The sequence below is a fragment of the Glycine soja genome, chromosome 18, assembly GCF_004193775.1.
Source record: "Glycine soja cultivar W05 chromosome 18, ASM419377v2, whole genome shotgun sequence".
NCBI classification, from domain to species: Eukaryota; Viridiplantae; Streptophyta; class Magnoliopsida; order Fabales; family Fabaceae; genus Glycine; species Glycine soja.
Genome location: NC_041019.1, coordinates 3112807 through 3255917, shown reverse-complemented (window position 1 = coordinate 3255917; position 143111 = coordinate 3112807). Strand labels below are relative to the sequence as shown.

The window sequence follows — 143111 nt, the reverse complement described above, 5'->3', positions numbered from 1 at the left end:
TGAATCATGCAATAATTTCTGGTTGGATAAACTCAAAGATAATATTTGATAATAGAAAAATGTTTCACAAACATCCAATATGTTATCATACACTTAGAGAGAAAAATATAAATATGATAAAATTTATAATGTGATAGAAAGAAAGTAAAGAAAAAGGAGGAGTGTTATTGGGGTATTTAAAATAAATGATAATTTTATATCTCATTACTCTTAACAATATACATAAATAAGGAAAGAAAAAATACATGCTTAAATTGATATATTTCCATGATTTGAATGTTGAATATCTTTTATAGATATTCCTACCACAATATACAAAGGAGAAAAAAAATGAGTCTCCCACGAATTAGGATTCTGCCAATTTTGATAAGTATAAATAATTTACTAGTTTAATTTATTATAGGCTGTGGGTCGAGTAAGTTGATCTACCATGTCATATTTTCGTTTTAAGATTTTACTTTAACAGTTACATCAATATACAATAATTAATATATATATATATATATATATATATATATATATATATATATATATATAATATTTATATGAAATGATTGATTTCTTATTCAACGGTGATATATTATCATATTTATATATTGAAAAATTATATGCTAATATTTAATATTTCACATATTCATAGTTTGATAAAAAAAATTAATTAGATGCCATATATTTTTAAGTTTTTAATTATTATTTTCAACGTGTTAATCTAACTTCGTATAAAAATATTAGTTTGAATAAAAGCTTAAACAGGCATAAGAGAAACAAAAAATTTAAAAATTAAGTAAAAGATCAGGTCGTCTTACTCTGAACAAGTTAATTGTTTTAGTTGAATTTAATTAAGATCAAACTATATCTTTTTTAGGTTAATGATCTCCATCTATTCTGACATTCCTAAAAAAATGCAAAAGAAATTTCTCACTTTTTTCGAAACCATGTCCGTGCTCAATAATTTGAATTTTGAACCAATAATCTTATCTAATGCTCATAGACAAACAAGATGTGGTGAAAAGCTTGTAAAAGATAAGTTCAATTAATTATTTTGTTTTTCACTAATTTATTTTTATTAAATTTCTTATTCAATCTTATTTTTTCATCCACAAGATTAGACATCACAAACAAGCAATCGTCCTGATCCCTGCTTCTTTAAAATCATCCTTGTATCCATCTTCATATTCCATGATTATAAAATTTTTTTCCCATCCTCATCCCTGTTAGATATCGGGTATACATGTACCAGTATTATAATTACAAATTATATTTTTTTTGTAAAGATAATGTAATTTTTTTTTAAAAATTGAATAGAATTAAATATATTATTTATTCAAGGAGTTAAATTTAAAAAAATTGAACAATGCTAAAATTATTTTTTTTAAAAAATGAACAAAATTAAAAAAAGTTAAATAAAATAGGAATATTTTAGTAATTATACATGTTGATATGAAATAGGTAGATATGTCCTGATCCCATTTTAAAAAGTTAAATATTACTCATATATATACTAATTTCTGATCAAAATAAAAGTTATTCATCAAAATCGAGATGAAATAAAGTGATACTCATAAATATGAATTTGTTTGTTATGTCAAACTCAAGATTTACTTAGCCGTTTGAAAAGGTAATGTAAATCAACCTTTTTTTAATGCTCAATCATGTAGGTGTAAACATGTAATTAAGCAAACTTTATAATCAATTGAATATGACTTGAGGTAAGTAGCTCGATTCAATTATTTTGTTTAGATATGTTACACTATCCTTGCAGTTAGTTTTTCTTTTAGCACTGTTATATCCACCGAATTGAGGAGTGAGAAAAAAAATTCGATCCACTAACAATTCAATATCTTTCACTGCTTGTACTGCAAAACAATAATTTAATATTTTTCCAAGATAGATGTCACATTATAACTGAGTTGGTCAATTTTTTGGCAGAATTAAGCGGAGGATAAAACCTTTTTCTTTTTTTCTTATTTACTGGAAATACATCAAACCTTGCATTCAGTGTTAATGCTTTAGTAACCGATGTAGTTCAAGTTTCTTTTCCTAGAGGATTAAGCCTCTACTTTATGTAATTCAGCCAAAAAAAAACCTTGCATTGATCAGTTATTAACCGTTATTAGATGTGATCGATCTGATGCATAGGACTCGTGTATAAATCATTTACCGACAATTATTTTATTATCTAAAACATTTTCTCAGTGCAAATATATTTCAGTCATTTATAAATAATATTTTCAGTCAATTGAATTCGCTATCCCTTTGTATTTTCTTTTGCATGTAAAGTGCAAATAATAATAATAATAATAATAATAATAATATACTTAGATTTGAGTCTGGGTAGGACCACATGAGCAATCAGTTCATAGAACAAGATGGTGACAAGTCACTTTTGATATATATTTGAAAGCAAGGATGGAAATTTACACATACGTACATACACGCACGTACATACATAGAATTGACACGTGTGATTCGAACATGAATTGGCCAACATAATTGTCGGTTCAATTGCATGATTAAGGTGGCACGTTTTTAAAAAGTGTGGCCACATTTATACGCAACAATTAATGGATAACCGATCCATTTATATATGGATACAAATGCAATCACCATAGGGCACTGTTGCTATGTTATCTCAACGATGGACACTGATCGAGGAGCAAAATATTGAACACTGCCACTTGGCTCATAATAATTGGCTAGCATGGATACATGATAACTTCACAATTTTTTCTTTTTGCCTTTAAAAGCTTGGAAATGGAAAGTGGAGACTATGATTGCCACTACAGAATCTCAAGTGATTTAGTAAATGAATATTCGGATCAAAATTCATTCATTTTTTCAGTGGAGGAGTGATATCATACTTCAATAAGCTCGATCAAAGTCATTGCATCGCATCTTGTCCAAATTTATCTCATAATAATTGCGGTTGTGGCTTGTGAGATGTTTTAATCTATTTTCATATTATAAAATTGAGCTTTTATTTTTCAACCAGATCTTTCTAGAAATTATTTATTTTTTATTATAAGTTGTCTAACTTCATCTTTTAAGAGAGAATATTTAGGGGAGGGATGATCGATGCTCTAATCCAAGATAAGAAAAACTTTTAAACTCAAAGACTATTCATCATAAAGAAACTTACATTTCGTTGTTGTTGTGTTCAATAATAATGTATTGAGTATTTATTTAACAAGTTTCACTTTCATGCACACAAAATGAATTCTAACTAACATCTTAAAAGACTTAATTATTTTCTACTCACAGGGATATAAATGTTATATCATAGTCGAATTAAAAATGAACTAAACTAACTTGAAATCACTAAAGAAAAATTACGAGTATATTAATTATTAGCCTTAAAAAAACAAATATGATTTACAATATTATAATATAAATATGATCTTACTTTTTTTATTCAGTTTTAATTTTTTTAATCTATAAGTTTAAATACCAAAAAATCTCTTCTTTATATAATTGTTGTTGGCCATTTCTTTCCTTTATAACGTAAACATTTTTTAAAGAAAAACTAATAATTACGAAATGTCAAATAAAATATTTTTATTATTTATATACGAATGTAAATACTTTTATTAAGATAATAGTTTTGTTTTTTTAGAAGAAAGAACTTATATTAAATAATGAAGAATAAGAGAGTCAAGAAGGACTAAAATAAAAAACTTTTGGACAAGCATAAGATCTAGTTGTCCGAATCAAAGAAAGATATAATAGTTTTTAAACAAACATTTATATAAATTTAAATTATATAAGACATGTATATATATATATATATATATATATATTAACATATGCATATACAATTTTCAAAAAGCAATTGAGAAATGCATTAAAAATGTAATAATGTAACAAAAAAATATAGACAGCAAACTTCAGCTTACATGACAATTACACTAGATTTTTTACATGTAAAAGAATGAAAGGAATAAATATTCACTATTATATCTTATTATAAATAATCAAGATAAAAACATATTTATTATGTGATTTAAAAAAATGTAACTTTTTAAATTATCACATAATATTAAATGTTGACTTTACAATTATTTTATTAAATTATATTTTATAATTACTTTCTAAAGAGTATTATTTTCTTCTTCATCCTGAGATTATATTCGTATTTTAAATTTTATATATATATATATATATATATATATATATATATATATATATATATTATAATTATTAACCGCATAATACACAGGTCATTGTATTATTTAATTATAGAAAAAATTATTCATTTAAGCTTTATAATTGCATGAGCTTTTCATTTTAGTTTTTATAGTTAAAGATCATCTGTTTTAGTCTTTATAAATAAATTTTAAATCGATAAATTCCTTTAAGTTTTTGTCATTACACAAAATTTATCTTTTAGACCTTTCCCGTCTGTAATATTAGAGACTAATAAGGATTCAAAAATACTTGTGCAGGGACTAAATAAATGATTAAAAAGTGTAAGATTAAAAAGTAAAATTTATTCGACTAAAGAGGTCAAATAAGTATTTTTCTTTAATTGTATACGAGAATTTGCTTACGTAACAAAACCATACAGAATTTTATAATAAATATAAATTGAAAATTAAAAATTTCATATATTTTTAGTAAAAAAAATTTGTTTACATTAATAATTAATTAATTAAAATTATCCTAAATATAATTTTTAAAATAATTATTATAAAATTAGAAAACTTATAATATATAAATGTATGTAATTAAATAATAGTATTAAATAAATATATACTATAATTCTATAAATATATTCTAATCAAATTCATGAAAAAATAACAATACGAATAGTTGAAGTGGATGACATGGAGCCTCAAGCCAGTACTTGGAAACTCAAAAGAGAAGAAAACAAATCCCACGGATGCATTGACGTGATGTATGTCGCATGGCTCTGTAATCAATTGAAAAATACTTTGAAATTTGATTTGATAATTAGTTTGTTGAATTTGATTCATAAATAAAGTAATTAAATTTGAGTTAGAAAGTTAATTCTGGTAAATAAATAAGTTAAACTTAAATTACATATAATTCAATTTATATGATTCATAAATCGACTCTACATATATATATATATATATATATATATATTATTGATTTGGTTTTCTATTGTTTTAGATATTTAGGATAAGGTAGGGTAGTTTTTATTTATGTAACTTTGAAATTAATACAATAAGTTCAGTTTTATTTTTTTTTTAAAAATTAAATAATTATTTTATCTAAAATTTACTAATAAGTTAAAAAATTAAAATGTATAGAATTTATAAAATTTGACTGTTAGTTCCTATGATTTGTGCTAACAAATTGTTGATGAGCTTGAACATAATTGAGTTGAAAATGAAAAAAAAAAAATGTCAAGCTCAAGTTGAATTCGAACAACTGAACTCAATATTAATGAGTTGAATCAAATTCAACTTAGCTGGATTAATTTTTAGGCCCCAACCATCTATCATGAAGTACTTTAAAAAAATGAACCACAGCTGAAGCAAGTAATTTTTTTATTATCACTTTTTACTTAAGAAAAGGAAAAAATATTATCAGAAAAAATCAAATATATTAAAAAGCAATACCTATTAAGCAAGTCCCCCTTCTTTAATCTCAATCACCAAAGAGACCTGATACCTGGGGAACTTTGTAATATTTTCCATTATAATATAATTTATCTTCTTATTTTATTCAATTTTTATTAGTTTTTCTTTTGGTAAGCAACCTGCTATTACAGGTAATTTTTTTGTTCCCCACCAGTGGTTCACTTTTCGGATACTTCACAATAGTCACCGTGCTACATTGCACCGTTGGTCCATTGTTACGTGTCTTCTTTCCAATCGTTAATTTGCATGACGCCACATCTCACCAACATAAAAAAAAATAAAAAAATCTTCTCAAACTAAATGATCCAAATTATTTACCAACAGGGTTTATTATCACAAGGAAATTTCTTAAGTATGCCGATAGGAATTTAATTCTCCAACTATCATTTATTTTAATGATTCATACCTTTGCCTCAAAGGTTAGTATCATGATTAGCTTTGTAAACACTTTGCTTTCAATAAAAGCCCCAAATTCTTCCGTTAATTGTTATAGATGTCATTATGAAGGCAGCGAATTAAAATAAGATATTCAATTGATAAATCATTTATGCTATACACAAAAAAAGTTTTATCTTTGATTTAAACATGTTTTTCCCCCAGTAAGTATATTACTTTTTATTTCGCTCCCTTGTAAATATTTTTATTTATTTGAAATCAAAATTTATTCAAAATATGTGCTTTCAATTCTTATTATAGTTAATAATACTATAATACTGTATTGAGTACATGTGCGATAATTAATTTGAATTGAGATTGATTTTATACAAAACCCATTTGATTAAATCCATAAAATCAATCCATTTTTTTTTCTCGAGTCAGGGTATGCACATTATCACTTCTAATTACAAATGCATGTATGTGTTTTTTTAATTGTGTTTAACAATCTCAATTCCCATTATAATGAATAATTCACAGCAACATAAGTTTAAATGTATTTAAATTGTTTGTTTTATTATTTAAATGTATTCAAATTCTTATTCAATTTATCTATAAAAGCTATTGCACTTATTTGCAAGTTGTCCTCATAACAACTTAACTATATATACAGAATAGATATATCACATTCAGTGGATAACAAAAACCTAGTTCATCAATACCCTTATATGGTATCAACAAATCGATCCATGGCTGTTACCATGACTTCGTTCTCCTACAATGGAGCCCAAACCATTCCAATCACTAACTTACCGTCTGGCGTGGCCTTCAATACTCAGACTTCAATCAAGCTTACCAACGCCAATTTTCCTGCATGGAGAGTTCAGTTCAATGCTCTCCTTGTGGGATATGAATTCATTGGTTTGTTGATGGCACAATCACGTGCCCTGCCCCATCTCATGAGCATTATGATTACGGGAAAAGACAAGATCAATTGATCCTTTATGCCATTATCTCCATGGTTGACTCTAATGTCATCATCATGCAATCGGGAAACGTCAAAACCTCGAAGGAAGCTTGAGACATCCTCCACAAGATGTTTGCCAGCAGTACAAGAGCTCAAATCGCGCATCTAAAGGAGTGTCTATCTGGCTTCACAAAGGATTTGAAATTCATCTCTAAATATTGTGTTTGGATGAGGTAAAAAATTTTAAATTTTAAAAATTTTAAATGTTTTAATTTAAATTTCTTTATTTTTAAAATTTTGTGTTTACATACAATCTCTCTTTTTGATGTGGAACACAAAATAAAGAATTTGAAATTCATTGTCTTGAAGATATAATTTAAAATTCTATTCTTTCAACTAACTAAAATTCCTTTTAAAATTCTAAAATTTTGAATTCCTTTTGTTAAAATATCCAAACAGTTACTTCTAATAAAAAAATTAATTCCTTATAAAAAATACATTATCTAATTAAATTATCTTATTCAAACACACTCTAATTGTATTAACTCAATATCAGACGAACTAGTTGTCATTAGTTCTCCATTGGATGATTTTGATTTGGTCATTCCCACCTTGAATGGTCTTGGTGTTGAGTATAGAGAAGTATTTGTAGCACTATGCACTCAGGGCTATTCGATCAATTTTGAGGAACTCCATGATTTCCTTGCTCACTTTGAGAATTACTGAGAGATGGATAAGCCAGTTGGATTCCATAAGCATTGCTCATGCAACACAAAAGGAGCAATCAATATGGGTACAACCCAAACTATTCATCCTCCACGGGTAGATCAAAAATTTATCTACTAGTACTATGAGAAAACCAAGCACACTACCAAGGTATGCTATAAGATCAATGGATTATGGATTAACTGAAGTGTTGCCCTTGGGTGTAGCAATGCTCTTGTAGCACATCATGCTATAAGAGTGTTGCCCCTGGATGTGACTAATTGGATTATGAATTATGGGGCCATGCATCACATGACTCATGATCTTGATCAGTTGTATCTCACACAACCATACCAAGGAAGGGATCAAATAATTGTAGGTGATGACTCGAGTCTCCTCATTACTCTCACGAGGTAAAATAGTTCTACACACTCCCTCTTAGTCATATTTTTATTCTTCACCTTCCAAGAGTATTGCATGTTCTAAATATATATCAAAATCTTTTTTTTTTCTTCTTCCCTATTACAAACTAACCCAATCTCGATTGATTTTTTTTTCTTCTAATAATTTCTTGGGGAAGGATCACAAAACAAGGTTTCCTCTTCTAAAAGGACAGCTTAACAATGATCTCTATCACATGCCCCCCACCCATTATGCAAACTCAAAGCACATATCATGAGACATCTCCTTCCCCTTCATGAAATAAAGAGCAATTCTCCAACATTGTATACATTTAATATATTACTTGACATAAAAATACAACAATACTTAATATGATTTATTGAATGTGTTTCATAAAATAATTTTAACTTTTAAGATAGGATATATATTTTCTTTACATTTTTACAATGTATTATTATTATTATTATTATTTAATTTTTCTATTTTTATTTTATTATTTTAATAATAATCTTGACGAATCGATCCGACCCAATCCCAAGTGGGTTGGGTGTCAGACGAAAGCCATGAATTACACATGTACGAATAGATTAATTAAAACTTGAAAGTATATTCAGAGTGTTGTATTTTAAATAACTTATTATAAAAGCACTTCTTCCTTAATCCTTACGAGTAATATTATTTTTTGTTTGCCTTTCAGTTAATTACATTTGAAATCTTACGTGGTCCTCATGCATGCTATAAAATTGAATTGCTGAAGGGGAGAAACTAAAATACACCGTCAACTCCTGCACTCAAAAGTATTAAAAGACGTAACACGAGGGAGACTAATTAGGACCCAAAGAAAAGGAAAATAAATAAATAAAAAAAGATGAATCTTGTGGAGAAATCACTTGAAGCTCAAGGAAGGAACTTATCCGTGAGTTTTGTAAACTTTTTTGCTTTTCCTTTTCGTATAAATAAATGCCATTAATATTGTAATGCTCTTGCTTTAATAAATACCACACAAAACTTGTACTCTAAGAACACTCTCTCCCATGGCATGTGGAAAAAAGTGCATAGTAATGTGCCAATAAAAATACACAGCTTCCATCCTCCAATTAGGTGTGGCTTTCCGTACCTTTAGCATATTCTTAATGTGATATTGGTGATTTTCATGTTTCACAGTACCAACTCTACAACAAAGGCTACACTCATTCAATTCTAGTTTATTCAACCACCCTTTTCAAGTTTCAACTATTTTTTTAGTCACGAGTCTGCATGCATCTGGTTAGATAAATCTCTTTAAAGCTCGATCGGCAAAACTGAGTTATTTAAAAGGTATTTATTGATCGAGAAAAATCATTCTAAATTGAGTTACTCTGAGTTTAATTGTCAAAATATTATCTATATATCTTTACCTAATAATTTGGGTTTTTCAATTATCTCTCTCTCTATATATATATATTTATTTTACTAAGGTAATTGTCCTAATGTTATAACAAACTTTAAAATATTTTTTAAATTAATAAAATATTATTTTCTTAGTTCACCAAATCAAGATAAGTTTTTATTCAACACTTATTGTTTAAATATATGGAAAGATAAATGAGCAATCATATTATTATTTTTCATTGTTTTAATATAATTACGCGTACAGGATAAACTAAAATAAACTATATATCAGATTATGAATTATTGAAGAAGTATTATGAAAATACCAAGTTTTTTTTATTTATAAAAAATCTAATGAAAAGCTTCACTTTCTAGAGATAATCGTAAACAAATAAAAATACACTAGCAGTAAAATAAAAACATACACTAACGCAACGACTTTCAATTATCATCTATATATCACACACAGGTTGGACCTAATTAAATTATTATGCTGTGCCATGATTTTAATTTCAATCCAAACACGTACTCATATATGTTTGAATTAAATTCAGAGTGAGAAATAATTAACTATTTTTTATGATGAAAGCAAAATAATAAATAGTTATTTCACTTTTTTATGGTATTAACTTGATTTTAAAAAGTATGATTGATGATGTTATTCAAACACGCTATAAATGTATCCTCAATGTAAATTCACTAACAATGTGTTTGATACTATGTCAAGTACCATGTGATGACGCACTTATGCTTGAAGGTAGAAAGACTTTATTTTGTGTAGTATTTGAGCTCTCAGATGTGGAGAGAGAACATGGGATCGTTGATTAAAAAATATTTCCAAACATGTACCCAATTGTATAATCGAAGACAATTCTTTTTGTTGTCTAAATCTCTAAATTTCATTTAAAAAAGGTGTTAGAGATTTAATTATCCTAGCATTTTATTCCTTTAAATTGTATGGAATAATTTTTTTATATAAAGTTACTTAATTATATATATTAAAAGCATTTAATTTTATTTTTAAATAAATCAAACTAATATAAAAATATAAAAAACATTTAAATTTATTTAATTTTTTAAAAATAAATTAATTATATCATATTATTAATAATAATATGTTAAAGACAAAAATTTTTGATAGAAAATAAAATAAAGAAAATTTTAAATTGCATTTAGAGATAACAACATATTCATATTAATAGTAATAATTTCCAATAGTAATACAATTTAATTTAAATTAAAAAAATAGTAGTAAAAGTTAACATTGGAAATAAGATAAGATTGGATTTAAATTTAAACTTAAAGACAATAACATATTTCATATTTGTAATAAAAGAAATTAAATTTGAAATAAGTGTAAAATCTTTTAAAAAAATCGCATAAGTTGTGTGTGGGGAGGTTATTTTAAAATGAAAGAAGAGAGAAAATATAAAGAGTAAGTTAATCGAGAGAGAGTTTCATTCTCCAGAATGAGTATCCAATTTTATAATTTAGGAATAACTTGTTCTTGTTTCTTATTTCTTTTATAGGAAATTTTTAAGAAAGTCATTTTGATAATTTTTATAAGATTTTTCCAAATTATCTTTTGTATTAATTTTTTTTTGCAAAATATCCTTAAATGAAAATACATTAGTAATTAATTAAGTGAAAAAAGATGAATAGAATCGGATCTCAATAGTTTCAAGAACAACTTAAAAAAGTATAAATTATTGATAAACTTAATTTCACTGACTAAATTAAATTTTTTAATTCATATAGAAAGATCTACGATGAAAGTGATAATAATTTATATTAAATAAAAATATTTTTCTGACAATTGGATCAAATGATAACTTCACAACAATAAATTAACTACAACCATTAAAAATTGATAAAATGAGCACGTTTAAAAATCAAACATTTTATAGAATGTATTAAAGGAAACAAATTCAATGAGGATATAATTTTTTATCTCCCCACTTGAATATTCATTTTTCTTATTATGTCTTGAATACTCATTTGTTTGAAATTGAACAAACCTACAGAAGATATATACCATTGACAACGCTGGGAAAACATATATTCCATGCCCTTTTTGTTTCCTTTTTTCTAATACACATAATCTTCTGATAATAATAATTGAATCCGTTTCAAATTTTCGATGGCACCGTTCCAATTCCCAAAAACAAAAAATAAAAATAAAAAATGATACCGTTCCACAAGCAAATAAGTTTCTCCCTGAAAATATTGAAAGCAATTTGAAACACGTGGAAGGAATATATTGGCCATTTCTCAATTCTGCAGAAAAGCTAACAATAATAGTGGGCCCAACCCAAGGCCCACACAAAATAGTGTAACACATTGATCGAAGACTAGACCAAATAAGCATAGAGCCTAAAGAATAATTAAAATATTATAAATCCAGTGGATCAACTAATATATAATATATAATATTATATACTTTTGTTTTCCATTATAATTATTGTATATAAAAGAATTATTATCATTTTATTTTTTAATATAATATTAATTATTTTTTTATATTTATATCTCTTAAAATGTTAATAATAAATATGAAATTAATTAATGATATCGAGTTATTAATTTATAAGTAATAAATTAATAATTCCATATCTCTAGTTTGTCTAAACAAATACGCAGGGTCTGTAAAAATAATAATAAGTAAATGCAATACTAATAAATAAATGAAACATTTTTTTTGAATGTATAAATAAATGAATCTTATTCTAATATTTTTAGGAAACTTGAAACTAGGAGACAAACAACTTTTCTTTCTCTCTCTCAAAGTTACAAATAACTGTTGCTTAACGCCTCTCCCAGGAGCCTCCACCCCAAAACAAGAAACAGACTTTGCGTTTCTCCTCAGCCTCTTAAAACCAAACAGATTTTATTCTCTCAAATGGAGAGTCCCCATTCACTGTCTCCCTCTTCCTCCTCCGACGGCGTCGGCTTCGAGACGGAGGAGCCGCGGACGCCGCTGGCCGTGCGCCGCGCGCTGCAGCTCCTCAACTCCGGCGATCCCGACCTGCGCCTCCAAGCTGCTCGCGACATCCGGCGCCTCACGAAGACGTCACAACGTTGTCGGCGCCAGTTATCCCAGGCTGTCGGTCCACTCGTTTCCATGCTCCGAGTCGACTCGCCCGAGTCACACGAACCCGCTCTCCTCGCCTTGCTCAACCTCGCCGTCAAAGACGAAAAGTACCGTACATCTCTCCCTTTTTATTTGCCTCTGTTACCTCTTTTTTAATTACTAATTAGTAATTACCCCCTCTTCGCCCAAAATTAAACCTGACTAATTATATTTTTATGAAAAAAAGTAAAAACCCTAAATTATTGACTAATTGGATTTTTTTTTTGTGTATGATTAATTTATTTGTAGTGGGTTTAATTTTTTATTTAATTAATTTATAATTTATATGATTTTTGTTAGTTGTTGTTTGACGTGCTTTTTTCTTCTTCTTGATTCTGGAAATTCGTGCGCTTTATGAAACATTTGCGATACCTTGAAGCCATCGAGTTGGGGATTCGATATAAAATTGAAATAAAATAATGTCAAAAAATTTGAGATTCGATGTACTATTTGTATATAATGTAATATAGTAGTATATGGCATATATATTTAGTGTAGTACTCTGAGATTCTGATTCTTCTCTTTATTTTTTCCCCTCAGTTTCCTTTTTCTTTTATATTTTTTTTGGGCGGGATGGTTGGGTTTCGTTTTTAATTTTTTATAATCCACCTAGATATTTGTTACTTAGAAAAGATGATTCTTGATATACCTTTCCTTTTTCTTGGGGGAAGGGAGGGGTAGTTAGTTACCATCCTTGACAGAAAGTAAGAATTGAAAGACCACTTTATCATTCCTTAGAATGCAAGAGATTTTGTGGTTGATTGAATTCTTTAAAATATTATGTTTTATAAAAAAGAGAAAATAACCCATCAAATTGGTATTTTATTATATAAATGCTAAACAGTACCATTAGACAATGGTTTAAAAAGAAGAAATTTTTTTATCGAGATACATAAAATTGTATTTTTTATAATTTTTTTATATTCTTCTATGTTTTACAAAATAAATATTTAATTCTTTTAGTTCCTTAACTAAATGTCATGTCTAAAGGAAACTAGTTAGCAAGATTTTATTATTATTAATAGTAGTAATTTTGCTATTATTAATTTTGTGTTGTGGTGAGTACTATGTTGTCTTGTGAATTCTAGAATGTCGATTACGTTGCTTTATGAATGATAATTGTTGCTTTTGATGGCTATAATGCATGCACAAAAATGCCATATCACAAGAAAGAATTGGATGCTTTTTGTTGTTGAAACTTATCCGATTGCGAGGTGGATTTCCTTTGTTTCACATGGTGCTCTTTCTTTTTTACCTTTTGTTTCTTTTTCTTTTTCGCTCATGTCTTATTCCGGAAGTAATCTTTTTATGGAGTTTCATTTATTGCTCATTGCTGCGTGTCAAATTTCACCTTCAGGCAAAGGGAATAGTTTTAATTCCTTTAATTTTCTGTCGCTTCTAGTTGGTTACTAAATATTTGCATAAAGCAGTGCCAGTTAAAACTTTAGATATTGGTTTGCCATGTTTATCATATCATATACGGAAAATATCAAAATAGCAAACGGGTTAAAAAGGAAAGCTATTCAGCACGCCTTAATAATTTTTAGGATAGAAATGGGAAAATTCTAGTTGTTATTAACTTATCTATTTTTCTTCAATGCTTTTAAATTAGTGATTTAACAACTTTATGCTTAATTTTCTAGAGATGGTTCAGATCTCTGCATTGAACGTGATGTTCAACCACTGAAAGGCTTTTTTCATACTCATGAGTCATGTCCTCATTATTTTTGTTCAAGTGGGGTGAAAATGGGAAGGTGAATAAGAGTGACCAAAGAATGGGGTAGAAAGTTTTGATTTTTACTCAGTGTTGCTTGGATAGAGGGTGGAAAATCACTTTCATGCTGTAGGAGTGACCGAAATTTGTGGGGTGGAGTGTGAAAGAGTTGCACTCCTTTCTCAACCTCTCTACATATTTGCTATACCAAACAATTATGAAGTGATTTTCATTCATTGCAAATTTCCTACCTTCCCATCCTATGCAGAACAGGCATACGTAAAATTTCTTGTTTTGGCTCATGTTTTAATACAAGAATATTGTCAATCTAGATCCTTTTGAGAAGAGAACACGGTACTTCTTTTAGTGTTTATCTCTATCCATTCCTTCCCTTCCACTCTCTTGTTTCTTTCTCTTTTGTGGGACCTTTAGCAAGTAGTTTTGAGCCAGCATCATGGACTTGATGCTGTGCCTAAATTGCCCAATAATAGAGAGGAAGGAATTAAATATGACATGATATCTAACCACCACAAGAGAGTTAAACCAGGGGAATCAAATTTCATTCTACTTTGGCTAGAGAATGAACTCCAATTACTAAAAAAAATCTAAAATATACCAGGATATCAATTTCTTTTGCCTGGCATGTGTTACATTATAGCCTGATGAAGTTATAACAGTTAATCATGAACTGAATATTGGCTTGTTTGTTGTATCCTGTGCTTTTTATTTTGTTGTTCTACCACTATACAAGTATCAGCCAGTTAGTCTTCCTCGATTTCTTTTGTGGTTCATATGTTTTAGATTCAGTGCTGATTAACTTTATGCTAGATAATCCTCTGAATCCTAATTCAGTCGTATTCATTACTTGAACTGGTCTTATCTTATCTTGCAGGAATAAAATCAATATTGTGGAGGCCGGTGCATTAGAACCGATAATTAGTTTCCTTAAGTCTCAGAATCTAAATCTGCAGGAGTCTGCAACTGCATCTTTGCTCACTCTATCTGCCTCTTCAACCAACAAACCAATCATTAGTGCTTGTGGTGTCATTCCTCTTCTTGTGCAGATCCTTAGAGATGGAAGCCATCAAGCTAAAGCTGATGCAGTAATGGCTCTCTCTAATTTATCAACACACACTAACAATCTCAGCATCATTCTCGAGACAAACCCAATCCCTTACATAGTTGATCTTCTCAAAACCTGTAAAAAATCCTCAAAAACGGCTGAAAAATGCTGTGCTTTGATAGAATCCTTGGTGGATTATGACGAGGGCAGAACTGCCTTGACATCTGAGGAAGGCGGGGTTCTTGCAGTTGTGGAAGTTCTCGAAAGCGGCACACTCCAAAGTAGGGAGCATGCTGTTGGAGCACTGTTGACAATGTGCCAAAGTGACCGATGTAAATACCGGGAACCAATTCTTAGAGAAGGTGTCATTCCAGGACTTCTTGAGCTTACTGTCCAAGGAACACCGAAGTCTCAGTCAAAAGCACGCACCCTCTTGCAGTTACTGAGAGAGTCTCCTTATCCGAGATCTGAAATTCAACCTGATACCCTTGAGAATATAGTATGCAACATCATATCTCAGATTGATGGCGATGATCAATCTGGTAAGGCAAAGAAGATGCTGGCTGAGATGGTCCAAGTCAGTATGGAACAGAGTCTGAGACATTTACAGCAAAGGGCTCTTGTATGCACCCCAAGTGATCTTCCTATAGCTGGCTGTGCTGCTTCTGAAGTTTCTTCAAAATGATAGTTGCCGCTGGCCAACTGTCTTTTTTTCACTTTTTTTGTCTTTGCAATTGCGGTTTGTGAGGTAAATTTCCATAGTAGAAAACGTAAAAAAAAGAAAAAAAAGAAGAAGGAATAATAATACATAGTGAAGGATGCCAGTCCTGGCCATTGTGGAGGTATCGAGTGACTGGTAAGTGTCAATAAACTAAGTTGTCATTGGTAAAGAGCAGGATTTTGTAGTTGGCTTGTAAAGAAACTGGTGTATAAAATGACATACAAGTAGTAAAAACTGGTGTAAGAATTTACAACTTTTGATTCAATTTTTGTTTTGGGGTCTACCAATGATAAACTAAACGCGCTTGATGACCTCTACGTTTTACCGTTTAACAGTAATTAATGGGATGGAATACACTTTTTTAATTATTTGGCCGAAATCCTATTATGAAATTGATTTTAAATAATTAAAATTATAATTAAACTGAATTAATTTGAAATTTTCAATTAAAGAAAGAAGATGCTTTTTTTTTTATCGGTAAAATAAAATTTTGCATGACTAACTTTCACTTGTGCCTTTCATAAAAAAAAAAACAAAAATTTTTCACTTGTGAAAAATGGGCCGGCCGACAAACCTAACCGACCTAGTGAAGAAATGTCCCCCAGTATGGTTTGGATACTTTCTTCGCATATGCTACAAGTTCGACACGATTGCAAAACTATAGTCAAAATTTTAATAATTAATAACATAATCCTAAAGTTTATACCTTTTCATTTGGAAAAAAAAAGCACTACTATTAAAAGAGAGAAAGACCATTTCGTTTATCTCTGCAAAACAATTATTAGCTCTTTGTGATATTTCTATAGATACGGTCGTTGATTAAGAAATACTAGTACAGACCTTTTTTCTTTCTTTCTAACTATAAAAAATACTAATTTACTTTCAAATGTATTAATTATTTATTTTAATATTTTTAATTTATTGTAAAGTCTATAAGTGAGACACTCATTTATGTTTCATGTGAGAGAATGTATTTATTTAGTGAAAAAAACCCATTAACTTTCCACAATTTAAATTATTGAATTTCACATTAACTATTCAAACCCTCTTACCAAACTGAATTTAATGAGTTATATTTGTTTCTTATACATTAAGTTAGAGATATAATAATAGTAATTTAGAGCAGTAAAAAAAATAGTAAAATGTGTTTGAATTCTTGTAAATTTTGTATATTCAAGTTTGATTTTAATGAATAAAAAAATAGGAGTGTTAGTTGCACTCTTTCTCATAAACTCTATCCATTGATTAGAATTTATTTAAAATTATTAATTTTGATAGATTTTATTTTTTATTTAATATAAATAAAAAGAGAACTATTAATTGAGAACTAAAACATAAAAAATGATAATTTCAATCTTATAAGAAAGTTTTAGAAAGATAATATCAGGGACAAAATATTGTAGCGTCAGAAAAGAGAGAAATGAAAAAGTGAATTAAAAAAAAGGTAGGGAAAAAAGAGTAATCTAAGAAGAAAATGATTTGATTTGGGACGATGATTGGTTGATTATTGACAAGCTAGTTATGTTCCCAAAAACACGTAGGCATTGAATTCCGTGGCGACGCGCGCAGACCTGAGGTCGCTGAGTAGTAGTAATTGGCGTGGACTAATTGTGTTCAGCCCTAGTTAAACACACACTCAGCTCAGAGACAAGTAATAATACCATCACTCATCGGGAAATGGGAGATCCAGCGGAGAGCTTCGGATCGGAAGGTTTGGATTCCGCCGCCGCCGTTAAGACCGACGACCTTTGTATGGAAATCGATCCGCCATATCAGGAAAACGTCGCCACCGCCGAGGACTGGCGGAAAGCTCTCAACAGAGTCGTCCCTGCCGTCGTCGTCCTCCGCACCACTGCCACTCGCTCCTTCGACACCGAGTCCGCCGCCGCCAGCTACGCCACCGGCTTCATCGTCGACAAGCGCCGCGGCATCATTCTCACCAATCGCCACGTCGTCAAGCCAGGTAACCTCGCCGCTCTTGCTATTTCTCATTTTCTAGTTATTTCCGCGCGCGTTGACGATTTCTCTGTTTCGAATGCGTAGGTCCGGTGGTTGCAGAAGCGATGTTTCTGAACCGCGAAGAGGTTCCGGTTCATCCGATTTACAGAGATCCGGTGAGTGAACTTTTGATGTCTTCGCTTTGGTTTCTCAATGTGATGATGTGAACCGTTGAATAATTTGCGATTTAGTTGAATCCTTTCTTTCATTCGGTTGTTGTTTTGGTCATTTATACATGATGCATTCTGCTTCCTAGAAACTTCTTTGCTCAAATACTCGTTTCACTATGAACTATGAAGACGGCCAAATCTTATGTAACTGTTACGAACATACGAAATCACTACGCCATTGTTTTTCAATAACAAGTATTTAAAATACAAAAACATGTTTGTATTGTTATTACCTGCTTTAGGAGTATTGTTATTTAAACGAAGTGTGTGTTTGCAAAATTGATTTTGAAGTGGTGTAGTTTATATTTGAATGTTTTTATTCTAAAAGCAAGTTAGTACTAAATCTCCTTGTTTCAACGCAAAAGTTATTTAAAGTTGCTTCAATCCTTAAAGTGGAACCAAATATGTGAACATTTACTTTAAAATCATATTAGCTAATATTTCAATATGATTCTGGATCATCTAACGTGAATCCAAACACATTAGTTTGGAACTGCATCATATCAATTTATAATCACATCCATCTTCCATTTGAAGGCAAAAGCTACTCCTGTTAGCTTCTTATTCCATGTTTTTAACTTAAGTCTTGAGGTTTGGACGTGAAACCAAACACATGGGAAGAGTGTTTTATCATCTCAAAAGACCTTCACTGTTATTATTAACTTTCCGTTTGTTTTTAAATTGTGAAATGACAAAATGGTTCCCCTTTTTGTTTTGTTTTACTGTACTCCATTTCATTTCTTTTGTGCTAGAGTTTGTATTTTAAAACTGTACTTTGTAGAAATTTTTAAAATTTATTGATAATTATTATGGTCCTCAGAGAGTTCTTGTATGTGTGTCTGTGTATTTTTATTCTCATTTATTTGATTAATAAATTCTTGCTGAGAATTATTTTCCGTTGCTCTTTCACTGGATGCCTGTTGATGCAACCAACTAAATACATACACTTCTGTAGGTACATGATTTTGGGTTCTTTCGTTATGATCCTGGTGCTATACAATTTCTGAACTATGAGGAGATACCACTTGCTCCTGAAGCTGCCTGTGTAGGACTAGAAATCAGAGTTGTTGGTAATGATAGTGGTGAGAAGGTATTACCTTAAATTCACATCTATGATTTTGTGTCTGCATTATGTTAATTGGTTTTTGACTTAGATGCATTGGACAAACATGTTTCATTTGATAGTTCAATTCCACTTATACCCTGTATCCAGTCTTGCATTTTTTAAGTCAATTCTCGTAGGTCAAAGCTACATGATTTCCATGCTTATATCAATACTCATCAAATGGCTAGCAAGTGATGTTTTTCTTGGCAAATTGACCAAATCAATATAACATTGTTGCACAAAGCAGAGTGATGATGTATGCTGAGTTTTTTTTGGTTTGGTTTCTTATCATGATCATGGTTTGTTTTCAACATACGTCCAGTTACATTCATTTGTTGTCTTCTATTAGGCCATTGGTTTCTAAAATCAAGTTATATATCAAAACTTATTTTCTTAAAATAATGGCCCAAATTGGTAGTCTTTCAGTGTGTTCATAATTGCCACTTGCTTTTTATTGATGTAAAAGAATCATGTGTTCTAAACTTCTAACATTACCTTGGTTCTTTTTCTCCCAATAAATTTGGTATAATTATTTTGGCTTTTGCTTTCAGGTTTCCATTTTGGCTGGTACTCTTGCTCGCTTGGATAGGGATGCTCCTCATTATAAGAAGTATGTTGTAGAATCTCTGTAACTTTTTTGTGCTCTTTTTGTGAACTGGTATAATTTGGATAGTTAATCTATTATTTGATGCAGGGATGGGTATAATGACTTCAACACATTCTATATGCAAGTAAGTGAGAACAAATATTATTTATTTCATTTACATTAAAATTTCAAATTATGAGTTTGTTCACGTTATTTTCTTTTTTCTTCAAATTTTAACATCCTTTAATTTCCTTCCTAGGTTGTATTTTAATTGTTTAGGTGTCTGTCTTGTAATTTATCCAATGGCATACTAAAGTTTTCCTCATTTTTTTTATTACTTTATGTGGAAATATGCTAGAATTGAAAACAGGCTTCATTGCTAAAAATGATAGGGGGAAAAAAATAAACTTTAACGGTTAAAAATCAATTTGTGCCAGCGTTGGGTAACTTAATTCGTAGACCAAGTGATTTGTCTGATGTGATTTTGAAGTCTTCTTTAGAAGTGATTTACAATTTACAATTACTGTATATGATATGCATGTCTAGTCTTTGCCCATTCCTTTATTGCAACCATATATCTCCTGATTTTTGCATTTCAGGCAGCATCTGGGACCAAAGGAGGGTCAAGTGGTTCCCCAGTTATAGATTGGCAAGGCAGGGCAGTGGCCCTGAATGCTGGGAGCAAGTCATCAAGTGCATCAGCATTCTTTCTGCCTCTAGAACGAGTGAGCTCTTGATATATACTTTTGCTGAACTTGTCTGATGCTTCCTGTAGTAATCAAGGAGAAATTCAGCTCCTCTAAGTGGGGATGTACTAATTCAATTAGGACAAGTGAACAACTAAATACAGTGATTCACATTTCAGGTTGTGAGGGCATTGAGGTTTCTTCAAAAGGGAAGTGAAACTTATGTTGATAAATGGAAGGCAGTTTCTATACCTCGTGGTACACTTCAGGTCTGTCAATTATTCTTTGCAGATTCTTCCTTTTGTGTTTTTCTCATGATTTAATAATAAACTATTTTGTGGTACCGAAGCTTAAATATTTTGTATGCTGCATTGCAGTGAATAATATTAACCATATTAAATTTCTTTCTGATGGAAATTTCCTTGTAAATTGAAATATTTTGCTGTGGCAAATGGCAATAAGGCCTAGTGGTGTCTGTGGTCATTTATCTGTTGTTAGTTATGTGTTAAGAATCAAAATGCAGTGTTAAGATATAAAGTTGCTTTCTTTAGGAACTTGGAAGCATTAAGTATAGCTTTAGGTTTTATCTTGGCCTGTTTCAGGACATTTGAGTGTTATATTTTGTTTCATCCTTAGTGAACTCATTCATGGATGGCCCTCTGTTTTCTCCTTTCATATTATGATGTCTCATTTGTAGGCTTATTATTTATCAGGAATTGTTAAAGAGTAAATATTCTTTATTGTTGTCTCCAAACTGATTTATGAGAAAACTATTTTTGCAAGAGTTGTTATAGTACCTGCCTAGACTTGTCCACTTTATTTTTCTGAAATGTCTCCATTGCTAAGTTTCTAGGTGCACTTGTTGGGTCTGAGACTGTTGGAACATGAAATGGCATATTTGGTTATCGGCGTATATTTATACTTTAGACATTGAAAGTGATACCAACTAGTTATATATTGTGTAAAATGCCAAATGCTAACTGTATGATTTCTTGTTTATGGTTTTACCATTGTTATTGAATCAACTTTTTTTAAATTTTGGCAATGGATTTGCATGAAAATACTGACATATGTTGTATCTTTAAGTAATCTCAAGATAATGTTTATTCCTTACATCTTTAATTTACTTCTTCACTGTTTGTTATAGATCACAAGACACTTGCTGTAATTAGTACTTTCAAGATCCTCCCATCTTTTTTCTGTTTGTCTGCTCATTGCAGATGTGCTTTGATTGTAGAGGTTTGACTTATCATTTTGTAATTTTTAGATATTTTTGTTTCTTGCATCTTTAGTCTGCTTGTCTGCTAATTTTTTTGTTTCTTATATATTGGATGAGATTAGAGATGGTTGTATAGATTTTTTTTCTTGGTTCTGTAAATGGGCATTTCATTTGGGTATGACACAATCTTATTTTATTTCTTCTTTGTGTAAAATTTGATATAGATGACATTTCTCCATAAAGGGTTTGATGAGACTCGTCGACTTGGCCTCAGAAGTGAGACAGAGCAGGTTGTTATTATATAATTTTTTCAGGTTATCCTTATTCAGTGGCAGTTTCCTTCAAATATCCCCTGAATTATTTACACTGCTCTTAAATTATGCAGATAGTACGTCATGCTTCTCCAGCTGGTGAAACTGGAATGCTTGTTGTGGACTCTGTGGTAAGCAAATTGTTATGTAGAATGTTAATCTTTTTTGAGTTGTTATTCCATTTCAATTTCTTTGGCTTTACTCCTTGACTTGTTTAGGTGCCAGGTGGTCCGGGTTATAAACACTTGGAACCGGGTGATGTTGTTGTTCGTGTCAATGGAGAAGTAAGTTTGTTTGAAGGGAAAAATTTTTGCTCTTCTGCCCTACCCTCCCCATTTTGTTTCTGTTCTTTCTTGGGTTCTCTGTCATTTTATGTTTGATGTAGATTTAGTTTGTTTATCGTCCTTAGTGAAACACTGGGGTTTATGTTTCATCTAGAGGTATGAGAACTGGTCACAAAAAGGTCATACTTGATTATGGAGGGCTGACATTGAAGGAAAATTGTAAGAAGAGATTCTTTCGGATAGAAGTAGTTGTACTGTTGTACATCCAAATTGCTGCTTGTGATAATTATGCTCAACTTAGGTACACAGAGACAAGGAGACTGCTGCTTGGAAAAGTTACAAATATGAATCACTTATTGTTTACACATCTACTATGTCTTTTGTTACCCATTGGTTGAAAAAAGCATTTTTGAAGTATGGATTTCTAGGAGTCCTAAGTATTCCTCTTCTCCCTAAATATAAGACACTTTCTTTTAAATTTTCTTATCCCTTATAAGACTCTTTTCTAACTGTCCTTTACATTAATTAATTTTTTACTAAAATACCCTTAATTTTTTTAATTCATAAATAATAAATGCCACAAATTATCTCTTTTCCTCTCTTACGAGTATTGGAGAATTGAAGAGTTTTGTTTTAAAATTAAAACTCAACTACCATATTCTCTCTCCATATATTAATTATTTATCTTAGGATTTGGGTTTTAAGCTAAACTCAACCTTACAAAGCTGGCTTGAAAGGTGAGGGTTGCCCCCCAGTCCCCCACTTATATACTCTATCTTGGTACTATCTTTAACCGATCTGAGACTTGAGTTTTTCCCAATAATTTGGGTGGAAAGTAATCAAGTGGAAAAAATTTATAGACAAAGTTATAGTCTCAATAATTTTAAGGGTAATTTTGGAAAAATATTATAGACAAATTTAATGCTACTGACTATATTAACCAATTTTCTTAATAAGTGTGAATTAGTTATAAGTGTCTTATATTTAGGGATGGAGGGAGTAGTATTAACTTCACTTTTTTTTAAGTTTTTCCCATTTATTGAGTGATTATTGGTTTCAAGAATTATTTTCTTGCATTTGAAAGGCTGCAAAAACAGGGTCTTTCACTGTCCATGTACTGTTTGTGGGTGGTATTAGACACTGGAGCCTGTTTTCTAGAACTTGACTCTAAATTTCATTGCAGGTCATTACTCAATTTCTGAAACTTGAGACTCTACTTGATGACAGTGTAAACAAGAATATTGAATTACAAATTGAAAGGGGTGGCACATCTAAGAGTTTAACATTGTCGGTGAGATTTTTATTCTTGGATATTTACTATGAGTAGTTTAGTACTTGTTGACATACCCAAACACATATATTTTCTATGGGAAGGGCATCATGGTGATCTACTTGCAACCTCCACTCTTTTTGAAGAGAGGGGGGCTGAAGGAAACCTAACTGTATAAAATGGTAAATAAGTCAAGAGCATCATCAAACTTTTACTTTGTATATCCTTCTAATTTCATCAAAACTTAGCCTGTGAAGATCTGAAAATACATTTAATAATAGACCAGAATTATACTGGTTTAACAATTTTGTTTGAAAGCAATACAGTGGCCAGATAGTAATTTTCTGAAGATTTTGTGATTCTTTAATCCTTTGTAATCAAATGCATGATAATTATAAATTTGGGTTCGACCGACTTGTGGCCTGACCACCCATCAAAAGAGGTTTATTAAATATGGACACAAGATGAACCAAACTTAGCACTCTGCATCGTGCCAGCCATGAAATAGGGAAATATTTACCCATGAAGTAATATTGAACAGAAAGAATCTGATGAAAGCATAAAAGTAGGTCCTTTGTTGCTAACATGAAGCTTGCTCAAGAGTTATACTGGCTGCTTGAATAATGATTATTGAAAATCCAATTATTGCTTACCATTTTGCTAACTTTTTTTTTTGATAAAATTTTGTATCAGGTGCAAGATTTGCACTCAATAACGCCTGATTATTTCTTAGAAGTGAGTGGGGCAGTAATACATCCTCTTTCTTATCAGCAGGTTAGTTGGGCTGAACTCAGAAATGGAATGTTTACTGTATTTTATATTGTGTTCTCTAAAGAACACTTAGTTGAATATGATTTGGCTTGCTGCTTGGGAGGCCGAAGGAGGTGTCTGTTCAAATGAAGAAAAATGTCTTGAATGTTTACCATGTTTCTTATATTGAAGATATTATTAGAGTAGTGTTTGGCCTTTTCCCTTTATTCTATTGGTCCATCTATCTCTGTACGCTGGCCTTTTTCCTTCATTCTATTGGTCCATCTGTCTCTATTTAAGATGTTTTTCGTCTTATACTAAAGTACTATTCCCTCTAAATGGTCGATTTACCTTTCTTATTATATATTATAGGGTACCAGTTTGTTTCCAGTTGTGGTTACTGGAACGTAGTTATTCGAGAACATACTGTCTTAAAACTCTCAATATGTTACTCACCCTCCCCAAGGTTGCTTCCATTACTCTTCCAATTTAAGCAAACTGTCTCATTTTGGTTATGTTTTCATCTTTTTACTGCAGGCTAGAAACTTCCGTTTCCATTGTGGTCTTGTTTATGTGGCTGAACCAGGGTATGTATACTTTGATAAACATTGAATTTACCAAACTTGATAACTATTTACAGCCTAATGGGCAGAGAAAATATTAGGGAATTGTAGTTTATATTGATGATAATGCTTATCAAAATCATGTATAGAGTTAGGTGAATGAAATTATTTATTATAACTTTATGAAGATGTTGTAAACTTATCTCTTGTATTTAAGAATTCCTTGAAATTGTTCATCACTTGACAAATTAGCAAATAACCTTGAGTCTAGCATCAAGTTTGTCTTCATTTGCTAGAGTTGTTCGTGGAGGGACGAGGGCGAGGATCCCTCTGATGTTTATTTAAAATTTTGGTATATAGAACATGCTTTATTGAACATGTGATAATTACCTTTTGCAGATATATGCTCTTCAGAGCAGGAGTTCCTCGCCATGCAATAATTAAGAAATTTGCTGGTGAAGAAATATCATGTCTTGATGAACTAATATCAGTTCTTTCTAAGCTATCCAGGGGTGCTCGAGTACCATTGGAATATATAAGCTACACTGATCGTCATCGAAGGAAGGTAACGGTTACTGTGCAATCAACATATAATTTTAAATTAGTGTATATTTGCAGAATGCTGATACTGTTGATTACTTCTTTTCATAACTTTCATACGGTATTGATTGGTCTTTTTAAACCTTGATCTATATATTTGCAATAAAATTGTCCTAGTGGTTCATGAATAGAAAACAGCCCCTCACTGATTATGTTGTGTTTATGATATTTCAAAGAAAACAATGACCTTTTCTATTTATTTATTTTTCTTTGGTCTATAAGATTTAGGGTATGTAATGCTATACTTGTAACTATTTATACACGTGATTGGTATACATATTTAGATTATGTTCCTTCGATTTTGTAGAAGTCAGTTTATATGGTTGTATATGTTAATGGTTTATGATAAGCATCTAACTTTACAGGGATGGTTTACATTTTGTTAAGTTTTTGACTCGGGTGGATTTTATGAAAAGTTTATTCTATAGAAAATTGGCTTAATGATGTAAACTTTATTCTAACTCTACAGTGGAGTCTACTGGTACATTAATCTAGCAGATTATCAGCACTACATTAATGTTCAATATTGCATGTTTTTTGTGGATAATTGAACTTGACATTTATTGCTGATATTAGAAGCGGATTGACTTTCTGATCCGACATGAATCACATGATAATATTTTCATGTTAGAAGCGGTGGTATATTTCTATGTTTGTATTTATGTTCAATATTATATGTTGTTGATAATTGAACTTGACATTTGTTGCTGATATTAGAAACGGATTGACTTTCTGATCCGACATGAATCACATGATAATATTTTCATGTTAGAAGCAGTGGTATATTCATATGTTTGTATATATGTTCCTTTTTGCATTTAATGCACAGAGGTCATTTAAAAGGTATAACAAATTTCTGATTTTGTTTCACTAACATGGTTGATGGGGCTGCAGTCTGTTTTAGTGACCGTTGATAGGCATGAATGGTATGTACCACCCCAGATATACACTCGTGATGACAGTACTGGCCTTTGGAATGCTAAACCTGCTTTTAAGCTTGATTCCCCCTTCCTATCATTGGGTGCTAAAGATGTTGACAATCTGTCTAGACAGCCAGTTTCACTAACTGGTGAGCGTGCTTGTGGGGGACATGTGTTTGGAGATAACAATCAGGAGTTTGTTGATGGTGTCACTAGCATGGAAACCAATTGTGAAGATCCCTCAGAGTGTGTATCTCACCACAATGCATCTGATGGTGTGGTGAAAAAACGAAAAGTGGAGGAAGATTTATCAGCTGATGGAAATCTTGTTGCTGATTTTTCCTTAAATGATACCAGGGAAACTAAGATAGAAAAATCAAGTATTATACAGGATGACATGTTAATGGACTATCAGGGTGCAACTGCAGCTACAGCAAATGCGTCAGTTGCTGAACGTGTGATCGAGCCGACTCTTGTGATGTTTGAGGTATTATTGTAGAAATTTTATCACTATTTTGATAAGTAGCTTCACTGGAATGCATAGTGCATGAATGATACTAAAATTATATGATGTCCTCATTATGGTGTCTCCTCCATGAGTTTCAGGTGACCTCATTAAAAGTACCAAAACTTTTAAAAATTTAGTTGTTTTTGGAGGTTTAAGATGAGTTTCACTCTTTTTTTTTATAAAATTAATATAATATATGTTCCTTTTTGAAAGTAGTGAAATTTAACAATTTTTGTGGTCTTAACATGAATTTCAATTCATTTTTTTTTGTTTTGGCCTGATTGGAAGTTATTTTAACTGATTAGGAAGTGTTTCAAAATGTTTCTATCATGAATTGTTGCATTTGGTGTGTGTTTCTGATTTTTGGAAACAGGGAACATTTTCATTATTTAAACTTTTAAAGCAAACTCAGAAGCTGTCACCAATGAAGTTCAAAAAGTTTTTTTCTGGAGGGCAGAGGTGACTGACGCATTTTAATTTTTAATTTTTTAATGTAATTATAGAATAAACCTAGCAATGTTAATTTTGTTTTTACAGCTATTTCATAATATACTTGGGTATATGTTTTTAATATGTGATTCCCTTTTCAAGATATCTCTTATTTCTCCTCTAAGTATGGTTTTAGGACAGTCCTAGTAGACAATCAGTGGATGTATGGAGCCTGAGTTCCTTGATGTTTTCCTTTTCTAATCCCTTAACTAAATATTACCTTTTGTTTTGGGCCCAGGAATTTCCATGTAATATAAAATGTCTATAATTGTGGTTTGCTGTAGTTCATTTGTTTTTGTTGTCAGTCTAATTGTGAAGGGGAGCCTTGGTGCAATGGTTGGAGTTGCTACTGTGTGATTTCAAATTGTGGAATTAGCCTCTTGCAAATGCAAAGGCTGACTAAGTAGACCCATAATGGATCTGACTCTTCCCTTGATCCTGCCATTGTGGGAGTTTTATCGAAACAGTCTGCCCTTATTTTTGTTAGTCTAATTGTTTTAGTCTTAGCTGTGATATGTGGTCCAAATTGCCTATCAGCCTTTTGTTTTATTGATGTGAAAGATGCAATATGGCTTCTGGTGTCCCATGTTTTTTATTTTTTTTTAAATCATCTTTTCCCCCGCCCATTACTGTCATATTTAAGTGTTTAAGTTCATTAATCTAGGACATTTCTATTTTTCTGATAAAAAAATTGTATTATATAATCCCTTTTGAGTTATGACAACAATGCTTGATGTTGTAGCACGGTACTGGTACTGACTTATTGGTTTCCCTATGGTTTTAAAATCATGTGGGATATGCAGGTTCATGTTCCCCCATCTTGTATGCTTGATGGTGTTCATTCACAGCACTTTTTTGGAACTGGTGTCATAATTTATCACTCCCAAGATATGGGATTAGTTGCAGTTGACAAGAATACAGTTGCAATATCTGCCTCTGATGTAATGCTATCTTTCGCCGCCTTCCCTGTTGAAATTCCAGGAGAGGTAAATCTTTCCAAAAGAATGGGACACCAATAAAATAAATGAATAAACAAGAAGATTGTCTTTCTTTACCTTATTGTCCCTCTCTTATATTTGCAGGTGGTATTTCTCCATCCTGTTCACAATTATGCCCTCATATCATATGATCCCTCAGCATTGGGACCCGTTGGGGGTTCAGTTGTTCGTGCTGCAGAGTTACTTCCAGGTGGGTTTCAACATGTAATTGCTAAATTTCGACTATTTTAATGTGACTTCATCTTTATCAGATCCAGATTTGGGAATGAAGAACATGTTTCATTCTCATTGACATCAGTCTGTGACTAAAGACTACTATCCATACTTTGGTTGAATGTGATTAGGAATAATAAATAAAATCTTTTTATGACTTGTTGTGCGTTCCAATTTCTCCTGTCCCCTTTCTGTCAAGGAATACTTATCTTACCTGTGAGGATATCATGATATGTGTGGAGGTAATGAACTTTGTATGAACTTATTACTACATAAATGTGTAGTTGATACTTGATAGTTTTACGTTTTCTTGTTGAAGTTAATTGCTTCTGGTAAATGATTAAACTACTCTAGCAAGGGATGAGGGAATATTTTAAAGGTAAATAAAGTTTTGTTTTGAAGATATAAACATTTTAGATGTAGATGATGAGAGAAGGGAGAAGTTTGAGGGCTTATGTACTTCAACAATTATTTATCTATATTGTTGAAAGACTCACGTTTAGTACATTTTCTTCTTCAGAGCCAGCATTACGCCGGGGTGATTCTGTTTATCTTGTGGGGTTGAGTAGAAGCCTACAAGCAACTTCTAGAAAATCAGTTGTTACCAATCCTTGTGCTGCATTAAATATAGGATCTGCTGATTCCCCTCGCTATAGAGCAACCAATATGGAAGTAATTGAGCTTGATACAGGTAAACTTGGATAGCTTCTTGTTGTTAAATCATGTTACTTGTACTGATAAAATGCCTTACTATTCATGTGTTTAAATACAGATTTTGGCAGTACATTTTCGGGTGTGCTAACAGACGAACAAGGAAGGGTCCAAGCTATATGGGGAAGCTTCTCAACTCAGGTTTATACTGTTTATTCTCTGCTTGCTGGGATGGATCTGGACATTTTTCATTAGGGCCACTATTGGAAAAAATGCTAGAAGCAAATTGAATGATAAAACTAATACTTAATGACATCAATAAAAACCTTTCCTGAGCCTTCTTTGAACAGCTTATGCTTTCAGGAGGGTTCATCCTTTGGCATGGCATAATGAGTGAGTGGCTTTTAGGTAGACTAGATCATCAGAAGTTCAAACTTTGCAATGCTTTTATTATTGTTATTATTAGATTAATTTAATTTTCAACACATGATTTGGGTGGAGTCTATGTAATGTCCACACTCCAAATCTTTTTTTTTCTTTTTTGCATCGGGTGGCATGTTAGAAATTTTAGTTAAAACCACTCCCAAGTCTTCTAACAGGTTAAACTTTTAGCAAGGTTGGTTGCTTCACAGTTGACGCTAATTAACCTTAAGTTCTATTCTTTTAGCGAATAGAAGTTAAGTAGGGGATAAGGTTGCCCCTTTTCAAGGTTAGGACATACAACAAGCCTTAACAAGGGCTTATGGTGGTACTTATAAATGACTTACTAATGAAGGACCGCTGGTAGGAACTAGAAATGCAGTCCAATGCTACCTTAATACTAATTTCCAAATAGAAATTATAGAAGAAGAATAATTAGACATTTAGACCTTGTCTATATGATCCCGTCATGAGTAAAATTCCTGATGAGAGACTTGAAACAATGTACATATTCTATGGTTTTTGGTTTTTTTCATTTGTTTAATATAATAAAGCCTGACTTCAAACAGTTGTGTCCTCGTAGAAGAAGGGCAAGAGAAGAAAGATGAAAACTAGAAAGAGACGAGAGAAGAGAAATTTTACCCAAACCTCAAATGGCTACCTGATGGTGGATTGGTCCTTGAAGTCTATAATGCCATTATTCCTTTTCAATTAAAATTCTAATATCAATTAAGAAAAGCCTAGGGTGGTCAATTTGGTCCTTGAATTCTATGTTCCATTATTCCTCTTCATTTCTAATTAGGAAAACAAATATCGGAGAAACCTTGCCAAAATTTTGACAGATTTTGTTGAAATATAGGACTTGTAAATTATTATGCTTCCTTTTTCTTGCTAAATTTTGAAGTTTAAAGGCTTACCAAGTTAACTAGCTTGTGTGTGGGTCATGGCCCACCCTAGGCCATGACCCACCCTAGGCCATGGCATATAACTTTCTATTTTATTTTTTCATTTCTTGTGAAAGGGAGTGGGAGTATTTATATGATGAACCCTGACTGAATTGTGACATACTTTTTATGTGGATGCTAAAATCCCCTGTTGCAGCTGAAATTTGGTTGCAGCACCTCAGAAGATCATCAATTTGTGAGGGGTATTCCAATTTATGCAATAAGTCAGGTCCTTGACAAGATTATATCAGGTGCAAATGGGTCACCTCTTCTTATAAATGGTGTCAAAAGGCCTATGCCACTTGTGAGAATTCTAGAGGTTGAACTTTATCCAACATTGCTTTCAAAGGCTCGGAGTTTTGGATTAAGTGATGATTGGATTCAGGTATGAATATCTTGCTTTTAATAGTTTGAGTTTTTACCTGTAGGACTACTTTCTTTCCTTATGCATGCAATATGTAATGCTATTTTCACTTTAGCAATTAAAATTTAAAAAAAAAATGCTATGTTACAGCCTTATATATTTATGATTACCTGTCCATGGCTGAATTTGCTATTTAAGATTTTATTCTTTCTGCATTACTGCATAAGAACCAGATTTAAGGTTCTAGTGTAGCCCTTCCTGCACTAAATAAGATAGAAGCAACAACAAATACTACTGTGTATCAATGATCATAGATAGCATTCCATTTTAACTGAATGCACTACCATCTGATGCCTCCAACATGTAGAAAATTTGTTTTCTTCCTTGGATGATTACTGCAGAAGTTCTTTTTGGTTTTACTATATGAAATTAGATGCTATTTGTGAATTGTGATGAATGTTGTCATGACTTAAGGCTTAAGCACAGGAGGAGTGGTCAATAAGACTAGTTCATTATGTGGAAAAACTCCGAGGCTTAATTACCACATTAACTTCCTATTCTGCTCAATGTAAGATTCATAACATTGCTACCCCCTTTAAGAAACATGTCCATGGTGGCTTCACTCTATTTCCCCTTACATTGGAAGACACTCCTGTATTCAGTACATTGCATCTTAATCTAGCCTATAATTAGTTATTTCCGCAGCTCAACTCTCAATGAGAGCACCCATGGTGGCTTCACTATGCTTTCCCTTACATTGGCGGCTTCACACACCAATGTATTCAGTAGATTGCATCTTAATCTAGCCTGCAGGTAGTCATTTTTATTAGAATGAATGTATAAAAATAACTGATTACAAACAGTTATTGCAGGACAGTTAGACAGCTAACTACTTTTCTTTCACTAACAGAATTCTGTTAGTTAGTTGTTAGTTACTTTGTGATTAGTTTCAAGGGCTAGAGGTTTATAAATACCTCCTTTGTAACTGCATTAAAAGGTTAACTTTTCAGAATCAATAATATCAATTTTTCTTTTTTCTGTTCTCAATACTTTCTCTTTTTTTTTTTTCTCTGTTCTCTCAGTTATCTAAATCTGATAATTTTCGTAACTCAACTCTCGACCAGAGCACCAATTGTTATGAATTAAGCACATGAGAGACCAACCCAAAAGATTAGTCCATTAGGTAGGAGAATCCTAAGGTTTAGTTACCACATTGAGCTTCCTATTCTACTCAATGCGAAATTTATAACAGATGTGGTTGTCACATGGTTGTAGTCATGCATCATGCATTGGCTAAAATATGAATAAAATGAACCACACTAGCTTCCTATGAGTTTTGTCTAAATTACTATCTTCCTTTTTATTTCAGAAACTTTGTTGATTGTCTTACCTGCCTTGTATTTTGTGTGTGTGACCTCCCTTATCGTTGTACTTTCAACGCTCTGAATGGCTCCTAGTAGTACATAAGATTAACTAATATATTAATGTATAAAAGACAGGATATAGGGTGGCATGTATTCAAAGCAGTGAAGTTTTTTTTAAAAAAAAAATCAAGATTAGATGTGAGTATAGTTTAGACAAATACCAAAACAGTATAATTTACCCAAATGATTTCTTTTGTTATGTTTGTTCTAGAATTGGCACCATGTGGGTTTATAAGAAAAATGACATTATGGATTGGTACTGGTGACAAGTCCTCAGTTTTTGAGTTTTTTCTATTGTCCATCTTTACCTCAAGAAGTATTTCAAACAAGCAGAGTAGAGGACAATTTATGTTGCCTCTTGTTTGTTTGTTGTTTACTTAATGGATTCCCTTACCTTCTTTCACTTATTGAAACATGAAAGAACTAGCTTTGATGTTACCATCGTCTTGATTTGGTATTAATCGTTTTTGGTCACATATTGTAGGCACTTGTTAAGAAAGATCCAGTAAGACGTCAGGTTTTACGTGTTAAAGGTTGTTTGGCTGGATCAAAGGCTGAGAATCTTTTAGAACAAGGGGACATGGTTTTAGCAATCAACAAAGAACCAGTGACATGCTTCCGTGACATCGAAAATGCTTGCCAAGCTTTAGACAAATCCGACGCCAATGATGGGAAGCTTCACTTGACTATTTTCCGGCAGGTATGTGACAATATCTGCTCCCTGATTAAAGTTGTTTTATTTCTTTCTTTTGATTGAGTTTGTGGAGCCTGCAAAATGGAACTTTGTCTTTCTTTATTTGTGGCATATGTATTATGATTATGCCTTATTGATTTGTGTGATTGTGTCAGGGACAAGAGGTTGAACTTTTTGTGGGAACAGATGTTAGGGATGGAAATGGTACTGCTCGTGCAATTAATTGGTGTGGTTGTATTGTCCAAGATCCACATCCAGCAGTGCGTGCTCTTGGATTTCTTCCCGAAGAAGGTCATGGTGTATATGTGGCAAGGTATGATTTTAACTTTGCGCTTGCAAATTTTAAGTCTGCATAAGTGTAAAAAAGTGCCTGATTAATGGAGTGGCATTGTAGGATAATTATATGTAAAATTGTATGAAGGCCTACTGTATTTTGTTTACAAACTGCTGCTGTTATGTCAACTTCATGTGGTGGCCTTTGATATTGGTCTAGATAACTACATGTATGGTCTGAATTGTAAATTTGTAATAATAACTTGCTCCTGCTCTTGCATTGCATGCTTGCATGACTACAGCATCTGCTTACAACAAAATTTGTTAAATTACAGGTGGTGTCATGGGAGTCCTGTACATAGATATGGTCTATATGCTCTTCAGTGGATAGTTGAAATTAATGGAAAACCAACTCCAAATATAGATTCTTTCGTTAATGTGACAAAGGTATGCAATTTACTGTGCATGTATGTAACTCACACTTACATGCTGTTACCACCCCTTTCTTCCTAGTTAGAGCTTATATATATGTGATATGATACGGTGCCCGTGGTGATCTTGAATACACAAAAATGCATGGCATGCGTACATGTGGAACATCTATGGTGTGTGTTTCATTTTATATGATTAATTTATCCACTTAATAAAGGTTGATCTATTACTTATTTATTGACATGAAACATTTAAGGAATTTGTAAACCCGTGATGTTTCTGCTGCAAGCTTTTTCCTTTTTATGCCCGAGAAATCTGGATTTGTAAAGAATATTGTAACTTTTGCCATGATGACTCAGGATCTAATACCACAGTTTGATAGCATGGCATAACGTTTTTTGGCTGCACATTTATTCTACGACTTGACAAGCTGCTCTTTTTTGGTATTCTCTTAAATTATTTATTGAATGGCAGGAACTAGAACATGGCGAGTTTGTTCGTGTAAAGACAATTCACCTCAATGGGAAGCCACGAGTCCTAACATTGAAGCAAGATTTGCATTACTGGCCTACGTGGGAATTGAGATTTGATCCTAATAGTGCGATGTGGCATCGCAATATAATCAAGGGATTGAACTGCAGTACGGTCTGAATGATCGGAGCAATGTAATTCTTTCAAATTCCTATGGACGCAGCTGCGCTGGAGTATAAAAAATCTTGTGGAAGGCTTCTTCAGGTTCAGAATTATGGTTTACCAGTGCTGCCTCGTTGCAAATTTGATGCGCTTCGTCCAAAGATATTCTATTGCATTGCCATGATTGATAATTTATGAGGCATTCGATTCAGGCTGGCAATTATTTATTCGGTTATGTACCGCAACATATGACTTGTAGGTTAATTATATTGGATGCTGGAAAGCTTGGATAATAAAAGAAAAATGAAAAATATTTATAGCTTTCTATGTATTGACGACAAAAAAAAACTTTTTTTTTGGTTTGTGAATATTTTGTCAACCATCAGTTGCTTCATTGCAATGTAAATAAATACCCTAGGTATTATATAGATAGATTATATCGTAATAATTTACTGGGGAAAAAAAACTACATGGTTCCATTTTATTTTGCTTCGTACTCATGCCCCCTCATCCGAATAATAGTAAACTTCCACTTTGAATACTAAAAAAGGCGAGAAAACCAGTATTTTAGATTGACAAAGTTTTAATTGTGTTTCGAACTTTCATTTTCATCTGCTTGGTGACAGAGGAAGAAACTAGAAACACGTTTAGCTTCTCTTTGATGCGAAACGGAATAGACACCAGTGAAAACAAACATGCTATTACAAGGTGGGAAATAGACGTGCAAATAAAGATAACAAAATTATAAAAGAAAAAAAAAAGGACAGAGAAAGGAAGGTTGAAAATCTGATTATAGCAACTACTAGTACTATTCTTTTGGCATTATCGGGCAATTTCACACATAAATGAACTGGAGCATCCAAACCAATAATCACCAAAGAGACTTACAGTTTGTCCCTTTCTTGTATATCATTTTTCCCCATTTGGTTCAGAACGGGGACTTTTTAATTAATTTAATCTTTTGTTGCATCAAATTCAAAACACTAGTTTTCTTACTAAAAGAAAATTGGTGCACATTGAGAAACATGGTTGATAAATGACAGGTACATAACATCGTCATGTTTAAAGGATTTAAATTTTATTCAAGCTACATACTATACATATTATAGCAACCTGGTGATCCTGCATGAACTAAATCATCAACTGAAAAGTAATACACACACGTAAAGAATAGAAGAAAAAAAATCAACTAAGATTTTGAATTATTGTGCATCACACATCAGAATCAATTTTCCTGAAGGAAAGACATAATAATAAGTGCATGGGGATTAAACTAGATATAGAAAAAAAATAATCTGAACAAGAATAAGGAAGAGAATCAAACATTTAGACTAAACTTATTTTCAGAAATATAGCTTTAGCTTCATGATGTCATCCAAGAGTAGTGTTGCCATTGAGAGTCCTCCCAAACCAGCCAAAACAAGGAACCCCACACCTCTGTTTTCAGCAGCAGAGTAATAATATACCCAAGTGTATGGTTTTGGTACACCTGGCACAGGCACATATACGAATCTTGGTGGTGGTGGTGGTGGCAAGGGGTTGCAATTCTGTGGACAAGAGGGAAACTTAGGAGGTGGTGGAGACTGTGGTGGTGGTGGTGGTGGCGATGGTAGCAGTGGTGGTGGTGATTGACAGGGAGGAGGAGGAGATGGTGGAGGTGGTGGGGGAAGTTGCTCACCACAGGTGTCTCCACAAGGACATGATGCACACTTGATCTCAGTGTATGCTGGTGGAGGAAACACTGGTTGGTCTAACTTCTTAGAAGATGTTATGGCTTCTTCAACTGAATATGAAAATGAAACGCATATAAGGAACAACACTATTGTAGGCTTTTGAGGCCACAAACTCAGTGTTGGAGAAGCCATTCTCTGAGTAGTAGGGACTTGGGAATTTTCTCCTTTAAGTCAAGGTATAAAAATGAACGAGAAAGAGAGAGAGAGAGAGAGAGGGTATGTGAAGAATGATGAAGGGGTTGTGTTGATGTTCTTGTCTCACGTTGAGTGCACGAGAGACATGATAAAGCAAAGATCATTCATTAGATTAGGTAACTTCGGTCATTTTGGAAATTGCATATAGTATGAGATCGAGGTAAGACAAACTTAGTTTGCTCAATTATGTGTGCTTGAACACTGTTTGATAGGGAATTGAATGTGGTTGTTGTAAATGTAGGGGACCTTGTGTCGACTCTTTCAATTAGGGGTTTGAGAAATGAGAGAATGGTCAATCTTGTATAAGCTTTCTGGAGAGTTTAGTGAGAAAAACCTCACTTTCTGAGAAGGTTTACTTTTTTTTTGTAGAAACTATATGTTCCAAATACATTCTAGCAAAGAGCAATATAGTGGATTCTTTATTCCCTATACTTATGACGGTGCATAAGAATATTTGCCTTTTGCTTAAGGAATGATGATCAGATTCAGGCATCAATTGCACCATAGTTTTCTCTCACTCTATTGTGTATGCTATTTAACTTTCATGGCTATTGCATGAGGTATAACTATAAGGTCATCAAACTAGCTTGTGTAGGGTAGTGGACACAATCTTACATAGAAGTAAAACAGAAAATGAAATTCTACCTTGCCATTTCCCTTACAACATAAAATTAGAATTAGTATTTAATCATATCATATCATAATCATTATATATTAGAAATGAAAAGAAAAAGAAATGAATAAAGACTTCATCTGTCAACGATTAGCTATTTTTTTAGGGTTTAGCAAGATGGCAGGAAAGCAAATTAAATGAAATCTTTAAACCGATTTAATTTTAGTTTTTAGTTTCAAATGAAATCTAAGTTCAAACCATTTTTTTCTGGTTGACGTGTCCAAATCGTACTTTATTATCTGTTAAAATGAAAAGTATAAGGGGAAATTAACCTTTCTTTGCTCACCTCTTAACAATAGAATAGAATGCTTCCATCACTTTGCATAAAGTGGGAAGCTGTCATTATTCTTCCCCTTATTAACCAATTATTTAATGTAGCTTGCACTTGTGACATAGAAGAATAGAAGTATCTTTTATTTATGTCTTTTCCCATCATTTTCTGAGACGGATTAACTTTTTATAAAGACTCAGCTTTTCATTTAAGCACTTTTTAGTTCTTCATTAGTTTCTATGTATGCTTTTTATTAACAGACACCACACTAGTCAATCAGAATATATATATATATATAAATTTTTCTTAGGTAACATACAATTCATTAATTTCTCTCCACCACCATGTTGGATGTAACCAACAGGAAATATATGCCAAGACACAATTTCAGAGTTATTGTAGTTCCTTTCATGAATTTTTATATATAGTCATATACATTTTGACTTGTGCACAGTATCTAAAAACAAAATGAGAGTGCATGTAAAAAAAAATTGGTTTGGGGTAGCACATTAAGAAAGGAATCACATGCCAGGAATTTAGAATTAAAAAAGTGTAGTTACACACTTTTTCTTGGATAGGATGAGCCATTCCTTTTTTACCTCTTGATTATTCTTGGTCACTCCCAATTTCAGTTGCATGCCAACCATTCATGTACGAGTTGTATGGTCTTCATTTGCATCAGATATATCAGAGACAAATTATAAACTACAATACCAGCATAGAAGAAGAAGAAGAAGAAGCTGTATATGCCAATGCTACATCATGGATGGTAATCGGTAAAGGTGTATCAATGGAATTATGGAAATGAGATTATAATTAATAAATTAAAAGTGCAATTATGGTTCAATATTTTTTATTAATGTAGTCAAATAAGTTACACGTTTATTTTATAAAATATTGCAAATTTATATCAATACACGTTTTTGGTATATTGGTTTTTCATTTGCATTGCTGCTGCACAAAGACACCCTTTGACACTTTGAGAATTTATTCTGATTTTACAGATAATAAAGATGAAGGAACCGGATGCTCACTTTCATGTTCCGGGCATTGATTATTTTGCTTACATTTGATTCTTTTAAAGCCATGCAAAGGACAATAAGTTTATTTGTGAATATAGATGTATCCTAGAGTTTATAGAATAGAACATTTAAGTGGTTGAGGAAGACGACAAAAAGTTAGGAAATGGAGACCATTATCATTGATGAGTAACTGAGCATCAGCTTCAGCTCCATCTTTGTCTCACTCATTTCAATTTTGGCCCAACTCAAACCCTTTTTTTTTCTTGCAATTTCTTAAGGCTAATATAAATTTGCTTCAGTACTTATACATTATTAATCTTATATTATTACTAGTGTTTTGTCAATAGCATGGACTAATCTTCCAGGTACATATTAACCTCATATTGCTGATCTTTCATCATATGTTGTTTAACTTGGCCAACGTGCTATGTCGCATGATAGCAATTGTGATTTTGGAGATAACTGTTGCACAAGGATGCAGAGCATCACGGAATGAAATTGATGATCTTTTATTTTGAACTCTGTAAATAACTTATAAAAGAATGGTTAGATTTACAGTATGGTCACATCAGATTATGCATATAAAATTTATTACTTTCTGTTTCTATAATTACAATATTAATATTGAAATCCTAGTTTCTTGAAAAAAAAATTCAATCTTATTTTTTTTTATTTGGCTTACATATATTTTTGACCTCGTTAAGTTTATATTTTTATTTTTATTTTTGGTTCTTAGAAGTTTATTTTTCTAATTTTAATTTCTTTAAGTTGATGTTTTTTTTAATTTTGATTCACGTGAAATATTTTATTTATTTTTAATCTATGTAAGTTTATATTTTTTTCAATTTAAATTCCTGTAAATGTAAACTTATGGGACTATAAATGAAAAAATTAAAATTTTAAAGAAATTAAAATTAGAAAAACACAAACTTAAAAAGATTAAAAATTAAAAAAAAAAACTTACACGGACCAAAATAAAAAAATATGAATTTAGAAGAACTAAAATTAAAAAAATAAATTTACAAGGACTAAAATTTAAAAAAAAAATACTAATTTACATGAACCAAAAACCAAAAACATATTTAAACTTTTGTATCTTATTTGATTACAATAATTTCACAACTAATAAAATCATTATACTAATTTTCTCTCTGTCCCTCTTGATTTATGGGGAACAAAAGGAGACAAAGACGTGCAATCCAGATCTAAGAACATCTCTAATGTGAGTTGCTCATCAATTAACAACACAACAACATTGGAGATCGAACACCATATTTTTGTCACATAATAGCAATGATTGCTGGCTGGAAAGAGCCGTCGTAGTTATATTAACAACAACAGTGGAGAGGACCATATAATTGTTAAACTTATTTATTTTAATGATTTTCTCATTACTTAAAATCTATTAAACATTATATAAATTATGAGTGAATTTTATTGAATAAGAACTAAAAATTATAAAATTTATGATTTTTAATAAATTGCAGACACATCAATCCTTAAATAAGTACCTAGTGCTTGACAAGCATGTATCTCCAACAGAAAATTCTTAAGAGACATCGACCCTTAATAAGCAAAATAAGACAAAAATATCTCTATTGAAGTTGGTCTTAGAGAGTGTATTACTATTGTTTCTCTTTTTACTTTTTAGAGACCTACACCTCACTCCATAAAACATCTTATAACTAAACACCTAGTGTCCGTAGAGCACTTAGTGCCTGACAAACATATATGTATATCAAATGGAGAATTCTTATTAACCATCAATGCTTAATAGGAAAAAAAAGAAGACAAAAGCACCTCTGTTGAGGTTTGGCTTTAGAGTTTGCATCTCTTGTAATGGAGGAGAAATGGTCGATGCCCGATATTATTGATGACAAATGAAGCAAGAAGGAGGGAAGGAAGGAATCTAGTGACAACAACATTGCTAAGAAGTTGTCGTTGAATCAAGCTTCTCCAACACAATCATGGAAGATGATCGATGAGATTAGCTGTGGCAAATAACTAATGAGTTTCTGTTCATAGATAAAATCCTTAGTTTCTTCAATATTTTTCGTCTCCATTTCTTGCTCGTACAAATATTTATGAATCATATGTAATTTTAACTTCCTTCTCTTAATTTCTCTTCTTCTTTTGCAGTGAAATCATTGCTCTTTTCATGGAAGAGCTTTGATACCATGTTGGTAATCAAAAGATGAGAGCAAAAAAGATCATAGGCATACGCCAAGTAGAAAGAATATATATCAAGAGATAACATATTGATTAATAAAAGATTATTAAATTAGTTGTGCATGGTCCTATTTGTAGATCTTATTAGGCTAACCATATGCAAGTAATGTAACTACTTAACCAACTAAGCATATACTTTTAAATAAAAATACAATAGCAAGATTCAACAATTCGCTTGCTTTTGTATTTTTATGTATTGTTATATGTTGTTGAGTTTTAATTTTTAAAAGACAAAGATTATAAGTAATTCTTTTAAATATGTATTTTATTAGTTAATTAAATAGTGGTTTTTTCATGTATAATCAATCTTTATCTTTAATACGATACTGATTTAACCAATACAATACATTTTTAAAAACATTAAATGAAGTTTTTATTATTTGACAATTAAATATACTTTGCAGTTATATTTTCAAAGACTAAATTAGCTTTTAATTATACATTAAATGAAGTTATATTTGACAATTAAATATACTTTGCAGTTAGAAGATTAATATGGCTATGTACTTAAAAAAAATATTTAGGAATGATGATTAATTACAACAGTCCTTCGAAACGACACGTGTCTCAGGACTGTTTTTGCACAAAAACCAGATAAGTAAACAAAAACACGTGTCTAATAGGTCAAGCATGAACTGACACGTGTACCAATAATGCCTTTACATGCAGACACGTAGCTCGTAAACCCAACCCACTAGTTCTCCAATCAAATCTCATTTCTCCTAACACTTTTTTTCTCTATAAAAACAGACCATGGTCTTAATCTTCAACATGAACAAAAATCAAAGTTACATAGTACTTCATCATCTTCCACAAAATTATCCTCATATCACTCCCAAGTTCACAACACTAGGTCTAAATTTGATTGAAGATGGTTGGAATTGGGGTTCCAATATGCGTGCAATGTGGCAACACCAGCAACCCTTGCCGGTGCAAGGTGGTGGGGCCAACGCTCGGGTTCCTGGCGTTTGCGGCGGCAGCGGTGGTTGAGTGGCCGGTGGGGGCTCTCGTGTATTGCTTTCGCCACACAAAGGGTCGCAAAATCATGGGTCATCCCGCTACAGTCATATATCCTTCAGTCACCAATGCCATCCCCATCTAAGTTCTAACTATATGTTAATTAATTTCCCCATGATAATAATGTTATATATATATATATATATATATATATATATATATATGTTGTAAGTTCTTTCTTTTAATTAGTGACTTAGAGTTGCGTACCAATGTATATTATGCGTAACGCTTGGATTACGTAGTCGTTCAGTTAATTTGCTTTTTCCGTATGTATGCACAAAATAAGCTTAAGCAATCTTTTTTGCCCCTTTTTACTTTGATTTATATAGAAACGCATGGAAGGACTTTGTTCTGGTTTATATACTGAATTTGACAGTGCTTTTGTTGGAGTACACTTGTTAGTATGTGATAAAGTTTTATGTAGGATAAAAATGAAAAATGGATAGGGAAATTTTTTTTATGTATGTGATAATTTTTTATTGGGAGTATTTAATATAAAGTCATTATTGTTGTTTATTTTTTTTTCTTTTTGGGCGAAAAAAGATACAATGTTTCTATTGATAGGTCTAATTTTCTTTATCAATACATAAAAAAAAAATACATTTTATTGTGTTGGATTAACTTTTGTTATGTATATTGATTGGGTTTTCTTCAAGAGTTCAATTTCTTACTTCTACTTATGGAGTAAATTTTGTTGCCAGAGATAAAATCTACATCAATAATATCTATATCTTAATATAGACTCATGGCTATAGGTTATGGAGATATTACGCTTTTAAAAAAAAAATTGTTATATATATCTAGCAGAATTTAAATGTTCAATATAAATTTAAATTTGCATGCAATGACATGTAAAAACTCTTGGGAGATCAAATTTGATGATGATAATAAATAATCAAAATGACTTAAATCATATCGATAATACTGCATGAAATAAAATAATAAAAAATATAAAATTATGCACAAAAATTTTTAGATACTATGGAAGTGAAAAAAAGTAGATCTAAAGAAGAACTAGGTTAGGTTGGATTATACTAATTGGTGAATAAAAATGGATTTCAATGTTATTTTTTTTTTCTTTTTCCTTAGTTTTTTCTTAGCCAATATATCATGAAAAGTAAAAAGGGGCAAAGTAACTTTGTGTTGATTGTTTTCTAAATTAAAGTTATTTTTTTCTACGTGTAAAAAAGAAATAAATAAATCAATCAAATTCCGGGAGGTTTCATAGAACACTTTCTTATTAAGAGTTAAACTTCCATTTGTCCATATTTTAAGTTGGATTATATTACTAATAATTAAGTAATTAGTTACAAATGATTAATAAGTATAAAGTTGAGATTGAATTTGATTTTTGGTGAAAATAATTTATAATAAAATTTTATTTATTTTTTGATCGAACTTTATATTAATTAGAGTTTAAAATTTTTTTCCATGATAAATTGAAAAATTAAGATAAAAAAGTTAGTTATTAGAAAAACAAACACTTAAAAAAAGGAAAATTTTCTAAATTTGACTTAAGATGATATTGTATTTTTAACAATTAATTTTATTTATTTATTTCAATAATAATAATATATGTCAAAGTTTTTATTTTTGAATCATCTAGATGGTGATTTGATTATCTCTTTTAAGTCATAATCTAACTTAAATGAATAATATAAAAGAATTTAGCAATCTTTAACAAGAAGTAAACATCAAAAACATGAATTTATTTTGTTAACATAAATTATCATTTATATAATAAGAGATGTGAGTTCTTAAATAAATATTATTTTTATCAAAGAATACTTTGATTAAAAGAAGAAAAAAAACTATTATTTATGTTTTATATAAAATAATTCTATTCCAATTTCTGATTACCAATAAAGTTGGAATAACACTTCGATACACGCTCTTCCTCCAACATTAATTTATTAAAGAAACAATTTGCTAAAACAAAATTAATATATATATATATATATATATTATATAATTTTTTTTTCTAAAATTGAACTATTCGTGTTAAATCAGGAATCAAACGTTGATATCTGATGAGCCCGCTTTCAATTTTGCTGAAGAGTTGTTCAGTCCTGTTTTGCTCCTCTTCCTTGTCTTCTCCAAACATTCACACATTAACGTTTGAATCCTCTGATCTGAGACTTCGTCCATTTTCCTAAACCTCTAATTAAGCCACCAATTAGAAGAGGCAATTTTCTCACGTCAGAGAGAGATCATCTTTGTATCAGGTGTGAGCTTCTTCTTTACCTGATTCATCTCTTCTTCTTGCAATTCTGTTTGCATGTTTTTGAATTTATGTGATTTTGCATTGCTTTTTCTTCTTCTAGTCCCTCCTCTATTCCAAAGTTCCATTCTCTTTTTTTTTTTTCTTTTCAAATTTTCATTTTGGTCGATTTCATTTTCATATACTCAGTTTCATAGGGTGCTGTAAATTTGTGATATTTTTGGCTAGAAGCTGGATCAATTGTCAAAAATTGAAACTTGGCATTTACCCATATTTTGAAATGGTATTTTAAAAAAATAAAATAAAGAGTAGGTTATGAAACAGATTATGGAATTAATCATGTCATGATGAATAAGGGAGTGGGAGTTTTGTGAAGCCTTGAGGTCTGGAAAATAGGAATTGTCTACTATTTATTGGGATGCATTATAACTTCAGGATATGATGGACTTGGATTGAAAACCTCGTAGGAGATGTGAAGCCTTGCAATATCCACCTTTGAAAAAGAAGAATTGATCATAGCTTATTATACCCATAGAAGAACTAAGAGCAAATAGGAGCTGAACTTCACTACTCCCATAAGGGAGGTGATATTAACTATGATTGGAGTGTCGGCTCAATGTGGTGTGAAAGATTGCCCTGCAAAAGCTGGTGAGATTGGGATATGGGGTGGAGAAAGGGCAAGTACTATGGTGTTTGAAATTCTATTGGGCTGGCATTTAACATTGATCCCAATTTGAACTACTTTGGTCTCATTGTTCATTCTAGAACTAAAGGTAAAGTGACATCTTTGAAAAAGGGAAATAGAATTTGTCCTTCTTGTTTAAGGATTAATACAAGAGAAGTTGTTATAAGGAAGCAGGATGCTTCCTCATTTTCTGATAAAAATGAAACCGAATGAGATGTGGGTCATGTGGCTAATTCTGCAAACAGATTGCCGTCTACTTATATCTGTTACTTTAATCTTTGGAAATTCTTTAACCAATAATATTCTAATATATTTGACATTTTGACATACATTCTGAGACTCAGACTATTAGTTGTATTAAATATGGAAGTAGAAAAATCTTGTATTCTGAAAAATTATGGTTTGAGGGTCGATCATTATCAACCTAATTCATTAGATTGATTCTAAAATTTACATATATCTAATATATTGTGTGTTTGATGGTAACTAAGTCACGTTTTTCTACTTTCTATGTTTTTACTTTAAAAAAAAGGTTGTAATGATAACTGTTTCATTCTTTGTTTTGGTAGTGCTGCATCCACTCTCAGATGGGTATAGTGAGGGGGGTGTTATTGGATGAATCAGTACTCTTGGCTGAAAGTGGTGATGATAAAACTGTTTCTTTACTCCGGCCAGGAGCTGAGTCTCTCATCCGAACACTCTTCCTGTCCAGAACGCATAGTGGAATTTCTTATGGTGTTGGCCTTCCAGATGACAAGGCAAGTGTTCTTCAAAAAATTGCTAGTTTGTACTCACTTGATTGCTTCATCTTAAATGATTCTGTAAGTGAGGTTATGCCTGGATGGAGTAATACTGATGATGGCAGCATTATTATTTATCTGATTTCTGATAAGAAGGAGTTCTTACCTAAATTAAGCAGCTATAATTGGCTGGTTGTTGTTCTAAATGTTGGAGGTGAAAGCTTATGTCACAATCCAAATATACTTCAGATTGAAAACTTAGAGGAGTTTCCATTGACCATATGCCACTTAAATAAAAGATCAATTGGAACCAATGCTGTGACTGTGAGTTATACAATGAAGCCTTCTCGTGTCGAAGATTTTGCAAAGAGGGGTGCATTTCCTTTGTGTCCTACTCAAAATGGGTTGATGTTTGTGCCTCTCGCATCCAAGCTGCCTTTATCATCTCAATTAAAGGGTGTTGACATAGTTCTCCACAAAGCCACTGATGAAATATTATCAATTGAAGATAATAATATTACTTTTACACAGAACATCCAAGCATTGCAAAGATACTTGGATCAGCACCAGGATTTCTGTGTTATTGATCCACTGAGTAATGTTTATCCTTTATTGGATAGGCTAGAAATTCAACAAGTTCTACTTGGCTTAGTAGAACTGAACACTGAAGGCAAATATTTGATCAGAGGGGCCCATTTTCTTAAGGCTGATAACTTTGATGAATTTGATTTTGCAACTGGACTAGCTGAAGCTAGATTGTCTCTTCCATGTATAGTGAAACCTAAGGTTGCTTGTGGTGTCAGTGATGCACATAAGATGACAATTGTTTTCAAAGTTGATGATTTTAAGAATTTAAGTGTTCCTCTTCCAGCTGTTATTCAGGAATATGTGGATCATTCATCCACTTTGTACAAATTTTATGTCTTGGGTGAAAAGATTTTCTATGCTGTCAAGAAGTCAATACCAAATGCTGATATTTTGAGGAAATCATCTAATGGTGATGAGCTCAAACCTCTACTGTTTGATAGCTTAAAATCTATGCCGACCGCTGACAGTATCACAAGTAATGAGCCTATTGACCTTAAGCTGGTTACAGATGCTGCAAATTGGCTTAGGAGAAGGCTTCAGCTTACCATCTTTGGTTTTGATGTTGTAATTCAGGAAGGTACTCATGACCATGTAATTGTGGATGTAAACTATCTCCCATCATTTAAGGAGGTGCCTGATGACATCTCTATTCCTGCCTTTTGGGATGCCATTAGAAATAAGTTTGACTCTAGGGTATCTAAATAAGCATTTGTTTGAACTTTGTGACTATTTGACATGTAATAATGCCGATGGTTACATAGATCAGGCACTAGATGATATCAAGCTAAATATGAGTTTGAATAACTCATTATTGCATACTTGAGGTTTGAAATGCTTAACACTTGTTATTAATGCAATTTAGTGTTATTTTTCTTCTGCTATTTGACATTATATTACTACTTTGCGAGATATTTTTAGTTCGGATTATAGGCACTTAACTGATAACATGTGCTTAATTCCACATTATCTCTAGAAAATATATTTCCACATTTGACTACAAATGGGGCGAATCATTGAAGCAACATTTGCATCTTCTGGTCCTAGCACTACTACTGTATAAATGTATAGACATGTCTATCAATATATAGGCTACAGATTTTAGGGCAAAATTAAATTGCATTAGAAGCACCTAACATATAAATAATGGCTTGCTTCTGCATAAATGACTATCTGGAAGGACTGCTATAAACTAGTGACTGTTGTGGTGCTGCTGATTCTTCATGAATTTCTGCTTGTTCCACTGGGCTGAAACTCACCCGTTTCTGAAAAAAATAGATATAAAGAACATTAGCTTAAGTCCATGAAGAGTTACATATTAACTGGTAATTAATATATGTGAATGGAGATACAATATTGCAATTTGAACGAGCCTTTGCATGGAAACCGAAACGAATTACTAGGAAACTAACTACACATATCATAGGCTAATTATGACTGACATTGAAATATTCTACTCTTGTTAGCCAACTTTCAAAGACATTCAGTAATGGTTCCAACAACACGTTTTCTGAAGGTGCTATACAACTACTAAACGAGGAATAATTATATTGATTGAGTCCTTATGCTGCATTTCTCGGCATAGTTGCTGACATACCGACAATGTTGACGTTTTTGGCTTGCTCACTGTTACCCTCATGCATTGTGGCAAACAAGTATGCAAAAGGGTCTGCCAAGTGTTAAAACCATTGAAAGATAGGATTGGAAAATAGAAAACACTTTTTTTTTTTTTATAAATGTAAGGGATGAAGTGTCACATTTTAATTTAGTAAATATATACCTTCTTTTTCAAAAATATTTTATGAATATTCATTTCTAGGAATAAAATTGTTACAAAATATTAGATAGAAATAATGATAATAATTGTCATGAATTGTATTTTTCTAACCACTTCAATATTTTGTTTAAATATGTGTTTGGTTCCACGTGAAATTCACGTTTAAAGTAAAATCATATTGAAAATGATGCAAAGGTAACTATTAATTGCGTTGGGGATCCATGTCTAACATTTTTTAACGTGTTTCCAAACATATTGTAAGGAATAAAAAAATCCAGTTCTATTTTAATCAATATAAGATTGATATCAATTGTATTTTTTATTGCATTATTTTGTTCTAAAAAGTATTTGTTTGAAAGATAATTTTATACAGCATGTGTTTAGTTTAGTGCACAACTATGATTTAACTTTTATAATAAATGGAATTTAAAAATAAGCACCGACTTTTGATGCGATTCTACGTTTGACTTCTGCCTCAACATATTCTGCCTCAACATATTCTGCATCTTTCGATGGTCCAAAATGAATGAGAACAAAGAATACGGTGAGGCATGTTACTTACCATGTTAGATAGATGGCTTAAGAAGCAACCTCATAACGACCAAAAGAGAAATAAACAAAAGAAGTCTCATAAACAACGTGAAAAAACCGAGTCAAGAGTGAATGTATTTATCTGAGCAGTTAAAACTAGCAATATAATTTTATTTCCATCAAACACTATCATTAGCATCAGCAAACTAAGGTTGATTGCTACTAAAATCATTAAGTATAATTTGTCTCAATTATGCTTTCGTTCACAAAATCTCTCATTCTCTCTTCAAATTTTTGGGTTGCCGGTCTTTTTGATTCGTAAACTAGAAAATGTCAAAACTTGACATTCAAATTTTTGTTGTTTCCAATTTGTTGTCATCTTTCAGGTGGTCAACTAATAACGGCAACTTCGGATCTTAGGTGAAGTGCAAAATTTGGACTTATTAAAATAAAACCAATCAAGTCAGTAAAAAATATCACGTTACTTAAACAAAATTTAACAAATTCAATTAAAACATTACACGGTTATCTCTTCACAAATTATCATATATAATAAATTTATTAAATTTTATAATAATTACTTTAAAATACTTAGAATGATTTCTAATTAATTAAAAATATCAAATTTGCACCAACAGGGAATGAAAATTAACTCAAATTTAATAAGCACAGAAAAATGGAACTTGCATGCAATATTTAATCCAATTTATTATAAGCTTTTCTTTCTTTAAAAGATAAAAAAATGTGGCAAACACAATTAATCATACAAAAATTAAACAATAGGAAGAGCTTTTTATAGTGAAAAAAAATGTAGTAAACAACTTTTTATACTTTGTTTTCTTCCTCCTTTCTCTTTCCTTATTATTCAAGAAGATTTAACTTTTAAATTAAAAAATATTAAATAACTTTAACTTTAATTTTTCAAACATTAAAATAACTTTTAAAGATTAAAAAAATTCAAATCAAACACAACTTCTATCTTATTTTCATAAAATTGATTATATAAATTTTCATATAATAAAGATTTATTATTAAGTGAATGTTCAATTAGATCATTTTCCCAAGTTCACACAAGATACGATCATGTGTATGTACGCAACAAAACTTTTGTACACGTCGGTATCTAGCAATTTGCTTATATATGTATGGAAACAGCAGAAGAAGATCACCAACGTTCAAACAAAATGTCAAAGATTCAAGAGTACAACTCACAACATTAAAATCAATAAAATAAGAAGAGTGTTAGCTACACATCTTCTAGGGTATTCTTTTGATCATGCACCACTCTCTCTAATTAGTTAAAATTTATTAAAAATATAAATAAGAGAGAATCATTAAATAACAATAAGTAAGACGTACAAAAAAATTATTAACTTTCAATAAACTATGTATTAAAAAGAATATGTTAAATAATATATTACTACTCTTTCTCATAAAATAGTAGAAAACAATTAAACAAACATAACATACCCTTCGTGGCTTGCGATTGTGAACCTCTTTTTGGGCCTCCACCGTTGCGCCGCCGCCGTCCACGGGGGCATTATTCCCCATATACAAACTTATGATCTTCTCCGCCACCTCGCTCCCGTCGTGGCTCTCCTCCATAAGCCTCTCCAAGTGGGCCTTGGGCAGCCTCATTTTGACCCTCGTGGGCCCACCATTTTCTGGCTTGGGCCCATGCTTCACCATGGTAAGGTCCGAAACGGAGCGTTTCGACAGCATCAAGAAATCAAGCCTATCCTGGGCGTTCATGCCACGGATTCCACTGGATCGCACCCTCCTCGTTACTAATGGTTCGGGCTTAACCTTGGGTAACTCCACCAAAAAATAAATCTTCTTGGGCTTGAGCTGGTAGTCAGGCTCAAGTGGCTTGGCCCGAGGCCCGAAGTTTTTCACCGCGTGAGAGTCCAAGAGAACATGTCCAGGGTAGTCCTTAACGACGTCGTTTGCTCTTGCTGGAGTATTGAGCTTGAACGTTTCACCGTCTATTTTCATCACCTTTGCTTTTTTACTCCCCATAGCATTTCCCATCTCTTCCTTTTTACTTGTTCTTCGTGATTTGAATTTGGATAGGATGTGATTGATTTCTTTCTCTCGTGGACAAAGGGTGGTGTTGCTGGTGGTTTTGCTATTTATATTGCCATCACGGGTTGTGCCAATTAATAAAGAGGTTGACAAAAGCGAATTAGAAGATGTGTGTGAATTACTGGAATTTTGCTAGAGATTCCATACAAATAAGGGAAGAGAGGGTTGATATATAATAGTGGTGTGAAACCATTGATTTAATTAATGGGGGACAAAGTTAAGTTTGGTGGGGTTTAAGCTCACTTGGATGGTTATAAGTGGGGACCACATTTTTAATGCATGCAATTCATATACTAATCTCTCCTGCTTTATATTATTAAAGGGATTGATTTTGTTTACAATAAGATCCAGAGATTGTTGTTACCAATCTCCTTTGTCTAGTATTGGTTTGATCTTCCATCTTCTTCTTGCTTCAGTGTGCGGATTTATTTGATTCCATCAAATTGATTTCTGAATATTGAAAGATTATAAATACTGATTAATTAAGTAATTTGTGTTATTTTTATAATCGACACTTGCTTCCGAATTCGCAGCTAAGTGTAAGAAAAATATTTACTAAATTAGTTTGTCCTAAAGTTAATTGGGTCGTTGCAGATTTTTTCCAAAGAGAGATGATGTAAAATGTCTTTTCTCTTTATAGAAATATATGAGTTGTGGAGCCAAGCCAAACTTTAAATCTTAATCCAACTCATGTCTTTCCATTGAGAAAAAGAAGAGAGATTTGTTCTTATTCTTTTCTTATCTGATTTGTCTATACCAATACCAAAAAAACAACTTCAATAGTTTTTTACCTACCAATATAATGGTGTATAATTAATACTGTGTATACCGATACTTACATACATCTAAATAAAACAAAATTGAAAAAATAAGTAATTATTATCTTCACTATTTATACTGATATGTCTTCACCGAAAAAAAATTATACAGACATATGTTATTTATGCATATCAATGTACTAATGTGACTTGATAATACAAAACAACATAAATAGAAACATACATAAAATTGTTGAAATCTTTTGATCTTCACAAAGACTTCAATATACATTTTTTGTTTTTTAATATTAATATAACAATATATGAAACTTATCGAGTATCGATCTTGATGCAATCAGTCGAGGCAGAGTATATTAATCTCAAGAAGCACTACTTGTTTAATTTTAACATACGTAGAGAACACTTCTAGGGTTTGGATCAAAACTACGTATATGAGTTGAGTATGCTGCATGACTTGTAGCATGTTAGGCAACTTTTGAAAGGGAGAAGGCGCTTAAGAGGCCTTTTTACATTTTCAACTCTTTTTCTCTGCATTTATTAATAGATATATGTCTGTTTCATCGAGGTGCTAACCACACAGTCACACTTACATTAAATGGTTCTGTCCAATTTGGACTTTCAAACTAAAAACAGCATTTCTCTCTTTTACTTTGATCAGCTTTCTCCCCCTTTATTCTTTTTATGCCTTCCGTCAGCACATAACAGTGCAACCTTAATCTTTCAATTAAATACCTTTTAAGTAGAAGAACATAAAGGAGTAGGTAGATTGATGTGATACCAACAATAACTCACTACTTTTGCTTTGTAAAAATTTGATTAGTTTAACCATATTAACTAAGTATTTCAAACTAATACAATCAACAAGAGATTATATTTATTAAAAAAATATAGCTGCTAAGATGCTAGAAGGCTCATAACTATAGTGAAAAACGGTGAAACTTTGACCCAACTCTCAAGGAATCCAAGTCTAGAGACATATCTTGAAGTAATCTCACCAAACAACAACTCCAATGTCTGTAGTTACAACTAGTCTTCTACCATGCAACTAGGTCTAATGAATAAGACACATATGAAATAATAAATTATTTCAGATGTTTAAATAATAATTGTTCTCTAAGACTATATGATAAGTCCCAGTTCATTGATTCGCAGTGATTATATATAATATTCTACATGAACGTGATTGAAAAAAATTATGGGGACTCCAGTACACAGTACCCAAAGCTTTTTGAAGATTTATCCCTCCAATAATCATCTTTATGAAATAGTTTTCAGTTAGAAGGGACATTGACTTCTTTATTAGTTTCAATATTGGAAGATCCTGCATTTTCAACAAACTAAAACCTACCAACTACGCTTACTTCAACAAGCCTGAAAAATATGTACCAAGCAAACCTCAGTAGGGACATGGAGGCTTATAACTTAGACCAAACCTCAACCTAACCTTTAAGGTATACCTTTTAACGTTCACTTTATAATGTGTAGTCATGAATAAAGGTGAGAAAAATATATGGAAGTAAAAGGATGGAAAGCGATTAAAGGTTAAGTCCAAGACAAAAATTCAGAGGAGCACATGGGAGAAGTGGGGAAATGTGTGGAAGAGAGATGGGATAGGTAGGAATAAGAGCCATTAATTGCATGTTCTCCATAAAATAATTTGTATGTATATAAAATTAGTAAATATTTCATATATTATCGAGGTGAGTAAGCGGCCGGTTGAAATAGGTGAAATAGGTATATCTTTGTCTTTATTTGATCCAATTAAAACCCCAGACATATAGGACAAAATTATGCAATTTGATTTTTTAACATAATACATAATTCTTAATATTATATATAGTTCAAGTAAAATAAAAGAAATATAAAATTTAAATTAAGATATATTTTTAAAAAGTAATAACATTGTAAATATAATATCAGGTTATACTAAATATATATTGCCTATTAAATAAAAAGTTTTATTATTGATACATAATTGTTAATATTAAAAAAAACTTATATTTTTTAATAGAATACCTGGGACACTGAATCAAATTAGGACGATATGATGCATTATTTGAATCTATTCTCAAAATGCATCATATTTAATTTCAATTCAAGAATTTATCAAATTAACCTCGGACGGGCCTAGTTAGTGACACAAGTTATATCATTCTTTTCCCTACATTATATGCGTATAATTTTAAATATTAATAGAAGATAAAAATTATAAATTTAAAATAGTAAAATAATTAGTGGTAGATTATTTTTTCTAACGATAAAAAATATAAATTGAAATACAAAAAAAAACAAATATTTAAATCTTTCAATTTATAAATAATTATAAAATAGTTTACTGAGCATAATATTTTTTTTAAAAAAATATATTGTTGTTAAATGAGGAAATGAGCAATAATTAAAGAAATTAAATCTACTCAAGTGAGTTTAGTTAATTTAAACTATAGGACATGAATTATTTTTCTTTTTTATTTTATCGACAAATATTGGTTGTTAATTTTGTTAAAATATTAGTAGGAGAAATTGAACTCATGATCTCTTCCTTCTCTTCTCTTTGTTTCAACCATCCAGTCAACCTAATTAATTATTATGTATATGGTTATTAACAAGGAGAAAAGAGAGACACAGAGTTAAAAATATAAAAGAGAGAGAAGAATAGAGAAATCAGATGACAAAGAACAAAACTCATAAGTCACAAAGATATGAAAGTCTTTAATAAGAATCAACAAACTTCTAATTTAAGAAAAAAAAGGAAATCAAATAATAATTAACTCACACTCGCTCATAATAAAACTTTAATATTATTCAGATTATGAAATGAGAGTAATTGTGATACTTTTTATAGAGTTTATTCTAAGATGGTCAACCCTAATTTCCTCTCCTACTCACACACATGGAGTCATGCATGGAGGCTATTTTATGGAGCAAGGAGGCTAATCCTAATTGCCCCCTCCAATGTAGCGCTGCTTTCAATGTCCATATTTTGGAGAGTAAAAATTTCATTTTTTTTCTTTCCATTTTCTTAATTAGACTAACATCATTATTAATTATGTTGCTATTTTTTTTTGCTAACATTCATAGTTAGACTAACCTTGCTTATATCCATTAAGAGTAAACCGTTCCAATTATTAAGATATAAATCTTAATAAATAATTTTACGATTTTAAATGTCAAAAGAATAAAACAAAGATGGATAAGTAATGAACTGGATCTTACATAATTTACCTAAGGTCCTAAATTTCTTACCCATGCCCTTTTAGAATGAAATATATTTTTACATTATAAATTAATTAGAATACTAAAATTCTCATTATTTTATTTTTTTGGAGGGAGCAGACCAAAGGCTAAAAAAAACAAAGAAACTAAAATCGAACCAAACGTTGGGCACCAAGCCCAAACCAATAAATTAGTACAGGAGATACAAAAGAGATCTGAGAATTGTTTTTCTTTTTTCTTTTTTAATTTCAATTCGTAGCCAATATAATTTTCAGATAATGGAATTCAATATATACTTACGTGACACATTCTACAATTAATCTAAGAAAAGCATATAACGATTTTTCAAATTTCACTTCTAATTAAACACTTTCATATTAATTTAAATTAATTCCTCCCCTTTTTGGATCCATACAAACCACAAACTAAGAAAGTACCTTAGTTATTGTCCGAGTTTTGCAACTGATCACAAAGAATGACGTGCATCACACATCCACCAGAGGTGGATTCTCACCTTCGTAGGAAAGAGTAAGAAGCAAAGATGAGTCACCCATTATTATTAATTTTAATTTGTTTTCCCAACGCTGATGAAAATGACCAAATTAAAAAGGCTAATTAATGAATGTCAATTCCAAGTAGTCACCCAAAATGTTGGTTCATTTCATGTTGTTTGAACTTTGAATCAGTTAACGGGTAAGCTACTTTTCTTCAGTTTTGTAAGACTATCATTATTAATTTGGGTCGATTGAAAATAACAATCTATTCAATTGATGATATAAAATGTTTGTGTCAAACCTTTGCAGCTGCTAAAACGACCTTTTATTTTTTTCTCCGGGTTCTGATACATCCAAAACAATCAAACTTTAATCAACAAGTCTATCATAATTAATAAATGACTGAATTTCTTTAAGTATAGTGATAGATTGGATTCGATTTTCTAGTTATATGTAAGAAGAAAAATTTATTGAAAAATGTCAAATTTATTTTAATAATCTCTATACTTTGAGAGTTAATCTCATGTTTTTTTACTATGAGGATATTTTATTTCTAGAAAAAAAATGATTAATCCTTTTTGTGTTTCATGCTGAATGTTACATCAAAATTAAGAAAGTTGTCCAGATCCAATTTAAATATGGTTACGAATGATTTTTCTTGTCACCAAATAATTAAGATAAATATTAACTAGTGTCTTTAAGTTATTGGTTAAAAAATTAAAAGTATAAAAATTTTATTGGATGTGTAAAATTAGGTATTGATCATGACTCTTTTTATACTCTCTTGTAATTTTTACATTAAATACTTTTTCTTTTTAATTTTTTTTAATTAATGTCCTAAAATTACTAGTTAATCTTATATCGTCAAATACTAAATTAATCTTTTTCTAGCTAGTTAGTTATATAACACCGATACTACACATCAGGATTAGCAACTCCATGTGGGATTTTTTATAATGTTATGCAAGTGTGAAAAGTGAAATAGTTTAGAAATCTTGTGTGAAAAGTGAAATAGTTTAGAAATCTTATGCAAGTGTGAAAAGTGAAATAGTGACAAAATTTGGTGAAGAGTAGTGTACGTGTTGATAGAAAAAATGAATTGACAACAAATCAACCTTTTGAAGAAAAAGTAGATTAACAAGGAATAAACTAACAAAAATTAAGTTTAGTAAATAGTAGGAAATTTGGCAAGGAGAGTAAATTACCAAAGAATAGAAATAGAAGGTGCTAGATCTAATGTAACTAGATAGGAAATAAAGTATAAGTTTGTAAACTGTGAAGAAACTAAAAGTGTTTCAAAAATAAAATGCATGCATATATGGAGTAAATGAATTTAGAAAAGACAAAGAGAAAGTAGTTAAGCATCCAATAAGCAATTATTTAACTACTTTCTCTTTATAACTAAATACATACTATTTAAATTCAAAAAAAGAAAGAGAAAACACGCTTGGTAAATAACTAACTACTTTCCAATTTGTCAGATAAATCATTTTTCATGTATTTAAATTTTGTTGACTTGACATTTAGAGCTCAAAGTTCTGGTATAACCATCTCATAACTATATATCTTAACAAACGACATGTGATAGAAAGAACATAAAGCATTTTTGATATTGGTATATCAATCTTTTAGGATGTGATTCTCTGCTACTATATTCTACAGCAACTTCGGCTCTTTATATATCGACAAAACATAAACACTTTATTATACTATCCGACGTTGTATGGCCATATCTTTTATGGTTATTTAAAACAATTGACGTAAGTTGTCAAAAATTGTCCCATCTTGTTCTTTTCTTTTTCTTTTTCGTCTCTGTTACATTTCACTACATATCCATGTGAAGCCCGTTGCCACTAGCTCTCCTTTCTCTAGTTTTGCTTTTATCTATTTTTTTAATTGAAAAAACAGAAAAAAAATGAGTGAATATAAATAATATATATTTATATATATAATTTTCTTTAAAATTTATTTTTAAAAATATATTTATTTTTTATTTTTATTTTTCCTTGCTTGAATTAAGGTGATTAAATAGTGTAAAACATCAAATATGGTAAATATTATTGTATTGAGCTTGAATTTATTTAATCATTTTATTATTTATTTCGTATGTAAAAAAAAAGATAATCTCAACTTTAAACAAATTATTTAGGATAAAACTAAAAAAATAATTTTTAAATAAAAATAAAAATTGTTAGATAATTTTATTTCCTTTTTAAAATATAAAAATAGCAAATAGAGAGAGAAGAGGGGAAGAGAAAAAAGAATTATAGAGATTTATTTCTTCTAAAAACTCTTTGATTCAAGTTTTTAAAATGCTTAAAGAACTTTTTTTTTTCTAAAAAAACTGTTTGATCTAATTTTTATTTCTTAAAAAATAAAAAACTAAATTTAAGTCAAATGATATCTTAAAACATCCTTAAGCACATGAATAGAAAAATGAGTTTGATTCACCAAAAATGAGTCATTTAACTTGCTAAATAGGGTAAATTGAATTGAGAGTTTTAGCCTGCTCTCTAAACGAACTTATAGCCTAATCTGATCTAATTAATTTTTTTTTTTGTAGTCTGAAGATAGGTTGGGTTGGATCAACCTCTTGGATTGATTTTTTTAAAAATGAATAAAATGTTTTTAATTCTTATATTTTTAGTCAAAATTAATTCTAGTCCCTATAATTTTAAATTAATAAATTCAGTCTTTATACTTTAAAAAATAAATGAATTTAATTTTTATTTAATCATTTAGTCATTATTGTATATGGATTAAATACACCTATTTTTTAAAGTATAAAGATCGAATTGATCTATTTAAAATGATAGGAAATAAAAATCAATTTGGATAAAAAAAATATATTTTATCCTTTTAAATTGACCCATTTTTTAACAGATTAAACATAAGTTAGGTTGGTTGAATTGGGTTGTAGAATTTTGCTACTTATACTTAAACAAACTTGTACAATAGTATGTCTCAGTTACATGACAAAAAAATTCGAATCTCTTATTCCTTCCCGTGTGGTGGCAGTTTGGTAATAATACAAATTATTAACATATGAAAAGTGTCATCGTCATCGGAATGAATGTAGACGCAGGAGTTGGCTGGCTCAACGTTGAACACTGTTCCATGCTGTTAAAGCCTCCGCTCTCACTCAACTTCAGATTTTCCCCACAAACGAGCATTTTCCGGTAAATCAATTAATCACTCTCTTCCGATTCTCAATTTTCTCAGCCTCGCTGTATTGGCTTTCGGTTCCCATTTCGTTTTCTTTTTCTTCTCTTTTTTCTCCCAATTTTCAAGGGCACGAAACTCGAGGAATTCGCGCATGGCGCCTCCAATCCTCTCGCTCGCTCTTCCCTCGAACACCGGTCGAGTTCTCAGCATTCAATCTCACACCGTTCAGGTTTTTCTCTTCAGCATTTTTTTTTACCTCGATTGCATCAAATATTCGTTTAACGTGTCGCCGATTGAATGTCGAAATGAAGAATAATAAACTGCAATGTTGGCAATATTAAAGTCGATACTTATAGAGATGCTCTTAATTATATACATCAAATGCTTTGATAACTGATTAAATAGGGTGAAAAGATGTTAAGGTTTATGTGTTTTTATATGCATGTTGTTTTGGATTGAGAAAAATGGAATTCGTGATTTTTCTTGGCAATTTGCAGTAATCTTTGATATTATTATCAATTGCATGCAGCTTGCTATGTAATTACCTTGACTTTGTGGCTGTTTGCTATTATTCTCAGGGGTATGTTGGTAATAAATCCGCTGTCTTCCCTCTGCAACTACTGGGATATGATGTCGATCCAATTAATTCCGTGCAGTTTTCGAATCATACAGGCAAGCTGAGTCTTTAATTTTTCATTCAGCTTCTCAGGACTCTGTGGCTTGATTTATGGTGTGACGCTGTCTGTCAACGTGAATAAGTTTTGGTGTGGTATGGTGTGCTTGATTAAGTAATTCTGCAGTTGTGGTTTGATAAATTTGATGGCTATAATGCAGGATATCCGACGTTTAAGGGTCAGGTTTTGAATGGACAGCAACTCTGGGATCTAATCGAAGGCCTTGAAGGAAATGATTTATTGTTCTATACTCACTTGCTAACAGGTATTTTAATTTTAAAATACCTCACGAACTGTATATTATATAGGTAAAGGAGGCAGTTGATTCAAGTTTTGCCATGATAGGTGGCAACCTGTCTTTCTTATTGAACTTTTTTTTGCAGCTCTTGATGAAATGCTTCAATTGATCTTACTGAAAGTAGATGAAATGATTCTTTGACTGTCTGTTGAGTATCATATTCTTTTTGGATGTTGGAGTTCTTGTGTTCTAAAAAGTTTTTTTTTCCTTTTTTTTTTGGGTGACAAACTTAAGTTTCTCTTTTTCAATATCATTACTATGTATTATTGTTGAGCCATCCTGCAATATTCCCTTTAGTATTACAAAATTATAATTGTTATGCTATTTATGATATACTTTGCACACTACTGTAATATTGTCAGTCGTGTTCAATCACTAACCTGTCAGTTTGTTGCAGTTTTATTTTGTTCCCTATTTTCATTACTTCCTTTGTTCCCTATTCCAAATCCATGTATTTTCAGGTTATATTGGTTCAGAGTCTTTTCTAAACACTGTATTGCAAGTTGTCAGCAAACTTCGGTCAACAAACCCAGGTCTTTCGTATGGTGAGAATATTGAAAATACTTGGCATTTGTTTGATATGCCGCATAAAATTGCACTGATAAGTTATCTGATCCGGCCTTAATGTTTGTGTTTTCCTTTATCATTTTCAGGTTTACTTTTAAGTTTTAACATCAGACCATCTTATATTGACCTAGCTTTTATGGAAATGTTTAGATATTACTAAAAGGAACAATGAATGACAGTTTAATTCTTTATACATAAAGAGAGAAATTGAAGAAATAACTTACATCCTGTTGTAGCCAACAGGGACTACACTTTTTTAAGTCTCAACTACAGTTTGTGTTCCAGATAGCGAATGCAGTTTTGTCGTGATTTTTATTAAGTATTGACAACCGAAACCTGGGGAAAATGATTTCAATCTTTTTCTTTTTTGGGTGTTGGACACTTGAACCTCAAGCCTGTTTTTTTCTTTTTAGAGGATAAATCCATATATGTATATTTACATTTAATCAAATTGTGCTTCCTTGTCAGTATGTGATCCAGTGATGGGTGATGAAGGAAAGCTTTATGTTCCTCAAGAGCTAGTATCAGTCTATCGTGAGAAGGTATGACTGAAGTGAACTATTCTATGCCTTCACCTATAATTGAAGATTATATTTTATTGCTTAGTTAACAGGGTCCTATTTTTATAGGATGATACAGGCATACTTCCCTTTTGTGTATCCTATTTTTATTTGAGAAGTATATTCCTAGTGTTAGCATCTGAGTAACACATTTTGGCAGGTTGTTCCAGTAGCTTCAATGTTGACTCCCAACCAGTTTGAAGCAGAACTACTGACAGGCTTTAGGTAATTATATAACAATTAAGATTGCATAATTTTTTTTCCTGTTCTATATGTTCCATATTGTTGGTTTCTTTTATCTATTGTATAGATTATAGCACATTAATTTCTTTTCCTTCTGTTCAATACAAAAAGTCCTTGACTAAGTTTTGGGCATAAAAGATTAATTTTGTTGAGATTAAGTTATGAACATAACTCCGAATGAAATTATTTGGAGTCCATGTGCTGCTGTATGATTTCAATACTATTGATTTGCTTACACTAGAGAAGGTTCCATTTTGAGCTGCAACTTATACATATTGATGCATTTTTGTTTGTGCGGGGTGTGGGTATGCCCATATTGAGGTAAAGAATCTTGGTAGTTTTTTAGGAATGTCCATTGCGCGCTGTTGCTGTGCCATGCACCAAGGCATGCTGGCATTTGTTGGTTCCTTGGAAATATACTTGTGGTTTGTCATTCATGGAACTAATTGGGTGTAGAGCCAACACCCACCCACAAATTATCTTGTTATTTAGAATGTAGCAAGTGATTGAAAACATATTTTCATCAAGCAAAGGTAGTTTTGAGTTTTCTTTATCTGTTATCACCACTGTTACAATCAGTTTAGTGCATATACAATCTGTTTGATGTTGCTGTGCCATGCACCAAGGCATGCTGGCATTTGTTGGTTCCTTGGAAATATACTTGTGGTTTGTCATTCATGGAACTAATTGGGTGTAGAGCCAACACCCACCCACAAATTATCTTGTTATTTAGAATGTAGCAAGTGATTGAAAACATATTTTCATCAAGCAAAGGTAGTTTTGAGTTTTGGTTTTTCTTTATCTGTTATCACCACTGTTACAATCAGTTTAGTGCATATACAATCTGTTTGAGCATCTCCACAATATATATGTTTTGCCTTCTAAGTATTCAAGCTTTATACTCATTATAGGATTCAGTCTGAAGGACATGGCCAGGAGGCCTGTAGGCTTCTCCATGCAGCTGGGCCTTCAAAGGTTTGCTTTTATTGTTGTATGTTGAAAAATGCCCTTCTTTTTTGGGATCCTTGAAAACTCTTGGTCTAAACTTTCTCCTTTCAACATAGGCTGTTGTACTGGTCATGTCTTTTCCCTTCTGATCCATGTCTGGAAACTGCTTATCACTGTTGTTGTTTTAATAGTCAAGGGCATCTGTTTTGACCAATTAGTCACAAATGTTTTATACTTTTCCAAGTTATGCCAATTGATTTCTCGATTAAGTTTAAAACCATGTTTTGACTCCAATAGTAAAGAAAAGATTCACTGATCGGATCTGTTGGAAAGTATCTCCTTAACATTTCTATTCAGTTCACTGTATATTGGGCTTTAATCTATTTATTTTTGCAAATAATCAGGGTGTGACTTGTATTGTTTTCCTAATTTCTTAGTTTCTTTATTTTCCTAGTATTTTAATATTAAAGATTGTAAATCATATATATATATATATATATATATATATATATATATATTTAATCACGCCTAGGATTTCCAAAAGCAATTCAAGAAATCCTTTGATCGGTCTCATGTAGATACTGTTGAAGTTTCACTTTATAATTTGAATATGGGCCTGTTATTTTATAGAAAGCCCTGATATATGGTATACATAAAAAAATTGGAACTATTATTATATTCTGTAGAGTGGATGTCCAATTGGTCCTCGAAAGATATACGTGATATCACATCAGTCCTCCATTTATAAATATTGGTCCTTCAAGATATATGCAACATTGAATTGGTCCTTCAATGCCACATTTTTGTCATCAATTTGGCCCTTAAAATGACATCAAAATGGTCCTTTAATTTGAAGGAAATCCAGTAGCATTAATTCATTTATTTCCATTATAGGATCAAAATGGTCCTTCGATGTCACATTTAAGTGTAGATGAGGGTCTGTTACTCTCAATCATTTAGCTGATGTATATGCTCTTCAGGTCATAATTACAAGTATAAATATAGACGGGATTCTTCTCCTCATTGGCAGTCATCAAAAAGAAAAGGTGAAATAAATGCTGCTTATAATGCTTTTGTTGATTGTCATATTTTTGTTTCTAATTTCAGATATGTGATATGAAACTTTGGTTTTTAACCATGCCGAATGACGTCGTGTTATCCATGTAGCCGACTTCACCTAGTGGGATACGGCTTTGTTATTGTTGTTGTTGTCAGATATGAGTGATAATGGAGATCAAAATTACTAAATTTTCATAGTTATCTTGCATAATATGTTTGCATATGGCTTGAGCATTGACAGTGATTTGTAAAATTTATTTTCCACAATTCCATAATTTTCTGAAAACCACACTGACCTGAGTGGTTCAACCAAAAAGGTGGTGAGTGGTGATAGTTAGTGCACAAACCACATCATTATCACATTGCAGCTTGCAACAGTATGCTGAAGTAAAATTCAATGTACATGCATATTGGACCTGTTCCTCCCATGGGAGAAGTACTTGTGTATATGCACTTTGAGAGTAATACACTATTCATGTAGGAATGTAATGTGTCTCTGCATAATCATACAAGCTATTGAATTGAATTTAAAATATCATTAATGTTTGTATATGTGTCATTTCATCAACTAATAATCCACCATTAGTATTTTAATAACAATCTAACAAGAGATTATTTTATCACATTCTTAAAATCTCTTATGAAAGAAATTGAAAATTAATATTTGTTTCCCGATTGTCCCTGACTTCAAATTCTGATATAATTATTGTTTGGGCATTTGTATTTTGTACATATAAAATAGTATTTGGTTTTTCTATATTTTAAGTATAACTACTTATTTTATCATAGGTAGCGTATCAAGTGAGAACACTTCTCTTTTTAAGAATGCATGAAAAACTGTTTTTGTCTTTGGATCATTGTTTATTGTTTAATTGTTTAATTATATACATTCAGTGGTTAAGTCTATACTTCTCTACATCCTTCATCCACTTTTTAAATTCTATATACTCAGATACTCAATGATGATTTTGTTCTCTACACACTGTGCTCTCATGGTAACAACCTAACTTGTTTTATCTTTGTCCGACAGGGAGAGCCTCCCAGACAATTTAAGATTGTTATTCCAAAAATACCAGCTTATTTTACGGTATGAATATTCCACAAATACTTCTGTTTATATATGGTTTTGCCAATATTCATCTTTACAATTTTAATTTATTTTTTAAAGTGAATGGCAAAAATTTATTTGGTGTCAAGCATGGGTAATTTCAGCTTGAATTATTCAATGATTTTACATCTGTAATCTATGGAGTATCAAAGAATATGTCACTTTATTTCCTTAAATAGATCTGAGCTGCACGATCTCCTGTTCACTAGCATTTAGAGCTCCAATAATCACCTTTGCTTTGTTTTCATTGTGTAAAATTTTAAAAACACCATGTATTTCATTTTAAAAAACTGCATCTTAATTGCAGTAGCTATATCTTTATGTCCTTGGGAAAATAGAGAAGAATGCAGTGGTTTAGGGTTAATCTTCACCATAAACACCATGTAAACACTATTGCAAACTAGCCACAAAAAATTTTCACCCTTTTATCATCATTGCCCATGTAAAGCCTTGCTTGACTGCCACATGGTTCTGCATGCAAAAATTCAGCACAGCCAACAGGACATATTACTTTAATTGCTATTAAATCTTAATCTGTTTAACCTGGTGCTTGTTAGACAGTAAGAAGTTTATCCAAAGCCCAAAGGGGATAAATAGGAAAAAAATCATTCAAGAAAATTTTCAAAAAACCAACTTATAAATTTATTCAATAAAGTTCTTTAATCCACTCTGTTTAGATTCAAACATTCAATAACTAGAACCTTAACTATGTTCTTATGTTTGTAGGGAACGGGAGATCTCATGACTGCACTTCTTCTTGGTTGGAGCAATGTATTACCTTTACTTAAGAGTTATGACTATTGTTTGGTCTTACTAGTAATTTCATAATAGTGATAAATATTTGTCTTTATTAATTTCAGAAATACCCAGACAACCTTGAGATTGCTGCGGAACTTGCAGTGTCAAGCTTGCAGGTATTTATTTTCTTGATGTGTGCCATTTAATCTTATTATGTTTTTTCTTCTTCTGATATTGTGCAAGTACTTTTGGATTAACAAAGGCCCTCTATCATTCAAAATATTTTGACCAATTTATTACTTCTTACTAGTAACATTAATTGAGATTTTTAGACTCTGGCATTCATGTTGTGGAATGAGCCCCCAAGTTTTAGTAACAGATAATTAACAGTTCTGAGGTTCACCAATATGTGCAGGCAGTTTTGCACAGGACACTCAGTGACTACAAAAGTGCTGGACATGATCCTGAGTCAACCAGTTTAGAGATTAGATTAATTCAAAGTCAGGATGATATTTGCACCCCACAGGTAAAACTTAAAGCTGAAATATACAGCTAAGTTGGTGATACGATTTGAACATGTATGTATTTGCCTGTATTAAATTTTTTTGAAAGGACATCAGCAGTTAAATATAGAAATTGGAAAGTTATTAAAAACTAACTTTATTATTTACCAATATGACCCAATTATGTTGGGTTTGGTAAAGGTTGAAATAAAGAATAGCTAGTTGAATTTATTATTCCCTTCTTTACTGTCTTCACAATTTCATATCTAGTGATTACATCCCAACTTTGGTTGATATTGAGAAAGTAAAAGAAATGTATTATACAAATATCTTTGCACTGACATGGAAACATGAGATTGAATTGCTAATTTTGCTACATGTTTTTCACTAGGTTGAGTTGTCAATTGAGTCTAACTAATAAGGATTCTTAAACTCTTGCACTGAGTTTGGACTGTATATTTAATGAGCTTGAAGTTTGAATTTCATCTTTGTTGTATGAAAACTTTTGTGGTGATATTTTCTTTTATATATTTTTGAGTTTTAGTGATAATGTTTGAAAATTTTGTATAAGAATTAAAATATGCCGAGCTTAGATGTGAAGGTGGAAAAATGGATATATCTTGTCTAATTTTCTATATTGGCATAAAGTTCTTAAAATTGATTTGATATGCTTTCTTATAATTTGATGGCTTTATAGGAGAACTTGGTTATTAGGCTATTTCTAAACCGTAGTAAAAGAGCTAAAGTTAAAAGGCAATGAGAAATGACATTGATTTGTCACATGTATGCATTCATCATCACATCAGTTGGCATCCTCCATGTGGATGTTAATTGTTCAGGTCCATGATATGGGAAGAAAACTGCATCATATTTGATGGATGGAATTCATGATGATATTCATGTATGTTGGCCATAGGAGATGGTTGATGACCATATTTGCTAGTTGATGACTCTCCAGGGAAGTTACGTGCCCATTCTTGGTTCTCTAAGCCAGCATAAATAGTTTCACTATTCTCTAAGCCAGCATTAAAACCCCATTGGGGTCCCCAGTGATTTTCGCCAAAGGTGGGAATCATATACTGATTTTCATAGTCACTGTGATCATTTATTAATTGAGCTTGGTTATTGTTCTGATCACCGTTGTATCCTGCATCCCATATCTCTGCATGCTTGCCAAATTTGGCCAACTTCTGGACCAAAGTGGATGGGTTGACAATGCCTGTGACAATTGCCGTTTGCTCTTCTGCATTAATGTCTACTTTACAGACACCTGGAGATAAACAATGGAAATTGGTTAACTTACATCTTCAACCTGCACATGTGCAATTAGAAACTAAACAGGGAAATAGAATTCAAAAGGTATTACTTTTAAATTTTCTTCTGTTTTGTTTCCCCCCCTCTCTGACACCATTCTTACTGGCCCAAAGCTCCAAACATTTACATCAGCACTCATCCTTTTCCCTTTAGATCTTTTTCTGCACAAGTAACCTCTAATATGGTATTTTTTTCCAACTTTTTTCGGCTGTAATCATTGTGGGTTGCTCTTTAGCTTTGATCATGGGGGTGGAAAAACAACTGATTTATGCATGCACCCCAATTTGCCTTGAAAACCATGTTTGTCATGACTTCCAACTAACTGACGAGAAAATACGAATAAAACATAAAATTGCTTCAAGGAAAACGCTTTTTCTTTAGTTTCCAAGTTCAAAATCTCCAAGTTACTTAACCACCCAACATGCAAGAGTTTTCATCGCCACGAAGCAAAGGAAAACGGATCTTATTGAAAAATAAATGAAAAATGCATATACCCTTAAAGCTTAAAGTACCAATGGATTGTAGGACTCAATTTTCAATTACTATTAGTCCATTATAGTTTTTGTAATATATTTTATTGCAACTTTTTTTTTCCCACTTCTTTTTGCAGGTCGTATTGTGAATATTTACAACATATAATATATGACATGAGAAGTTTATACATAATTGATTCAATAGTTCTTAGAGGTGAGTATAGAACTTTGACCTAGAGAAGAAGAAAATTCGACCTTACCTTCAATTTTTTGGAGTACTTTCCTTACTTTGTTCATGCATCCTTGACAGTTCATGTGTGCTTTAAGAACAAACGTCTGTGCAAGCGAAATACGAACATATATCTCAGATTAAATGTAAAATAATTGGTGGGAAATGAAACAAAATGTTTACAAGGCCGAGTGACAAGATGCGGCGGGTACCTCGATCTTTATTAACTCGTAATCACTTGTTGACATTTTTTTTATGGTGCTTGTGGCTAGATATCAGAAGAGAATGCTTGCTTCACTGCACCCTTTACGAATTGTGAGTGCTAAATTGGAAAAGTAGATCAAATGTGAACCAACGGCCAGTACTATAAACTCGCGAGTTTCTAAAAATCAAAACAAAACAAGAAACTCACAAGTTCTGCCATGGTAGACAGAGATAGATGTTTGGAAAATTGTGATTCCACTGGGTTTAGAGCACTGGCTATTTTGTCAGGCAGAGTCTACAAGCTTGTCATGTTTTTATTCCTCCTCTTTAGTTTACAACGATCCTTCACATTGATCTTGTGATACAGTACAGTCATACCCCATATGTGCAAGTCTTGGGACGTTTGATCCTTCCAAATGAAGAATACTTACTTTCTTTGCAAAAGAATTCTATATAAAGCCAGAAAAATAATGAGGGTCATAAGTAAATCAAATCTAACAGATTACTAAAATTTAATTGAATTAACTAAAATTCGTAAAAGTAAAAAAAAAAAAACTCTAATTTTAGATTTAGTTTTAAAAACGTATCTAATTAAACTTAAACTGAAATTACAACACACACATATGTATAAAATTATTATTATATCAATCATACTTATATTAGTAAAAAAATTATAAAAGTATCATATTAATTTATTTTCTTTATTATTTCATGGTCTCAAATACATCATCAGTATGCGTATTAGTTTTATTTAGCCATTTTTTTAAATTTTTTATTTTGATTAATATATATATAACTTAGATGTAAAAATAATTTTTCAGTAATAGTGGTTCATTTTTTTAAAAATATTTTTAAATTGATAAAAATAAGCTATTATTTAGAAAATATACTTGGTCAAATGTATATTCACTATTCTATTGTTAAAGGAATCACTTTTTCTAATTTCAATTGAAGTTTTCAATCCTTCGGTTTTTGATCATCAAAGTTTGCAAATTACAAAACACGCAGAGAGAAAGTGAAATCCTTCAATTCCTCATTTCAACAATACTTTTCCCACAATGATCATCCTTATCGTTGTTCTGGTAACGAGAAAGTCAATTTTGAGCTAGTATGCATGAATCGCAACAAATAGACTCATTCATAATTGTAAATTTTAAAGTATGGGCAATTAAAGAGAAGATTTTCGTCCTATATCATTAGTTAACCTAGATTATTTGCGACCTGCTAAACCACAAAAAAAATAAATTATGTGCCTCCTGAGAGTGAGGACCTAGAGTTAGGAATAAAAATGGGTCATACCGCCTATCAAAGGTCTTTAGGCCGATTTGTTTCCAGGTTTGTCTTATTTATTATAAAAGTCAAACTCATTTTTTTTAAAATATATTTAAATAAAAAAGTCAAATTTAAACTTTAAAAAAATCTGTTAAACCCGTCGGACCTGTTTAATATATATATATACATAAATTTTCCTTAGTTTTTATTTCTTATTTATTTTATTATTTAACATTAAGATTAGATTATCGAATGGAACATATGATATTTTACGTACCTTGCTTATTTTGTTTATAATATTTTGTTGAATACTTAAAGTGCTCCAAATATAATTCTTCCTTGGATAGTTGTGATTAGTGAATTTTAATCTCATATTAGTGTGTTCTAATTAATTTTAACTTATTTTTTTTACACACAAATTAAAAAGGAAACATGTATCTTTCTTTATATTAAATTTAAAAAAGTATTATACGAATTTTCAAAATTTTATTATATAGTCGTTAGATTTCTTTTATATATAATATTTATCGTAAAATAGACTTTTTTAATAAACTCATAGGTCTAGCTATGCTTTTAAATAGACCAAGCTTATAAAAGCTTTATATTTTTAATTCACGTCAAGATTATGCCTAACCAAGCCTTGTCGTGTTTCCACCCTTACCTGAAGTGATAAGGCAAGTTTCTTTCTTCTATCAATCTCCATCTCATGCCCTAAATTAGGATAAGGTGCCCAGCAACCGCAACCAATATAATGGTAGTATAAGGCAAAGAGGAATATTATTCTGATAATATTTTTTGTATCTTTTTGTCACATCATCTTTTTTATTATTTTATATTTTTTTCTTTTTATAATAGTTCTAAATTTCCTATAATGTCTTTTGATTAATCGTCTTACTTATTTTATGCGATAAATATTGAATACTTTTATGTTTTAAAATATTAAATGTTAGAGGAGTAAGTGATACTTGTTAGATTGAGTTGAATTTAATCTAATTTTTAACCTAATTTAATTAAACTTAATTGAGTTAAATTAAATTAAATTAGTTTTACTTTTTATTTTTTTAGTAACTCAACCGGCCTTAATTAGATTAGATTGAGTTGGTTTATCATATTGAATAATTATAAAATAATCATTACTTTTTTAACTTTAGCAAAACCTCGTAATCAATAATTAAATATTGCTTTACTGCTTCTTAATTATACTAATTGCTTCAATATTTTACAATTCACAATTAGTTATTCAAAATCATCAAAATTGTTTTATAAATTACAATGACCCAATCTTCAAAATCAAAATAAATTATTGTGACTTGCAAATAAATAAGAGTGAGAATTTAGGGGTGTTTTTTTAAAAATTATTTTATTACACACAATCTTTAACATATCACACAAAAAACATTAGGTAAATATTATTTTTTATTATATATTTATTATGTGATTAATTGAATTGAGTTTGATCTTATTTAAAATTCATGAACTCATTATTTAATTCAATTTTAATTGAATTCACTAAGAAAATTCCAACTCAATCTATAAAAATGTAATTGAGTTGAGTTGGACAAGGTTATGAGTTAAGCCCAACCCATTTGCACTCCTCTTAAACTTTTTTTTTTTATGTATTTAACATTTTCTTATAAAATATTAAGAAGATTTATTGATATTTGTATAAAGATATATGGTTTGTATAAAGATATATGGTTACTCCATTATAAAAGACGTGAGAAAGTAAGCCACAAATCCACAATAGCACTGCTCCGGTCACGGAAGGGGCACATATTAATCTCTTGGTTTGACTTCAAACTTCAAACCCATTAAAATAAAAACGAAACTGATAAGCCTCGTTACGTACATTTATTTAATTATTACTATGATTACGACAATGTTTTCCAAATAAAATCTTTCTGTCCCCTCGATAATTTAGTGTAAAAAAATAATCTAGTTAAGCATTTTGCCCTAACTTATTTTATAAGATTAAAAACAAACAAACAAACGTGCGTTAGTGTTTTTGGATTGAATTCTGAAAAGTAATACCGAATCTAATGGTCTAAGCGTGTATGGTTATTGACTTATGATGGTGGTAGTTGCGTCAACTTCCTCTAGACTCTATATATATATAATATTATTTGTTAGATTTAAATATAAATAAATTTAATTAATTTTATCTTATTTAATGTTATTATTTTAAAATATCTTTTATTTAATTTTATTTCTATTTTTAATGGTTTTTTATTTATGATAATAAGTTTCAATGAAAAATATTTTAGAAATATTTTTATTTGAGATTAATAAAATTAAATAATATCAAATAATTTTCTTAATTAATATTAAATTAATTATTTTTCCTTATATAAGAATCCACAACGAATATTTACTTTAAATTAATTTATAGTAACTTATAAGCACGTGCAAAGAAAAATATCCAAATATATTCGAATTCTCGAATATTTTGGCCAATTCAGATGTATCATTTTATAAAATCAGTATTACATCATTTTTTTTAAGATTACTCTTAATCAATATTTAATAAAAATAATATATAGAAAAAATAAATAAATCATTATTTAAAAATAAAAAATATAATAAAAGTTATCTAAATTTTTTTAAAATTCAATAAATTAATTATATTCCTAAATACTCCAAAAGCTCATGGTTGTAATATGAAACGGAATAAAAAAGCAAGTCAATGCAAAGCAATAAATATGTATGTGGGTCTTCTCTTTCCTCCAAGTGGTTCTCACACCAAACTACGGTGGCGGCCAGGACAACACCGTTCTGATTAGTTCTTCTCTATGGTCTAATAAAGTGCAATGAAATTTCCAAGAAAACAACCCCATAAGGCCATAACATAACATCATTCACACCAAAACTTTCCAACACAACTCAATAGTACTCTTGAATTTTGCAGATACCATTAGTCCTTGCCTGACAGCTATCTTTCACGTGGAAACTTTCTTGCTTTCACACTTCCATACATACATACTTGCTTTCTTTCTTCTCTTTCCAAGTCTTTCTTCTCTGTTCCAAATTGAAAACTTCAACTTGTAGCTGCATCTGGTTACACTGAAGAAAAAAGGAGACAAGACGTTTTTTTTTTTTTTCTTTCTTTCTTTAGCTTAGCTCTGGGTTCATGGGTTGCTTCTTTAGTGTACCTTCAAAGATCAAAGCTGAGAGCCCTCCACGTAATGGTATCATTCTTTTTTTCTGTTCTTCCCACCTTCCTTTTTTTTAACTTGATCAGCTTGTTTCTTAACTCTGTTTGCTTATATTGGACTTTTGAATGCTCCAACTTTGTTGGTTGTATGCGTTCAATGTTTTTGACTCACAAACACCACGGAAGACTTGCTTCAGATGAAAAATATATGATGAGTTATGTACATCCAAAGCAAAATAGAAAGACTTTGGATCAATTGACACCAGTTTGTTCTAGCTTAATAAGTGATCTTTAATTCGAGTTTTTGTTGTCTATAATGGTCCTATACCAGAATTGCGAAGATATGTGTGATTATTACCCCCAAAAGAAATAAAAATAGAAACACCCTGATAACAAATGCAACAGATTTATTGGTTTGATTGAGGAACTTGGTCTAAAAATTTATTAAACTAATGTCTCCCATTACCCATAAATAGCTTTCAATTGAGTTTTTCTTTCATCTGCAGTGTCTCAACCGTGAACTTGGATCCCCTGCACATTTAAAGGAACTAAGGATTCGAAAATTGTTAAATTCAGTTCAAAAGGATAAGCTTATCATGCAATAAAATAAAGTTAACGGATGTGATTTATAAAGTTCACAAGAGAACTCGACGATCGTGATCTCTCCAACCATTGCTTTTAAAAGTTAAAAGTAGACAAGAAAGAGTGAGAAAAATTGATAATAGAGATTATTCCCTTTTTATTTTTTGAAGAAAAAGCTTTTGTAGTGTAAGATTGCAATAATGTTACTCCTCAACTTCTTTTCTTATGCTTTAATTTTTTACAAAAAGAAATGATGAAGTGTAAAAGAGAAGTGTATGAATTAAACTACAGCAATAACATTACTGAGATGATTAGTAGAAAAATTGTTTCCCTCCCTGAGTATGTCTATAGAGTGCTTATGTATGGCCTGTAGTGAATCCATGTTTCTCTTTTGATATGGGCAGGTTTGAATTCAAAGGATGGTAGCAAAGAAGAGAATGATTTGAGTTGTTTAAGCAGCAAGGTGTCCTCTTCAGCTATGCTTCTAACTCCTCAAAGTGAGGATGAGATATTGCAGGCCAGCAATTTGAAGAACTTCACATTCAATGAGCTAAGAACTGCTACAAGGAACTTTCGTCCGGATAGTATGGTGGGCGAAGGTGGGTTTGGTTGTGTGTTTAAGGGGTGGATCGATGAGCATACACTTGCCCCTACTAAACCAGGGACAGGAATGGTCATTGCTGTGAAGAGGCTTAACCAAGAAAGCAACCAGGGGCACATTGAATGGTTGGTGAGTGCCACTTTTCACTTGGCATGGCCTTTTACGCTTTGGAACTTTGCTCGGTGTTTGGAAGTTTAGTGGCATAAATTTCAAGTTAGTTTCAAGACATGTTTCTTGTCACCCTTGTTTTTTTGTAATGTATATAGTAAATTAAGGAGTGCCAGTAACATTCTTTAGCACAGTCCTTTCAACACTTTGTGTTATTGGTTAAAATTTATTTCAATTACAAAGTTATGAGCGGAGCTCATTAAATGAGAAGTGAGACCTCCGAATTTTCATGATTTCCAATAAATTTCAACTAACAATAAAAAGTATGTTTAAAAGAATGTGTTAGAGAGTATGTTGTTAGCATTTTTTCTAGCAAAACAGATGCTGGTAGTTTAGATATTTATTGTGAATGTTGTGACTGATTAACTTTGTACTGTGTAGACAGAAATCAACTACCTGGGGCAGCTCAGTCATCCTAATCTTGTGAAACTAATTGGTTACTCCTTAGAAGATGATCACCGGATTTTGGTGTATGAATTTGTGGCCAAGGGTAGTTTGGATAATCACTTGTTCAGGAGTAAGTTGCTTTGTGGGTTGACTTTGTTTACTTGTTAGTACCTTAAGCACTTCAAAATCTCATATCTACCTATGTTTCTGGATCAGGGGGTTCTTACTTTCAACCACTCTCTTGGAACATCCGTATGAAGGTTGCTCTTGATGCTGCTAAGGGTCTTGCATTTCTTCACAGTGATGAAGTAGATGTAATATATAGGGACTTCAAAACTTCCAATATCTTACTTGATTCTGTAAGTGAATCACATTGATCATACTAGCTTAAGAGATAGATATTATTAGTTAGATAGGCTTTCTAAAATTTCTTTTTGTCAACAGAATTATAATGCAAAACTCTCTGATTTTGGGTTGGCAAAAAATGGACCCGAAGGTGATAAGAGCCATGTCTCTACAAGGGTAATGGGCACCTATGGCTATGCAGCTCCTGAGTATATAGCCACAGGTATTTTAAATCTTCTTCAAGTCAGTATCACATTTCATCCTATGATCATACCTTGCATTAGTCGATATTCATTTAAACTTGGGGGTTTAATGCAGAAACCTGAATAGTGTGTAACCAAAATGTTGATTGTACTTGCATTTCCAATATGTTTAGACTAATAGGAAAAAGTTGGTCTGCATCTGTTCAATTTAGTTCTTTCCGCGTACAACTTGAGTTTTTGGAATATTGGTGCATGATATAGTATCAGAGCATATATAACCAAGTGTCTTCCAATAAAAAGCTAAATTTCAACACAAGTGGACCTCTACGTTATCTTCACTTCAAATCTAAAGGGAACTTGAATGTAGGGATATGTTATAATATGTAATATTAATCATTCACATGTCTTCACTTAACAACTTGAACTTTAGGAATAGTAGGTGTATGACAACCTCCTGCTTTCCCAATTAAAAATTGGAGTTTTCTTAACTGCATTTAGATTTCTCATGCTCTCCACAATTCAACTCAAATCCAGAAAGTAACTTCAAATTTCAAAGCCTTAGCTTGACCTGAACCTCTCATTTTAAGTAAATTAGTTACACTTCCCCTCCCCATCTATGGTGTGCTGTTACTCCTCTCCATAGTAATCATTAATCTCTAAATCAACAATCACTGCAGAAGCTCACAACAACAGAACCAAAAAGATGAACCCACAATTGCACTCCTAACTATTTTCCCATTGTCTCTGATACCCTCTTAGAATTTGAGTTTAGACCTAATTCAATGCCAGATGATAGCTTATTAAATGAGAATCATGAAGTGAGAGTTGTTGAACACTTATATATACTAATTTTGCCATATCATTAGTCAATATGGGATCTCCAACAAATGCACTCCTAACCTTTTTCCCATTGTCTTTTTTTGTGAAGGTCACCTAACCAAAAAGAGTGACATATACAGTTTTGGAGTTGTTCTTCTGGAACTCATGTCAGGGAAACGTGCACTGGATGACAACAGGCCAAGCGGGGAGCACAGTTTAGTTGAATGGGCCAAACCACTCCTCACCAACAAACACAAGATCTCCCAAGTTATGGATGCTCGCATAGAAGGCCAATACTCAAAGCGCGAAGCAAAGAGAATAGCTCACCTTGCAATTCAATGCCTATCTACAGAACAGAAACTTAGACCAAACATAAATGAGGTGGTGAGATTATTGGAACATCTTCACGATTCCAAAGACACAAGCTCAAGCAGCAATGCTACTCCTAATCCAAGCTTATCTCCTTCTCCTCTTCGTTCATAGGAGAGGAAATACATGAGACCTATTACACATATTTTGCATTATTTTGAAGTAATATAGAGATGCCACTTTGTATGCCATGAAATGAAAGCATGCCTGGTTGTTGTACAGATTTTGGTTCCTTAATAGTTAATACTAGTAAAGAAAATTTATTTCTTCCATTCTCACATTTCTTTCTACTATCATTCTAAGAGCATATGTGGCAAAATCTGAATGAGAATTGCAGCAAGAAACTTAATAATAGGACATTAATATTGATCTGTTTTTTTAAATGACAAATCTTGCACATATTTAGCTTGCATATTCTGGCATCTCACTGAGTATATGCTAGAGCTCATATACATTTGTTATGGACACTCCAGGAATTTGAGTTTCTCTAACTTGTGTATTCTTCTGGGAGAAACAGAAGATAAACAACAATCAAATGAATCAGGCGAGGACACGTGTTAGATTTGGTTCTTGACAACTAGGGAACTAACCAATAATGTTCATAAGCTATTTTATTAAAAGATTAATGACACTTTTTTTTTCCTATACCATCGCCAATGTCTAATTTTAATTCGTCAATGTTTTTTAATTAAATTTAGTCCTTCAGTTTTTTATGACGCTTCTTTCAATATTTTGAGAAGGCAATGAAATGTTAAGGTGATACATGTTCTTCATAGCTAACATTGGTGTCAAAGGCTAAGATCAGTCCACATGCAGATTTGGATCCATCCTCCAGCTGAGCTTTAGCTATCTTTGTTTGCTGAGACTGCCAAGAACTTAGTTTAGTCGTTCGATCCTTTCTCTGTTTTTGCTATTTTCCTCCACACATTTTACCAATCAAAATGTCATAATTTACTTAGTAAATCCTTATGTTTTTTGAAACTCAAACCTTGTTCTTACAAAGTTCATTTCATCAAATTTTCAATTTCTGATTCAAATTATCTTGCAACCAAAATCAATCTTAAATCGTAATCATTTGAACGTAAAACATGATTTTAAAGGTGTTAATAGAAGATAACCAACAAGAAGACTTAACTGTAACAAATAGAAAATAGGGTGACTGTGTTTGTGTTTAGCATAATTTTAGATGAGTTTTTTTATACTCTACCAAAAAGAAAATGAGTCTCTTCATTATGCTTGTTAGTATGATAATATCATTGCACACTTTTGAGGTAAATATATAAATATTTTGAGGGTAAAAAGAAAATAAAATATAAGAAGCTAGTGTCTAAAAAAATGTTGCTTATTCTAGTATCTTAGAAAATGCAACAAGCTATAAAAAAAATGTCTATCAAATACTATTAATATTAATATGATCAAACAAGTTTATCAGCTAATAAAAAAAAGTTAATAATTAGCTAAAAATGTTTGTCAAAAATACATTATAATTTATTTCATAGATTGTAGATATACAAGCACTAACGAATGATAACAGAACTAAATTATTTGATAAATTTTGTTTTTTCACAAATTCATAATGATTGTACAAACAGGTTTAGTATTTGGCATGATCTATTAGCTACTATTAGGGAAGTGTTTCATAAACACTGCTTCTGGGTAGCTTCAAAAAAATTGGTGTAGTTTTTCTTGTTGAAGTGGCTGATGTTATATATGTGATTTAGTTTTTTTTTCTTCACTTGGGTTTGATAGACCAAAACCTCTGTATCTTTCTATTGTGCGCGTGGTTTCGTAGGAACGTTAATTTGTGTTTCAGTTTGCAATGTTATGCTCTAGAATGCTCCCCATAATGTACTTAATTATTGATAGAAATTGTCGCTTGGACTTGGTTTTGTTTGAAAAAATTAAGAACGGTTTGATTTGAAATTTTTTCTTTTTATAAATTATTGTAAACTTGCTACCTTTTTTCAAATACTTGTATAAGAATGTGATGTTTGAATTTCATTATATCTTGTATAAAATTTAAAAATAAGAAATGGAGTAAAAATAAAGTGATAGTACTATTTTTCATCATTTATAAAAACTGAAAATGTATTTTTTTAAGTTTTGCTTGCCCAAACGCTCGTGCACGTGAATGGTTTCATTTTCAACCAAATTCTGCAATGATCCACGAGCATCATCATGAGTGCCAATGCCTTCAAAATTTGACTCTTGGTCTTGGATCCCAAATTTCGAAATTCATGAATCTAGAAAACCACCCTTAAAGTTGGTAACAACACGAGACAAATGATAAACACAATTAAAATAATATCACCATATTATTCATGTTGCAACTTGAGTTGTGAAACTAGATATGACAATGGGGCGAGTCGCGTACGGGTATTATCTTTCCAATCCCTTACTTCGACTCCTCAACATATTCCCATACCCGTAGCCGATACCCGACGGGTTTTAGTTTATTGTCCCATCCCCGTACCCGTCGGGTATCGGGTATCCCCAACCCCGTTCCACACACCATTTAGAAAAATATTTTTTTTGTAAAAAAATATTAAAAATTTGATTTTAGAAAAAAATAAATTGATTGTTAAACATTTATTTTTAACTACTTATATATTAATAAATTTATTATAACGCGTGTGTCTACATAAATAGTTAAGAAAATAATATTAAATTATGTAAAAATTTTAAAATAAAATTAACTAGTAATAAAAATTATATGTCTTTTGATTAAATTATACAAAAATTCTAAAGATTTTAAGTGGCGGGGCAGGTTCGGGTTCAGGGTCGGGACGGGTCTAGTAATCCCATACCCGTATCCGTACCCGACTTTTGGTTATCGGGGAAAACCCGAACCCGTACCCATACGCGATCAACTCGAATATTACCCGTCAAAGTCGGGACAAATTCGGGTGGATACCCACGGGTACGAATTTTCTTGTCATGTCAAACCATTCTAATTTAATTCCACGAGAGTTCGACCAAACTGACATACATGTCCCTTTTGAATGACCTTTATACATTGGACTGTTGAGTTGAATAGATTCCGAGTAGGTGACCAATGTTCAAGTGTTCATTACCTTCGAGTTTACATGTTGATAAAATTAAGAAGTTATGGTTAAAGTTGAGCCACTAGGATATAAATATTCTTAGTTAAAGTACACTTTTAAGTCCTAACAATAACTTAAACTTTATATAATAATAAGATGAATATTTATCACGTGATGAGAGTAAAAAAGACTAATTAATGCCAATTATCTATTACTTTTCTAAGGTACGTAGCATCCCTAGAGGAAGGCTTACCGAGTCATTGTATCATTTACCAGTGCCAATCGACAATTGTTTATTGTGGTTTAGAAAATGGAAAGACTTGAGACGAAGGTGGGTTGGTTATGTGGTTGACCCCGTGAATGCTAAAGTCCTATATAAAGCAAGTACCACCCATTCCAACGTAGAAAGAAGACACTTATTAGACATTAATTGTAAGAATTTTGCTGGCTTATAATCTTCAGGGACAAAGACACGGTTAGAGAGAGAAAGAGATGGCAATTGGGTTTATGGAGGTGCAGCTTGTGAAAGCAAAGGGGTTGTGTGACACTGATTTCTTTGGTATATATGGCCTCATTTTGTTTTCAAATGTGTTTTATTTTTCTTCTACACCATGTTCTTGAAACATATCTTATGTTGATTCCATGAACCCTTTAACCAAATGAGTTCCCCTTTAACCAAACCAAAAAATAATATCTTAGAACTTTGTTAGGAGAGTTAGTCTCGTGATTTTCAATTATTTGCTTTCAGAAAAAAATAAATATCAAACACCAATATATGTACTATGGACCGGGTTCTCCTTTGATTTGCATTCTTCTTATTCTTTGTTCTTTTTAGTATATATGTTCAAGTTATTCTGTCCTAACTTATACTTTAACTATTCTAACAACCTTCATTGTTATTTGTCCTTTTCTCTTCTGTTAATAGGTAGTATGGACCCGTATGTTGTGATACAGTACAACGGTCAAGAGCGAAGGAGTAGTGTTGCTAAGGGTGAGTTCTATTATAGTTGAGTTGACATTCAAATCACTCGAGAAATTAGTATGGTATACTATCTTCTTTTTGCTTTGAATTACAAGAAAATTAAATATATGTAACTATAGAGCTTTATATGAGGAATAGAGGTAAAAAAATGATGTAATGGAGATAAAGAGAAATATAGGAAAAAAATGAGGTAACAATTAAATAGAAAATAAAATTAATATATTGTGTCTTTTTCTTATAATATATATGAGGAATTCCTTAAACTTCATTTTAAGCGTGTTAAATAGACTACTGAAAATAGACTTGATTGATAGCTATTGATGAAGACAAAATATGTATTTTGACAAGAGTGTATATAGAGTATAATAATTTGGCCTATAAATGTAATCAATCAACTACTATTAATATGTCATCATTTAAATCTTTTTCATAACCTCTAGAAGATAATTAAGGATATGAGGGAAAAAAATGGTTTAATGGCTCTTACGACAATGCAGGACAGGGCAATAATCCGGTGTGGAATGAGAAATTTGAGTTTAAGGTAGAATATCCTACACCAAGTAACTCATACAAGGTCATCTTAAAAATCATGGACAAGGATTCGTTATCTGCAGATGACTTTGTTGGTCAAGCCATGTAAGACTTCAATAGCTTCATTAATATAGTAAATATATGCTACCAATAGATTGGAGATAGATTCATTATTTATTTAATCAAGCAAATCTCACTCTTTTTTGTATAAATGTTCATGCTTTAAAGAAGCTATTTTTCTCTGTATGTAGAGTCTATGTGGAAGACTTATTAGCCATAGGGGTAGGGGATGGTGCAGCTGAGCTGCAACCTCTCAAGTACAGAGTAATTCGTGAAGATCAATCTTATTGTGGAGAAATTGATGTTGGTATAACTTTTAAGGTAACCTTCGAATGAATCAATGGCTTGCAAATTCAAATGCATGGATGCTACATTTACAAGATATAAAATTTACAAGCATAATTTTGTGAAGATACCTTAAGCACATGGATAAATGACATGCTAACTAGTTAGTTATTCTTTTTAAGGCAAATCAATACCTTAACTTTTTTTTACATGTGTTGAATGGCAATGGAAATTTTGTTTCTATCTTATACTATAGTATTGGTAATGGAATTCATACGTTACCTATTTGAATAATTTTGTTATTGTGGGGATTAATGCATAGGTTGAAGAAGAGTTCAATGGAGAAACTAAACGAGGAAGGAAGGACAGCAACTAGTATTTGCAATAGCAGTTGGCCAACAATAATATAAATTGGAAATTAAATGTTGATTTTGGAATCGTCATCATGTAGTGAAGTTTCATCATTTTTAGTTGTATTTGATCCTTTTGGAAAGTAGGATCAATACATAGATAAATTTACTAAATTGTTATGTCATCGAATTAGTATGTATTATCAATCTTCTAATTTATCTTCATGATGATTAATCTCATTGATGATTCGAACTTACTTTTGGTAGTCTATGAGTGAAAAAAGTGAGATATAGAGAAAAAAAATAAAAGGAAGAGAGAAAAATGTTAGAAGTAACATTTTTAAAAAATGAAAAATAAAGAAAAATGAGGTAAAAGTAAGATTCAACTGAATATTTAAGTATTTTTCAATAGATACATCTATTACTTAATGGCATTTCGAAAACCTTTATAAAAGTACATTTAATTTTATGTTAATATAAACTTTTTTTAAAATTTTATTTCAGATAATTTCATATTGATACTTATCAATATAAGTATTACTTTTAACTTATTTCAATAAATTTATCAGTCAAATCTATAAATAAATTCTGATTTGATAACCCGATATTTAATAAATGATGCTTAATTAAATTATATCTAAGCACTCCTTCAATAACATAGCTAAAAACATTTTGGTTTAAAAACATTTTTGTATCCACAAAAGATATAATTAAGTAATTATACTTTAACTTTGACTATCTAAAACAAAATAAATGGAAAAAAAATAATTGAACTAGAATCATAATCTATCAATTTACAGGCTCATCGGTTTCAATAGTTATAGTCCAATTATATTTCCAAAGCTCAAATATTTCACTAAAGACTATTTCGATTACATTGAACATTGTTACTCAATAGTAATTCAAATAAAAGTTTACTACATGTATTTGATTACAAATTATATTGTTTTTTTTTTAAATTATCACAAGCCGTCTTAGCTCAGTGGTAGAGCGCGTGGCTTTTAACCACGTGGTCGTGGGTTCGATCCCCACAGACGGCGTTTTAGTATGATTTTGTTAAACTGTTAAAATATTTTTTGCAATAATTATTATATTTTATTTCATATTTATTATTAATTGCGGGGATAGCTCAGTTGGGAGAGCGTCAGACTGAAGATCTGAAGGTCGCGTGTTCGATCCACGCTCACCGCAAAATTATTTTATTTTTATTACTTTTACCAGTTTTATATGTTTCAATATCACCGTTATTTATTGGGATAAAAAAATGATTTATTATTTTTATGATATGAAAGTATTCAATATATTTTATTAAATTTATTAAACTTCAAAAAATAATTTTTGTATAATTTTTAATATAAAATATATTTATTTACTTCTTAATAAGTATTTGTAATCATGAAATGAACAATCTAAAAAATTAAACATAAAATTAACTGTTCGACGCATAGAAATTTGTTGCAAAAATCATATAGCACTTGAGATATTTTCATAATTACTTATATTTTCAATATTTTTATTACCTGAAACAAAACATTAAATATTCTTTGGATTTTCATTAAATGTTATATATTTTATTTCCCTGAAAAATGTCACAACCTTGAATTTTTTCTATTAATGTCAGACTTAATAAGTAATATTTAAATATAAAAATATCAGTGAATAATTTATCTGGTATATATTTATTTTTTAAGAGGAATACTATAAACAAGTACTTTGAATTTTGGAAATATTAATTAAAATATTAATACAATTTATCAAATATTTTTTTAATTATTTTAAAAATAAATATTAATATTTACATTAAAATATCCTTTTCATTACAACACAAAGATTTATTACTTTTATTTGTTATTACTTCAATATCTCTTTTATCGAGGGATCAAAATATTCATTGACAGCCTATTACATCAGGAATAAACTTTATGAACACAATTAAAAGGCGAAACACCTTTCCATTAAAAAACAAAGGGTTTATTACTTTTATGATACAAAAGTATTAAATAAATTTTATTAAATATTTTAAATTGTTTAAAAATAAATGTTGAATAAATTTTAATTTTTAATATAGGAAATATTATTTTTTAAAAATATTTTTTTTATTTTAATGTATTTATAATCAAACAATAAACAGTCTAAAAAATTAAAACAAAAGGCTGATTTTACATCACATAGAAATTTGTTGTGAAAAATCATAAACCACATGAAAATTTTGTATAGTTATTTGTATTTAAAATAGTTTTATTACACAAAGGTAAATATAATATAAATAAAAAAGTAAATATCATTAACACTATGAGATTTTTTCAAATTTCTTATGATGTTTTTCATTTTTTATCTTTACATTAATTATTTAAAAAAATATTACATTAACATCTTTTATATATTAAACTAATCCTTTTTATTATTTGAATATGATTATGGCATATGTTTTTTTGATGGAATTTGTTGTAAATTTTTTAAAAAATATATATACAATCTTAGATTTATTCAAAAAAATTAGTGAAATTCACTGAAAATAAAATATTACATTAGTAGGTAATTATAACATGAAAGTGTACAAAAAAAAAAAAAAACATTAACTAGTTTGGCTTGTGTCGTGCTCGGGGAACGGCGATGCCAATTATAACGCATTTTGTGCAGAGTGAACTCTGTTTCATTTCAAGTACTGACGCACTCGCGAGGGGGGCCATGTATTTCACGCTCCAATGAAAAAGCTCCACGTCATCCAGGTTCATGAGCAACTCGAAGTTCCAAAATTGCACGTGTCATGGGTGCGCGTGGCCAAATGGAAGAACCAATAGCAGCACGAAGCCCTAGTCAGCAGTGAATGAGTGAGTAGTGCTGAGTTATACTGTTGAGAGTCAAAACTCACTCAATACAAAACAAAACCCCAAATTCAGAATTTTTACACTTTGGTTTGATTCCTTTTCTTTCTATTAGGTCACACACACCAGAACCAGATCCATTTTTGAAGGAACTTCCACTTTTTCCTAAGGTCAATTTCTCTCTGCATTTTTACCCAATTCGTCAATAATTCAATTCTCTTCTCTTGCATGTCTTTTTCTGATACTTTTTTTTTACTGTTATCGTTGCATATTTGGTTTTGCTCAATTTCTAGTGATATGTTTTTTTTTTCTTCTTTCAGAGCTCTCTGTAATTTTTATTTATTTATTAAAAGCTCTTCTTCGGTGTTAGAGTGAGAAGAGGGGAAAATCTTTTTGAAGGAGCTTCCCTTTTTCGAAGTTCAAATTCTCTCTGCCATTTTTACCTCTATACTTGGATTCTCCCCGTGCATGTGATCTCATCAGTCTTTCTCATACTTTCCACTTTTATAGGTGCATATTTGAGTTTGCTTAATTTTTAGTGGTAAATGTTTCTTTTTCTCTTCTTCTTCCAAAGCTCTGTGTAATGTTTTGATCAAAAGCTGTTTTGAACTACATTGGGGTTGGGCCAATGCGGGACTAGTGGGACATAGTGTTAAGAGTGAGAAGAGGGGAATGCAGAATCAGGGCTTTAGTTATTTTTGTGGTGCTAGAGGCGTTGATTTATCGGCTGTTTTGAATTTTTTCAGTGAATGATGTGTTGTCGTTTGCTGATTAATGCATGCATGGCTTAGAAACTGGGACTATCTGTGTGACTGTGTTCAATGTTTTAATGCTGATGAATATGGATATTGTATGCCCCTTTTTGAGTGTGGGAAAGTTATTGCAGGTTGATAATCTGTATGGTTTTGTTTGTTACGCTTGCTATTTGCATTTCTTTATTACATTGTATTTATTACTTTATTTGTGGTGGTTCCCGCAGGCTCTGTGTGTTTGTGTTCATGTTTGATCTGTTTAATAGTGTGCAGTTCCAGTTTCACATTGTAGGAACCTTATAGTTTCTTATTTTTCTAGTATTGGAGGATTTGGTTAGATGAAATGATTGTAATAAAATTTCTGTTCGAGTTTAGTGCTTTTCCCTGGTTCTGAATGCGATACTTAATGAAATTTGTCTGCACTGCAACAGAACAACAGTCAGTTCTAACACTACATTTATCTTTCAGGTGGTGTAATAATAATAATAATAATAATAATAATAATAATAATAATAAGCCTTGCAGGAACTGTAATGGCTCACAGCTGCTCTGATGAGGATACTGATATTAGTGAATCTGAAATTAGTGAGTATGAAGATAAATCCTATGAAGAACTGAAAAATGGAAGTCAGGATGTGAGAACATCGGGCAAGACTTTCACTTGCCCCTACTGCCCTAAAAAGAGAAAGCAGGATTATTTATACAAGGAGCTCCTTCAACATGCTTCTGGGGTGGGTCAGAGTAGTTCACAAAAGAGAAAAGCAAGAGACAAGGCTAATCATTTGGCTTTAGTGAAATATTTGAAAAAGGATCTCATGAATGTAGATGTTCCATCAAATGATTCAAAACCGGAAGATGAAAGTGATCCTTCTGTTAATTCTAATGATCAGTTTGTGTGGCCTTGGATTGGAGTTGTAGTTAATATTCCAACTAGACGGACAGAAGATGGACGCTGTGTTGGTGAGAGTGGTTCTAGGCTGAGGGATGAGTACAGAAGCAGGGGTTTCAATCCAGTGCGAGTTAATCCTTTGTGGAATTTCCGGGGTCACTCTGGAACTGCTCTTGTGGAATTCAATAAAAACTGGCCAGGCTTACATAATGCATTGGCATTTGAAAGAGCATACGAATTAGATCATCATGGTAAAAAGGATTGGTTTACTAATTCTGGGCAGAAGTCTGGTCTTTATGCATGGGTTGCCCGGGCAGATGACTACAAGATGAACAGTATTTATGGAGAACATCTGCGAAGGATGGGTGATGTCAAAACCATATCCGAGCTTATGGAAGAAGAAGCTCGGAGGCAAGATAAACTTGTCTCGAATTTAACTAACATTATTCAGGTCAAGAATAAGCACTTAAAAGAGATAGAAGTGAGATGCCACGAGACTACAGATAAAATGAACCTTGTTATGAAGGATAAAGATAAACTCATTCAAGCTTATAATGAAGGTATCTATATTTATTGAGCCTTAGGACCAAATAGCCATTCATTGATTGAATCATCGTAGACGTTGGCACCGTAGGATTTGCCATTGCTAAATTATTTTCTTCAGAATATTGTGTTGTAATTCAATTTTATATCTTAACAATTGACTATTATTTTAAAATGCTGCTGATCTGTTGTAACAACATTGTTTTATGGTATGATTCCTTCTCTTCAGAGATACAGAAAATACAGTCAAGTGCCAGGGATCACTTCCAAAGGATTTTTACTGACCATGAAAAGCTCAAATTGCAACTGGAATCTCACAAAAATGAGCTTGAGTTACGGAAAGTTGAATTGGAAAAACGTGAGGCACATAACGAAAGTGAAAGAAAAAAGTTGGCAGAAGAAATTGAGGAGGTATAGTGTTTTTTTGCTGCATTTCCTGTAGTATACTATGATTGAAATTCCTGTGAAATTAAGATTGAAGAAATAATATTTATTGTTTTAGGTTGATTGATTATTATGGTTGATATATAGATGTTTCAGAGCTTTCAAGGTAGGAGTCTGCTACCAAGATCAATCGTTTTCCCATTTTTATTTATTGGGCTTGATTATCATGAAATGATTGGTTTAAAAAAAATTTCCATTAAATTTGTGGATAATGAATTCTGTTAACACCGGGAATTTGATGAATCTGGTTTTTATTTAAGGTGTACGCTGTTGAAGGTCATGAATCCAAAACATGTTAATTTCTGGGATGAAAATGGAAATTTGGGGGAGTGAGAAGGGACAAGAGTGTGATCAATCTAGAGTTGTATTCCAAAGCATTTCATGCCATTGGTTTTCCGTTTTTCCATAATTCTGTTTACTCTCATTAAGGATTTTGCTTAAGGACTGTAAATCAATTTTTTTTTTACATAATCTGTTTTTTCCGTGTCTTTAAAATCATTTAAAATTATAATCTGCTCATGAAGCTTGTGGAAGGTTTTATTTAACACTGCTGACATTTATTGGTTTTGCAGAATGCATCGAAAAATACCTCTCTTCAGATGGCTGCTTTAGAGCAAATGAAAGCTGATGAAAATGTTATGAAACTGGCTGAAGATCAAAAGGTGTGTTGCCCATTTTTTGCTTTGTTAGTAACCAAAAGTGTCCTCATCAGCACCAGAATGACATAGTATAAGTATTAATGCTATTTATATTTTATACAGAGGCAAAAAGAACAACTCCATGCTAAAATCATTCAGCTTCAAAAACAACTTGATATGAAACAAGAGCTGGAGTTGGAGATTCAGCAATTAAAAGGTTCATTAAGTGTGCTGAAGCACATGGAAGATGACGAAGATGCAGAAATTCTGAATAAGGTAGATACACTACAAAAGGATTTAAGGGACAAGGAGCAGTCACTTCAAGACTTAGATGCATTGAACCAAACACTAATCATTAAAGAGCGTGAGAGTAATGATGAGTTGCAGGAAGCTCGACAAGCATTGGTTGATGTAAGCGTTTTTTTTCAAATATGTGTTCCTCCTAATTCTTCAAATGAATTTGCTAGAGCATCTCAATGAGGTTCAGTCGAGTGTAACTATTCTTTCACTTGGGTCAAGGGCTGGTAGTGTTTTTATGATGATTTTACTTGCCCATTTAAAGTGTTTTATGAATTGATGCACACATGGTCTCATAAGTTATAAGTTATGAATTTACATTTTTATAGAGCATTGCACTTTTTCCTTTTATGATTCATAGCAAGGTAGCAAAGTGATTTGAATAAAATTTAAATGTTTTTAATGGCTCATTTGATTATCCAGACGAGTCCTAACTATGATTGTGTGGATATTCTCTGCCTATATTTTCATTACTTTTATCATGGGTGTTATGTACTGATTTTTTTTGTTGTTGCAATTTTTAAAGCTTTCTTGGACTTTTAACTGTCTAATATTGCTTTCAAGATTTATTAGTAATCTTCTTTTCTCACTTGCAGGCCATTAAAGAGTTGCAATCTCATGGAAATATTCGTTTGAAGAGAATGGGGGAACTTGATACTAGACCATTCCTTGAAGCAATGAAGCAAAGATATAATGAGGAGGATGCTGAAGAGAGAGCTTCAGAACTGTGTTCATTGTGGGAAGAATATCTAAAGGACCCAGATTGGCATCCATTCAAAGTTATCATGGTTGAAGGAAAAGAAAAGGTGTGTCTATGTTAAACATATTTATAGGTCTCCTGAAATTATCCTGAAGTCTATGTGCTTCATTGCCTGTCACTCTTAATCAAACATGGTTCACTTTGTTATTTATCTTTATTGTCCTTAATGAGACAATAAATGTTTTGACGATCTCCATTCTCTGGATTGGAACACTATTTGTCTTTAAGAACCTGTAATACTTCCTAGTTTCACCTGGTGTTATCTAAGGGTATTCTTTATATTGATCCTTTCACTCTAGGGTGTGTTCGGAAGTGGGGTTTTGGATGGTGATGGGAGGGCAGTTTTTTTTTTAATACATATTCTCTAAATTGATTATTTAAAAAAACGAGAAAAATAAATTAATAGATTGGCATAAACCTAATGTTCTAATCTTTTATCTATTATTATAAACATTACATGACTCTTTTAATTAAAAATAAAAAATTGCTCTCGCCTCCCTTCCCCTCTGAAACCCAAGAATACACCCTTAGGGTCTGATGTTTAATGGAGTCGAGGAAGGTTTGTGCTAACTAGAAGAGTCATAGGTGATTATTGCTTAATTGGGGAAGCATGACGTGGAAACTAAGAATAGCAGCCAATTTTAATGTTTCAAACTTTTAAATAACCTTTTAAGCCAGGCCATTTTATAGACACTCAAGTCTGATAAATTGGCCTAGCCTTGCCTAGCCTGGCTCATTTCCATCCCCCGAAATTGCATTTTCTTCATGTAATTTTGTAAGCCTGGAAGGCTTGAACAGCAAAATAAAATTGCAAAAAAAACTGTGCTTATGGTCAAATACGAAAATGATGGTGCTTATGGGAGCCTGGGAGGTGAGTATTTAACTTGTATTTTATTGATATATCCCTATTAAGTGTATTGTACAAGAAGGGGGTGGTTGATAAAGGAGAATACAATGTGAAATAAAGTGAATATCATGCTGATAGTCTAGAACATAAGTGTATACCATGCTGATAAGGATTGGTGAGGGATATTAGGTTAGGTGGGAGGAACCAGGTCCTTTGACAAACCTGTTGCATTTTCTTCTACCTTGTATTTTTCTGTTTTCCAGCATCAGAGAATGAGAGACACACTCAGTAATCCCTCCACTGATACTTATAAAAGATTAATATCAATGAAGAGGGAATACTCGTATCAGATTCCAGTTCTTAACACATCCTGAGATACTTGAAAAATCAGGACGCCACCTTAAAATTAATTGGATTACACTGCCTCTGTTCCTCTATAACACAAGCTTTCTAACATTTCCACTATTGGGTGAAAATTCATGAGTCCCACTAAATAGTAAATAGCAGTCATTGAATAGGGGATAGGACTTGCATCATTTAGTGGGCATCCCATAAATTTAACCAAATGGTGGAGTGTGCTAGAAATAGTGTATTAGAGTGTATTGCTTGCTAGCATTTGTTTTAAGCAGGAACAGAAGTACACCCTTCAATTGTTCTGCTACTGCTTTAGGACAAATATCATTCTAATATAACAATTTGATGTATACAAGGGTTATTAATTCATTTTAGTCTATAATTATATTAAAATGGACTCTATGCACTTTGTAATCTAGCTTCATGCATTTTTCATTTCAGGAAATTATTAGAGATGACGATGAAAAGCTGAATGGGTTGAAAAATGACTTGGGTGAAGGGGCATATAAAGCAGTGGTGGAAGCTTTGTTGGAAATAAATGAACATAATCCTAGTGGACGATACTTAACCTCAGTATTATGGAACTATAAACAAGGAAGGAGAGCAACTCTGAAAGAAGGAGTACAATTTCTGTCAAATCAATGGAAAGTTCTTAAACGCAAGAGGGGAATGACGTGAAGGTTTGTTTATAAGTATATTAGGTTACTGCATTTGTCTTTTAAACTTTATAGCTATAGCTAGATCATAGAAAGAAAAAGATTTTAAAAGCTATTGGTATGTGGCTTACTTAATTATAGATAACAAGAAATTAGTGGTTAATTTTCATTATTCACAACCCCCACCTATTTATATGATTAGTGTTATCGTTTCAATTATTGCCCATGTAACTAAGGATTGTATTTCTGAAAGGTTGATGTTGGTTTCGGGGAGAGAATTATGCATGGCAGCCTGGTGCATGCGTCCATATTGGGAGAGCAGCAAACCTAGCGGTTTTGTTTAGGTTAAGTTATTTTTCGATAATGTCAAGCTATTTCATTACTTGGCACTTAGCTCCTGTGGGCATGTGCCCAGAAGCAAACTGCATTCATAATGACAAGCCTTTGTAATCTTGTGTGGCAGAAGACATTGAAGTTAAACTTGTATGACTATATCATTTGGCTTTTAATTTTAACATGTTTCTTTGAGTAATTGTCATTTTGGTGCAAATTATATTTTACAGTCTCTCGACCTTGATCCAATTAAGACGATTGTTAGATATAAAAACCTGTCTGTTGTATTATTTTCACACAAGTTAAATCAGTCTATTTTACATACAGCTTTTTTACAACAAAAACAACTGAAATCTTGAGAAATAATGTTTTCTAAACATGCTCGAAGCAGGAAACAAAGCTAACATTTTTCTTAACTTTATTTTCTCCTCTACTTCAAGACAATGCATCAATTCAGGGGTCTGACAGCGCACCCTTAACTTCATTTACATTATTTCATCTCATCTCCTCTAATAAACATAAAGTGTTAATGTGAAACATTAAATCAAGATGAGATTAAGATATTTTTATTTAATGAAAAAAAAATAATTTTGAGTAAACACTAGTTTGTCTCGCTTTCCATTTCTAAACCTTCTTTTACTAGTTTTTAAATCAAATTAAGCCACTTAAGAAGAAAAATATATATTATAAAAACAGGGTAAAGGAAATACAGAAAATGATGAATAAAATACAAAAGGGTATTACCATTACAAAACAAAAAGAAGAAAAAGAAACCAAAAAACAAAAGAACACTAGTTTGATTTGGGGGGATAGGGTGGAGAAGGAAGAAATAGACTTAATTATTTATTTGGTTCCTTAATTATTTAAAAATGTTTAATTATGTCTCTTAATTTTTTTAAAATTCAATAGAGTTCCTTAATTTTTAAAAATGCTTCGTTGCAACCCTTCCTGTCCAATTGGAATTGATGGCGTTAAGTTACAGGTTCCAACAACTTAATTTTATGAATAGTGACGGCTTTTAATTGCATTATATTTTATTAAGACGACGACAACAACATCAACAACGCCTTATCCCACTAGGTGAGGTCGGCTACATGGATCAATTTCCGCCATAATGTTCTATTAAGTACTATACTTCTATCCAAATCATTAAGTTCGAGATCCTTTTTGATAACCTCTCTTATAGTCTTTTTGGGTTTTCCTCTGCCTCTAATTGTTTGTCTTCTCTCCATCTGGTCTACTCTCCTCACTACAGAGTCTACCGGTCTTCTCTCTACATGCCTAAACCACCTAAGTCTATTTTCCACCATCTTCTCTACAATAGGCGCTACTCCAACCCTCTCTCTAATAGCTTCGTTTCTAATTTTATCCTGTCGAGTCTTACCACACATCCACCGCAACATCCTCATCTCCGCTACACCTACTTTATTCTCATGTTGGCTCTTGACTGCCCAACATTCTGTTCCGTACAAAATCGCCGGTCTTACCGCACGATAAAACTTTCCCTTTAGCTTGATCGGTACCTTTGCATCACATAACATCTCCGATGCTTTTCTCCATTTCATCCATTCTGCTTGAATGCGATGATTCACATCCCCTTCAATTTTCCCATCATCCTGTATTTTATTAAGACAAAAAAAAATAAGTAGGAAAAAAGTGAGTATATTTAGCAGAAGAAAAAAAATGAATCTCGTATATCTTTAATTCTTTATTACTATTTTATCTTTTTACGTATTTCTATTCACTTATTTATTTTTTCTTTATCTTTTTTTTTTCAAACGAAATATTTTTCTTTTCATTTTATTTTTCACCTATCTTCATTTATTATATCTACTTTTACATGTTTATGTATTTTCTACCAACCAAATGATAATTCAACACCAAAAATTTTGACACAAGTGAGTCGACACATATTATTTAACCAGGTCCAATTTCTGATTTTAACATGAAACTATCATTTTGTTCAAAAATTGGTAGGCTTGGTGGGAGAATAATTAATTGAGTGCAAATAAGAAGTTTTAGATATTTTCAGGTAACAAAAAAATACGGGGAATCAATTTGTCATTGGAACACACTTTCATACCGAATTTGGTTATTTTAAAATAAAAAAATGATCCCGTAGCATGGTGGAACTTGGAAGCTAAAAGAGCTCTTGGAGTTCAAGTTTGTCTCTACATTTTGTTTTCAGTTTATCTACAACACAGACAGTGCTACGCTGTGCACCCTAAAGAGTAAAGTACAGTACAGGTTCTCTCTCTTTTCTAAACCAATCCACTCTTGTCTTTTGTCTTTTTCATGAATATTTGAGGTTTTTTTTTCTCTCTAAGTTGTGACACGAGACTGTAACAGTTTGAGTGTTTGACATTTGATTCATTTCAAGGTTCTTTGGTTTGGAATAGAAATAATCAAAATAGTCACAGGGACCTTCTGTAGCAAAATGGTAGACTGTGATCATGAAGAGGAAGGTCCTAGTAAACAGAGCGAGGCTATTGTGAGCCTTGAGAGGGAAATTCAGAACCAGAATCAGAAATTTATGGATATGGAGCATAAGCACGCGGAGAAAGCTCTTATTATGGGTGAACTCATGGTTGGACTAGCACAGAACATTGATTCCAGGCAAAGAAATCTGTTGGAAATGGAAAAAAAAGTATAATGAATCGTTGAACATGATCTAGAACTTGATGGACCAGGGAGATACGTTGCACCAGTAATGTCACAAAAGTATAATATTATATTTTGAGATAGACGAAATCACTGTGTGTGTTTCTAAACGATTCTGAACCGAAATTGATGTGAATTTTCGGAAGCCACAATTTTTAGCTTCTGCATCAACATAATATTTGACATGAAAATCATGTGATACATGTGTTTAAAACGCCAACTCAAAGACGCTGCGAGAAATGCATTAGAAGGAAAACAAAATTTCTTTGTATTTTCAAACGATTGATAAGTAGTAGTATTTACATTTGCATTTGATTGTAAAAGTAAAAATATATGACTATATGTTGTGTTTCTTCTCCTCTTTAGGATTCTAGGCCTGGTCCTGCATATCTAGTGACACTAAGACTTGTTTCTCCTGCATTTGTTGATGTATATAGGCTTGTATATGTGATTTTATTTCTTTCTAGAATATCATTGGAGTTTACTCTACATATTTCTTTTTGATCAAGTTACACTTAATGCTCTTCAGAATTACAACAGTTGAAGGTTATGAACTCTAATCTAAGTCATGACATGGAACATTTAGAGAAATAGCATGAACAAATCAGCAAGGAATTGAAGGGGAATAAGTCCCTGATCGATCTGCAGCAAAAGAAGTTTACCGAGGTGATTCAAAAAAGGTCAGTAAGAATTGTAACATGCCTCTGCATGGAAAGGATTACATACTTATCTCTTAGTTCTTATTTGAGAAATAAACTTGTAACGTGGTATTGTACAAGATTTATGCTGAATTCTAGTTTATCTGGAATGAAAAATATTTTCACATGGTTCTTTAAAAGTTAAAGGACCAAAATGAATCTTTTAAAGTATAAATAACTAATACTCCAAAAGTATATTTTAGCCTTGTAGTTACAACCTTGGGGCCAAAATCAATTACCTAGTTATTTGGGGAGTGGTATGCTATAACAATTTTTATGTTTGGGTGGATGGTTAACTTGTTGAAAGAAAGCTTGTATGGTTTTCTATGATGAAATTTACCCCTTGTGTATTTGCTGTGTCAGCATGAAGACGGTTGCAAAAGCCTTTTTTTTTTTTTTAACATTGCAGACATTCATTGTTTTTCAGCATGTAATGGAAATTACCTCTCTCCACATTGCTGCTGTGAAACAACAAAATGATTATGAAAATGCATTGAAACTGGGTGATGATTTAAAGGTCCGTGTTACCTTTTTCTAAGATTTGTAAATTGACGTTAAAGAATTTTTGTCACCATCAGAATAGCTTATTATTTATGTTATTTGACCATCTATTTATCCAGGAGCAAGTTAAACAACTCAATGCTAAATTCATTGAAAAAGAATATCAACTGACAAGGAAACGAGAACTTGAACTTGAATATGACAAGGTAGTACTTAAAGTGATGAAGGAAGAAATTTAATAAATGGAGTGTTAGGAAAGGTAGAGTGAGATGGGAAGAAAAATGGGTAGAAACGAAACCAAGAGAAAATTAATGTTTGTTAATAATCTGTGTCTGTGATGTTAACCTAGGTAGTGAGCCTGTTGCTGTCACAGGAGACACTGAAACAAACAGAATGGAAAGTATATCAACAGTCATTATTGAATAATAATTAAAACTATCCAATGAACAGTTATAAGCCGAGTGCCATGCATTTTTTGTAGAGTCGTGGAAAGCCTGGCTTTATTTAACAGTGTTGGCAGTTATTGTTTTTGCAGGATAAAATGAAAAATAACTATCTTATGGCTGCTGCTGTGAAGCAAACAAAAGCTGAAAGAAATGTTATCAAGGGTTGGCCATCAAAGGAGAAGAGGAAGGAATTGAAAAGCTTATTGTTGCATCCCTCTGTCTGGGAGAGTGAGTCCCTGCTGGAGGAAGTTTGTTTTTATTGGCAAATGTTAACTATTAGTTTGTTAGCAGAAAGGATCGAACACACGACCTTTTCCTCTTTCTTAACCATCCAACCAACCTTATATCTCTTTCGCGTATTTGATAATCCAGAGAAAGATTTAAAGTTGGAGGGGATGAGCATAATAGATGAGCTGGAAAAGGCAGGCAATGCTTGAGTAGGAAGCAGAGTAGATAAGGATTGCTTCTTTCTGGTTCATCTTGGGTCAAAGGGTGTATTTGCTTCAACAGGAGAGGCAGAAGATGGCAGAGTTGGTCTTAGAACTGAAGGCCGAAAACGAGAGCTTGAAGGCCAAAAACAAAGAGCTGGAGAATTGGTCAGCAAAGATGGAGCTCCACAAATGTGAGGCAAAGAGCAGCAGCCATCAACATTTCTAGTGTCTTCCCTATGATGCTCCAATCCTATTTCTTTTGGGGGTGTTTCATTGATAGTCCAATCCATTGAAGATGATAGGTTCAATATTTCTGATTGCATCAACAGATGGACGGGTCAAGACCTGCTTTACCTGGGTTTCACATCTTGGCTGTGTTTTGAATGTGATTTTAAAAATTCAATAGTTATAACTTCTATGTCTTAAATGTGATTTCTTGCTTCTCAATTCCAAACATAGTTATCAAAATTCATGTTCTAAAATATGTACTTTTTTTGGATGGCTTGGCTAAAACATGTACTTTAATATGTTGCCATTTTTTTGTTAATATTTACACATCGTGATAATTCTGGATAATTTTTTTACGGCGTGGTCAGATGTAATGTGGTTGTCTTTCTCACCGAGAATTTAGAATTTTAGACTAAGGTTCACTCCTTTAGAGAGGACTAGTCCCTTTATATAAATTTGTTTTCAAACTAAGACAATTGTTAGATACAAAATTCTGTCATTGTGTTGTAGTATTATTTACACATAAGTTTTTTTAATGTCATTGTGTTGTATCAAGTACACATAAGTTAAATCAATTAGTGTTATCAGATTTTATTTCAGAAAAGAGAAGTGTTAGTAACAATCATTTTTATAATTTTGCATAATTTGTTACGCATTTTTATAATTTTTCCTATTCATTTAAACAACTTTTTCTTACTCATTTACATGTGTTTTTTTTTATAAGCATATGAATTATCTTTTCTGTTTTTCTTTTTCATTTTGATAGTGTTTTTCATCGCTCGTTGGTATAACTCTTTTCATTCATCTTTTACAAGCAATATTATTCCCAAAAAAAAAATATTTTGATAACAATTCTGTGTGGACATAAAACATATCATTAGATTAAGGTTATACATGTATTTCGTTAACTATTTATATTTTTTTTTATAAATATCCATATTACAAAAATTGTTAAACAAAATAATCATTTAAGCGTGTGCACAGTACAGCATGAGAAACTCAACTTGTATCACACTCACACCGAATCCATGACTGCTATAACGTTGGTCAAACTAGCGGTCAAAGTAGCTTACCATACACGTTGAGAGCTCATTCCGACTAGTTTAAATATGATTTTGGGGCATCTAAGTTAACGATTTTTCATGTTTGATTCCTATAAAATATTTTGTTTATTTATAAGCTTGTGTTTTTTCGATTTTGGTTCATGTAAGATTTTAACTTACCTAGATCACCGAAAATATATTTAAGTCATTCAAATTTTAGTTAGTTTTGAGCATTGCTTCACTCATTATTGCTCTCAAAATTTTCATTTTCCACTGTTCATTCTAAACAATCTTGAGCCATCATCTCAGGTATTGCAATCCATGCCTTTTTATTTATTATTTAAATCATGTCTATATTCCATGTTTCTGTTTTGATCATTTTTTCATTCTTTTCTATTCTGTTAGTTACAACTGTAACTGTAATTGTAGTAGTAGTAGACAGTAGTATTCTTCATGTTTCAGAGCTGCATTTGGTGCACACAAAATGAAAAATATATGCTTCCGCCACTTGTAAGCATCAAAGTGTGGGCTTTGTGAAAACTGTTGGATTGAAAACTTTCATTTCTGTCACAGCCCTCCCCATCTCAATTCTTTTCTGTGTCTTTGTCAAAGTTCAAAACTTTCATGAGTATTTTGAGTTCCTGTTTGTGAGTTGCAATGCCAAGACAATTCCGCAAATGTTGTGATACTAAATCGTCTTCACTGTTTCATATATTTTTGTTTGACATTGAATTTGGGGTGTTTTGGTTTGTCAAATAAAAGCATAATAATGATGACTTGGCTTTATTTTGTGCAGGCTCTTTGAATTTGTGTTGAAATGTGCAAACACAGTTACAAGTGTAAGGAGGCTCTCAGCAAGCAGAGAATGGTTATTGAGAGCCTTCAGAGGGAGATTGAGTTCAAGAATCATAAGTTAATGGAGATGGAGCACAAACATAGTGAGACACTTACATCTGTGCGCAGACTTATTGTAGGGCTTGTGGAGAATATTAATTGCAAAGAAAGAAGTCTGCTTCAAATGGAATGCAAGCATAGTGAATCATTGAACATGGTTCAGAAGTTGATGAATGAGAGAGATAAATTGCAAGAAAGATGTCATCAAGGTATTTCATAATCTGAGATTGAGGGAATCACAAAACATTAAAATATGCTGTTTGAAAGGGAAAGCGATATCTGTATGTGGTGGATCTTTTCTTTTGGAAAACTTGCTAGAATTTAAAATTTTCTAAGTTCTATATTCTGTCATCAAATTCTACATGAATTCCATACTTTGATTTTGGTTTGAAACAGCATTTTCGTGAAGTCATTTGTTTCTGTAAAAGCAATTTTGTTCACAAGACTTGGGACTACTTGGATCAGTCCCAGGATGCACTTATATGTTGTGCCTCGTCTTTGGATTCAAGACCTAATCTTTCATCTCTAAACTTCTTTCATGTGACGCTCCTGCATTATTCCATGAGTTGCTTATACAATATTGTAGAAATTTGTGTTTGTTTCCTATGCTTTCTTCTTTTCAACTCTTATGTTTATGTTTTCTAGATTTACAATTGACGAAGGTCACAAACGCTAATATGAATCATGACATGGAATGTCTAAAGAAAGACGATGGGCAGATTATCAAGGAACTGGAGGAGAGTAAAGCTCTACATGATCTACAACAGAACTTCATTGAGGAGATTGAAAAGGTAAGTAACAGTAAGAGTCATTAGACCATTCAGGTGTCTGAATAAACCACAGGAAATTGCGTGGTTTTCTATAATCAGACCCCAAATCTATTTCTTGCAGGTTTAATTGTATTAACTTGGTTAAAATTTGGATTATAGGTATTTTGTATTTCCAATCCAGCTTTTAACAACAAATGTTTATTTCAATTACTTTTGGCACACTGAATGCCAATTGTAAGTAAAACAATCTGAGATTATACCCAAGAAGCTAACTTCTGCTACATCAGTATCTTCAAATCAAAATACTTGTATTGCGGCTGCATTCTCTATTCAAGAGGGTGAAAGAGCATGAAATCTCTGCTAATTTTCCTAATATAAATAGAAAGCATTGTCTAGAATAATTAGAAAGCATGGATACGACATAGGACTAGGATATAATGCAACATGAATATCGGGATATGAAAAAAAAACTATTTGAGTTTTCTTTTCATTTAATTAACTAATTGTTTATATTTTGATTCTGATGCTTAATATATTTGTCTGCTTCATAACTTCTATTTAATTCATTATCCTTGTTGAATAATTTCCTTCCTGATTTTCCAATTTTTATTGTCAAAGTTGAAAACAGAGTTAGGAGATCAGAGTCATGTAAGAAGTGGTGGGGATTTGAACACTCAAATTTCTACTTTCAGAAATAAATTAAAGGACAAAATGGAATATTTGGACCATGTAGAAACCCTTTATAGTTCTTTAGTAGTTAAAGAGAACCAGTATAGACAAGAACTACATGATGCTCGTGAAGAATCTATAAAGGTAAGATTTCATCCGTCCTTATTCTGGCACAACGAATACTCTTTCATGGTGGGTAAAATAGCATGACCTCTTTGATTTTCTTTGTAGAGTTTGCGAGGTATGTTCAGAGGTCGATCTCAACTTGGAATTAAGAGAATGGGAGAATTAGATCCAAAACCTTTTCAACATTTGTGCTTGCAAAAGTACTCAGATGAACAATGGCAGGAGAAATCTGCTAAGTTATGTTCAGCATGGGAGGAAAATCTGAAGGATCCAACTTGGCACCCTTTCAACAAAATTGAGGTCAATGGCATATTACAGGTACATGATTATATATTTTCACCATGCATCGAAATGACTATAATTTTTGTTACCTAAATTAATGTGAAAAGATCATATGGGGAGCATATAAATATTGAATCTGAGTATCTGACATTATGAATACTTGTTAAAAGCATTTAACATTGCTTAACTGCAATGACAAGTCAGATAATTATGTTAAATCTAATGAAACTATGAAAGGATGGTCCCGTTGGGGAAAGTTAGACTCAACAATAGCAACAAATGATAGTTGTCTGGTTGTACAGCTTAAAGAATAAATTGATTGTTCTCAGGATGTAAACTGAGTAGCAGTTCTAAAACAACCATAGAATTTCAATGTCTTAATTTGTGGCCCAAGTGTTGTAAAAAAGTATTGATATTGATATATAACAAAGAAAACTGTCATGATTGATGGAGGACACATTCATTCAATCTACTATGAATAAATATTTGTTACTGAGATAGTTCATATTTTACATAAATAAGGTCGAGTAAATTGTTTTGAGATTCTCATAATTTCAGGAAACATTAGATGAAAATGATGAAAAATTGAAAGGGCTGAGAAGTGAATGCGGTGAAGCTGTGTACCAGGCTGTAACAAATGCATTAATGGAAATAGAAGAATACAATTCAAGTGGAAGATATGCAATTGCTGAAATTTGGAACTGGAAGGAGGGAAGAAAAGCCACTTTGAAAGAAATTGTTCAACATATTATTAGGCAATTGAATAGTCACAAGCGCAAAAGAAAGTAGAGCATTTTCATTAGGTCTTTTAAGCATTTTTAAATTTCACTCTCCAATATGTTATTTGTTTTTCTGGTTTAATTTACCAAAACTTATCTTATTATGTTCAAAGGCATGTAATTGATATATCAAAAAACAAAATGGTAATGTAATAATGTAGAAGCAGCTATTAGAGCATAGTGTTTTATTATAAAATTATCATTTGCCCTTTATGCATTTACATTTCATGTGTGCAGTGACGGATCTAGGACCCGGAGCCAGTGAGGACAATTTATTTAGAATAAATAATCTAATAATATACAGCTAAAAAGAGAGTTAGGAAATCAGAATTATGTAGGAAGTGGTGGCGATTTGAACAATCAAATTTCTACTTTTAGAAGTCAATTAAAGGACAAAATGGAATACTTAGAGCTTGTGGAAAACCTTTACAGTTTCCTAGTAGTTAAAGAGCAACAGTATAGACAAGAACTACATGATGCTCGTAAAGAATGTATAAATGTAAGATTTCGTCTCTTCTTATTCTGCCACGCTGCAATCACTCTGTAATTGATCTGACTCAATTAATATTCTTTCAGTAAAAACTATGTCTATAATATGATAACACATGCAAGGTGTGTAAAATAGCGTGAGTTTTCATTAATTTACCTTCTAGAGTTTGCAAGATATGTTCAAAGGCTGATCTCAACTAGGAATTAAAAGAATGGGAGAATTAGATTCAAAACCTTTTCGAGATTTGTGTTTGCATGAGTATCCAGGTGAACAATGGCAGGAGATATCTGCTAAGTTATGTTCATCATGGGAAGATAATCTGAAGGATCAAACTTGGCATCCTTTCAAAAAAATTGAGGTTAATGGCATATTACAGGTACATGATTATAAAGTCACTGTGTATCAAAATGGCTATCATCTTTATTAGCTAAATTAATGTGAAAAGATCATTTGGGGACATATAAATATTTAATCTTTGACATTATAAATACTTGTTGAAATCATTTTTGAACAGGGAAGCATTTAAGATTGTTTAATTGCATGACAAGTCAAATAATTATGTTAAATTTAATGAAAGGATGGTCCCATGGGAGAAAGCTAGACTCAACACTAGCTACAAATCCTATCAAAATTGATAATTTTCAATAAATTATAACTATAGAGAGAGAGTCTTTGAGGGAGAGTGTTAGAGAAAGTGAAGCTAACATTCTTTTTTTTTTATTATTATTAGATTTGTTCAGTTTTGATATTTAATTGAATCCATACACCCTCAATTTTCACAACTTCACTGTCTACTATAAAATTTGCTACTTTTCTAATTTCTAAAAGTATCTTAATCACTTGTGCTTTTCTCAGGTGCGGCATGTTTCCATTCCATCTCTGATTCATCTAATCATATTTTTCATTTGCATTGGATGTCTAGGAAAAGGTTATCCCCATTCCATGCCTCTCATGTTGAATTGTTGATACATTTATTACATGTGTTGACGATTGGTATAGAGATCGAAACGAGTGGGAGGTGAATGTAAAAAGTGGGATAAAAAATCTTGTTGATAATTTAATACTTTGGTTCTATACTCATAAAGTGAACATTAAAAATTTCTTTCATTTTCAAATGTCTATTGTGCTAATTGCTTTACCTTTGGTATGTCCAAAAAATAAGTAGATTTTCATCCAGGTGCTTTGAATCTGTATTATTTTGAAGATGGAGAACCATAGTAGTGAGGAGTCTATGAGCAGGCGAAGCATAGCTTTTGTGAGCCTAAAGGAGGTGATTGAAAGCCAGAAACAGAACGTGTAAATGAAGTAAGTATCCATGTTGGTATGAGAATAGTATATTATTAGTGTCATTTGATTATCTATCCAGGTTCAAAATGAAAAGTTCAATTAATGAAAAAGTGATTCAGCTGGAAAAACAACTAGAAAGCATTCCAAAGCTGGAATTTGAGAATCAGCAACTTAAAGAGAAATTAGATGTGATGAAGCACATGGAAGATGAATTTCTGAATATGGTAGGCACTTTACATATGAATGTAATGGAAAAGGAACGGTCACTTGTAGACTCAGAAGATTTCAACCAATCACTAATCATTAAAGAGCGTGAGATTAAGGACGAGCAGCTCGAAAGAAATTGGTTGAGGCAAGATTTTTTTTATTATAACATTCGGTTTTCCAAAGTCAAATAAAACTAAAGGTCTTTTTAACTAGTCTTTAGTTCATTGGTTAAAGAAGTAAAAAAAGAAAATATTTATTATGAATATCATAGTAAATTATAAAAAAAAAAATAAATAACACCATTTTGTGTATTTCAATAAAAAAATTTCTTCTCGGATTTCTATGCGGTGACTTGGTAATCCAGCTCAATTAACTACTCTTACTTTTCATTAATACGAAACGTTTCAGTTTGAAGTTTAAACCCGTTAGTCGATATCTGCACAAATTAAAACTGGTTCATCACCATTGACCATAAAATGTGCTAATTTTGTAATATTGCCTTAACCATTTGTCTTTTTTTATCGGGTATGGCATGTTTTCATTTTATCTCAAATTTTTCATTCTAGCATATTTTCATTTGCACTGGATGTTTTGGCAAATGTTTTCCCCATTACATGCTTACATTGTTATCCTTTTTTAGTTCTTGCTTTTTCTTTTTCTTAACGCTTCAAGTTTATTTTACGAGGCATACACTGTTTTAGTTTTAGGAAACCATGTTCTAGGATTTCACATTATAGAGTTTTAGACCTTCCCATTTCATAATTTTGCCTCTTGTATTAAATCAACTTATTCATGATTTTCATGAATATATGGGTGTTTTTCCTCTCTCTTCTAAATTGTGATACTGAGGCTAGCTGTTTCTGGAAATCATTTGATGCTTGATTCGTTTTAAATTTTAAGATTGTTTGGTTTGGCATAGAAACAATTAAATAGTCTTTAATGCAGGCACATTGAATTTGTAGCAAAATGACGAACCATAGTTATGTGGAGGAGGCTCTGAGTAAACAGAACGAAGCTATTGTGAGAGTTGAGAAAGACATTCAAAACCACATTCAAAATTCTTTAGATATGGAGCATATGCATAGTGAGAAGGCTACTATTATGAGCAAACTCATTCCCGAGCTAGTTGAGAACATTGAGTCCATGCAAAGAAGTGTGCCAGAAATGGAAAACAAGTATAAAGAATCGTTGAACATAATCAAGAAGCTGACGAGCGAGGGAGATACCAAGCATGAGGAATGTCACAAAGGTAAACTATATCAGTATATACCGAGATAAAGGAAATCACTAAATATTTATTCCTCCTTTCTCCCTTTTTTCTTGGGAGTACAGTAAATTAATTATAGTATTGGTGTGTATACAAACAAATTGGAAGAAACACATTAAAAAGAGAAACAAATTTTTTTTCTACTTACAACCGTTTGATAAGTAGAAGTGTTGCTTTTGATATCCAGTATAGTGATATTTGCATATCTGCCACTGGATGTAAAAGTAAGACTATATATGTTGTGTTTCTTCTATTCAGGATTGTAGGCCTTGTTTCTTTTATTTGACACAAATACTTGTTTCTTCTGCATTTGTTGATATAGGCCTACTTCTGTGCTATGATTTTTTCTTCTGTAATTTCATCGGAATTTACTTTATATATTTGCTATATTTCATTTCATTCTGATGAAGTTATACTTTTCAGAAGTACAACAGTTGAAGGTCATGAACTCTATTATAAGTCATGAAATGGAATGTATGAAAAAAGAGCATGAGCAGATCAGCATGGAACTGAAGGAGAATAAGGCCATAAGTGATCTGCAGCAGAAGAACTTTACTGAGGTGATTCAAAAGGTCAGTAGCTATTGTATCATGCATCAAGAGTGTATATTACATGCTTAACTTTCCTAATTCTCATTTGAGAAATAAATTGGTACATGCTATTGCCCAAGATTTATGTTGAAAGTGTAGTTTATTTGAAATAAAAATTATTTTGGCATTGTTAAGGATGACATACTGTTTTTTTTAAGTATCTCTTAGATTTTTAGAATGTGAGTTTAGGCATAATTCAACCCCAAAAGTTAACTCGAAGAGGGTTGTCCCTCACTATATACTCTAACTTGACGTTATCTTTAGTCGATGTGTATGACTTGGGTTTTTTCCAATACATCTTCTCATACCCAACATTTCTTGGGCTTGATGTGTGAATAACATGGTGGGTCACCCTTTGAATTAATTTTGACACTAATTACATGTACATAAACTTAATAAAAGTTCATGCAGTCCTTCTTGTTATACACAACCAGCCAACTACATTGTGTATATATACATGAACAGTTTCATAAGATCAGGACAATCATGCTCTATGGTAAACACTCATAATTTATTTTGGTACATTAGAACTGGGTTCATCACCCCTCATACTTACACTCATTTGAATTGTAATTTGAAACATCTTCTTTTGTTAGTTGGAAACACTAGAATATTTAATGAGATAGCTCAGTGACGTTAAGTATTAAGAAAAACACTTTGTGAGAATTATGATGCTTTTCAAGCACAGAAAGCTCTATGACATGAATGTCTTTATAATTATAATCTAAACCATCATCATGGTCGTAACTTCATTCATACATAAACTATATAAAACAAAGGCCATGTAGTTTTATCTATCAGTTACGTTAGGGCCAATCTGCAATTATGCGATTCTTCAGGAAGTGGGATGCTATAGCAATTACTGAAAGATTAAACTAAATGGTCTTTGTTTTATTTGATTAAATTTACCGCTTGTCTATATTTTTGTGTCAGTGTAAATGTGCTTAAGATGATTGCAGAAGGCTTTTAATTTAACTTTGCAGACATTCATTGTGTTTTCAGAATGTAATGGAAATAAGCTCTCTTCAGTTTGCTGCTCTGAAGCAACAAGATGAGTATGAGAATGTATTGAAGCTGGCTGAAGTGCTAAAGGTCCGTGCTACCTGCAGTTTTTAAGCTTTGTAAGACTACATTAAAGTATACTTGTCAGTATCAAAATATCATATTAATTTTGCTATTCGACCATCTATCTATCTAGGAGAAGAATGAACAACTCAATGCACCACCAGCATCAGTCCCAGCACCCTCTGGCACCTCCATGCAGAGCTCAGACGTTCTAGTGCTGATGCTGCAGAGCCTCTACCATGGCTTATGCCTGCTGATGCAGAATATCCATGACTTGGCTCAGCATCGACCGATTATGAGCATGGAGGCATTCATGGCCCAGGTGGCCTGGCCAGGAGTCCAGTTTTTTCCTTTGGGGGGAGGTGAGGCTCCTACAGCCCAAGAGCCGCAGCCAGAAGCGTATCCAGAGTCGGAGGTCACACCAGAGGCTACTCCACAGATTTCTCCTGCTGCCACACCTCTAGTGGAGGTCTTCGAGGATGAGGATGATTTTTATCTTGATTTTTATGATTAAGATTTAGTTTAGTATGTTACTTTTTCAGCAAATTTTACAGCTTTTTGAACAGTTTACATATAGTGCAGTGGTTTGTTTTGTTTTGGAAATTTCTGTGTTTGTGAATGATTTTGAAATTGATCAATTGCATGATTTGAGTGAATTGGGATGTTAGATGACTTGCTTTAAACAAGTATGCGATAATTAGAAGAGAAAGAACATGAATTAGGGACACATGAATGAATTAGGGACACATGAGTGAAATTGTTAGTTTGTTTGACAGATAAATTATCAAGCCAATCATTAGCCATAACCCGCTAAATTTGGTAAACTTTGCACGTTAAACAATGGTCCATTGTTGGAAATAACTTTGGCGATTTCGCAATTTATGTTGCTTCACTTAGCTAGTATTTTGGTGATCTTGCACTTCATCAAACTATGGTTTAATAGACGGAAGATTTTGTTAAATTTTTAATTAAAAAAATCTTTTGCCTGTAGAAAGACGCGTGTATTTCTATAATTGTCTAAATTTATAACAAAATATCCTCTAGTTATGAAGCATAGAAATGAAAAAAAAATGCTTAGGAAATATAATTTAGTGTGGTTGTATATATGCGAGGGCTCCTTAATGTCAATCCTCACCGTTTATTATTTTTAAATCGGTGCAAAATAAAATGGGAGTTGATTGATGTGCCTTCTCCCTTCCCTCCTCTGTTGTTTCGTGAAAAAACAAGACAATTGGGTTAATGTGACAAGTGTGATTCTAGGTTTTGTGGCATTTTGAGAATGTACTTGTCCATAAACTAATTGTATGCTTAAAAAGAAATTAATGATGACATTTTTTAAAATAAGACCACAGTCATGCAATTCCATATATACATAATTGTTCAGCTGTCATCATGTGTTGGTCGGATAATTTCTATTTTTTGTTTTTTTAATGCATTCTTTTTAAGTATAAATATTATATCATTATTATTAATTAAAAATAAATAAATCATAATAAATTTAAATAAGCTTAATATTTTCTTAAACCGTTCAGTTAAAAATATAATTAATCTTATTTTTCATATTGTAATTATATTTCATGTACTCTTAAATATTTTAAAAAATTAATAAGTTTATTTATATAGTTATTTCAAAATTAATATTATACATAAATATAAAAATATATTTTAAACAAACCTATGCATTCACGGATTTTAAGTCTAGTATACAATACCAGAGTCTATATCTAATTTTATCAAAAATTTTAATTAATTAATTAGTTTATTAACTTAAAACTTTTACTAATTGTTAACTACTAATTTTTAAACTTCTAATTATTTTTTCTCTACTATCATAAATAAGTAGCCAAAGTAGGTGGTTTGACGATCTGCATAATTATGTGAAATGTGAATATGTAAAGTCTGTTCCGGTTTCCAACCCCACTTAAGGATGAGTTTTGTAGTGTGAAAATGAAAGGAGTAAAAGAAAATTGAGAATAAACATTTAAGTTAAAGTAGTATAATAAAAATGTAATACTAATAATGTAATTTGAACACAATCAAACCATTCCTAAATCTGCAACTCTTATCATGCCATTTTCCATCGTTTATAAATTCTGCTACTTCCCTAAACTGTAACTGTGCTTGTGCTTCAGTACTTTGTACTCTTCTCACCAAGATTGATAGCTTCTTCTATTTTGAGTGCAGGTTGACGCGTGACTAAATTTCTTTTATGGACTGACAAAAAACTGTAGTTCCTCTCTTCAGATTTCTTGTTACTGTTTCATTAGTGTTGAAGAACACATTTATCATAGATGTGTTTTTAGTGTACTTTATTTCGTTCAATATGCTAGTCTTTTTTTTTTATTATTATTATTTTACCACATAACTTGCAAGGTTCGGTTTAATTTGTTTCACGTCTGTTAGCCTTTCCTTAGAAGTATGAGTCCAGGTCTCCAGGAGATTGCGGACAAATAATGTCTGTTATTTTTTAGATTATGTATAAGAAGGAAGTAGTTTAATTTAATATTCCACACTGCAAAAACATTGAGGTGTAGTGTTGAAAGGAGCAAATAGAATAATCAATATAGATATTTGACAAAATCACCTGTTAATTTTTAATTTATCTTATTTTTTTGTTTATTTTTTTTATTTTACTTTTTAAAATGTTCACTTTGATTCTACATTAGAAGTGACTGGCTTGTTTTAAATAAGCGAAGGATTAAAGTGATTTTAAAAGATAAATCAGGAACTAAATAGATTTTTGACTTATATAGTGAGCTTATTTTGAGTGCAGGTTGATCGATGTTTGACTAAATTTCTAAAGTATTCATATTTATTTTTGCTGTTTTACTAGTGTTGGAGAGCGCATGTATCATGGATGTTTTTTCAGTGTAATTTATTTCGTCCATTGTTTGGCTTAAGTTTCATAAGTTCGACATTAGATGTTAATGAACAGTATTTCATCGTATAACTTGCATGGTTGGGTTCGTTTAATGATTTCTTTAAAGGAATCAGTTTTACTGGTTAAATTAGTTATTCATAGCTTGCTGTTTTGCTTCAATCTCTTCTGGAAGTAAAATGAATTATTTATACTTATAATGGCCTTACAGACAAATCTAAAATTGAGGAAGTTTCATTATAAGCTTTGTATAATATGATTTTTTTATTAAATGTTTTTAATTCAATTAATTAGTTTATCCACCTTTCACTAATTTTTTACTTCTAATATTTAACTATTTTATAAATTTCCACCAAAGTTCCAATTAAATGAAGTGAGTTTTCTCATAGAAACTGACTCTACTTCAATCTATTAGATTAAAAACTAACTCAATCTATATTATATGACTTCATTGATCCAATATAATTTTACATAACAAAAAAATTAAACAAATATTATCTTACTAAATTATTTGTTTCTCACAATAAAACTTTACATTAAAGGGGCCATTATTTGAATTACACAAAGTTTATATGATATAGTGATATATGAAAAGAAAGAAATTGAAAAAAAAATAATGATGATTTTTTGAATTAACCGAAAAAATGAGTTTTAATATTTAAATATTAGTATCTTTGGGATTTAAACTTTCTCGTTCACGTTGGGAATGAGAAAAGTCTTGCTACCTTATTTTAATTTCTAACCAATGAGGCCACTATCAATGTCATTCTTCATTTTCTACGGATCTTGCGATCATACAACGAACATCCACGCTGAACTCCTAGCCATTTATCATGGACTTCATTGTGGAATCAGATTCTCTCACGTCGATCATGTTCATCAACAACATAAGATAGAGAAGGCAACATGTGTGCCGACAAGCTTGCTAAAGCTTGGTGCCTCATCCCTCCTTTAATTTATGCAGCTATTCTGGATTCTTGTCTCACACCTGATGTTATTGGAACTGTGTTTTTGTGTATGTAGTTTCTTATTTCCTTTCTTGATGATAAAAAAAATGGCATTCTTCATCATGAATCCAAGTTCCTTTCTTTCCTCTTCATCACACAAACCACTAAACCATTCCATTTGCGTGCCTAAAAGAGAGTTTTGTATATATAATTACTAAATTTTAAGTTAAGATTGATAAATTAAATATTTCTTTGGTGTTGTTTTATATCAAATATTTATTAACTAGTTTTACATCTATTTTTATCAAATACTTTTAATTTAATTTATCAACCTTTAACTTTTTCTTAATTAAGTTATCAAATATTTGTTAAGTCAAAAAAAAGAGTAGTACTAATATTTTAACTGAACGTGTGAGTTCCATTTAGTTTTTAGTGAAAAGTTTATTGTCAAAAGTAGCTAGTGTGACCATTACCATTCCCTACACTGATAAATGTAGATTTTCTTTATCATTGCAGAGATATATGTAGATGTAGATTAATAGAAAGAAGCTAAAAATAATAATTATAATTTTTCATTTAACTGGGAAAAGAAACTTTTAAATATCATTTCTTTTTGGGAATGAGAAGAGTCTTACCTAAATTTAACCAATGAGATAACTCTAGTACAATGAATCTGATAATTAAGCTACTTTTATAAATCTGTGTAATTTTCCATAGTCTAAAAGTACTCATGGAATTATAGTTTCGCAAGGTACCTACTCTACCTCAACATAGCTAGTCATATTGCACTCTTCTCAGGTACTACTTCTCTTTGTACAATTTCATTTGCATTTGGATGTTTGAGCCAAGGTTTTCTCTTTCTCCATTCTGTTCGTGTTTACGTTCTTTTGCCTTTTCGTTTTTTTATTTTTATGTTTATGATATGCATTTGTCGTAGGTTTTAAAAATAAAAAATAAAAAATAAAAAACTGACGCGTGGTGTTGTTTCTGAGACTTCTAATATAAGAATTTCGACTTTTCCATTTCAGTTTTACCTTTTATGCTGCATGCAAGGGTTCATGACTTTCATAAGCATTTGGGCTCATTTATATACTAGTGTTTTCTCTACATGTGTTGAAGTTTTGTATTCCCCCTTGTTATTACTTGCATTTTTCTTTTAATATTTTAAGGTTGGCTGTAGAAAATAGAAATAATATAAGAGTTTAAAAAAATGATTTCACATCTCCAATGGAGTGTATATATTTAGTCATATACCTTGGAGGAAGAGAGGAATAGAAAATGAAAGAGGGAGAGGAAAGGAGATAAATATAATGCCGGATCCAAGTTGAGCTGAGGGTCCTTATTTTGAAAGAAACATAGGAGTATATACTTATATATTGTTATTTTTTCGAAATTTGTTTTTATAATTTGATCCCGTTGCCTTTAATTTTTAATTTATTGTTAATTTTTATCTTTTAATGATTATGTTTTTCTCCTTTTATATTTTATTTTGTTGGACGTTTCATTTTATTTCCATATGATAACAAAAATTATTAATTTTCTTAAAAAATAATTTATCTCACTGACTTATATTAAGGCTATTAGAATGAGAAGGAGGGGAGATAGAAACAAGAGTGTAAGGTGAATGTAAAAAGTGGGGGAGTATGTCGATATTTAATTAAGTAGATTTTGATTCTGGCGATTTGAATCCGTATTGATTTGCAGATGGAGAACCATAGTTGTGAGGAGAATACGAGCAAGCAAAGCATGGCTTTTGTGAGCCTAAAGGAGGTGGTTGAAAACCAGAAACAGAAAATTATTGATGTGGAGGATAATAATCTTTTGAAAGCTGACTGCAAGAGCGAACTCAACAAATCCTTAAAAATTGTTATGAAGATGGTTAAGAAGGAAGCTATGCTGGATAAGGAATGTCAGAAAGGTATATATTATCTTTATTCTGGAATTTATTGAGGCTATCATTAGAAATAAATTGTTGTTTTGTGATGTGTTATTTCTTTTGACAAAACTTTGGAGATTTTAAATTTTTCTTCACCATTTTTTCAAATTATGCATGCAGTCTGTATTTGAATTTATTTGGATATTGTTTCTTTCTGTCAACATGTCATTTGTTCATGTAAAACTCAGAAGATACTTGAAAGGATATATAGATTGTGAATCTCAATGAATCATGATACAATTATTGACCTACTGTCCAAATATATAAATTTTCTTCCTTTATTTTTATTTCATAAACGGATTGCTTTACTACTGTTTTTGGTTCTATTCTCATAAACTGAACACTATAATTTTTTTTTATTTTGTTAACTGTGCTGATTTCTTTACCTTAATTAAACCTCGAGTAAATGTAAAACTAAAATTTAATCCAAATTATGATTAATAATCTTCAGTTGTTATTTGCAATTTAATCCAGAAGTCTCGTCTATTTAATTTTACTCGGAATATATGTGCTTTGTCAGTGTCTCATCCCTTCTTCATGATTTTGGTTTGATCTTTTCATATTTGAGCTTCTTTTCTGGACTTAGTTTCTTGCATACAACATCATTGTAATTTAGTATTGCATGTTTCCTGTATTTTGTACCGTGAAAATTAAACTTCATACGTTTCAGAACTAAAACAGATTAAAGTTCTGAACTCTAAAATGAGTCGTGACATTGAATGTATTAAGAAAGAGAACGAGAAGATTACAAAGGAACTTGAAGAGAGCAAAGCACTGCAAAAAAAATTTACACAGCAAAATGGGCTGATCATGAAGGAATTAGGAGAAAGTAGAGCACTCAATGATATGCAACATAAAAATTTCACTGAAGAGATTCGAAAGGTTAGTAACAATAAGTAACTTTGGATGTATGGTTAACTCAACGGAAGCATGTGTATTCTTTAACCAATTATAGGGTTATTTATGACTGAGCATGTGTTTGTTCCAATAATCTGATCAGGTGAATCCAAAAATTAGTTTTGGTATAATTTGAGGATGAGTTTGCGTTAGGATGTTACTCTTGATCCCTACTAAAATTATTTCTAACCCCTACTTAGAGGGAAAAAGTCCATTTTAGCCCATTTTAAATTCCTAACCCCTCCTTTTCCCTCAACCCCTAAGTGGCACCCCATTCCCCTTTCTCCTTTTTTCTTCTGCTTCCCTTCTCCTTCCCCACCTACTCCTCCTCCTCAACCCTTCCCTTCTCACTTTTTTCCGCAAACCATCCCTTACCCAACCTTCTGATAATTTTTTTTCTAGGTTATGGTTAGCAACAGAATTGTGATTTTGCTATAAATGTCTCTACAACTGAAATAATGAAATTACAAATCCGTTCTAGATTTTCTGACATATATATATATTAAGTTGATAGTGTGTTTCATTTTTTTTTTTTTTTGTGTTTGTAGACTGTTTAAACAACACGTGCCTAGTAGTAACAATAATTATTCAATTGATCCATAAAACAAACATGGATAAACAACAATTAAATAAATGCTGATAATATAGGCTTTTTTGAAATAAAGTAAACAAACAACGTACTATTTTGATAAAGCAAAAATATATCTACACAGATTTGATTTAACAAGCATCAGAGTAAATTTCATCATCAGATCTTGGTTTCATCGGTTTGCATAGAAGGATAAGGAGAGATCAGCCAAAATTTACATTCAACTCAATCAGACCTTTGCTACTAAATTTTAAAAAGATGAAAAATATTTTTTCCACATCATCTTCACATTTAAACTTCATACACTCGTATTCAACACAATCGTCACCAACGCAAATTAGTTGATGGTAAAAAGATCAAGTAAACTTCATACACTATGACATTCAAGCAATATCTTTTCGGATGATGGAATCCATCCTATTAACATTCCTAGTCAAATACACCCATTTGTCTATTTATTTTATCTGTTTAAGTGTGTGATTAGTTAAGATGCTTGTAAAAGGTCCTTGTTTCTCACTAAAGTTGTTTGTGTTTTTAGAATGTAATGCAAATTGGCTCCCTTCAGGTGGCTCTGAAGCTAAAGAAAGATAATAATGTTTCAGCATTGGATAAAGAACTAAAGGTCGGTGTTACATGTTTTTAAGCTTTGTAAATGAAGTATCAATGTTGGTATCAGAATAGGAAATTTTCAATGGCATTTGAATACCTATCCAGGTTGAAAATGAACGACTCAATGCCAAAGTGATTCAGCTGGAAAAACAATTAGAAAGCATTCAAGAGCTAGAATTGGAGAATCAACAACTTAAAGAGAAATTAGATGTGATGAAGCACATGGAAGATGAATTTCTGAATATGGTTGGTGCTTTACATATGAATGTAGTGGAAAAGGAGCGGTCACTTAGAGACTCAGAAGATTTCAACCAGTCACTGATCATTAAAGAGCGTGAGATCAATGATGAGCTTCAAAAAGCTCGAAAGACATTGATTAAGGTAAGAATTTTCTTTTATGACATATATCTTCGGTTTTCCTAATGGGATAGGGCATTTTGTTGTTATTTGTATGGTGATATTTATCTTTGGTTTTAGAGTGATGATTCTATATATGAATGAATTTGGGAGAGCATGTCAATCAGGTTTAGTTTTATGATTCTTATTTTTAATTTGGCAGTCATTGGATGATTAGGGGCCTTTGTCATTCATCTGATGATGATATTGCTTGCATGTTTGATGTGTTTTGTGATTTGAATATGATTTTAATTGAATGATGTAGTCACTCTGGATTTCCTAAGACTATTTTGATAAAAAATTTCAAAAGTAATTTTAGGAAAAGAAAATAAGAGAAAATTTTATGAACTTTTTTATAAGTTAAATTAGTTTACTCATAAGTTAAAAATCATAACTAATATGAGAGAGTTTCTCCCCATTAGCTTATAAGCTGAATTTAACTTATAGAAACATGTTTCATTTTTATTTTTTTTGAAGTATTTCTGGAAAAGTTTATCTAATCAGACTCTGGCTAAAAGTTGCTTTAGTTTTCTACTTTTCTATATTGTTTTCGAGATCTGCTAATAATGTCTTCCTCTATGATAGGGCATTGCGGAGATATCAAGTCTTGATGGCAATATTGATGTGAAACAAATGGGACAAATAGACACAGAGCCTTTTGTTAAGGCTTTGACAGGGAGGAGAAGATATAATAAAGAGGAAGCAGAGCAAATAGCTTTGGAGACATGTTCATTATGGCAAAAGGATCTGGGAGACCCCCATTGGTATCCATTCAAAATAGTCACAATTGGTGGGAAATCAAAGGTGCAACTTTGTTAGACACATTGATCTCCTTAAATGATAGTAATAGTATCTTTCACTCTTGATAGAATTTGTCTCATCCCGTTAACATTTGTGTGCTGTATGTTTTTTACAAGGTAATGAATATCATGAAAAAGAAGTTGAGAATGTGTATGAACTGGGTTTTTTTCAGGAAATTATAAATGACGAAGATGGAAGGCTAAAAAGATTGAAAAAGGAAATGGGTGTTGGAGCATATAAAGCGGTCGTGGCAGCTCTGATAGAAATGAATGAATACAATCCAAGTGGGAGGTTCATGGTAAGAGAATTGTGGAACAACGAAGAAGATAGGAGAGCTACATTGGAAGAAGGAATTGAATTCGTGTTAAATCAAACAAAAACAAAAAGAAGGAAAATACATCAAATGGTGGATGATGAATCAGGTGAGAATAGTGAGGAAGTGTCTAGTGTTCGAAGGCCCTCTGCAAGAAAAGATGTATAATTCACCAAGGTCGATAGTGAGCTTATTCCATTTTGAGTGCAGGTTGACGCGTGACTAAAGTACTAACAAACACTGTTGTTCCTCTCTTCAGATTTCTTGTTACTGTTTCATTAGTGTTGGAGATCACATTTATCATGGATGTGTTTTTGGTATACTTTATTTCGTTCAATACTATGTTAGTCTTTCTTTTTTATTTCACCGTAGAAGTTGCAACTCGCAAGTTTGGTTATTTTCTCCTTTGTTTAGCCTTTTCTATCCAGTTTAAGTGGAAATGATTTATTTATACGAATCAGTTTACATTCCATGTGTTCATTGCTTGCTGTATGTTCATCTATGAAGATACCTCTATCTTTACAGTCAGGATGTTCTACAATAGGGTTGGTAATTATTGGAAATGTAAATTGACAATAACTATAGGTTATTATAAGTAATTCCAACCTGAACTAGTATTTCCATTAGTTCATATTATAGTCAGAGAGAATGCACAGAATTTGAGGCTTTCAATGTGTTGCATCAAGATTATCAAACTGAACTTCACTTTATTTCTGGTTTTAGTTTAAAAGGGATTACAGTATAACTGTGTCTTCATTTTATTTACATCTTGTCAAGGTTAAGGCCACTAGCTTAAGTTGTAGTAGCTTAGGTTTAAGTTACGTTGCATAAAACTATTTAAAAAGTTAGTTAATAATAATTAAATTATAAATATTCGATAAAATTAGTATTGAAATAGCTAAAATAATGAAAAATGATAAAAAAAAATTATAAAATCATGATTTATTTAAAAAGAGTAACTAGGAAATTAGATAAATATATTGAGGATAAAAATAAAAAAAAATTAGAAATTAGAGTTTTAAAGAACATTATTTTAAGTAGTATTTTAAAAAACATTAGAAACTACTAAAAAAGTTTATTTTTCGAACAATCAAATAAATTTTTAATTAATAAAAAAAAATTAAAAACGATTTGAAATATCTTCTCCAACATCATCTTAAGTTTTGGGCAGGATATATTGTGTTTGATAAGAGAGACAAAAAAGATAAGTGTGAGTTGATTTAGCTTATTCGATTGCCCCTAGGCTTCTTTTTTTTGGGAAAAATATAAATTATATTAAACCCAAAATGATACAACAATAAACGGGGCATATCCCGAAGCTAGAGAAAATAAAAAATCTCCCTAATACAAGAAGGTCTATATCAAGATGTTAAAACAAATGCAACATGTGTGCTTGTCTAAGAAACTTAATCTTGCTAATAACCTTTATTATAGAAAATTGATAATCTTCAAAAATCAGCTTGTTCATAGACAGCCAGATGCAATAGACCTATAGTCAGACAACGAAATTTTCCTTGAACACCTGATGTGGATCTGTCCCTAATTAAAGAATCAGTAATGCGCTGCAAAGAAGTGAAACGCTTGCGAAAAGAAGTCAAATCACAAATATGAGCCCAAACTGAAAGAGATTTCCTGCAAGAAAAGAACAAATGAACATTTGACAAATAATGTGTATATGTTATGTAGTCATGGAGAAGAATGAATGCCGGAAATTGAGGATAAATAATGCCAATTATTTTTATTTTATTTTTTGACAATGTTTAAGGAGGAAGGAGTTTAATGTAATATTCTACACTACAAAAACATTGAGGTGTAGTGTTAACAGGAGCAACAAAACAATGAATATAAATCTTTATTCTCAGACAAAACGAAATGGAAATAAAGAAAAATTCTAGCATGAACCATTCAAAGTTGAAAGTTTCACCTGTTTTAGAAAGAAAGAAGACATATTATTTAATAAAAAAATTATTGTGATTACTTTTAATATTTTTTAAAATGTTATTCTCCAGGTCCTTAGTTATAAGTCTGTTTCAACTAAGAGCATAAAAAATATTTAACTAATTCACACTCTTTATAAAAATAATTAATTTAGTTAATCACATTAAATATCTGATAATTATTTATATTATTATTACAAAATTCTCATTTTTTTATCTTTTTATTCAATTAATTGTTTTTTTATTAATGTTTGAAAAAAAATAATTAACTAAAGGTACATAGAAAAAAAATAATTAATACATCTAAAAATAAAAAAAAAATCTTATAAAAATTACTAAAAATAATCTTATAGATAGGAACGAAGTTACTACTTAAATTTATTCTTTAAAAAATAGATAATATTGTTTTATTCTTAATACGTAGTACCTTGCTAGATATTTTCCCCTGGTAGTTTTATATTAAAAACTCCTTAACACTATTTTTCACTCTAATCAAATATCTTTTTTTATAATATATAATCATCATAATTGAAATATAAAACTAAGTAGTAATTATTAACTAATTTTTTAACTTTTAATATTTTTTCTCCTTACCCATTGTCATAAGTAGGTGGTGTCACGATATACATAATGATGCAACATTAAAAAATTTTCATTATTTAACGTTATTCCGATTATTACCTTCATTTATTCACTTATCCTAATCATGATCTCTATTGTGAAAGAACATAAATTATTTAATTTCTCTTAATCCCTTAAGAGCTACATCAAATAATTTGCATTAGAGTAAAGATGCATAATTCAGGCTAAATATATATCATTTTATCCCTAGATATGGATTACCTAGATGTTCTTTTCAAGTTCTTAGGATGTAAATATTTCTCAATACATAAACCCTATAACACTACATGTGCATGGATGATTAGGCCAGAAACATGACAATAAACTCAGAAAAGAGACAATAATATCAAAATATATAACATTAAATAGATACTGAGAATCATTATATTAAAAGTGTTTGATTGTTGAGCTCCCCAACCATTGGTGATTTAGTCTTTCTCTCTTCTCTCATGCCCTAGCCCTATTTATGTCTCAACTGCCTTTCAGTTCTTCAAGTTTCCCTCCTTTTCTCCTTTAAAACGCAGCATAGTGTGCGCGCTGAGTGCATGTGCAAAGTCCAGTCACATAAGTGATCGTGTGCTAAGCTACCAGATGCTCGCTAAGCTGTCAGATGTGGGCTAAGCCGCCAGATGCGCGCTACAACTGGACTCCAGGTTGACTCCTCGTGTTGAGCAGTTATTAACGCGCTGAGCGCTACTCTAGTTCTTCAACCATCTTTCAAGCCTCTTAATTCTACAAAAAAAATACACAAAAAACAATGTAAATTAACTAACTTGAGCATCCACGAGATAAAAACTCAGAAGAAACTAAATTTTTAATGTTTTAATCGAGAAAAAGCATTAAAAGAGAAGAAAGTAAATAATTATGTAAGCATAACAATTATCATAGATGAATGTAAAAGTTAAAGTGTGTAAAAAACGTTGATGATGATTTAATACTTAGTTTTAGGCCCATTGGTTTGTCCAAAAACTAAGTAGTTTTTCATTTGCACACTTTGAATATCACTATGCAGATGACGACCCATATTCTTGAGGAGGCTATGAGTAAGCAGAGCAATACTTTTGTTAGCCTTAAGGAGGAAATTGAAGGCCAGAAACAGAAAATTATTGGTGTGGAACATAAGAATATTGAGAAAGATGTTTGTATGAAAAAACTCAATGAATCTTTGAACATGGTAATGGAGATGATGAAGAAGGAAAATTAGCATGAGGAATGCAAGCAAGGTATATCATGTTTATTTTGAAAAAAAACATTGTTTTGTGATGTGTTTTTTTTATATAAAAAAAAACTTGGCAGATTTTAAATATTTCTTCATTATATTTGCAAACTATACCTGCGGTTCAAAATTGAATTTACTTAGTGCATACAGCGCCAGCGGTAAATCAGTTGTTTCAGAGATGCTTGAAAGGATAGATTGAGAACTTCAAAAGTATTGTCACTTGAAGTTGAAAGGAAATACCTACTGATAATATTTTCATTGTAGACAGCTTTGGTCAATGCAGAAGATTAAACTAAAATGTACCATTGGATTTATATATGCCATGTATCTTCTTTTCATGAATCAGGGCTTGATCTTTTCATCTATGAGCTTCTTTTCTGTCTTGATTTTTCCAATTTTTTTTTTTTTTGCTATTTTTTGTTAGTTTACTTTTATACTTATCAGAATTACAGAAGATAAAGGTCATGAACTCTAACGAGTCGTGACCTGGAATGTGTAAAGACAGAACATGGATGGAAAAAAAAAGGAATTGGAGGAGAGTAAAAACTTGAATGATGTGCTGCAGAAGAAACTTACCGAGGAAAAACGATCATCATGGGTCAGTAGCAATCATTACCTTTGATGTATATGGTTTTCTATGATCAAATTTACCCCGTCTATTTATTCTAGGAATTTTATGTTTGCTGAAAATGCTTTTGGAAGGCTTTAATTTGTTTAACACTGAAGGCGTTTATTGTTTTTTCAGAAAGTATTGTTATATAACATTAACAACATTAGGAAATCTACTATGCTACAAGAAGAGCTGAAGGGTCATGTTACCTGTTTTTAAGTTTTGTGAACGAAGAAAGTATGTTGGTCATTATCCGGATTATCTTTTCAGGTTCAAAATGAACAATTTAACGCGAAAGTAGTTCAGCTGGAAAATCAAATACAATGCAATCAAAAGCTGGAATGGGAGAATCAGCAACTTAAAGGGAAAGCTATGAAGCTACAAGAAGAGTTACAGGTTAGTGTTACTTGCTTTAAAGTTTTGTAAATGAGGTAAGTATCTTGGTTATTTTCAGAATAGTGTGTTATTAATCACCTTTTATTATCTATTCAGGTTCAAAATCAAAAGCTCAATTCGAAAGTAGTTCAGCTGGAAAATCAAATACAGTGTAATCAAAAGCTGGAATTGGAGAATCAGCAACTTAAAGGGAAGTTAGCTAGACGTAATGAAGCTCATGGAAGATGAGCTTCTGAAAACGGTGGGTACTTTACATTTGAAAGCAATGGAAAAGGATGGGTCACTTAAAGATGCAGAAGATTTCAGCCAATCATTAATCATTATAGAGCGTGAGAGGAATGACGAGCTTCAGAAAGCTCGAAAGAAATTAATTATGGTATTGTTTTTTTAAAAAAATTATCTTCTGTTAATGAGTGATACTTCATTGAATGAATTTGGGAAAATTATGGCCTTGGTTAATTATGTATTTGATGATGATTTTTTACTTGCATGTTTAATGTTTTATTTAATTGCATTTGAATTACAATTTTAATTGATATAATGGAATTCATATGATGAAAGTTGAAGAAAAATGTGATATCAATTTACAGTTTTCTTACAGTGCATTTTAATTAAAGTTTTCTTGTACTGTAATGAATAGACCTATTGTTTGACTAAGTGTGACACGAAAATGTGAGAAAATAATTCATAAACTTCAACCTTGATTTTAGATTAAGGTGTACTTATGTAATTACTCGTAATCTATTAATAAAAGTTTCTCTTGTTATTTATTCTCTCAAATGTACAACTTTGAAAAGCTCTCTTTATTTTATTTTATTTTTCAGTATTGCTTGTATGATCTACTAATAATATCTTCCTTTATTGCAGGGCATTGCGGAGATATCAAGTGATCTTGGTAATATTGGTGTGAAGAGAATGGGCGAAATAGACACTGAACCATTCCTTATGAAACGTGTTCATTATGGCAAAATAATCACAGTTGATTGGAATTGAAATCAAAGGTGCAGCTTTGTAATAACATAAAATCTCATAAAGTGGCTTACTTCATAGCATTGTTTACTGATCATGATTTTGTTTCATAAAATCTCATCAAATCAAAGGTTAATTTACTATTTTACCTCCAGTTTGAGCGGGAAAAAAGTTATCACAGACTTCCTTTTATATATTAAGATATGTATATTGAATTTTTTATACGTGATAGTGTATATTAAGAAAATGATTATAACCTTTGTCATTTCAGGAAATTATTGATGATGAAGATGAAACGTCGAAGGGATTGAAAGAAGTAATGGGTGTTGGAGCGTATAATGCAGTGGTGACAGCTTTGAAAGAAATGATGAAGACAATTATAACTTCATTTTGAAAAAATAAAAATTATAACTTTTTGAAGTTGTTTTGATCATTTACTTTTTTTTTTTTTCTTTAATACATTTTAAAGTTTTTTTTATGAGCTCTTGAGGGAAAATGTTACGTGCATCATGTATACCCGGCACAACAAATGTAATTCCCATATTGCCCTTTCATAATTGATTTATGGATTCATTATTCGTAAGCCAATTACGAATCAACAATCAGTATAACATATAAGGATTGTTAATCCATAATTGACTTACGGATTGCTGATATATGGGAATTACATTTGTTGTGCTGGGTGTACAAGCAAAAGGGATGGTGCACGTAGCATTTCCCGCTCTTGAGCCTATGACAATACTGTTCTGGTTGGATATCCGCACATATGTTCTTAATTTAATTGGGCCTCCAAAACAACTGGGTATATGAGCAAGGGCTTTCTGTTTTGCAATGTGCAAGCAACGTCGTTGGAAATGAGGGCCATTCCAACAAATATTTTTTATATAATTAACTTAATTCTTTTTTATTTATATAAATAAGTAGAAAAAATTATCTTTTTATTTTTTATTTAATTCATTCAAATTGTAATATATTTTTAAACTTTATTTTTTAGTTTATTTTTTATCTATTTCATCCACAATATAATTAAAGTAAATAGTAATGAACATAAATTTATCCGATAAAATTTTAGATTCACTAAACTAATATTATAGTGGCAAAAAAAAAAGATATCATTCCATACTTCACACACATTTTTGTACTAAGTAACATGTTTAAAAAAAAAAAGTCATCAATTTATAAAATATTTACGTTATCAATAAATTAGTTGTAAACAATCAATTTATAAAATATTTACACTACTTTCTAATAATTAAAAAAAACAGCTAAAGTGAAACCCTAAAAAAATCGTGATGGTATATATTTGTGGTTCTGCTGAGGTCAAAAGGGGGCTGTGATTACAAAGAGAGAGGCTTGAGTGGGAAACCTAATTCGATTGAAGGTGCCGCCATCTCCTTTGGTTTGGTATCTCATTCTCTGAAATTGAATTCGGTTTTTTTCCCACAGTGACGGTGTTTTCAAAATTTACACTTGATATGAGCCCTCCACATTCCTTATTTTCTTTTATTTAATTTCATCAATTTCTGTTCGATCTTGTGTAGTTTTTATTTTAATTTTTTTGCACTGTTTGTGTTCTGTACGAGGAAACACTTGGATTTTGTTTTCTCGTTGAAGTCTCAGTGCGCACAGAGAAAGCCCCATTAGAGCCACTGCTTATTTCCGAGGAAGAAAAACCCTTTGTTCGCCAAAGGAAGCGTTTTCTCGGAATATAGTGGCTGTGCTGTAATTGGGCAGCGGCCAGACAACCGTAGAGATGGTATCCACAGATTATGGGTTTTTCTTTCTCTCATTCTCTACTGATTCCATCCCACATTTTCTTTGTTTTAATCTCAAATCAAATTGAGTCAAATGTTATTTTGGTCCTTTTGAGTTAAGTTTCTTTTTTTTTCTCTCAAAGTGAAATGTTAGATCAATGTAGTTTGTGAAGGTACTAAGTAGGATATATAAGAAATGGATTCAATTGGTATATTACTTTTTTTCAGGAAAAAGTAGTGATTTTTACATTTCAGCCAAGTCTATTCAATAATTAAATATTATTTTACACAATCAAGTTTTGACAATTTTCTTCAATTCTGTGTGATTAGTGTTATTTTACTCTTGTGATAAGAAAGAAGACATCATATGTTAGATAAGTTGTTTGTGTTTGTTGTAATTGGAAATTTGGAATCAATTTGTGGGGATGAGAAGGATTTGCTGTGAAACTTGGTAATCGTGACAACAGAGTTAATGACAATACAAAATTTCAACATTGCATGAGGTCCTGTGACTGTGTTGCAAGCTTGCAGTTGGTTGGGAGTGTTGTCTGTTATTTAATTTATCTATTTTAATGTTGTTTGCTTGGGTGCAGTTGCAAATGAAAGGTTAAGAAGTTTAATCCCCGATTAATTAACCGTCTTTTACATTGACCTACTGTAGACAAATAGGTTCACAGTTTAAATTGGGGATTGAATCGTTGAACGAAGCTTCTCCAGATGCCTAATTTAGAATATTCAAATGTTCCCTTTTCATCCTTAATTCAATATTAAGAGACAGAGAGAACTCTGCTAGAGTATATTCAATTGCAAATGTTGATGTGTCACAAATTTGATTTTATGATCCCAAAATGATTTAACTTCCTTGAAAGCTTTCGTTGATTAGTGTTAAGTATGCAAAGTTTAAGGTGAATTGATCTCTTCCCCAAAGACAAGGTGACAAATATAAAGCATTGGATATTGGATACACATGTCCCATCATGGGTATTTAGTGTCGATATCAAAAGAAAATGTAAAAAAAAAGTTATATACAATATAATTTTCTATATTTTAATAAAAAAAATTGTTTTTTAACTAATATTCTAAAGTATTGATTAGCACCAATAATCTATGCAACCTTTCCAGATAAAAAAAAAAAAGGTTTATGCAACCTTTCTTTCGTCCTTAATTTCATCCTACTTTGCGAAATAAAAACTTTTCTTCTCACCTATTTTGCCTTCCACATCTTAACTAAAAATAAAAAGATATTCCTCTTTCTCTCAGTTTTTTTATATTTTTTCCGTCTCTTACCCTAAAATTAGAATTGTTAGGCCTGCATGTAATCGTTAGTAGGACTGAACTTCAAATGATTGTTGGCATCCCATCTACAAAGGGCCCTATAATACCATCCTGGGCTTCTGGCAACACCAAATGTGATTCGTTCTCTCTTGATTGCTGTTATGAACTTACTAGTTGAGGACTTGGGGTAAGAGAAACTGTCAAAAATATAAGAATACTAGTACCCAATTTTCATACAATTTAATGTATAGCTGTTGTCATTTATCAGATCATATAAATGACTAAGCACTATATAAATCAACTTGAAGTTTATATGCTCAAGTTTATGAAAAGTCCAAACTCAGGTTGAGTTATGGATGATAGATTAGACTAAATTTTTTAAAAAAAAAAATCGAAAGGAACAAAAAAATATTAATAGATCTTGGCACACAAGACATGATCCAAGATAACAGCACGGGATACATGTAACATACACCCCTTACAAAGCCTTCCAAAAGGAAATATATCCTATACAATGACAAATGCAGAATTACCAATAAGTTCTAAGAACGAGACCCGTGCAGAATGCATATAAAATATAAAATCTAAAATTAAAAACTGAAGTATGAATCTCAATACATATGTAATGATAAAATAAATCTTACTTTGAAAGCTTTATGAACTAATTAAGAAAAAGGAAATGAATTGCATAGTAAAACAAGCAACTTAGTATACGATAAAATCGCCTTTTACTTTTAAAATACTTAAATTAACTGAGTATAATGACGACGATAATATCCACTACAACTCTAAGATAAAATGTATTATCATTCAACAGTTAAAATCAATCATGATACATCTTAAATTAAAGGTAAAATTATCTTTTGTTTGGATTCAACGTAACTTTCAAATATTAATGTTCTCAGACAAAACAAATCAAAAAAGAGAAACAAAGTCAAAATTTATCTTTTCAAAACATTAATTTCAATTGACCGATAATATTGTCATATCATTGCTATTTGTCCTGGTTAGTCAAAACAAGAAGAAGAAAAAAATGTTATCTTCGGTTTGTTAAAGGAATTGAAAGCTGCATAATGTAGAACTTACATTAACGCGGATCGATTATCCCATGCTTGGCTAACATGCCCAAATTCCAGATAAAATAAAGCGGCATATAATCAACGATGCAAAAAGGCTACGCTCTTCTTGAATAATTTATCTATTATATGATATTTATTATGAATAACTTTTAGGCAAAAGAAATGAAACTAATCCAGTGATACTTCTAATAAAAGAAAATACTACTTACTAATAGCAATTGATTAATTAAATCATTAATTACTTCACGGGTCTCCAAGCAATTCTATTAATATATCACTTGCAAATCAAATAATTGAATATAAATGGTTAATGTAATAAAGTTAAGATTAAATCCATCACTAGTATTTAAGTTTATATATATAGCACTTACAAGTAAAAAAAAAAATCCATAAGAATATAAAAAGCCGTACATGAATCCTGAATCATGTATAAATAAATATGCAGTAAGCATTGGTGGGACTTATGAATTTGCACTTGCAGGCACTTGAGCTCCCGACAAAAATCACACTTCTTTAGCCTCATTTCCTTCACTCCACTCCACAAAACATGATCAAAAGTCAAAAAGTTGGCTACCATTTTCTCCCATGTAGGTAGCAAACAACCAAAAATAAAAGGTGGCAAATCAAACAAAGCGCTTTCAAAAACGCAAATGATCCAAACACGGTATAGTAATTAGATTCTAAAATTCTTTCCCGCGAAGGTTTGGCCAAATTGCCAATTACGTGGGACAATGTTCCACGAGGTGGATGTGCGTCGGTCACTGCCTGTGACCCTAAAGGAGAGTGACTGACCAACCAGAACCGCGTTTGATTGCCAGTTCTGCCCCCAGTTGCGGCTCATGCTCATCCACTCTGTCTTTGACCCTTTCACGCTCGCCCTCATGATATCCCCTGCACCCGCGACGTTGGTGATCAAAACCAAGTTGAAGTAACGGAAGCCGTTGATCGTGAACCTCATCCCTCCCTGTTTCCTGCAAGCCACCCTGCATCCCACCACACCCAATCACATTCACCACATGCAGCCATTGCCGCGGCATTTACATTTGCAAATTTCAAACCCAAACTTTATAGTTTAAACAACAAACACATCAAATAAATTATTAATATAAACTTAAAATACAATTTCTAATTTTATATATTTAGGTATGAATTATAATTATATAAAAATATTTATATTTATCATTCTATATACTATTTATTTTATGATTATACAATTCAAACTATTCAATCATAATTAATTTGAGACGTAAAAATTATAGTAGAGCTTGGTAGAACTAGAATTATTCTCTCTTTTTCTAATTCACGCGATGCTGTTGTGTGAAAAGCTACGTGAGAAGATTGAAACATGGGGGAAAGCGACAGAAATAGATCGAGAATAATAATTATTCCACAAGATGCAAGTTTATTAAAGTCCACAAAGGTACAAACCATCAAGGGACCGATAAATAAAATTTAAAGTAAACTTTAAGAGCTAGAATTTTATTTTCAATTTAAATGTGAAAGCTAAATTTGAGATCTTTTTATTAGTATATGGTATATTTTTTTGTCTTTTTTGTTTTATAAAGATTATTAGAAAATCTTTTTTTACCAGTGAATTTAAAGTTTGAGACTTAATTATTTTACTCTTGGGTGAATCTTGGGCAGAGTTGTCATTTCGAGAAAGAACAACCATCTCATAGACGATGCCAACTTAAATGATTTAGATTTCTATCATTTTAAAAAGTAAATTAGGCTCATTAAAGTTTTTTTATACTATTTTATTTATTTATTTGGTTAAGTAGAATATGTGAGTTGTTGTAAATACCGGCGATAAGAGACGGGGACGATGCCGGCGCGGTACTGAGCGATTTTGAGGAACATGGGCATGGCGAGGTCGAAGTGCGGCCTGGGAGGGTTGCACCAGCCGCCATTGTCGGTGGGGAGAGCGTAGTTTGGAGGGCAGAAATTTGTGGCGGTGACCAAGATGGAAGGGTTACCGGGGTTGCACCATTTCGGGTCATCCGTGCATTTGATTTCGAAACACGCTCCACAGCTGAAACCGTTGTTGAACAAAGCAGTGCTTAGTGCCGCAGTGTTCACACCGTAGCCTTGGGAATATAGGTTCCCGTACCCACACGCTCCTCCTACAAAAAAAAACAACAAGAATGGGGTGTTATAGTATGTTACATTATTATGACATTAATTATGTAAAACTTTATAATAATGTTACGTACCCATAGTTCCTGAGGCGTCGCTGCCACCGTAGAAAGTGGCGTGAGCGCTTTGCCATGGCCCACCGGAATAGACGCCGGGTATTTTGGCGTGGGATTGAGTGAGTAAGAGAGAGAGAATGGAGATGATATTGAGCATGGCCATTGTTTTTTGAATATTCATGCAATGAAATATCTGGTTATTGAGAAGAGTTTATATGAGGAGGAAATGGAGGAAGGGCTGGCTTGTATTTATGGAGAGAGTGGGGAATAAAAGGTGATATTACGAGGATCAAATTATATATCATCATTTTTTTTTTTGTTAAGCACAAATTATATATCATTATTTAAGTTATCGGGTGATTTTGTTTAAATTTTAAAATAAGTATTTTTTAATGAACAGATAAGATTTAATTTTTAAAATAAAAAAACTAATTTTTTTAGTAAAAATAATTTAAATAAACACACTAAAAAACAAAAAAATTACTTAATTTATTAAAATAAACACTTATTTCAGCAAATAATTATCTCTTAGGCTACTAATGGTACATAATAATACAATAATCAAATTTGTGAATAGTATGCAAGTGATTTTATATAGAAGCTTGATCATCAAACAGGTGTGAAATATTTTATATGGAGTTATTTCAATTTAATCGATAATTAAAAATTTAAGTTTTTGATATGTACTAAATACTCAAAGTGGAGTTTACAATATCCTATTTAGTTTAAATATGGTTATTTTGAGTAAAAAATACTATAGGTCTGTACAAAATAATATAGAAGCGCGTGTAAGTGAAGGAAAAGAAAAATGTTTAAACTTATAAATTTTGTTTATAAAATGATAACCGCATATTACTAAGTTATTTTTTCTCTATGTGTTCACGGTGATTGTTAATTAACTAAATTACGCTCATCTTATTTTCTTTAAAAAAAAAAAAGTTACATTCATCTTACAAAAATTATAACAAGTAACGGTCAAATTTGGGGAGAAAAAGCAAGGAGGAGCTAGGAAGTAGCAGTTAGCATCAAAGATAGTGGAAGAGTGAATGAGACAAAGGAATTTCAGTCCCCAGAAGGCTGACATAAAATCGCTTTGCTTCATTTGCAAGTTGTGCTATCAAGCAACCTTCTCTACTTGGATATTGGAAATTCTGTACTGTCCCCATCCCACCACACCACATACACAATTTGACATGTGCAGTTAATTATAATTATAATAGTTGAGATGAAAGTGTTGTGATATGATGTGATTAAAAGTTAAATAGAGAAAAATTATAAGTGTTAATCAGATATAATCGAGAGTAGTTTATATGTCATCATTACTTGATTTTTTTAGAGATCTTTACTTTCATATGTGATACTATGCAATATTTTTCACTAGACGGATCTTTTAGTGTGTGAAAAACTTAGCCATTAGATGAGATTATGATTCTCACTTCTTTTTTTCCTTTTTGTTGTTATGCTATTTTATAATGAATATTGACTTAATATGTATCGTTCTTTGATGTCAGATACCCAATTCTAATTTTCTTTTCCTTTTTAATATAGAGCATGATATAATACATAAGTATAGAATTAAATTGAGGTATTTGTTGTAAATTTTCTTGAATTTTTTTTTTATATTCACACCATTATATTTTAAAACCAAATAATGATACAAGATTTTTTTTAGCATTAAATATTTTTTATTAAGAATATGTAATGGAATTTTGAAAAAATCACATCACATTTTTTTTTTTGGTGTACTCTTACACATATCACAATTTAGACATAGATAGAGATACATACTGGCTATTTTTGTTAGATTCACGTTGTATTCCATGTGAGATTCACGTCTAGTTCATACGTGAAAGTCCCAATTCCTAATTGTTAGGTTTTTCTTTAAAAAAATATTTCACTTGTACTAATAATCACCAGTCACAAACTCCCTTGTTATGAACTAAATCAAATGTAAATTTAATCGCAACTAAACAATATTTGGTACTTAGCCTTTCACGACTTTTAAACATAAGAGTATTGGTACAGTACATGAAAGAACTTATTAGATCAAATTTTTTGTTCTTCAAGTATAAAAATTTATCTTATATCATCGGGGACTCCTTGGATGACACTTGCGTGACTTGGCATGCATGATATATTTTCCAATCATATCTGGACCACGAAAAGAGATTGTCCAATGTCCAATCATATTTTCAACCATATATATCAACAAAATTTGCCACTGGATGGACATAATTATGCCTGCTCACCATTACAACTTGATGAGTTGACTTCTTTAAACCCAATGCTGTGATTGTAAATGTGATCGAGACCAATATTTTTGCTTCATGGTCACACATTCTCATTTGTTTTCAATTAATGACATTGTAGAATGTTAATTAGAAGTAATCTGTATATAGATTCAACTAATAAAAATATGTTTAGTTTATATTTAATAACATACTAAATCTTTGTGGTAATTATTTATGACCAGATGGGAGTGAAAAAGAAAAGGAGAAGGAGGAAATAGTGAAATACTTTTTATTCTTTTTCATTCTACAAATCATGGCACTACCTACCTGAGAATCATAGTCATGACTCATGACATTCACCTCCTTCGATTACTGGACATTAATTCACTTTTTTTACAAATCTGAGTTACAGTAAAAAATTCGAGTTCAGATGTTTATGACTCTCAAGTGCACAATGAATTGATTGATCTGACATTGAATTAGTACAATATATACAAGATACATGGTTCAGTAGTAGAGAAATGAAGAGACATCATTCTATTTTAAAAGTAAATTTATGTCACGATCTTAGTTCATTCATTGAAATGTAAAATAATTTTAAAGTTTATAACTCATTTTAAAGGAGTGTTTCATATTTATTACTATGTACATTTTCTTTAGTGACAAGTTTCAATCGGTGTTAGGTATTTCGGTTTGAAGGTACAGACAACTAACGGATGCCAAAGCAACAACAATGATTCAAAGACATTCTTTTCCGATTGTACGACAAAGTTACCAAAGCTATCCCTTAAACTTTAGATATTACCATTTGGAACAATCTATGAAACTTTATTGGCCCTCTAAATGGACACCAAATAGTAGCTTCTTCACTCCTTGGGACATCCTTTATCGAGGTAGGGAAGAGCTATGAATGTGGTACAAGTTTGATTATTAAGCCACCCATGAGAGAATCGAATTATCAACATGTTTTGTTTCCCATCATAATCAATTCTTTCTCTAAAAAAAAAATCATATTCAATTATTCTTACCATGTAGATATTTTAATGCAAATATTATAATTAAGATTAATATAGAGACATAATTAAGTATATCAAAATCAACTTATGTAACTTCAAAACAAACGGAAATTAAGAAGTTAACTTGAACTTGAGTAGTTAATTATTAGCACTAGATTTGCATTCAACTCTATATAATTGCCATAGATAATATTCCATGCTTAAATATGTTGTTGGTAAAGTTAACGTTTTTATTTTTGGTTCATCTAAGTTTATATTTCTAATTTTAATTTTTGTAATTTAGTGTTTTTTCAATTTTAGTTCCTATCAATTTTTTTTTGTTCATTTTTAGTCTTTATAAATTTGTGTTTTTTTATAATTTTAATTTTTTATTTATAATTTCTATAAGTTTGTGTTTATAAGGATTAAAATTAAAAATTACAAAATTACCAAAATTAAAATTAAAAAAATAAACTTACAGGACCAAAAATAAAAAAAAAATATTAACTTACAAGAATAAAAAACATATTTGAACTAATATTCTATTATTTAGGGGAAAGAGTGTTGTGTGCCAAAAAAAAATAATCTTAAAACACCTTTAACGATGCTAAAGTTACGAAAATAATAATGACAATAATGTCTTTTCTTTTACAATTTTTTTTTGAAAAAAAGAACATAATTGTTTACCGAAGCAATCGTCCTTTCATATGACTTCAACTATTTTCAAGAAGCTTGATAAGAACCACCTTAAAGGTGGTCACAGAGTGATGCATATCTTTATGGAAATAGAAGATGCGAAGATGTCTCATGTCTTTGCTTGAGGAAGGTTTAATAAGATAGATAAACTTGAAGTTCAAGATATGGGAATGAAACTTCTGAAAAGAGCAATGCTCTGTTCAACACAGAGAATATACTTGTCAGTGTGCTTCAATGATGATGAAGTTAGCTTCCTTCTGCATACAAAACAGCCGCACTAATGTGATATGTTATGTGTGCATATGCATTGATAGTTTATGTTTATACATAAGAAGAGAAATGAAAGAAAACAAAATTAAAAAAAAGAGCCTAACAGAGTTATTTGAATTTTTAAGTTACAGATTTTTATTTGAATATTTAGAGTCAATTTGATTAAAATAAATTTAAAAATCAACAAAAATAATTTAATAAGATATTTTTAAACTATATGAAAGTCCATGAATTACTTCTCTCGGTTTATAAATTTACAAGCAATAATTAAAATGAAAATTGAGATAAATTAAATAAAGCTACTATTATGCCTTAGTTTGGCACTAGCATTCTGGTTGATTAATATGCAGTGGTTGGAAGGTAGCTGCTGCAGTGAAATTAAAATTGAGAACTGATGTTCTCCAACGACTATGCAGCACAATTGAGAAATGAGAACTGATGTTCTCTAACGATTATAAAGAGTGCATGTCATTTACACTTTATAAACTTGGTAATAATGTTTAATATGTTTTAATTCAACCTATTTGTTTATGTATGCTATTATTGAAAAGTTGTCTAATCTTTGTAAGACAATATTAGACCATTAAGATCATTTACCATGTCATGTCTCCCAAATTGAAATTCCTTACTCAATTTCTGCATGCTCTATTCAGCTTTACGCAATCCCTGTGTAAAATCCCAAGCTTCCCCTGTAGTAATTAAAGCTAATAGATTGCCAATCTTATCCTCACCCTTTTTCTTTTAGGCAAATATTATTCAATGCACTTAGGACTTATAAGGATATTGATTAAAAAATTTAAAGTAAAAATATTTTTATTAGAAAATAAAAAATTATATTATTTATAATTTTTTTCTTTCCTATTATTTATACAATAAATATATATATATATATATATATTTTTATTTTAATTTCTTAACCAATGCTGCAAAGGTATTAGTTAGGATAAAACTTGCTTAAATTACAGGCATACCCACTCTCTCACTCAAGTTAAACCTGCTTAAATTATAGGATAAAACTTCTAGAGAAGGGTATAAAATATAATATATTCATTCAAGATTTAAATTAAGTATATTAATTTTTTTGGTTCAGATTTTTTTTATATTCTAAATGAAATAAAACATTTCACTTTTTTTATATAATTCTAAACTATTTATGATAATAAATCATCAATATTTTAACTAGATTAATACATGTGATATAATTGGTAGATACATCTTATCTCCTTAAATATGTGGTTAGAAATTTGATTCCTAATATGAATGTATCAAAATATATCTATTGGAAGAGTTGGCCATTTTATTCAGTGGGTGAAGGAATCTTCAAGGCATCCTTAATTGATTTTTCTTTTCTAAGGCTATCTATGTCAATAATCTCAAGGAACGGAATTTAGGACTTGGGCCTGAAGGGTCTTCTATTTGTCTGTGAATTTGTCCTTCTAAGTCCCTGTTTAGAAAGAAAATTGATTTGATTTGGAGATGGGATGACAGAACCTTCAAATGAAAAACTTTAATTAGTACAAGAAGTAGAAAAACAGCTGATTGTGAGATCTACTGATCTTGCAAGTACATTAGCATGATTCACGTTGATTACGACAAATAATATCGAAAAAGTACTTTATCCTAAGTTACTGTATATTTGTATTTTGTAAATGATATAATGGTTTATCCAAATTAACTAAAGACGACCCATAATTTTACCATGGATCACCAACTCAACAGGATTCCGACATATTTATTTGTGACAGTGATGATTATACTGAATATGGCCTATTGGTAGTTGTCATTTAAATGTTACTTGTATATCAAATCGAGCATAGTTTTGGTGGAGTGCGAGACTTCGAAGGTATATCATGGGCAATTTCACACTTTAAAGGTATATTCAAAAGTAGTATTTTTTTCACACGCAAATCTTTGAAACTACGGAAACTTCAACTGTTGAACTCATACTTCGTCTTTACTTAATTTGAGGATATATCACGAGCGATTTAACCGTATTATAATGGATCACATTACGCAACTAGCACTACCTGCTCGTTATATATATGAATTTAATTAAAATAGCAACTACGAAAACTTCAACTGTTGAACTCGCACTTCTTTACTTCGAGGGTAGGTATATATCATGAGCAATTTAAACATATGATAATGAATCACATTATTCAAGTAGCACTAGCTGCTCATCATGTGAATTTAATTAGTTTAAATAGCAAATTGGGGTAGTGTAATTGAGACAAGAGTGCCTAACCACCCACACCCATGTAGAGAGAGAGGAGTGTTATATGTGGTTGACGCATTATAAATATTGCTGAGTACTGAGGATAGTGATTCGTAATTCATTTTCATGCCCATATAACGTACTAATGAAGAAAAAAAAGCCAAGGAACATATTTTGCTAATAATGTAATTTGTTATGAATTGAGTCTAGGCCCAATTCATATAATAACCTGTTTTTATAGTCAAATGCTTTATCACCTTAACTTACAAGTGTTGATGTTGATCGAGGTCAATATTAGATATAATTTATATCATATACTTATAATGAAATTAATGTGAAACTTTGATTCTTAAATATTTTTTTACACGAAACTAGTCACTTATTTTTTAAAATTATTGTAAGTAAGTTTTTCTCACAGTTTTTATCTATTTCAAATTCCTAATGTCCTCCTCAAAGTCTATTAATTGAACCAACTCAGCTATTTTAAATAATCTTGTTTTCAAAACTTACTGACCAAAGTATCATATTTCATTTAAATAAAATTCTAAATCTTCTCCTTCAATGAAATCTTGATAGCTTATCCTAAAACCCCATTCCAGTTTCATTATTTTTTTTACTTCTAAACCTTTCATCAAATAATTTCTTATCTAAATTATCCTAAAATTAATCCAAATTATTTGAATAAAACTAAGAAATTGAAAATTTAATGGATTGCAATTATTAAAAACTAAACTGAAATAAAAAAAAACTATTAAGAGATCATATTTTCACATTGCTAATATTAGAGAAATTACAATAAAATAGAGCCAAGAAGTTTTAGTCGTTTGTTGAAGTTTGTGTTATGCTCTTTTTGCTAATGGCACCTATGTGGGTGTATTTTACCCATATTCTAAAATTGCACATCAGAATTGTGTTTTTATTATACAATTGGGAGGTGAAAAAATACATAATGAAAATTAGTTTCTATTGTACAAGTACACAACAAAATCACATATTTGTTGTATATTTTTTTTCACCCTCCAATTGCACAATGAAAACATAATTCTGTCGTGCAATTTTTCATCAACCCCAGATCCTATTTTGTAATTTTACTTTCACCTCATTGTACAACAGAATCATACTTTCATGTGTTATTTTTCAAAAAAAAAAATAATCATGGAAGTGTGATTTCATTATATTTTGTGTTGAAAATCATAACAACATCGTACTTTATTGTGTTGTTTTCCAAAACAAAGCAAAAAAACTATAATAGAAATATGATTCTGTTCTGATCTCAACCCTGAGAACAATGAAATCGTACTTTCATTGTGTAAAAAAAAAAAGCAAGGGAAAGGGGAAAGGAGGGTCAGAAGAATGGGGGAAGAGGAAAGGGAAAGGGGTGGAGAAAATGTGTCAAGAGGCACTTTTGTTTATTTTTACTACTTTTGAAAAAGTGGTAGTAGAAATAATAACAATGAGAGTGTGAATATTACCTCCATAACAATTGATAGAGAAAGCTTCCTTGAGTAAGTTAAGAGAATTGGATTGATTAGAGGCCCAAAAGCGCGGGATACGAACCCCAAAACTCCTCTCCATTTCAGCTGGGCTTTTTTTTTTCCTCTTTCTCTACTTCCGGAATTACTTCATGCACCTTCCATTTTGTCATTCAGCTCTACACCTTTTGAAGAATGGACATAATTTAAGGGGGTAAGGTGGGCCTGAGCCTCCTCAATTATATTAATGTAATTTACTTTTTTTATTATTAAAAACTCAAACCATATTTTTTAAACATAAATATATGTTTGTGAAGTGAATTTAGTATAGTTGGTTGAAGGATGTTGAGTTAGTATAAACTTTTTGACACTATCTTCTAGATAAGAAAATGTAAATATATCTTTTATTAAATATTTTTCTTTTTGAAAATCAATTCAATCCATTCAAGGGCTTAATTTAGTTGATTGGGTAATGTGTGGAAATTATTGTAAATTCACTTATGCTTGAATTCAGTTTGTGTTAATAAAAAAAATTCAATTCAGTCCAATTCATTAAGACGCGTTACTAGTTTGAAGACAGCAAATGATAGTCCTTACTTGCTCTCGTTCATTCATTGCACATGCAGAAAAAGCTCGTGAAAGCCCAGTTTCAAACCAATAGATGGTCATTGCAACCAATCCTTATACACACAACAAATAACAATTATTGAGCACACCAACCCAATCTTTCTCTTCTCCTCTATAGATTTTAGATTTATCAAAAAAAATTGATATTCACTAGTACTATTTTATGTATATAATACAGATAATTAATTTATTAAAATTAATAAAAAATATAATTTAATTAATTAATTAATTTTAAATGATGATATCATAAATTTAAGTTTTATTCCAAAAATACTCAATGGATTAAATTATTAAGTTATGGTTATATTTAATGATAATTCTCATAATTCAAGAAATATTTTTTTACTATCAATGTGATTTATATTGTTAATAAATCAACAAATATATTCACTTTGCATAGAGAATGAGCGAGTGCCTCATTAGCAAACCTCGCAATAAATTAAAAATATAAAAATAATTAATATAAAAAATCTATATGTTAATTAAAAAATCACTCGTTTACTAGAGAGAGTATTTTGATTTGTGGTTACAATTTTCCCTTTTTTTATTCTAAACTCCCCTGCTCCTTCGGTAAATGTAAGGGGCAACATTTATTTCCTGTAATAATATTACAAATAATCTATGGGATAAGTTGATTGAAGAAATCATAACAAAATTATTACTAGTATTTTTTCTCTCACATTGTATGTCATATTTTTGTTTTAATTGATTTTGAAACATTTATGGTTTTAAAAATAAATAATTAGTTAATTATTTTTTTTACTATATTTTTCTTTAATAGTATTTTACCTCAATATATAAATAGATTCACAATTATATTTTAGCTCTTTTGATAAAGTTACTTTTGCCAGAGAATATATATCATCATTAAATCATTTATAGGTTTTATTTTCTAGCATTAATATTTAATATTATGAGATATAAGTGGAAAAAAATTAATGTTACATTAAAAAATTAAAATGATAATAACAATTTCTTTTTCTCTTATACGAGTATTACAACATTTCTCGTGGTGACCCTCGTCATATGTGTTGTTTCCTTATTAAAATTAAAGTTTCACATGTGACGAAAATTACTTTCAATGTGAATTTTTATTACGAAAATTATTAAGACTTTACTTTTCATTGGAAATTGGATCTAAATGTTGGTTTATTTGTATAATTATTAGTTTTTTTAAAGAAGTATACATTACCAAATTAATAATATAAGAAAGTGGTAACATATCTCTTGACAATAACAACCGAACTAAACATTGAAATGTCAGAACTATTATTCGTTTTCCTATGAAAAGGACTGAAGGAGGCAAACTAATTCTGCATTCACAATCAATTCTAGATACACCTTATTGATAAATATAGTATGACCAGGGGCTTTTTGTATGTAATTCAATTGGTATTTTTGGTACCTTATATATATATATATATATATATATATATATATATATATATATATATATATATATATATATATATATATATCTTTTGATTTTTTTCGATAAAAAAAACAATGAATTCTAGATAACGTAGGTTTCATTGGGTGAGCAAAATGGCCAAGAATCTTGGATCACATGCACTGCTACTTTCCTTCGTCATTTTGGTCACTGATGCATGCAAATTTTAATTTAAAGCTTACACGCAGACGTAAACATAGCAAAGATGTAACTGTTAGCGATCCAATTCCAAATTCAACCACCGCCAATATCAACTTGACTAGGCATGCGTATTTTTCAAGTAACTCTTTTGTTTGTAAGTCAAATTTAGCAAGTCTCAAAATGAGGGAGAATTAATTAGCAGAACATCTGTACTTTTTTGTGGGAGTTAAGTTGATATACATGATTATATTCTAAATAATATATCCCAAGTTCGTTAAATATCATTTATAAGTTCGTTAAGAAAATAAACGAATAACTAGAATAAATCAATCCTTATCTTTCTTAAATCCAACTTTTAGTGGAAGTTCCTTGATATATGGTTGAGAGATGTTAAATGAATTTAATTTGTCACCAGTTCTTTGAAACTATGAAATGATAAAGTAGCTGTAGTTGCTGAAAGACTAATGAGAATGGAGCATTCTTGCCATTATCTATTTTGGTCATGATTCACCTTCTAATGGCTGCCCTAGGCCTGCCTAAATGAGAGACATGAGGTTCAAGATCATACCTAAATGAAAGACATGAGGATTGAGATGATGGTCTAAGGCGACATTTGATTAATTGAGCTCAAAGGCTCAAACTTAGACGATGGACATGAGGATGAACATCATTATTTGAGGAAACATTATGTGATGATTGTGATTATGATTCAAGTCATGACATTTGACTTGGTTAGAATAAGTGAGAATTATATCCTAGTGAGATCTAAGTCTTGAGTATATTTTTTTATTGATAAATGTTAGATGATTAGAAATATCAATTGGAAGATTCGAACTCGTAATTTCTTTCTCTTTCCTTGTTTTATTCTTTCTCAACCATTAAGCCAACTTTGTATCTCCAAGATACCCCTTATGTGATGATGTTGGGCAAAGGTTTCCATCTTGGCCTCAAAGGCTTGAGGCTTGGTCAGATGAGAGACTTGTCACCTAGAATGTTCCAAACTATGGAACTTGGTCTCTAAAAGAAATGGTTTGAACAGTTGTTATTAGTAAAATTAACAATAATGGGTTACTAATTTAACATGCAGATTTTGTGGGGAAAAAAATAGATGGCCTTATTGTTGGCTTTGGTTAAACCAGTGACTTTTTTTTATATGGTTGTCTTTACTGCATCATATCATATAATATAAATTATATGTGTGCCTCTTTTGCCGCCCCATATACCCAACCTTGTGGATCACGCTAGCCAGTGACCCTTTTCAGTTTCTCTCTCATATCTATGTATCCAGGGGACAAATAGCTGGCGGAGCAAACGGAGACATGCTGTATTCACCAGTTATCACATGCTAACTTGTTTTAGGGGGAAAAAAATTGGGAAATCAAACCCATTACAAACATGAAACATGATACACCTTCTCTCTCAACTATACTTAACTAGCTTCCTTTAATCCAATATCTATTAATTATATATATTATATGTGTTTTTATATCTTTTGAAAGATCTAGGCAAGATCATTAATTTCAATGAGAATCCTGGTTGAAATTGCTTCCCATTGTGTGATCACCGAGAAAACTTACACTTTTGGAACGTGCTTCCCAGCTCTCATCACATAACAAAACAAACTTTTCTTTAATTACAACGGAATCTTTATTGCCCTTTTTTCTATCCTTCTAATGGCAATCTGATTTCAATGCTTCTTATGATATTCTTATAGAAGAACATATCTTTCTAGTTTGTACTAGAAAAATTAGCACCACATTGTGAATACACATTATTTTATTCGTGATAGATTAAAGAAGTCAGAATACATTGTACACAGTATGCTACCCTACCCCAATTATAAATATAAAATATGCAAGTATAATTATTGGGTAGAAAGTTATCAAAGTAAATAAACACAGGCATCTAACTCCACAAATTGAGGATACTAAAATGTATGACATGGCTAGGTGAAATGATACCCTGTGTGTAGTTTGTATTTTTGTTCTTTGCTTCAATGCCCCAAAAATAAAAAAGCTTCCTACACAGAACTTTTTGTGCATACATTATCCTAATCTTGATCGTAGCATCTAAGAGATGAGTAAGTTATTTATTCATATCGGGATTATTCTCTGTCATCTCGTAATTACAGCCCACCAAATTAACTTAATTGACAAAAGTTTCAATTTCACCAATCACCATATTCCTTTCTTCAGCTTCCAGCTACCGCTTTAGGAAAAAGTAGCATAACCAACTTCTATATTTGTTGTACAAGGAACTCTTTCATCAACTATATTTTATTGAAAGAGGTCCTAAAAAAGGGCATAGTTAAGTAACTCGCAATCATGATAACAATAAATGTTATGATAAAGAGGTTCGTCCTTGAATTTAAGGTTGAATTCAATTTGTCCCATTGGTTTGGCTTAATGCCATTATGTGATTTTGAAACTCACTAATTTGCTTCATATAGTTAATTTCATTAACACAAATCGATAGTATTTTATTAATCATTGAAAAGATAATACTGATTGACAATATGTTTTGAAGTTTTTCTAAATGGTTTAATTTTGGCCAAATATTTGGATGCACACACTTTTCTTTTAATTTAACACCTCATTAATTAAAAAAATATTACTATCTGAATAATGCTAACATTAATAATGGTAGAGTTATATGGAATTCACTGACATTGTTGGTACGTTTGAAATTGAGTTCCGATGAGAAAAACAATCCGAAAGATGAGATTCTAAGAAAGAATTTTTTTTTTCTTTCTAATTTATCAGGTTAAAAATATCAATTTGGAGAATTCAAACACAATTTTCTCTTTTTATCCCTTCTCCTTTCATCTTTTTTTTTTTTTCAATCACTGAATCAATCTTATATCTCCAAAATTTTATGAAAGATAATCGGATAGATTTTTTTAATTGAATTAATGATTGTCAAAGCTGATCGATATTTTATACCAATGAGATAATGACTCAAAAAATTTAAAAAGTTTTAGTATTTTAAATGTTTTATTTATTAAAAATGTCATTTATATCTGAAACCGTTTGACAAATACATATAGGCTTGCTTAACATTGAATTCTAGAGTCAAGTCAAGCTCAAATGTGCAACGAAACATCTCAGCAGCAAGCCAACAACTGAAATTGACCTTGTTTATCTATAAGTACGTGTTAATTTAATTTAATGTCAGGGAAGGTAACGTAAGAGTCATCTCATCCTCATGGTAGATATTTAATTTTGGGTCTTTTGTTAATTTTCAATGGGGTTTGGTATGCGATCTGGAATCTGGAATCAGCACATGCATTAAACGCAAATTATTTTAATGCTTGCAGACTTTGTCAATTAAAAAGACCAGAACTCTCAAAATTAATTTCAAAACGTTCAAATTTAACAAGGTTTTGATTATGTTTTTATTCTTTAAAGTTTTTTAAACTTTTACTTTTAGTTTTTGAATAAAAAATTTGACCAGTCTTAATTCTTAATATTTTCATCCTTCATTCATTTTAGTCTTTATAATCAAATCAATATATCATTAAATAATTTGACAATTAAAAGTTCCATAAATTACTTTACTTCACCTCCCATAAGAATATTCTAGATCTAAGTACCCAATAAATCTAAACCAATATTTTAGTAACAAATTAATTTACATAAAAAAAGATAATATGATTCATTTGGATTATTCATCTTTAGTAAGGTGAAACATAAAAAAAAATCTTCAAGAATGAGATTCCTTGAAAATCCCTTAACCGCAATCCTTAATCATTGTGATTCCCGCATTGCTCAGCACACCCTCAATCACAAAGTTGAACTCCGTCTTCTCCTCCCATGGAGTCAGAAGCCTTAAGGGCGGCCATTGCGGCCACAAGGGCAAATGCTGCCACAAAGACCTTCATCGTTGGATTAGGAAGCACAAGATTGTCCTTCACCTCACACAAGAACGAGGGACCTCTGAGGATCAGCCACACACAAACCAATCTATAAAGTGTTCATTGTCATCAAAGAACTCGCTAGAGAGCAACTCAAAAAGCTATAGGAGCAATCGCTTTGACAACTCCGACATTAGATTTTTCATCATTTTTAATTAATAATGAGTATTGAACCCTAAACAAGAATGTCTTTTTATTTTACTAAAATTGGCATTATAACGAACGGTTAAAGAGTTTGACATTAATTTGGGTGGGATCCGGAACAACCCCAACTTCATAGATGACATCAACTATGGTTATTAGTTAAAAAATTAAACAAATATAATTATTAATTAGATAGAGCTAGAAAAAGAAGAAAACAATGTAATAAGTACACTATTGAAACTCTTACATGAATAAGTTTAACAAAGTAATTTATGGGAAAAACTCTACTGTGAAGCAGAGTGTAGAATTTACAAAAATGAAGTAATTTATAGCAGTCAAAAGTCCCAAAAAATTATTTAATCCTTGATAACTAAACATTTTTTTGACAGTTTTGAAGATGTAAAAAAACTAACTGTCATAAAAGGTATGTCCCATCATATTTACATTACCATTTAATAACATATTTAATGGTGAGAACTAAAATTATTAACGAATGAAAACATAAAAAATTAAAACTAATTAATTTAATATTCAAAGACTAAAAATGAAAAGTTGTAAAAATTTAGAGATTAAAAACATAATTAAATTGGTCTAAGAAACCCATTTATCTCTTGCTCATGTTAAGTTTAAAAATATTGCACGTGACAAATTTATTACCGTCGAATACTTTTGTCCTGTCTCGTTTGGTGTATACGCTGGTGAGTCGTGACGTGGTATTCCTTAATTAAGGCAATAGACGGATAATAAAAGTACTCGCAAATCATATGGAGGATTTGGAGATGTCCATATAATCCTTAATTAACATAAATTCATATCTGTCCTTGTCACTCCTATGGTGTGTTTGATAAGTTATATTAAATAGTTTATAAGTTGATTTAAAATAAATTTATATTTATACAAGTTTTATTTTATTAATTTCTAGCTTATTTTTAAATGTTATTTCGTTTTTTTATAATTTCGTTTTGGGTAATGGGGGAGAACAATGAAAATAAAAGGTTTACTTTTAATTTCGTGTCAAAGTTTTTTTTTCTTCATTAAGAATATTAAATCTCACCGTTATTAGTTAGTCAAAATCTCATCGTATATAATATTGAGTACTTCTTTAGATTTTATCATGAGTGACAGATCCAAGCTTTGAGGAATTGAGCGCTTGTTTGATTTGTATTTTTTAAAACTATTTTTCCTCTGCATAAATGTATTTGAGGTTTTTTTTTTTATAGATTTTAGTAAAATAAATATTTTAATGCTGAAATTGCGTTGAATAATTTCACAATGAAAGAAAAAATGGAGTTTCATTTTTTATTGTTTCAAATCTAGTTAAGATTTCCACTGACATAATTGGATAAATAACCTTATCCTTTAAATTTGTGGTTAATTAATGAATAACTAATTTTAACTTATACACAAACTTTTTTTTCTTAGAATTATTTCTATATTAACTTACTCAAACAATCCCTATATAATATTTTGGTGTAACAATGAGAAAATTTTAGTCTTCATTATGATAAGGTTCATTGTACATGAATACATGTTAGTTTTCATGCTTTTGATATTGACCGAGGTCAACATTTATATTGTTGGACCTTTCCAAAATTCGTCTAAAAATTATCATTTAGATTACACTTAATCCGAGTTCATATATAATAATATATTTCTATTTTGGATCCATTTTGAGCTTATCACATGACTCAAGGTTCACAATAATAACTATTTTTTCCGTCATCTACGACTGTATAAGATATTTCATTCCACAAGTATAAATATAAACCTCATTATTCACCTATTACACTCATAACTTAATTTTCAAAGGGTCATCTACTGATTGTATGATACATACATTTCATGTCACAATTATAGATGTAAACTTCACTTTTCATGTCTTATACTCATTAACTTAATTATATATCAGAGTGTCAGCATGTCTTGATGCTCACAAGAAGCCATTGCCGCTTGCTGGAGTCATCCTTGCCGCTTGAATCGTCCACCACATTTGGAAGTGCTAAATCCTTCCGAACACCTTCCATATGACTGATCTATGATTTTGTATATTTAAAAGCACAATGACTTTCATATTAGAGTAAAAACATGCTGCTAGAAAATGAGTACTATATAAATTGTGGCAACTTTTTACATACTTATATAGCTCACATCGTCACGTGTAAATTATTTCAGAAGTGAAGAAAATATCAGATCAAATTTGGCAGCATCTCCTCTTATTAGTATTCATGTTTGAGCTCTAGTTAGTTAGATATCTATTATAGTTATGTTTTATCAATGATCTTTCCAATTTATGAAAATTAGAAACTTGACTTTTTTTCCCAAAGGAGAAAGAAAGGATCAATTTTGAAACAATAGAGTTGTAGAAGATGATATGACTATCGAAGTATTATAGATCTTAAAATGTGCGATTTTGACCTAACTCAACTCTAGTTAGTTTAAGGAGTGAAAATTATTACTCACTTATATACTCTATCTTGACTTTATTTTTAGTCAATGTGGGATTTTGATTTTTTTCCAATGCATTCCCTCACGTCCAATACTTCTTAATTTTTTTTTTCAATACACTCTCTCATGTCCTTTGAATTAATCTTGAATATGCTCTAATACAATCTTATAATTCATGAGAAGCAGATAGCGGAGGAAAGAAAATAAAGAAAAGGAAAAAGTGGAAGAGAGAAAAATGGAGAAAAGGAAAAAGTGGTTAATATTGGGATAATATTCAAATGAACAAATTAGTTACAAAATGTGTATTTTTTGGCCTATATAGTCACTAATCCTATATCTCTAATAATAATGCATCTACATCAAAGTAAGAGGAAATAAAGTCTAAAAATTAAAATTTAGCTAAACAAGCCGAAAATACATCGGCCAAAACAGAAATATAGAAACAAATCAAAATGTAGGTGCAGTCATGGTGCATAGTTCCTAGAAGTCTTTGACCAACATCGGGCTCCTCGATCTTGCAAGCATCAAAGCCCAAAAGAAACAAATCAAAGCTTAACCACCAAGCAAAGGCAACAACAAGGCCACTTGACAAAAGCTCAAATCATCAAAACTTAATTATCAAAAGCATAAGTTAAATAATGCTTAAACACTTAGGACATAAGCAATCAAGGCTTATCTATCCATGGCAGAAGCTAAAACAATACTTAACCATCATAGATAGAAGCAAACCACCATGGACAGAAGCAAACAAATGAACATCGTTTAACCACCACACATGACAAAAGCTACAATCATCAAAACAATCCTAAAAGGCTAAAATTAATAAGCCAAAACAGGCCAGATATCAATGAAACATTAAGTTGTATAGTAGAAAATTGAATTTGCCTTCAAAGAGAAGTTTGTATAGACAAGTTATGTGCAAGAAAACCTCATCTCACCAAGTAGAAGAACAACATGGAGATTGAAGCTTGGTAATAGTGACTAGAAATCGCCACTTACAGCAAAGGGTGGTGGCGCACGATGGAAGATGGTGACGACAGTGAATGGAGAACTTGGTCGGTGGGTTATGATGTGGAAGGCAAGTAGAATTTTTCTGTCGATTAACTTTCTGATTCAGTCAATGGCAGTCGAAAATTGGTTTCCGCAACAAATGACGGTGACACGTGGTGGCTGAAATTTGCCTCATGACGACAAAGACTAAAATCAAAGGGGTTTTGTTGCGGACATGAAGAGGAGGCGATTGATGGTGGTGGTTTCTTGGTTCACAATCGGAGTTGGTCG

General features: G+C 31.2%; 14 protein-coding genes and 3 non-coding genes across 22 annotated transcripts; 13 read left to right on the top strand and 4 right to left on the bottom strand.

The window, feature by feature from the left end:
- The first annotated feature begins 12179 nt into the window (after positions 1–12179).
- Positions 12180–16319, top strand: LOC114397495 (U-box domain-containing protein 4-like). The gene is made up of 2 exons (XM_028359550.1): positions 12180–12624; positions 15163–16319. The coding sequence occupies exons 1-2, from the start codon at positions 12326–12328 to the stop codon at positions 16016–16018; spliced, it is 1155 nt and encodes a 384-aa protein (XP_028215351.1). The 5' UTR covers positions 12180–12325; the 3' UTR covers positions 16019–16319.
- A 1412-nt stretch (positions 16320–17731) lies between these two features.
- On the top strand, positions 17732–34991 carry LOC114397476 (protease Do-like 7). Its single transcript, XM_028359518.1, has 24 exons — positions 17732–18017; positions 18098–18168; positions 19178–19312; positions 19879–19937; positions 20022–20058; positions 20513–20638; positions 20779–20868; positions 22043–22108; positions 22204–22260; positions 22348–22413; positions 23597–23704; positions 24377–24457; positions 24971–25020; positions 25396–25561; positions 26491–27003; positions 28317–28499; positions 28596–28701; positions 29245–29415; positions 29497–29576; positions 30897–31124; positions 33012–33227; positions 33377–33534; positions 33830–33941; positions 34401–34991. Exons 1-24 carry the CDS (start codon positions 17732–17734, stop codon positions 34575–34577), a joined length of 3342 nt encoding a protein of 1113 aa, XP_028215319.1. The 3' UTR covers positions 34578–34991.
- Positions 34992–35618: 627 nt separating this feature from the next.
- Positions 35619–36849, bottom strand: LOC114397477 (leucine-rich repeat extensin-like protein 2). The gene has a single exon (XM_028359519.1). It carries the CDS (start codon positions 36422–36424, stop codon positions 35903–35905), a length of 522 nt encoding a protein of 173 aa, XP_028215320.1. The 5' UTR covers positions 36425–36849; the 3' UTR covers positions 35619–35902.
- A 4597-nt stretch (positions 36850–41446) lies between these two features.
- LOC114394424 lies at positions 41447–42093 on the top strand. Its single transcript, XM_028355996.1, has one exon. The coding sequence runs from the start codon at positions 41554–41556 to the stop codon at positions 41782–41784; it is 231 nt and encodes a 76-aa protein (XP_028211797.1). The 5' UTR covers positions 41447–41553; the 3' UTR covers positions 41785–42093.
- A 1613-nt stretch (positions 42094–43706) lies between these two features.
- On the top strand, positions 43707–46807 carry LOC114396768 (inositol 1,3,4-trisphosphate 5/6-kinase 4-like). Its single transcript, XM_028358918.1, has 2 exons — positions 43707–43924; positions 45175–46807. Exon 2 carries the CDS (start codon positions 45193–45195, stop codon positions 46636–46638), a length of 1446 nt encoding a protein of 481 aa, XP_028214719.1. The 5' UTR covers positions 43707–43924; positions 45175–45192; the 3' UTR covers positions 46639–46807.
- Positions 46808–46889: 82 nt separating this feature from the next.
- On the bottom strand, positions 46890–50485 carry LOC114396769 (uncharacterized protein At1g66480-like). The gene is made up of 2 exons (XM_028358919.1): positions 49709–50485; positions 46890–47195 (listed from the first exon to the last, which is right to left on the bottom strand). The coding sequence occupies exons 1-2, from the start codon at positions 50267–50269 to the stop codon at positions 47100–47102; spliced, it is 657 nt and encodes a 218-aa protein (XP_028214720.1). The 5' UTR covers positions 50270–50485; the 3' UTR covers positions 46890–47099.
- A 7283-nt stretch (positions 50486–57768) lies between these two features.
- On the top strand, positions 57769–66886 carry LOC114394461 (pyridoxal kinase-like). 5 transcript variants are annotated; one of them, XR_003662775.1, is made up of 16 exons: positions 57769–57988; positions 58101–58203; positions 58553–58646; positions 58809–58913; positions 59408–59491; positions 59982–60055; positions 60234–60298; positions 61228–61291; positions 62245–62310; positions 63354–63410; positions 64158–64202; positions 64292–64345; positions 64585–64695; positions 65631–65737; positions 65874–66031; positions 66597–66886. XR_003662775.1 is itself a non-coding variant. In XM_028356043.1 (14 exons), the coding sequence occupies exons 1-14, from the start codon at positions 57855–57857 to the stop codon at positions 65545–65547; spliced, it is 1092 nt and encodes a 363-aa protein (XP_028211844.1). In that variant the 5' UTR covers positions 57769–57854; the 3' UTR covers positions 65548–65623. The 5 variants fall into 5 exon arrangements, 3 of the variants coding, with proteins under 3 accessions (XP_028211844.1, XP_028211843.1, XP_028211845.1); XR_003662776.1 differs by having other exon boundaries at positions 65589–66031; XM_028356043.1 differs by lacking the exons at positions 65631–65737; positions 65874–66031; positions 66597–66886 and adding an exon at positions 65512–65623.
- LOC114394463 (heavy metal-associated isoprenylated plant protein 37-like) lies at positions 65419–67295 on the bottom strand. The gene is made up of 3 exons (XM_028356045.1): positions 66901–67295; positions 66720–66795; positions 65419–65942 (listed from the first exon to the last, which is right to left on the bottom strand). Exons 1-3 carry the CDS (start codon positions 66934–66936, stop codon positions 65500–65502), a joined length of 555 nt encoding a protein of 184 aa, XP_028211846.1. The 5' UTR covers positions 66937–67295; the 3' UTR covers positions 65419–65499.
- Positions 67296–70891: 3596 nt separating this feature from the next.
- On the top strand, positions 70892–75067 carry LOC114394866 (receptor-like cytoplasmic kinase 176). 2 transcript variants are annotated; one of them, XM_028356538.1, is made up of 7 exons: positions 70892–71349; positions 71822–72020; positions 72302–72627; positions 73048–73183; positions 73270–73412; positions 73498–73621; positions 74530–75067. In XM_028356538.1, the coding sequence occupies exons 3-7, from the start codon at positions 72376–72378 to the stop codon at positions 74901–74903; spliced, it is 1029 nt and encodes a 342-aa protein (XP_028212339.1). In that variant the 5' UTR covers positions 70892–71349; positions 71822–72020; positions 72302–72375; the 3' UTR covers positions 74904–75067. The 2 variants fall into 2 exon arrangements, with proteins under 2 accessions (XP_028212339.1, XP_028212338.1); XM_028356537.1 differs by lacking the exon at positions 71822–72020.
- Positions 75068–78167: 3100 nt separating this feature from the next.
- LOC114394561 (elicitor-responsive protein 1-like) lies at positions 78168–80281 on the top strand. The gene is made up of 5 exons (XM_028356178.1): positions 78168–78392; positions 78759–78824; positions 79313–79451; positions 79598–79727; positions 80014–80281. The coding sequence occupies exons 1-5, from the start codon at positions 78326–78328 to the stop codon at positions 80065–80067; spliced, it is 456 nt and encodes a 151-aa protein (XP_028211979.1). The 5' UTR covers positions 78168–78325; the 3' UTR covers positions 80068–80281.
- A 728-nt stretch (positions 80282–81009) lies between these two features.
- Positions 81010–81081, top strand: TRNAK-UUU. The gene has a single exon. It is a non-coding gene; the product is annotated as a tRNA-Lys (tRNA).
- Positions 81082–81159: 78 nt separating this feature from the next.
- On the top strand, positions 81160–81232 carry TRNAF-GAA. Its single transcript has one exon. It is a non-coding gene; the product is annotated as a tRNA-Phe (tRNA).
- A 2854-nt stretch (positions 81233–84086) lies between these two features.
- On the top strand, positions 84087–99064 carry LOC114396223 (kinesin-like protein KIF20B). Its single transcript, XM_028358128.1, has 18 exons — positions 84087–85067; positions 85280–85461; positions 86067–86156; positions 86256–86543; positions 87026–87235; positions 88832–89065; positions 91760–92026; positions 92407–92469; positions 93166–93255; positions 93359–93445; positions 93589–93639; positions 93775–93933; positions 94196–94307; positions 96194–96490; positions 96927–97072; positions 97670–97864; positions 97952–98164; positions 98687–99064. The coding sequence occupies exons 1-18, from the start codon at positions 84152–84154 to the stop codon at positions 98915–98917; spliced, it is 3831 nt and encodes a 1276-aa protein (XP_028213929.1). The 5' UTR covers positions 84087–84151; the 3' UTR covers positions 98918–99064.
- A 3524-nt stretch (positions 99065–102588) lies between these two features.
- On the top strand, positions 102589–104409 carry LOC114395648. Its single transcript, XM_028357478.1, has 3 exons — positions 102589–102730; positions 103751–103840; positions 103947–104409. The coding sequence occupies exons 1-3, from the start codon at positions 102602–102604 to the stop codon at positions 104325–104327; spliced, it is 600 nt and encodes a 199-aa protein (XP_028213279.1). The 5' UTR covers positions 102589–102601; the 3' UTR covers positions 104328–104409.
- Positions 104410–107597: 3188 nt separating this feature from the next.
- On the top strand, positions 107598–118190 carry LOC114396221 (protein INVOLVED IN DE NOVO 2-like). Its single transcript, XM_028358126.1, has 10 exons — positions 107598–107696; positions 109343–109556; positions 110245–110456; positions 111626–111682; positions 111775–112050; positions 112651–112869; positions 113039–113164; positions 116750–116911; positions 117837–117962; positions 118059–118190. The coding sequence occupies exons 1-10, from the start codon at positions 107598–107600 to the stop codon at positions 118188–118190; spliced, it is 1623 nt and encodes a 540-aa protein (XP_028213927.1).
- A 2397-nt stretch (positions 118191–120587) lies between these two features.
- On the top strand, positions 120588–120746 carry LOC114397819. Its single transcript, XR_003663440.1, has one exon. It is a non-coding gene; the product is annotated as a small nucleolar RNA snoR143 (small nucleolar RNA).
- A 2691-nt stretch (positions 120747–123437) lies between these two features.
- LOC114395742 (expansin-A6-like) lies at positions 123438–125466 on the bottom strand. The gene is made up of 3 exons (XM_028357587.1): positions 125253–125466; positions 124844–125162; positions 123438–124022 (listed from the first exon to the last, which is right to left on the bottom strand). Exons 1-3 carry the CDS (start codon positions 125410–125412, stop codon positions 123713–123715), a joined length of 789 nt encoding a protein of 262 aa, XP_028213388.1. The 5' UTR covers positions 125413–125466; the 3' UTR covers positions 123438–123712.
- Positions 125467–143111: the final 17645 nt, after the last annotated feature.

Excerpts from the sequence above, each read along its gene's own strand:
- LOC114396769 (XM_028358919.1), bottom strand. The coding sequence starts at position 50,269 with ATGGGAAATGCTATGGGGAGTAAAAAAGCAAAGGTGATGAAAATAGAC. Across the intron at positions 47,196-49,708 it reads ACAATCGCAAGCCACGAAGG|AAACGGGTGAGTTTCAGCCC; the intron begins GTATGTTATGTT and ends TATTTTTTTCAG.
- LOC114394424 (XM_028355996.1), top strand. The coding sequence starts at position 41,554 with ATGGTTGGAATTGGGGTTCCAATATGCGTGCAATGTGGCAACACCAGC.
- LOC114396223 (XM_028358128.1), top strand. The coding sequence starts at position 84,152 with ATGGCTCACAGCTGCTCTGATGAGGATACTGATATTAGTGAATCTGAA. Across the intron at positions 85,068-85,279 it reads CATTCAAGCTTATAATGAAG|AGATACAGAAAATACAGTCA; the intron begins GTATCTATATTT and ends CCTTCTCTTCAG. Across the intron at positions 93,934-94,195 it reads GTGAGTCCCTGCTGGAGGAA|GAGAGGCAGAAGATGGCAGA; the intron begins GTTTGTTTTTAT and ends TTGCTTCAACAG.
- LOC114394561 (XM_028356178.1), top strand. The coding sequence starts at position 78,326 with ATGGCAATTGGGTTTATGGAGGTGCAGCTTGTGAAAGCAAAGGGGTTG. Across the intron at positions 78,825-79,312 it reads AAGGAGTAGTGTTGCTAAGG|GACAGGGCAATAATCCGGTG; the intron begins GTGAGTTCTATT and ends ACGACAATGCAG. Across the intron at positions 79,728-80,013 it reads ATGTTGGTATAACTTTTAAG|GTTGAAGAAGAGTTCAATGG; the intron begins GTAACCTTCGAA and ends ATTAATGCATAG.
- LOC114394461 (XM_028356042.1), top strand. The coding sequence starts at position 57,855 with ATGAAAAGTGTCATCGTCATCGGAATGAATGTAGACGCAGGAGTTGGC. Across the intron at positions 58,204-58,552 it reads TTCAATCTCACACCGTTCAG|GGGTATGTTGGTAATAAATC; the intron begins GTTTTTCTCTTC and ends TATTATTCTCAG. Across the intron at positions 58,914-59,407 it reads CTATACTCACTTGCTAACAG|GTTATATTGGTTCAGAGTCT; the intron begins GTATTTTAATTT and ends ATGTATTTTCAG.
- LOC114394866 (XM_028356537.1), top strand. The coding sequence starts at position 71,292 with ATGGGTTGCTTCTTTAGTGTACCTTCAAAGATCAAAGCTGAGAGCCCT. Across the intron at positions 72,628-73,047 it reads AGGGGCACATTGAATGGTTG|ACAGAAATCAACTACCTGGG; the intron begins GTGAGTGCCACT and ends TGTACTGTGTAG. Across the intron at positions 73,184-73,269 it reads GGATAATCACTTGTTCAGGA|GGGGTTCTTACTTTCAACCA; the intron begins GTAAGTTGCTTT and ends TTTCTGGATCAG.
- LOC114397476 (XM_028359518.1), top strand. The coding sequence starts at position 17,732 with ATGGGAGATCCAGCGGAGAGCTTCGGATCGGAAGGTTTGGATTCCGCC. Across the intron at positions 23,705-24,376 it reads CTAAGAGTTTAACATTGTCG|GTGCAAGATTTGCACTCAAT; the intron begins GTGAGATTTTTA and ends ATTTTGTATCAG. Across the intron at positions 29,577-30,896 it reads GGGGAAGCTTCTCAACTCAG|CTGAAATTTGGTTGCAGCAC; the intron begins GTTTATACTGTT and ends CCCCTGTTGCAG.
- LOC114394463 (XM_028356045.1), bottom strand. The coding sequence starts at position 66,936 with ATGTCAACAAGTGATTACGAGTTAATAAAGATCGAG. Across the intron at positions 66,796-66,900 it reads ACGAGTTAATAAAGATCGAG|ACGTTTGTTCTTAAAGCACA; the intron begins GTACCCGCCGCA and ends TCGCTTGCACAG. Across the intron at positions 65,943-66,719 it reads AGTACTCCAAAAAATTGAAG|GTGTCTGTAAAGTAGACATT; the intron begins GTAAGGTCGAAT and ends GTTTATCTCCAG.
- LOC114397495 (XM_028359550.1), top strand. The coding sequence starts at position 12,326 with ATGGAGAGTCCCCATTCACTGTCTCCCTCTTCCTCCTCCGACGGCGTC. Across the intron at positions 12,625-15,162 it reads CTCGCCGTCAAAGACGAAAA|GAATAAAATCAATATTGTGG; the intron begins GTACCGTACATC and ends CTTATCTTGCAG.
- LOC114395742 (XM_028357587.1), bottom strand. The coding sequence starts at position 125,412 with ATGAATATTCAAAAAACAATGGCCATGCTCAATATCATCTCCATTCTC. Across the intron at positions 125,163-125,252 it reads CGACGCCTCAGGAACTATGG|GAGGAGCGTGTGGGTACGGG; the intron begins GTACGTAACATT and ends TTTTTTTTGTAG. Across the intron at positions 124,023-124,843 it reads GTCCCCGTCTCTTATCGCCG|GGTGGCTTGCAGGAAACAGG; the intron begins GTATTTACAACA and ends GGTGGGATGCAG.
- LOC114396221 (XM_028358126.1), top strand. The coding sequence starts at position 107,598 with ATGTGTGCCGACAAGCTTGCTAAAGCTTGGTGCCTCATCCCTCCTTTA. Across the intron at positions 110,457-111,625 it reads TCACTGAAGAGATTCGAAAG|GTGGCTCTGAAGCTAAAGAA; the intron begins GTTAGTAACAAT and ends GGCTCCCTTCAG. Across the intron at positions 112,051-112,650 it reads CTCGAAAGACATTGATTAAG|GGCATTGCGGAGATATCAAG; the intron begins GTAAGAATTTTC and ends CCTCTATGATAG.
- LOC114396768 (XM_028358918.1), top strand. The coding sequence starts at position 45,193 with ATGGGTATAGTGAGGGGGGTGTTATTGGATGAATCAGTACTCTTGGCT.
- LOC114397477 (XM_028359519.1), bottom strand. The coding sequence starts at position 36,424 with ATGGCTTCTCCAACACTGAGTTTGTGGCCTCAAAAGCCTACAATAGTG.
- LOC114395648 (XM_028357478.1), top strand. The coding sequence starts at position 102,602 with ATGAACTCTATTATAAGTCATGAAATGGAATGTATGAAAAAAGAGCAT. Across the intron at positions 102,731-103,750 it reads TTACTGAGGTGATTCAAAAG|AATGTAATGGAAATAAGCTC; the intron begins GTCAGTAGCTAT and ends TTGTGTTTTCAG. Across the intron at positions 103,841-103,946 it reads AGCTGGCTGAAGTGCTAAAG|GAGAAGAATGAACAACTCAA; the intron begins GTCCGTGCTACC and ends CTATCTATCTAG.